This window comes from Sorex fumeus, unplaced genomic scaffold, assembly GCF_029834395.1.
Source record: "Sorex fumeus unplaced genomic scaffold, SorFum_2.1 ptg000086l, whole genome shotgun sequence".
In the NCBI taxonomy this organism is placed as follows: domain Eukaryota; kingdom Metazoa; phylum Chordata; class Mammalia; order Eulipotyphla; family Soricidae; genus Sorex; species Sorex fumeus.
Window position 1 is genome coordinate 34,023,988 of NW_026606143.1, and position 121,896 is coordinate 34,145,883.

At 44.4% G+C, this 121,896-nt stretch overlaps 1 protein-coding gene across 2 annotated transcripts; it reads left to right on the forward strand.

The window, feature by feature from the left end:
• Positions 1-58,384: 58,384 nt before the first annotated feature.
• RAI2 (retinoic acid induced 2) lies at positions 58,385-120,671 on the forward strand. Of its 2 annotated transcripts, none has more exons than XM_056131149.1 (2): positions 58,385-58,607; positions 118,663-120,671. In XM_056131149.1, the coding sequence occupies exon 2, from the start codon at positions 118,671-118,673 to the stop codon at positions 120,291-120,293; it is 1,623 nt and encodes a 540-aa protein (XP_055987124.1). In that variant the 5' UTR covers positions 58,385-58,607; positions 118,663-118,670; the 3' UTR covers positions 120,294-120,671. The 2 variants fall into 2 exon arrangements, with proteins under 2 accessions (XP_055987124.1, XP_055987125.1); XM_056131150.1 differs by lacking the exon at positions 58,385-58,607 and adding an exon at positions 58,828-59,135.
• The last annotated feature ends 1,225 nt before the right edge of the window (positions 120,672-121,896 follow it).

Consider the following 121,896-nt stretch of genomic DNA (forward strand, 5'->3'; position numbering starts at 1 on the left):
TTTCATAGGGGCCATTTTGGCATCTGCCTCACAGTTCACTTCCACTTTCTGGGGTCTAGTTTTTACTTTTCTTAAATGGACAAAATGGTACTGATTGGGGGGATTATAGTAAGACCTTTACAGTCACAGTCACGGTCCTCCCGTTGTTCATTGATTTGCTTGAGCGGGCCCAGTAACGTCTCCATCATGAGACTTGTTGTTACTGTGTTTGGCATATCGAATACGTCACGGGTAGCTTGCCAGGCTCTGCCGTGCGGGCGAAATACTCTTGGTAGCTTGCCAGGCTCTGCCGTGCGGGCGAAATACTCTTGGTAGCTTGCCGGGCTCTCCGAGAGGGGCGGAGGAATCGAACTCGGGTCGGCCATGTTGGCTGCATGCAAGGAAATCGCCCTACCCGCTGTGCTATCGCTCCAGCCAGCAAGACCTTAAGGGGGTCAGGAGATCATATACATGCCCATGCTGAGTTTACTGTATGATGAGACATTTGCTTGCTAGTCAGCTTTGCCTGACCTTCTGATCTGCTCTGAATAATGTGAGTGGAAGTGCTAGAAAAGCCACTCATGTGATTTTCCTGCAGGGATCAGACAGGTCCTACTCCAGCCTCCCAGGGGCCCAAGGTGCACAACCCTCCTGCCTGGCCCCGATGCCATCATCTTGTTGCAGGAAAAGGTCCTGGCAGCTGTCATGTTCATAAAGGCTCTATGCAGTCTCCTCTCCCGCCCACTCCCTCCTGGGGTTCTTCAGCTCCGTGCTTCCTTATGCCCCAAATAGTCTGGACTGAGGTTCTTCATGCTCTATCCCTCTGCTGTTTCTTAGGGAGCCCAATCTTATCAAATGGGGACGCCAGAAGGCCCAAAGCTGACTATAAATACTATGGAGACTGCATGGTTTGTCCTCTGGGAAGCCCAGGTAAGATGAGCCTGCCAGAATGTAACTATGCCAGGGCAACTTGAAGCCCAACATTTTTTTGGTCAGGCATTGATCTCTTTTATGTTTTATTTTTTTAAATTTATTTTAATTTTTATTAGACACCATGAAGTACAGTTGTTGACTTACAAATTTTTGTGTTTGGGTTTCAGTTATACAATGATCGCGTACCCATCCCTCCACCAGTGCCCATTTCCCACCACCACGGATCCCAGTATCCCTCCCATCCCCCAAAGTCCAACATTTTTGAGAAGCACATCCAGTCTTATGTGTCACCTGTGCCGTTGCCTCTATGACTCAGAGGAACCTAACGAAAGACAGATCCAGACAGCTTCACAGATTTTGACTGTTGTCTGAATATAAGGGGCACTGGAGATGCTCAAAGAAGGAACACAAATGTGAAGAGCGTGATGGGGTATTGGATGGATTTCCTTCTCCTGGCACTCAGGGTACCAGTACCCAAGTGTCTCTTGTAGAGAGTAATGTAGGAGGAGTCAACATGAGATCAGAGGCTGCTTCCTGTCCAGGCTAACATTTAGTGCAGTCAACAGGGAAATCTATTGGGACTCTACAACATGGCCTCCCCTGGGCTCCTCCTGGCAAAAGGTCCCAGACAACTATCAAACTGTGGCTGTCCTTGGGAGGGGGGCAGGCCAAGTATAACAGTTTTCACAAATGTTCTTTTACTGAAGTATTCTTTTTGATAAATGCATTAGCCATGTAGTTGCAACAAGCAATATAAAATAATTGTGTGTGTGCTAAGGTTGGGGAGGGATAGTTGGAAAAATGGAGACAATGGTGGAGGGAAGGTGACAGTGGATTGGAGTTGGAATCTTGAATGCCTATAACAAATGCACCATGAATAACTTTGTAAACCACAATGTTTAAATGAAAGGGAAAATTGTTTTAAAAACTGTGGCTTTCATGCCTCCTTTAATTTACTGAATATCTGTCTCATTGTTTCATTGAGTTCATTGAATATCTTCATTACTTCATATCTGAATTCTTTCTCAGAGAGCTCCCTTAAGTGAGTAACACCTAATGAGGATTCTGGACTCTTTTCATCATCCTCTCCTTGTGGTGGGGATTTGCATTATTTCTTCATGTTGGTGTGGTGGTATGGAGACTGAGATGTTACACAAGATTGCTGAGTATGAGTAGTTTATCTGCGGCTGCGTGAGAGTCCATGGGCCCAGAACTAGGTCACGCCCACTTCTGAAATGGGCACACCCACTTCCGAAGAGGTCACGCCCCCTATACCCATGGGTACCTATACCCATAGGTACCTGGTGTATGTGGGCACTGGAGACGAACAGGAAAATGCTGGGCAGTGGAGACGAACAGGAAGAGGCTCAGGGATAGTGGGTGGGCCAGGATCCCAGAGGATGCCTGTGGCGCATACGCAGAGAAAGCAGAATCCTGGATTCGAATATGGACTGACCTGGGAAAGGATATTCACCCAATACCCATCCGACAAGGGGTTGATATCAAGGATATACAAAGCACTGGTTGAACTCCACAAGAAGAAAACATCCAACCCCATCAAAAAATGGGGTGACGAAATGAACAGAAACTTTCTCAAAGAAGAAATCCGAATGGCTAAAAGGCACATAAGAAAATGCTCTACATCATTAATCATCAGGGAGATGCAGATCAAAACAACAATGAGATATCATTTTACATCACAGAGACTGGCTTACATCCAAAAGAACAAAAGCAACTGGTGTTGGCATGGATGTGGCGAGAAAGGGACCCTCTTTCACTGCTGGTGGGAATGCCGACTGGTTCAGCCCTTTTGGAAAACAGTATGGACGATTCTCAAAAAATTAGAAATTGAGCTCCCATTTGACCCAGCAATACCACTCCTGGGAATATATACCGGAGAGGCAAAAAAAGTACAGTCAAAATGACACTTCTATATTCACTGCTGCACTGTTCACAATAGGCAAATTTTGGGGAAAAAAAACCCGAGTGCCCAAGAACAGATGACTGGTTAAAGAAACTTTGGTACATCTACACAATGGAATACTATGCAGCTGTTAGAAAAGATGAAGTCATGAAATTTAAATACAAGTGGTTCTACATGGAAAAAATATCATGCTAAGTGAAATGAGCCAGAAAGACAGGGACAGACATAGAAAGACTGCACTCATCTGGGGAATATAAAGTAACAGAATGGGAGTCGAACACCCAAGAATAGTTGAGATAAGTACCAGGATGTCTGCTCCAGGGCTTGGAAGCTGGCAGCACATGCTGGGGGGAAAGGCAGTTCAGGTAAAGAAGGAAACACCAAGTAAAAGATGTTTGGAGGACTTGCTCGGGATGCAAGATGCATGCTGAAAGTAGACTATAGACCAAATACGATGGCCACTCAATACCTCTATTGAAAACTACAACACCCTAAAGGAAAGAGTGAGCAAAAGGGAATGCCCTGCCACAGAGGCGGGGTGGGGTGGGGGGGTTGGGGATGGGAGGGCTACTGAGTTCATTGGTGGTAGAAAATGGGCAGTGGTGGAGGGATGGATATTTGATCATTGTATAACTAAAACCCAAGCACGAAAGTTTGTAAGTCTACAACTGTACCTCATAGTGTTTCGCTAATTAAAAAAAAAAACTGTGGCTGTCTCGGTGATAGCAGACAGCATCTTCGAAGGAGTTCAGAAAGCTTGAGCACATGACTCAGCTACCCGGCCCACTGGGATCAGTGCAGAGTAGTGGCTGGTCCCCTCCTCCAGACAGAGCCTATAAGGATTCTTCTAATCTGATGTCCACATACCGGAGCCCAGCAGAGCCAGTACACAGCCTTCTGCTCTGCCCACTTTCTCTTCACCTCCCTGGTTAAGTCTGCCCTCTCTGTTGTGGTCTCTTTTCTACCACCACAGAATGCACGCTGAACACCAAGAGCCACTTTCAGTCCTTTTCAAGAGAGCTAGAACATGCCAGTGAGAGGGCCCAAACCTGTGCAAGCCTGTTCCGGAAAGCGAAGTCGCTGAGCCCCAGGGTCCTACCAGACTTAATCGGGCTGTTGCTAACTGTGTTTAAAAGGAGTTGCTGATACCTCATACAACTACCCTGCAGGCTTCTCCCTCTCTATGAAATGGCAACACTCCTCTTGCAGTTCCTTGAACTCCAATAAAACATGGAGGCATTTGCTTATTCTTTTCTTATTTCCATATGCCCTTCCAATCGAGTAACAGTTTTCATTGGCTCTACTTTCAGAATATATCACAATCCAAACTCTGTCACATCTGCTGACAGATGTCTAAAACACCACTCTCTTTTTTTTTCTTTTTGGGTCACACCCAGTGATGCACAGGGGTTACTCCTGGCTCTGCACTCAGGAATTACTTCTGGCAGTGCTTTGGGGACCATATGGGATGCTGGGAATCGAATCCGGGTGAGTCAAATGCAAGGCAAATACCCTACCCGCTGTGCTGTCACTCCAGCCCCGACACCATCCTCTTTAGTTGTGATTATTACACTCACTTCTCTCTGGGACCCACCTTTTTCTTCTTTTTTCTTTCTATAGATTATTTCTCATGTAACAGCACATGATATTTTAAAATGTAAAGGGAGAGGCCTGAGGTATAGCATAGGGGTTAAGGAGTTTGCCTGGCAAGCATTGCCAGGAATGACTCCTGAATACAGAGCCAGGATTAAGCCCTGAGCATCTTCAATTATGGTTCCAACTCCCTTCCCCCAATGTAAAGGAAGAATGTCATCCTTTTCAAATATCTAGAGCTGCTTCCCAGATCATTCAGTATAATAATTCTCCTCCTTTAAGGTCCTAATCTTCCACCTCTTTTATGTCATTATTGTTCTAATTTCTCATTTCATTTCACCCAACTCACTTCTTTGAAGACTCCAGACTCGCTTCTGCCTCGGGGCCTTCCCTCTTTCTTTTTTCTCTCCTTAGATTTAACAGAGGTAGGGAAGGTTCTGCCTGTGGGGCGTATAAGGAGCTGTGAAATCATGTGGCCTGGCGCTGGTACGTGATGTGACAGACACATATGCATCTGGTCCACTGCTTTTGACCTGGCTGCCTGTATTATATGAATGATGTTATAAATATCCAGAAGTCCCTTGGCAGAAAAAAGTTTCCCCACCCCTGCCTTAGAACATGCTTCCCCAGATAACCAGCATGACTAACTCCACCACTTAATTCAAAGATCAATTTATCAGAGAGCCTTTTTCTTCTCCTTCACCTATTGTTTTTCCTTATAATTGTTGTCATCGTCAAACACATAATGATTTTTTTATGCTTATTGTTAGTCTGCCTTCATTAGAATGTAAGCTTCTATATAACTGTCTAGTTCCATCTTGGCATGAGGTCAGTCATTGTTACTGTCACTGCCCTCCTGTTGTTCATCGATTTGCTTGAGCGGGCCCAGTAATGTCTCCATTATGACATGTATTACAGTGTTTGGCATATTGAATACGTCACAGGTAGCTTGCCAGGCTTTCCTGTGTGGGTGAGATGCTCTCAGAAGTTTGCCGGGCTCTCCAAGAGGGGCAGAGGAATCGAACCTGGGTCGGCCAGGTCGGCCGGGTGCAAGGCAAACACCCTACCTGCTGTGCTATCACTCCAACCCATGAGGTCAGTAGAAAAAAATAAATAGTGTTGAATGTTGAATGAATAACTACATTAAAACTGGCTGGACCTGCCATCAATCAAACAGAATAAGGCTGATGAGGAGGATGAAGGAAGTAAATAATGGGGACATCCCAAACCAGTTAGAGATGGTGTGACTTACAGTGCACGTTGTCTCCTGTAAGTGAAAGAAGGCGTGGAATGGTATACTTAAACTTTAAGAATGCTATTTTTACTTAAGACAAAATGTGCATTCATTTACTGACCCATTGATACAAGGCCAAGGCCCTGTCTTTGTGCATTTGTCTGTTGCTAGGACCACTTTGGCAAAGTGTATTCATGATACACCACTTTCTATGTCCAGAAATCAAATTTATTTAATTCGTTTTGGAAGCAGAGGGTCAGGATTAGGGGTTATGGAGCCAGGACCGATGTCAGAGTTACAGTACACATCTGGTCCAGCAGAGGTTCCTTCATTTCCACTGTTTGAAGCAGACACTTTGATTTGCACTGTAAAACCTAGGCATTGGACACCAAAAACTCTTCCACAGCTGCTTCCGCAAAAGCTGGTTCATTCTTCTATATCTACTCCCAGAACCACTCTCTGTGGCTTTCATTCACTTGAAACTCAAATCCTGATTGGTAGAGTCTGGGTCACGTGCCTGCTCCTCTACCACAGAAGGATGGATGGGAGAATAAGTTCTGACGACTTCTTAAAGAAAGGAAATTCTGAAAACCTAGAAGTGCTTTTAAAAGACATTGAATAGCAGCCATGACTTACAATGTTGTCATACTGTGAGGAAGTTTTCAAACTTTTCCAATGTCTACCTACTACTTTATACTTGAACCCACTGCCTCCAAATAAATATTTGGTTTATTATACCCCTAAAACTTGCCTTCATCAAGTCTATCCAGTAACTCTAAGGATTTTTGTAGTCTTTTTTCATCAACTTAAATCATACCTTATTAGATTACAGAATTCTAATGACTACTAAAAACAAACAGATTTAGTAACGAATTCAGTTTACTTTTGCTAAATATCCAACTCAACCAGTGGGAGCAGAAGTATTCTGGCTTCAAAGAAAGTAGCCCTTTGGCCCTGAGCATTTTCAGGTCCACGGCATTATTACTAGTTCCAGTGGAGAGCATTAGTTAATCAAGTGACTCTAGTAAGCTGAAATGGGTTAGGCGAGCCTCCACATGCTTTATTTAATTATGAGGGGAATGACTTTACATTTAGTGGCCATCTGGATTCCCTTTTGACATTGAACACATTGGGATCTTATGTGCATCTCCCCATATTCACGGAAAGAAAGACTGGTACATTTCTCTTTTCGAATTCATTTGCTGACACATAGGCCTGATGTCGTGCTGAATTCTGGAGAAATAATTGGTACTTCCAGCCCAATTATGAAGTAATATGATTATGGGAAGGAAGTGCATTTGGATATATATGTTCAATTCACCAGGACACCTTTGAGAGTGAGTAAAGTGGGAACTGGTAAAAATTAGGAGAAACAACAGGTCTAATAACTGTGGAGCACTAGAGTGATAGAACAACCAGGAAGGCACTTGCCTTGTACATGGCAGACTTGGTTTTGAGACCTAGAACCACATATCGCACCGTGAGCCCCACCAAAAGGGATCCCTGAGCACAAAACCAGGTGTAAACCTAAAAACCTCCAGGTGTGGGTCCCCAAAAAAGAAAAAAGGAAACATTTTTCTTTAAAAAAGAAACTATGAAATCTGTTTTGATAAAATGGACATATGATAACCCTAAACGTACATGTTCATGCAATGGTAATTTTCTCTAAAGCTCATAAGCTTGTAGGTATTGTCAACATTATGAATATTATTTATTCATATATGAATGTCGTGTCGGGAATAGTGAGAGTGAAGAAATAAACCATTTGGGCTATGGTACAGTAGAATAATGGAAGAACAGACTGCTTGGAGTAGACATATAGGCACAATACAATCTTATTTGGTGTGATTCTGTCCTATATCTGGAAAACCAACATCTGGTTCTGGTTCCAAACCACCGAGTTCTGGTATGTACTTAGACTTTACCAGAACTGAGAGTTGGAGGGCGATGGATACCACTTTGTTTATGCTTGAAAATGCTATATACTCTGCAACTGTATTGTGTATTGTATGACTTCAAGATTAATGAGGTGTACCTGCACCAATGGTTTGGATCTTCCTGTCCAAACTATGTGAATGAGTGAGCTTTCAGATGATTCTTATCTCCGTCATCTGTCTGTATCCATCTGAGAGATCCTGGGTCAAAACCTGCCCAACCCAGCCAATACCAGTTCTTGCCCCATAGAGCTATGATAGGCAATAAATGATCGTTATTGTTTCAAGTCACTAGCTTTTTAAAAATGGTTTATTTATTTTTATTGAATCACTGTGAGATACAGTTACAAAGATTTCATGTTTGAGTTTCTGTCATATAATGATCGAGCATCCATCCCTCCACCAGAGCACATTTTCCAACACCAATGTCCCCAGTATCCCTCCCACCATCTAATCCCTCCCCCTGTCTCTATGGCAGACAATTTCCCCCCATACTCTCTTTATACTGTTGGGCATTATGGTTTGCAATATAAATACTGAGAGGCTATCACATTTGGTCCTCTATCTACTTTCAGCACACATCTCCTATCCCAAACGATCCCTCCAACCATCATTGACTTACTGATCCCTTCTCTATCCCAGCTGCCTTCTCCCCAATCTCATTAAGAAAGCTTCCAAACATGGAGCAATTTTCCTGGCCCTTGTGTCTACTCTCCTTGGGTGTCAGTCTCATATTATGTTATTTTATATCCCACAAATGAGTGCAGTCATTCTATATATTTCCCTCTCTTTCTGACTCATTTCACGTAGCATGATACGCTCCATGGCCATCCACTTATTTTATTTTTTTAATGTAGGAGTACTGCTATTTATTCAATCACTTATTAGGCTGTTTGAATTGGTCATGAACTCCACCTTACTTTTAATTTTTTTCATTTTTATAATTTTATTTATTGAATCACTGTGAGAGCAGTTACAAAGCTTTTGGGTTTAAGTCTTGGTCATAGAATGAAACACCCGTACCTTCACCAGTGCCCATCCTTCAACACCAAAAACCCCAGTATACCCCCATCCCACACCCTCCCCCTACTTGTGGGGCAGATGATTTCCACATTACTCTCTCTCTACTTTGATTACATTCAATATTTTGACACCTGACTCACCATTATTATTTGGGATTATACCCCAACACTCGGATATGCCAAAAAGGCAACAGTAGACAATTTGTTTTCTATTGCTGGTTATGAATAACATATGATGTTGTGTGTCTGCAGTAGTAGCCACGTGATTTTGAAATTCTGAAATTTTAACAATTAAATCTTGAGGAATTTTTGCCAAAACCTACTGGGCTCCAAGATTTGTTCCCGAGTCTCTGGGATCATGGCCGTTTAGCAGCTTGATCAGGAGCCAGAGAGGATGTTCGTGGGTGGCGACTCAGAGTCTCGTTGGGATGGGAAGGAAAGGGCCGGCCCCACCCCCATCCCATGCGGCCCCATGGGTCTCATCACTGTGGGCCCAAACCTGACTGTCCAAAGGCCTCTGGAGGATGGCGGCCACCGAGTCACCAAGGGGGAGCAGGCGGAGAGACAGCACCTTTTCCCCCCTGGGGTGGCCCGGCAACAGTAACCTACTGTGGGGTCTGGACGCATTTCTGCCAAAAGCCACTGGGTTTCAAGATTTGTTTCTGAGTCTCTGGGATCATGGCTGTTAAGCATATCAGGAGCCAGAGAGGCCATCTGTGGGCGGCGACTCGGTGTCTCATTGGGAAGGGGAAGAAAGGGCCCTGCTCCACCCCATCCCGTGAGGCCCCACGTGTATCATCACTGTAGGCCCAAGCCTGACTGTCCAGTGGCCTCTGGAGGATGGTGGCCACTGGGCCGCCAAAGGGAACAGGCCAAGGCACGAAACTTATTCCCATCTGGGGTGGCTGAGTGCCGGTAACCTACTGCAAGAACTGGACGCATTTCTGCCAAAAGCTGCTGGGTTTCAAGATTTGTTTCTGAGTCTCTGGGATCATGGCCATTAAGCAGTTCAATCAGGAACCAGAGAGGCCATGCCTCCAATTATATAGCTGAGCCCGAGGTGATCTGTGGGTGTGTTTCCCACATACCTAACTTTTGGCCGTTTACTTTCTTGGTAAACTTTGCCCGAAGTATTTGGATTCTGGCCAAAGGCACAGCAGCAATTTTGGGGTATTTGGAAGTCTGAAGGCGCCATCAGGCTGCTGATGCACTCGCCTCACAGGTACAGATTGACCCGCGGGCGGCACCATACCCCCAGGCCATCCACTTATAAGAAAATTTCATGACTTCATGTTTCCTAACAACTTCATAGTACTCCATTGTGTAGAAATACCAAAGTTTCTTTAACCAGTCATCTGTTCTCAGGCACTCAGTTGATTCCAGATTCTGGCTATTGTGAACACTGCTGCAATGAACACACAGGTGCAAATGTCATTTCCACTGTGCTTTTTTGCACCCTCTGGATATATTCCCATAAGTGGCACTGTGGGGTCATATGGAAGCTCAAGTTCTAGTTTTTTAAGGAATGCCCATATTGTTTTCTAAAAAGGCTGGACCAGTCAGCATTCCCACCCACAATGAAAGAGTCCCTTTCCCCCACATTTGCTTCAGCACTGGTTGTTCTTGTTCTATTTGATGTGTGCCAGTCTCTGTGGTGTCAAGTCACTGGCTTTCTGGGTTATTTGCTAGACATTAATGAATAGCCACAACAGAGACCCATGTCTTGCCTCAACAGTGTCCAGCAACCATTAAATATAACGAGCATAAATTTCAAGGAATATTTTAGTACTAGAGACAATTGTTTTGGGGAGAATCTGAATATATGTGATTGTTATAAGGACTGAGTATGAAACTAGTAGCTAAAATATCTGTGAAAAAAGTCAAGAAGAGATAGTCAGTCTTGGTTTCTAAATCCTACCTTCTCTCTTTGACCTTTATTTCTTGGAGTCTTTGAAACTTCTTCCTCATTTCCCTGACCTCAGAATTTTTGAGCCTCCGGACTGCTTATCTGTTACACTAATTACCAAGGCAACCTAATCTTCTGACAGTCCTGGTACTAATGGTGCTTCACATACTTCTCCCAGTGTAATATCTCTTTCTAACTCTGGGCTCCTGTATACATAAATGCCTGCTGTGCATTTCCTCGAAGAGCTCTACTAAGAATATAAAGCTCAACATAGGCTCTTCTTTCAGTCTACAAATCACTGTCACTGATACTGTCCTCCCGTTGTTCATCGATTTGCTCAAGTGGGCCCAGTAACATTGTGAGACTTGTTGTTACTGTGCTTGGCATATCGAATACTCCACGGGGAGCTTGCCAGGCTTTTGCCTTGAGGGCGAGATACACTCGGTAGCTTAGTGGCCTCTCTGAGAGGGGCAGTCTTTAAAGTCCGTTAAAAGTAAATCAGTAAATTAAAAAAGTCCATCATTCTGATGCCTCAGGGAAAAGGTGGAATCAAGTTTGAATCCCACCATTTATTTTCCAGTTTTAATCCATAAGTTTTTGGTTCCTTTTGGTTCTACCTCAAAGAACATGTAGAAAATTCCCACTTCTCACCATTTCCACCTGGTAAGGTCAAACTCCATCTAATAGGTGATATTGCTGAAGAGAGAGAATGAGTGGTACAGCCAAAAATAATTCAAATCTGTGTTTTTAAGAATTGTTTTTATTGAATTAAACTTCTAAACTAGGGTAATTACAAATTCCCACGTAGTGGAACTAACACAGTGATGTACAGTATTTCCTCAGGGTAATAATCTTGCAAAATCTTGTTGTTCTATTAACAACAAACTAAATATAATGGCATTGATAAGACCAAGATACAGAACACATTACCATAAAGATCTGTCATTTATAAACACACTCACCTTTCTCTCACCCCTCTAATTCGTCCGTAAAAACTGTCAGAAACTACTCTCTTCCCTTTTACTTGTCTTTTGCCATTTCAAAAATGTTCTGTTACCATACAGCCTGGAGATTCACCCCCTATTTAATGTTTCTTTATAGTGGCTTCCTGTTTTATTGCTGGCTGAGTTAGTAGTTTAGTTTGTTTATTCACTCACCTGACATAGGTAGGGCTTCTGGGGTTTTTCTTCCGGTCTGGGTCTATTATGAATAAAGCAGATGTAGGTACAGTTTTAGTATAAACCAATTTCTCATCATTTTTCTCTGATAAATGCCCAGTAGCATAATGGTTGAATCACAGGATGTGCATATTTAATTTGAAATAAATTATTGACAAAATTTTCCAGAGTAATTGGGACATTTTATAATTCCACTGGCTGTCTATGAATCATCTGGCTTCTCTATTCCTTGGAAACCTTTGGTACCATTATTTTATTTTAGCTCTACTAGCCATGGGGTGACAGTGATATTTCATTGTGATTTTCGTTTGTGTTTTCCTAGCTATAGCACAGTGGTAAGGTGTTTGCCTTGCACGCAGTCAGCCCGACTGAGCTTGGTTCGATTCCTCCGCCCCTCTCAGAGAGCCCGGCAAGCTACTGAGAGTATCTCGCCCGCACTGGCAAGCTACCTGTGACGTATTCAATACGACAAACACAGTAACAACAAGTCTCAAAAAAATGGAGACGTTGCTGGGCCTGCTCAAGCAAATCGATGAACAACGGGAGGACAGTGCTCATAATATTGAACACTTTTCCTGTGCTTATTTGCCAATCTGTGTAACCTCTTTGGCATCCATGTCTACCCCCCTTCCACCACCACCATTTTCAAATTGAATATATCTTTTTTTACTGCTGGGTTTTGAGTGTTCTTATTATCATATACAAAATAGTCCTTTGTGGCTTAAGTGGTGTACAGTGTGTTAGGGTTTTTTATTTCACATTCAGTTTGTAGTTTGCTTCTGCATGCTCTTACAGGGTTTTCAAAGAAGAAACATTTTTAATTTTGATAAAGCCAAATTTAAAAGATTTTTTCTATTGAAAAGTTTCTGGCATCAAGTCTAAGAATTTCTTGCTTAGTTCTAACAAAGACCTACTGTGTTTTGGGGCTAGTATTTTATAGTTTTACTTGATTCATCTAAGTGTGCGACCTAGCACTATTGTTGAAAAGCTATCCTATTCAATTGTGTGCATATCTTTGTCAAGGATCAGCTGGGTATATTTAATCTAAGTCTTTTTCTGAGTTCTTCCTGTTCTATTGATCTATGTGGCTACCCCTATGCCAACCACACTGTTCCAATTACAGTAGCTATTTAGGAAGAATTAATAGTAGCTGGAGAGATTCCTGCCCCTTTATTCTTCTTTTTTCCAAATTGTGTTAGGTATTCCAGTTCCTTTACCTTTTCATATATATTGAATAATGATATCATCTATATATACAAAAATCCTGCTGGGATCTTGATATAAATTTCATTAAACCTCTAACTCAACTTGTCATGCACTGATATGTTTTCTATGTTGAATCTTTCAATTCATAGGCAAGATATGCCTCCATTTACATGAGACATATTTCACAATTATTTTGTGGCATTTTGTATTTTTTAATACAAATTCTATACACTGTAGCACTGTCGTCCCATTGTTCATCAGTTTGCTCGAGCAGGCACCAGTAATGTCTCCATTGTGAGACTTGTTGTTACTGTTTTTGGCATATCGAATACCTCACGGTTAGCTTGCCAGGCTTTGCTGTGCAGGTGGGATACTCTCAGTAACTTGCCCGGCTCTCTGAGAGGGGCGGAGGAATCAAATCCAGGTTGTCCCGGGTCAGATGCATGCAAAGCAAATGCCCTGCCCGCTGTGATATCGCTCCAGCCCAATTCTATATATATTTTATGAAATTTATTTTATTTGATATAAATTTTATTTATTTATTTATTTATTTATAAAATCAAATTGATTTATTTGATTTTATTTATATTTATTTGACCTGGCACCTGAGTTGCACAGGAGGAAGAGAGAGGCTTGAAATGCCTTCAAGAGCGTTGAAGAAATAACTAAGAGGACAAAGAACCTCCAGCTACGAGCACATCTCTTCTATTCCACTATTCTTCCTGCATTAACATATGCCTCAGAGACCTGGGCCCTACGAAAACAGGATGAGAATGCTATTCGGGTCTCTCAAAGAGGAATCCAAAGAGCTATGCTTGGAATATCACGATTCACTCAAATGAGACATAGAATCCGGAGTTCTGATCTCCATCAATGCTCAAGAATCAGGGACGCTGTCTCATTTGCCAAGGCATCAAAAATCAGATGGGCTGGACACGTAATGAGATTTACAGACAACTGCTGGACTAGAGCTATTACTGACTGGATTCCACGGGACGTCAAAAGATCGCGTGGACGCCCACCTACGAGATGGTCAGACTTCTTCGTCAAGACCCTGAATGATCGGTTTGAGGCTCTGCATGTTCCTAGAACGAACAGATGCCATTGGGCTATGCTAGCACGCAACAGGAATGAATGGAGACGTTACTGGCACCCGCTCGAGTAAATTGATGAATAATGGGGGATCACGTGATCAAGTGATTTTATTTGAGAGAATTTAAGATATTAGATTTTATATTTCAGTAAGTATATATTCATAGCTAATATACTTAAACTATTTGATATTTGTGAGTTCATCTTGCATAATGCCACTTTGATGAACTGACTTATTCATTCTAGAAGGATATTGTAGATTTCTTGGGATTTTCTACATAGACAATCATAATATCAGCAAATAAGGACCACTTTTTTTCTTTCTAATTTCTATGCTTTTATTTATTTTACTTTCCACATAACACTGACTAGAATTTCCAGTGCTATGTTGAATGAAAATGATAAACACAGACATCTTTTACTCAATGTAAGGTGGCAGTCAATCTTTTATCATTTATATAATGTTAGCTGTAGATTTTTTAATCAATATTCCTTATCAATTTGAGTAAGTTTCCATGTAATCCTAATTCTGAGATTTTCTTTATCATGAATGGCTAATAAGTTTCATTAATCTTTTCTGCATCAATTGATGTTATCATGAAACTTTTATTCTTTAGCTTACGATCAAGTAATTTTTATTCTTTAGCCTATTACATTGTGAATTATGCTAATTTAAAATTTATTTTTGCTTTTTTTGGGTCACACCCAACAATTCTCAGGGGTTGCTCCTGGCTCTGCACTCAGGAATTACTCCTGTAAGTGCTTGGGGGCCCATATTGGATGCAACCATATGGTTGCCAGGGACCTAACCCGAATCGGCCGCATGCTAGACAAGCACGCTACAGGATATACTATTCCTTTGGCCCCTAAATTGAAAACTTTAAACATTCGCTTAATATCACCAGACAAATCTATTAGTAACAAAGTATCTTAGATATTACTCATCTGAGAATATCTTGATTTTCTCTTCATCTCTTAATAAATTGATTTACAATAATAAAGAATTTGAGTGGGTTAGCTTCACAGCTCTATGCAGGAAGCCACAAATGTTACAGGGACATTCCACCCCATAACACCTCTACCCATTCCTCCCACGACCCACTTTCCCTCTAGTAAGCATCATAGTTTTCACTGAGTCTAGAAGTTAGTTTTGCGTTTCTTGTTAGTTCATTTGCTTTATTTATTCATGTTCTATATATGAGTAAAGCTATCTGACAATTATCTTTCACTTTCCTAGTTATTTCACTTAGCATAATCACCCCAAATTATTCTCATTTTGTCCCGAAAGACAAAATTTTATCTTTTTAATGGCAGAGTAGTACTCTATTTAGTATCTATACCACAGCTTTCTGTTGTTCTTCCTGATGTCTTAAGATTTCTTAGTTCATTAGTCTCACCTGTTGACACATATTTTCTTTGATCCCATATTTTGATTATTGCAGGTATTGCTGCTATAAACAAAAGGGTACTAGCACCTTTGTTAATTAGCATTTTTGAAGTAAAATGGGAGCTTTACTTGGATTGCATTCCTGCCTTAATAACAAAGTTCGTTTTTCTGTGATTATCACCTCCAAAGGAAAGGCTAAGCTAGTTGTCTTTCAGCACCATGTCTCGTAAAAATGCAGAGGGATAACGTTACAAAAAGGGAATCTCAACAGAAGGAACTGCACTAAACCAGTTCCTGCCAAAGTGGACCCTAGCGCTAACCCTTCATTGACTTTTTCATTACAACACTAAAAAACTGCCAAAAGGTGGAAATTTAGCATGCTGATGAGACCTGGGTCTATGAAGAAGCACATTTTGTGTACTGAGCCTACACACCCAACTTTTTGTATCTCCCCACTTCTACATGCTTAGATGTCACTCCATTCCTACCCCTGCACCTTTTGAAATTTTCTCTGGCTTTTGTTTGTGTTATCTTCATTAACATAAGCTTACAGAAAACAAGCACAGCTTAAATCTCGCTTTGGTATTACACAAAGAATATTTATGTATATAACATTTTCACAACAAAAATATTTTCATTGAGTATAGAATTTAGGATTTACAGTTATTTTCCTTCAGCACCAGAAAGAAAGGTAGAACCTCTATATCGTAGCCTCTGGTTTCTGATCAGAAATCCACTAACTTACTAGATTAACTTAACTTTAGCTTTACTTTTAGAAGTTTGATTATTATGTGACTTGTAATGTGAAATTTCTTTGAATTTATGCAGTTTGGGTTTTGGGTAATATCTGATTTCTGGAGGTTTATGTATTCACTAAATTTAAAGAGTTTCTAGTCATTCTTTTCTTTTTATGTAGGGGTACTGTTATTCATTTAGCTGCTGATTAAGCTTATTGAAACAGGCATGGACTCCACATAATTTATTTATTTATTTATTTATTTAAAATGTTAAAGTTTTAAAGTTTTTCACAAAGTTGTTTAGAGTAATTGCTTACATCCAATATTTCAACACCAATTCCACCACCATTGCACCTTCAAACCACCATTACTTTGAATCTTCCCACCACCACCACCCCAGCCTGCCCCTTAGGCAGATACTAAATAATTGATTTGTATTGTTTGCCATGAATACTGAGAGGTCTCATGTGGCCGCAAACGTGGCCGTGCACTTTTGGAATTCTAAAATTTTTAAATATTTGGGGTCTGGAGGTATTTCTGTGCCATGTTGCTCTCTTCCAAGATTCATTTGTGAGTCTCTGAATCACGGCTGTTTATGTGCTTAATTGGCACCCAAAGGCAGTTCTTGGGCATGACTGCCAGAAAACTGGAAAGGCGGAGAGATGGGGGAAAGTCGCCCATCCCTCACTCCACGATGCTTGGAGTTTTCAGTCACTGGTTCTTGCAAACTTGGGTTTTTCAGCACATTCATTCTCAAGTGTGGGAGGCTCAGGATGAGCCTGTGAAGGTCGGCCATGACCGTGGCGGCAACTGAGTTCTGGAGGTTTTCAGCTACCGGGGTTCATTTGGGGCAGGTGGAGGGACACACCTGCCCCTCCTTTGAGCTTCCCTGGTGAAATCAGCCTGGCGTGGGGTGGGAACACATCTCTGTGGCTTGCTATTGTTCTCTGAGATTCATTTGTAAGTCTCTGAATCTTGGCCATTAATGCTCTTAATGCTTTTGATCCTTTCGAGATTTTTTATGGGTCTCTGAAACAAGGCAGATAAATGAGCTTGTATAGCTGAGCCGGAGGTGGTTTGTGGGTATGATTCCCACATACCTAACTTTTGGCTATTTAATTTCTTGGGAAACATGGTCCCAAGTTTTTGGGGTCTAGCACAACGGCAATTTGGGGGCATCAGAAAGCTGCTGATGCACTCGCCCTGCAGGTATAGGTTGACCTGCTGGGCGGCACCATAGCCCCGTCTAGTCATCCTTTTCTTGAGCACATGTTCAATCCAATCTTATTGTCTCTTCTCCTTCTGGCAGTTCCATGACCCAGATGTTAAATCTCTTTGTATAGTCTTGGTTAGTTGAGGCTCTGTTTATGTGGGTTTTTTTATGTTCTATGCTCTCTTGTTCAGATTGGGTATTTTTTATTCTTTCTTGAAGTTCACTCATTCAGTCCTCTACCCTAACCACTCCACCATTAAGTTAATTTCTTGAGTAGTTTTTGGTGATCATATTTTCAGTTACAGTTTCCATTTGGTTCTTTATATGTTATCTTTCTTGTTAAGACTGTTTCTTTGCTGAGACTTCCTACTTTTCCATTTGTTTCATCACACTTATAATTGTTGAAGCATTTTTATAATAACTTACTTCAAGTCTTTGTCACATAAGCTTAATATCTTTGTCATTTCAGTAGTGGCATGTATTGATTCTCTTTTTCATTCAAATTAAGATTTTCCTGATTCATTGTGTGTTGAGTGACATATTTTTATTGAGACCTGGGCACGTATGCTATAATACTTCAGCTTTTATTTAAACATTCAACTTTAATTGTGTTCCTCTGACATTTTTCTGGCAAGAGAAGTAGGAATGCCACTCTCTTTATACCAGGTGACTGTATAAGTCCAGGTTCCTCATTCAGCCTCTTTACAGTAGGGTAGTTTCAACTACAGAGCCTTCACTTATACCTGGGGTAATTGTCTCAGTTCCATTGCAGGATGATGAAAGTCCTAACTTTCCACTAAGGCCTTCTCTGTTTTTTCCAAATGGGGAAAAGAGAAAGTAGGGTGCTTTGTTACTACCAAGTGGGAATGGGGTTTTTCATTTGGTTTCCCACTGACACTGAAAAGGTATATATATACACATCCATACATATATACATGGATGGATGTATATATACATATGTATATATGAATATATATTCACACACATGCATATTCACATATATATATATTCACACACATACACACACATATATATACACAGAGAGAGAGGATGGAGTTAGTAGATGAAATAGGGTAAATTGCATCTATTCCATTTTCCTGGAAGTGGAAATTTCTAGCTTCTAGTTTGGAGAAAAGACAGGTGGATGATTGAGATAATCTCCATGAAACCCGATCGAGTAAATGCCATATGCCTAAGAGAGGATCAGGAAGTAGAGTTTCCTAGGAGCGCCAGATTGTAATTAACACTACATGCTGGAGGAATGGGAGAGCACTGGGTTGCATGCTATGAAACAGGGCATTAAAAAGACACTGTACAAAGGACCAGGAGGAACAGGAGTTGCAAAACAGGTGAAAAGCAGAGAAAAGAAATTGTTGGCTGAAAATAGGAGTGGGGAGAGATGAGTGTGAGGTTTAAGTTTGAGAGGTGACACAGGTGTGAGTAACAGGACTGACTGAATTAGCAATCACCTATATGTTTGGGGTCACATCAAAGCCTGATCACGTGACATTTGTGACCTCTTAGCATCTCAGAAAAGACTCATGCTACAATTCAGGTAGGAACAGGAATGGCACATGCAATATATTGGTTTTATTCCCCATGGGCACAACCAGCTCTGAAACAACCCTAAAATGAAGGTTTTACACCCCAAAATGTTCTGGGGGGTATGCCTACTCACTTACCCTTTATTTTTTATTCCAGTAGTGGTTTCAAGCAAAACAAGATGATTCTTTTGCATCAAGACAGTGTATAGTGTCAGATTTTGAAAGATTTGAATATTGAGGTTGTCACCATAAAATAAATTGTTGTTGCTAGTTGATCATTATAATAAATTATCAAGTGTTTGCTAGCTGCTATATATGTTCTAAGTGCTTGACATGTTTTAACTCATTTAATCCTTATAAATACCCTATAAGGTAGATACTAATTATTGCATTAGCTCCATTTTATGCATGAGAAAACTGGAGATGTGGCAAAGGAATTAAAAATATGTACAAAACCTCCACTGAATTAAAAATTGGCATAGCTCTATCTTCTCTGTTACCACATGCATTACATGAGAATCACAAGAAATGATGTTTTCCAGCAGTGCTTTCTCAAATAATTGCTACAATCTTACTCTTATATTTATTTTCGTTGTTGGGGTAAAAAATAATGGGTGCTAATATCATTCCTTTCATCCCTGGCAAACCACTTGATCCATTATCTTTATTTTTTCTGCCTTTTAAAAACTGGGGCAATCACACCAAGCCGCCACCCCTCAAGCCACAGAGAATAAAAGCAGTAACATTTTATTGCAAAATCTTTTTAAAAATTGTATTAAATTATTATTCAACCCATAGGGACCTGGGTTGTGGCTAAAGAAGGAGGAGAAGAGCAGGAAATGGGAAGGAAAACACAGAGGAAGAGAAAAGAGATCAGTAAGGTGAACCCCAAGAGAACAAACGACTAATGCCATTTGAGACACCGAGGGTTGGGGGGGTTGTTTTGTTTATTTATTTATTTATTAGTTCCCACCCCTCTGTTGTCCTCAGCATCTCAGGCTGGCCCAGGGCTCACCTTAAGCCTTCAAAGATGGCTACATCAGTAGCACTGTAGCACTGTCCTCCCATTGTTTATTGATTTGCTCCAGCGGGCACCAGTAACGTCTCCATTGTGAGACTTGTTGTTACTGTTTGGCATATCAAACACCTCACGGGGAGCTTGCCTGGCTCTGCCGTGCAAACGGGACCCTCTCGGTGGCTTGCTGGGCTCTCCGAGAGGGACGGAGGAATCGAACCCGGGTCAAATGCATGCAAGGCAAACACCCTAGCCGCTGTGCTATGGCTACATCAGTATGAAATAGTTATTTGAGTATCAGAAAAAGCGTTCTCTGTTTCCAAAGTCTTCTCCCTTTTCTCTCATCTCCCCTTTCATCTGCCTTCCCAAAAGTTCCAAACAGATGGTTTTCAGGTTCACCCGTATTGATTTGGCTTCATGCAGAAATATGCCCATCCTCTCTCTCAGAGCAGAGCCAATGGGGGCTGCGTGTCCCCTCAGAACATAATTTCCTTGCCTGATATAGAATTGGTGTCACACACATTGCATTTATCTTCACAGAAAGGGAAAAAAAGAGATTTCAATGTGCTCTTAGTATAAACTGTTTTAGAAACATTGAAAATTCCCACTTTCAGGGTGGGGCAAATTTGGACCTTTTTTGAGTCAAAACTATAAACAGAAAATTCCTCACTCCAGGGTTGAAGGCCACCACAGATCAACTTACTGCTTGAAAATATGCAGATTTTCCCATCATATTGGCCCAGATTCTAAACAGACTTGAAGATTTCCATGCTGTCACTTTATAGGAAAACTTGAATAATGGAAGACCAAAGCTCAAACTCCGTTTGTTTGCCTCTGCCTTCTTTTCCAAGAGGAATGCTGGCCCAAGTTTCTCACCAAAATTTAACCCACCAATAAGCACTTTTTTCCCCATCTCCATCCAGAAGGAGCAGTATATAGTCTTTTTAACAGCTTAAGTAAATTCACAAGTTCTTATATGTCCTTTTGTTTTCAGGGATCACACCTGACAATGTTCAGGGCTTACTCCTGGCACAGTGCTCGTGGATTGCTCCTGGCTCAGTGCTCAGTGCTCAGGGATCACTCCTTGTGGAGCTCAGTGGATCACATGTAGTACCAGGGACCAAATCCAGGTGAGCTACGTGCAAGGCAAGCACCTTGCCCACTGTGCTATCATTTTGGCCCCTGTATGTCTTTTTTCCCCCAGCCCTGAGATTTTTAAAAAATTTTTATTAGTGAAACAACATGAGGTACAGTTGTAGACAAATTTTTGTGCTTGGGTTTTAATTATACAATGATCAAGTACCCATCCCTCCACCAGTGCCCATTTTCCACCACCACTGATCCCAGTATCCCTCCCTCCCCCATCCCCCCCATTCCACCCTGCCTCTGTGACCTGCATGTCTTTTTGTATGTGTTCATCTCTTCCCTTATTGTCCTACATACCCTGGATTATATTCCACAGATTAAACAGGCCTAAAATTCAATTTGCATCATGTCATGTCACAACTCAAACACATTCTTTGACTTCAGTTGCCAACAGGATAAATTCTAAAACTTTCAGACATTAAAACTTTTGCACTCGTATCCCACTCTTATGTTTTACAACCTTTCACTTAAACTTCTCCAAAACATCTTCTCATCTTTCCCCCGCTATAGCACTCTTGGTTAGCACCTTTGTAATCTCAAACTTTGACAGCATTTCTCCTTCTATATATGTCAGGCCTCAGCACTCAGCAATTGATTGGCTAAGGTTAGAGTTAAAATTTTTGGAGAGTATCTTTCAAATCTTCACATTTGCAGAAAAGGCATATCCTTCCAGATTATAAGGCATATCCTTGTACTCTAGTTCTCCTGGCATAAACAGAAAACTTGGGCAGATGGCTCATGGCCCTGATTCTTCTGCACTTTTGGAGTTTAATAACTTGGAGGCCATTATAAATTATTGCTCTAGTCCTTTGATATGTCAATTACCAATGGCTAAAGCAGGTTCCAAAATAAATGGATTTGGCAAACATTCTGGGCTCAGTGTAGACGACTTCAATTAAAGGGGTTCCTAAATGGTGAATCAAGAATATTTTTAAAGTCTTTCCAATAACAATGGCTTCCACTATAATTTCCCACTGGTTCGAAATAAAATAATATGCAGTAACAGACACTGTCAGTGCCCATACTAGATTTTCTTGGTCTACCCTAACAGTCATCTATAGAGGTTTCCATTTTCTACGGGTCACACCACTTTTTTTAATTAAACTTTTTTTTATTATTAAGACACCATGGTTTACAAAGTTATTTTAGTTTAGTTTCAGGCATACAATGTTCTAGCACAATCTCCAGTGTCAATTTCCCTCCAGCAGTGTCCCCAGGTTCCCTCCGACCTCCGCAGTCTGCCTCCTTGACAGGCAGATTTTAAAGTTCTGGTTGTTATAATTTGGAACTCATGCTTTCAGTGTTGTGAATTCTGTGGTTCAGGCATGTCAATATGCCACATCTCTACACTGCCAATTTGTCTGAGGCCCCTGCTCCTTCTCCCTGTTACCTCCCATCTGCCTCTTCTTGCTTCATCTTGATTTCTTCGCTTCCTAACCCTTTTCAGCTCTATAATCTAGTGACCAAGGTGATCTTGGTATCACCCATTTGGTAACTTGCATTCCTTTGTACTGCTATTCTACATGCCACAAGTGAGATCAGCCTATATTTATCTTTTTTCTGTCTTACAATACTTAGCATGGTATCCTCCATTTCTATCCAAGTTGCAATAAATAGTATGATTTTATTCTCCCTTGCACAGTATTCCATTATATAGCACACCTGCATTATGCAGCATCTGTTGCTAGACACATATGTGATTCTATAGTTTAGTTATTTTGCTTAGTGTTGCAATGAATGGTGGTGTGTATATGTCATTTTGAATGAAAGTTTTTGTGTCCTGAGTGTAGACACAAAGAAGTGGATATGCTGAGCCATATGTCAGCTCAATTCTTACTTTACTGAGAACTCTCTGTATTGTTTTCCCCTGGGGTTGAACCAGCAGCAGTGGATGAGAGTTCCTATTTTAATACATACCCACCAACACAGATTGTTCCCAGTTTTTCCAGCTTTCTCTGACTATGGAAGTGTGCTCAGCATGCAAAGAGGAATTGGAAGTGTTGGGGACCTAAAATATTCCAAGAATAAATCTTAGTGAGAGATGGGGCAATGCATAAATAAATACCTAACTTTCATAAACCTCAGAAAAACAATTTTGCTCTACACAGTGCCTCAGAGGGTCCCCAGCAGGGCTGCACAAAAAATAACTCCCCCCCAACAGACTATTCACTGGCCTTCCTGGCCTTTGCACGTCACTTCTCTAATCGTCCCCTGTGCTACTTGGAATCACTCACCTGCCAAATAAGATTTCTACATTAAAACTTTTGTCTCGGTGGATTTTGAGGGGAACACTGAGTAAAAATAATTGGTAAAACCATATTGTAAATGATCTCCCTGACAATTCTAATTTTGAGTGATCTGATTAGAATTCTTTATTTTCTGTTATATGGCTGAGACTGTGCTACTACAAAAAAAGGATAGAATTGACATTGCCATTTTTCTTAGACTTTTGTGCACTTGTATTGATGGTAGTATCTTGATCTACAGCTGCTTTTCAGGCTTTTAAAATTACTTGGTACTTTTCAGAGTTGCTAATTAAAACTGGATCACATAATTTTTAAGGCTACATAACTGCAAATGAATAAACTGTAGTACTTTGTAACATGTTGAAAGAAATGATTGCATGAGGGTTCTATTATCAACTATCCCGCATGTGAGATTTCAGTCCTTCCCCGGTACGTCTCAGAAAACACATGGGGCATATGACCCTTTTGTATAGGCTGATAGAGGTGACAATCTATATATGTTTAATCTGTATGATATATATAAAATTATAAACATATATATAATCTATTATGTTTAATGTATATATGTTTAATCTATATATTAAACATAAAGTAAAACTGAAAGTATCTATTTATACTACTATTTGCTCTTTATACCCCAATGTTTTATCTCTTGGATATGATTTCCCATTTTGAAGATTTAGATAATCTTTACAGAATCTAAGTCCAAAGCCAAGGGGAGGATTGAGGCCAATAATAAACAGTCTAACAGAGAAGCACCAGGGGCAGAAGGTATGTGGTAGAGTGAGCAGTACTTATCTGAACTAATGTCCATGAACTGGGGTCCAATTTAGTTCTCAAGGTCTGTGTATAAAAGAAGGAAGACATGCATAAAGCATATAAGCACAGACTGGTGGAAACACTGGAGATGAAAGCAAGAGAGCAGAAAACAAGATTTTTCTTCTTGCTGGGTTTGACAGATGACTTTGAACCTTGATGAAGAAAGGCATTATCAAGAGCATGGAAGGAGTCATTTTAGGAGGCATCTGATGAAACAGAACCAAATGTTTTTGCTTTGGGGCTCAGGTGACAAAGTATAGAAGAGAAACAGTTTCTACATTGCTTCTTCAGGCAAAATATATCTCTGCTACTCCATCAAGGATCATTTAGAGAGTATGGAAAAAGAACTCACTTGGTGGAAAAGTTGTAGTCTTCACCATTATCAACAGTACTGGAAACAGACTCTCGCAACTTTTGAGCAGTTGACACTGGCCAGGGTAAGCCATTGCAGGAGAGAAAGATATTTTGATTACAGTGGATATGTGAATATGCAATTGTCATACTCCTTCATGGACATCCACCTGGGACATCCAAAGAATACTTTGAAGGTTTCTTCAGATAGCTGTCTATCTGGTCTGATGTAACAAAGCACCATAAACTTAGTGGCCTCTCAGTTACAAACATTTATGTGTGACAGTTCTAGAGTCTTGAACGTTCACAGTAAGAGTGCCACTATGGTCGTGATGCATGGCACTTCCAGGGAGTAGACTCTCAAATTTTTCTTATAACCTCACAAGATAGAAGGAGTGGAGAACTCTGGGGTCTCTTTTGTAAAAGCAATAATCCCCACTATAAATGTCTCTCCAATCCTGTACTAATCCCCTCTTGAAGACCCACTTTCTAATCCTGTCACCTCAAGAGATAGAATTTTATCGTACAAATTTGGGAAGGACACAAATATTTGGCCTGTAAGATTATTCACTATAGATAAGCAGGCAGAGATAATGGTCAGGAAGTTTGTATAAATTTCACCTCAATCATATCCTTCAGGAGACATTAGGTTAAAAACTTATTGGGGTTCTTTTACTATCAAGTATGTGAGGGGCTGGAGGGTTAGTAGGGCAGGGAGGGTGTTTGCCTTGCACATGGATAACCCAGGTTCTCTCCCTGGCATCCCATGTGGTCCCCAAGCCCACCAGGAGTGATTCCTAAGTGCAGAGTTAGGAGTAACCCCTGAACACCACTGCATGTAGCCCAAAAGACAAGCAATAAAAGCATCTGATTATTTGACATCAGATCATCACATCTTCATTCTGCTTTGACATTGCAGAATTTTCCACAATGGAAATTAAATAATAATGACTCTTTCCATGTTGGTTTAAATGATGACAGAATTTAGTTCAGGGTAGTATTCTGAAACATCACCAGCTGATGATACTGTATTAAGGAATAAATGAGGAGGAGAACTAATAATATTAATGCTTTTAAGTAGGTTTGAAAGGGCAAACTTGCTTCCTGCATTTGTGAATGGCAGAATTATAGATGTTATAACCTGCCCAATAAATATGTCATTCCCCTTGGTAAATCATTTGTGCATCATAAGAATGATGGTTTGTAGCCCTGACCCATAAGTTCTTCCAAGTTAAGCAATAATTTATACCATTAGATTAATTCTTGCACCTGTAATTTATAAATTCAGTCATTCCTACCCAAATCCTTTCTATCTAGCTTCCTCAGAAAGTCATGATTTAACAGCTCAGCTGTCAGGTGAGGTCTCAAATTACCAATGAAGTCAAACTTTTACCACAAATGCTATAAGACACGAGGGAGGAAGCTAAGTCCCCGAAACCAGCTGTACCTCAGAGAGATGTGCCAGAAAGCTTCAATCAACATGGGCACTTTTGAAAGTTTGCTTCACTTTTTCAGGGTTCTGGGAAGTCATTAAATATACTGAAGGGAATTTTGGAGTTGATGAGATGGCATTTTCCTCATGTAAATGTGTTAAGAGATCACCAAAAATACTTCAAAATAAATCCAATGTCTAGTTTCCCATGTCTCAATATAAAAATCACAATTTGATCACACTCACCAAAAACATGGATTTCTTTTAGTTGGGTAATAAAGATCTAATTTCCTACAGAATGCTATCTATCTGCACTTTGATTTTACTTGGAGGCAGTTTTCCTGGAGAATTTACTTCCAGTGGAGAATTTGTCTTGAGTTTTATAAATAAATAATTTGTCTTTGGAAAAAATCTAAGTCACAGGAATTTATATATATATATATTTATGTAATATATATGCATACATATGCCATATCCATGTATATGATATGAAGATATAGATCTATAATAGTACAATATGTATGCCCTTTTCTGTGTTGGTTTTTAGAAATATAATGAATGCCTCAAACATTTAATCAAGAAGGTATGAACTTTGATCTAAACTCTTTATATACTGTTGGGAATAAAGGTGTATCTTGTATAGAAGGGATCTGAAGTCCTTTTTCACTCTGGAGAAGTCTATGCTCTCTCTTGAATATGTATTCCTCTCTTTTTCTCTTCTCATACCTCCCTAAATCAATAAAACTATTCTTGCAATAAAATTATTTTGCTTCACTAAAATAAAAGAAGTGACCTTCAGCAAATAAAACTCAGAGAAAGGTGATACATTAACAATTATCAGTGGACAAGTTCTAGAAACCATAAATTTAAAGTCCTAAGAAATTGTTTCACAAATTTGTCCAAATGTCAATAATAATTTAATATTCTCCATTTTAGAATAAATACCCATTGGTAAATATTAAACTTGAAATAAATTCAAGATATTAATCCATCTCCAAGTAGGACAATTAAGATAAAATTAACATCTAATAATCATATTTAGTCTACAATTGTTTCTATTGAAACAGTTTGCTTATCTGCCAGATAGGCAAAAGGTACTTGACTATTGCAGTATATCTTCTAGCAAAGGTTGTGTTTGGAGTTTCAAAACAGCACCCAGGGAAACAGTGTTTGTTACCATGGCCTTGGAATGTCATAATCCTGAATTCTGCAGTCATCCAGCAGCCAAATGCCAAAGGAATTTTGGGCAAGCAACCTAATGCCTCAGATCCTCTGGCCTCTAATCCCATCATAAAACAAATATAGTTAATAACTTCTCTCAGCTTCCTAATGCTCTTTCCACTCTTAGTTTCCAGACCATTTTTCACAATCTTTTTCATCTCTTCTTTTACTTTGTTCACTCCCAATGGCATAGCTATGTATTCAAAAATTGGAGCAGGTAATTTTTAATGTCCTCTCTTTATATGCCAAAACTGTTTCTAGTATAAACCACATAACAGTCAAAGTAGTCATTAACTTAAATTACTCTTTAATTTTAAAAGCCATCATTCAAATGTAAAAGAAATATTGATCTGTATAAGATGATTTAGATTCTTACAGAGATTCCCTGACTTCCCCTGCTAAGTATAATTATAAACCCTAGAGAACTTAGAGTAACCAAAAGAGCATGCTGAGAGGTGAAAAGATTACTCTTTAAAAGATTAATCAAAAGAGAATTGATTTGGGACCCCAGGATTGTAATATCAACAGCAGAATATCTTTCCTCCACCAAGAGAAGAAGCAAACCCAGAATTGCCATTTCCAGAACCCCAGCCTAGTAACACAGCAGCACGTAGGCACATTCTTCTACCAGATCAGACAATAGTTCCTATGATATCACCAGGTGATTGTGACAACATAAGGAAGTGGGATGGCTCAGGAGCCCCTCCTGAAAATAGTCAGTGAAAGGAAATGCCCTTCTCCTGTGCCAGACATGACACTGTCCTCTCCTGCCAAGAGAAACAGGTGCTGTTTTAGCACTGGAAAAAAGAGATTCTGCCATATATAAACTGCCTGGTTCAGAACCTTCTTCATCCCTGTGGGCCAGAGACTGTTACTTTACCTAGAGACATCAGGTAATCCTGCCTGGGGCAACCCTTGGGGAAACCTCATGTAACACCCCAAGAAACTAGTGGGAGTCCCAGAATCACCAGATAAATATGGGGGCTGGGGGACAAAGAGGGCAGAGGCTGAAACTAAGCTGTCATTGAAACCACGGCCACAAAAGTAGGGCAGATCCTGTATGTTACACCTAAACAGGTGAGGGCCTGCACTTAAATCTGCTAAAAGAAGACTTAAATGGCATTTAGAGTCCCATAATATAATAGTGAAGTGTCCAGAAGACAACTGAAAAGTACCCACTAAGAGCCAGGAAAACCACAACTTGAATGTAAAAGGACAACTGTTGTAAAGTCAGAAAGGAATCAAATGTAAGAATTATTTTGAGGGAGAGTCTAAAATGGTCACAATAAGAACAAAAAATTAATTGACAACAATTTTCTTGAAATAAATGATAAAGTAGGAACTCTCAGAATAAATCCAACGAAGAAAAAATGAAATAAAAATCTAATACTGGGATCCGTGGTGGTAGGAAATGGGCACTGGTGGAGGGATGGGTATTTGGTCATTGTATAATTGAAATCCAAGCACAAAATTTGTAAGTCTACAACTGTACCTCATGGTGTCTCACAAATAAAAATTTAAAAAATAAAATAAAAAATAAATAAAGTTAAAAAAACAGTGAAAAACCTTTCTTGATGAACTCTTTGTAGTAAATATGTCAAGACATAAAATCAGTAAATTTGAGAAAGATTAAGTAAAATGTATCCAACATACAAAACATATGAAATATATTGAGAAAAATGAAAAGATTCTCAGTGACTCATGGAACAGTAACAAAAGACTCAACATTTATGTAATTGGAGTCCCAGAGAAGCAGAGAGGGTGGGACTAAAAAAAATGTTAAAAGAAATAATGACTTAAGTCACTCAACATTTAATTTAAAAACATGCAGATAAAAGAAGCTGGGTGAACTTCAAATAGGATAATTCAAATAAATCTATATTGATAGATCACAAGGTTTTTTTTTATCCTCATTTATGTTCATCAAGGATGTTGGCCTGTGATTTTCTTTTCTTGTTTTGTGCCAATATGGCACAGGGTAATTCTGGAACCATAAAATGAATTTGGAAATAATCCTTTTTTATCAGTTTTTGGAGGAATTTGAGAAAGATCAGAATTAATATACTTCTTTAAGCATTTGGTAGAATTTACCACTGAAGCAATCTGGTCCTGGGTTTATCATTGTTGGAAGGCTTTGAACATTGTTACTGATACAATCTTCTGATTTATTTTTATGTCTTTACGATTCAGTCATGGTGAATTGATTGTATCTAGGAATTTATCTATTTCTTCAAGGTTATCTAGTTTATTGACACATAATTTTTGTTTTAGTCTCTTGTAATACTTTGTGTTTTTGTGGCTCAATTACAATATCTCCTCTTTTGATTATAATTTATTTTTTCTTAGTCCAGTTCAAATTTTGTCAATCTATTTAATATTTTTTAAAAAGTTGTTTGTTTATATTTTAAATTGTTTTCCTAGTCTTTTTTTCACCTATTTCTTCTTTTAAAATAATGTTATTATGTTTTGTAACATAACAACTTATGACCTTAGGTAACAAAAAGAACATAACTCAGTATAATGACTGTGCTTTTCAAAATTTTATATATTATAGTTTTTGTTTTAAGCAAGTCATAATGTCATATAATAATGCCACATTTGAAAATTAAAATAATGGTCCTGTATTAAAAAGGAAAAAAATGAAGCATAATTTCACTCTGCTTGAAGCAGCAAAATGTTACCACAATCACTGTCGCTGTCCTCCCGTTGTTCATCAATTTGCTCGAGTGGGCCCAGTAATGTCTCCCTTGTGACAATTGTTACTGTGTTTGGCATATCGAATATGTCACGGGGAGCTTGCCAGGCTTTGCCATGGTAGTGAGATGCTCTCGGTAGCTTGCTGTGCTCTCCGAGAGGGTTGGAGGAATCGAACCCGGCTCAGTGGGTTGGCTGCACGCAAGGCAAACTCCTTACCACTTAGCTATCGCTCCAGCACATTACCACAATAGATTGCGATATATCTCATATGTATAGTTCAATATTTAAAGAAGGCCTTTTATTCTGTTGAGACTGAAGCAGTCATCAAAGCCCTAACCAAACAGGGCATTCAAACTCAATACATCAAGATCCTCCGTGAGCTGTATTGAGGATTCACTACCAGGATCTCACCATTCTACAGGGAGGTGATCATTGATGTCAAGAGAGAGGTTCGGCAGGGCGATACCATTTCACCGAAACTCTTCAGTGCCACCCTCGAGAACATCATGCGATGACTAGAATGGGAAGGAATGAAGATAGACGGTCGGCAACTACACCACCTGCACTTTGCTGATGGCATCGTTCTAATAACACCAAACATTAGCCAAGTGGCACAAATGCTGGCCAACTTCAACCGTGAGTATGGAAAGGTCAGACTACAGCTGAATCTTGAAGACAGTGTTTATGAGAAACTTTCTCCTTCCTGACGTTCCATTTGCTCTCAATGGGATGAACATCTCCAAATGCAACATTTATGTGTACCTAGGTAGAGAAGTCAACATGACAAATGACCTGGCACCTGAGTTGCGCAGGAGGAAGAGAGTGGCTTGGAATGCCTTCAAGAGCGTAGAAGAAATAGCTAAGAGGACCAAGAACCTCCGGCTCTGGGCACATCTCTTCAATTCCACTGTTCTTCCTGCATTAACATACGCCTCAGAGACCTAGACCCTATGAAAACAGGATGAGAACGCTATTTGGGTCACCCAAAGAGCAATCAAAAGAGCTATGCTTGGAGTAACCCACTTCACTCAAATGAGAGAAAGAATGCAGAGTTCTGACTTCCGTTGATGGTCAAGAATCAGGGACGCTGTCTCACTTGTGAAGGCATTGAAAATCAGATGGGCTGGACACGTAATGTGATTTGGAGATGACTGCTGGACTAGAACCATTACCTACTGGATTCCATGGGACGTCAAAAGATCACGTGGCCGCCCACCTACAAGATGGTCAGACTTCTTTGTCAAGACCCTGAACAATCGGTTTGAGGCTCTTCATGTTCCTAGAACGAGCAGACGCCATTAGGCTACACTAGCACATGACAAGGACAAATGGAGACGTTACTGGTGCCCACTCGAGCAAATAGATGAGTAACAGGATGTCAAGTGATCAAGTGATCAAGTGATATTTCAACACCCAGAACACACACTAAGAATGAAGACAAGATACACTTAAAAATACTATAAATAATCCATGTAGATTCAAGTAATCCACAGAGGGTCAAGGAAAGGGGGGGGGCGTATAAAATAATCCAAAAATAAATAATAAAACAGCAGACATAATCTCTAAGACATCTATGATTATCTGAAATGGAAACAGCTTGAAGCCATTAATTTTAAAAAGACAATGATTAGTCAAGTGAGTTTTAATAATATAACCCAACTATATGCAGTTTACAAAAAAAATTCACTTCAAGTTCAATGTAAATGGAACTTGGTACACTAAAAATAAAAGGATGTGAAGGTCAGAGTGATAGTTCAATGGGTAGGATTTTTGTCTTGCATGTGGCCCACCGAGGTTCAACCTCTGATACCCCATGTGGTACCTCAAGCCTGCCAGGAGTGATCTCTGAGCACAGAGCCAGGGCTAAACTATGAGCACTGCCCAGTATGAGCCAAGAAACAAAAACAAAAAGGAAAAGAGCGATAGCAAATTAACTATGCAAAAATTAAAACTATCAGGAGAGAATATACTAATATCATAAAAACAGACTACAGAAGAAGTTAAAATTAGCAGAGACATCATAATGGTAAAGGTGTTAATAGACCAATTCATTATGATTCCAAACACATATATATCCAAAAAGACCTAAAAATGGATGAAGCAAAAACAAGTAGGTTTTGATAGCTGAGACTTGAAATAAACAAGTCAACATTAGAGTCAAGGAACTTTGCATCCCTCTCAATAAATTATAAACTTATTAGGCAAAAAAACAAGAGAAGACAAATGAAGAGCTAAATAATGTAATTAACCAACAGGATCTCATTGATAGATCATAAAACACTTCACCCAACAAAAGCAGAATACACAATCTGCTTCAAGCACTTGGTCACTAAGATATACAATATCTTGAGTCATGACACATTTTAACAAATTTGAAAGAATACAAATCATACACAATATTGTCTATGAGCACAATGAATCAAACTAATAATCAATTTGAAAAAAAACAAATCTCCCTCAACATGGAAATTAAGCAGTTAAAGTCTTAAGTAATCCATGTGTGAAAGAGTGTGTCTCTAATGAGATTTTTTAATACAGAAAATTACTGAAAATCATATAACACAACATAAGAAAATATGTGCTATGCAACTAAAGCACTGATAAAAAGGAAATTTATAGTGGAAAATATGAAAGGTCTCAAATTGGCAACCTGAATTGCTGAAGTATCCAAAGTATTGTATGCCCAAAACAACCATACAGAAAGAAATAACAAAAGGCAGAGATAAGTAAAATTGCCAAATAAGAAAACTAATGGTAAATATTAATGAAATAAAGTACTCATTCATCAAAAATAAAATAAAATTGATAACATTTTAACACAGCTGAGCAGGAGAAATAAGTCACCAATATCAGAAACTAAACAAATGATATCACCACAAACCATATAGTCATTAAGAGAATAATAAGGGAATGCCACTATGTACAGTATGTACAGTAATAGTTTAACAACTTAGAAGAAAGAATTGTACTAATTCCTGTAAAACCACAAACTACCAAAACTAAAACCAAAATGAAATCATCTAAATAGTCTTCTGACCACTAAATAAGTTAAGTTGTAGTTTTAAATTTCCCCTAAATAGAATTTTCTATACTCAGTTTAATTGGTGAGTTACACCAAACATTAAAAAAATTAATATCAGTGATACATATTATTCTCCAAAGAATAGGAAAATTTCCCAACTTATGAGGCAAATGTTTTGGCATCTACCCTAACACCATAAGTAGTTAAAACTGTTGAAAAAATATTCATACTGATATTGTTTGTGAACTTAGATGATTGTTTATGAACTTAAAAGTCTTCTCAATAAAACATTATCAAAAGCCTATCTGAAAAGGCTACATATTACATGATTCCAACTATATGACATTCTGGAAAAGATGAATCTGTAGAATATTTTAAAGTGCCAAGGGTTGAGGGATAGAGAAGAGATGAATAGAGAGAGCACAGAGGATTTTCAGGACACTGAGAATACTGCATGATACTACAATGATTGATATACATCATTGTACATTTGTCCAAACCCACAAGGTGTAGAACATCAAGAATGAACCCTAAATACATCTACATAATGGAATACTATACTGCTGTTAGAAAAGATGAAGTCATGAAATTAGCTTTTATGTGAATGGTCATGGAGAGTATTATGATAAGTGAAATGAGACAGAAAGAGAGGGACAGACATAGAATGATTGCATTCATTTGTGGAATATATAATAACATAATATGAGACTAACACCTAAGGACAGTAGAGACAAGGGCCAGGAAAATTGCTCCATGGTTTGAAGGCTGCCTCTTGAGCTCGAGGAGAAGGCAGCTGGGATAGAGAAGGGATCACTAAGTCAATGATGGTTGGAGGGATCACTCGGGATGAGAGATGTGTACTGAAAGTGGATAAAGGACCAAACATGATAGCCTCTCAGTATCTGTATTACAAACCATGTTGCCCAAAAGTAGAGAAAAAGAAGGAAGAAAAATCTGCCATAGAGGCAGAGGGTGGGATTGGGTGGGGGTGGCAGGATGAATACTGGGAACATTGTTGGAAAATGTACACTTGTGGAGGGTGGGTGTTCGATCATTGTATGACTGAAACTCAATCATGAAAGCTTTGTAACTGTTTCTCACAGTGATTCAATAAAAAATGAACCCTAAAGTAAGCTAAAGGCCCTAAGGTAATTATGATGTGTAGGTTGTTCCTGAAGTATAACACATGTACTACTTTTTCAGTGATGTTGATAATGGGGGAGACTATACCTGAGTGAGACAAGGGCTATACAGGAAATCTCTATGTTCCTCTCAATTTTGCAGTGAACTTAGGTTTCCTAAAAAATTTAGTCTCTAAAAATAGTTAACATAATTTATACTACCAACATACTATAAATAAATATCAGCTAATATTATTTATGCAGAAAACACATTTGATACAATTCAACACAAATTAATTATTCAAAATAATTTTCCTATTCATCCTTTTTTTTCTCAGTGCTACTTTGACTACAGTCTTTATAGTTCTATATACAATTGATGATTTCTTTCCCTACTTCTGTGCTGTTATAATTTGAATAGGGCTTGCATTGAAATTATGTTCACTTCAGATATTATGAAAATGTTTCACTCCAAGAGCATGAAGTATTTTTTATTTGGGGGGGCCTTCAATTTATTTTTATTGTTGTCCTATAGTTTTCATTGTAAAGATTTCTCACTTCCTTGATGAAAAGTATTTTGTTCTTTTCATTCTTGTGCAATAACAACTGGGATTATACTCATTTAAAAAAATTTACTTTTTAATTGAATCACTGTGAGAAAGACCTTTGTATAGGATTATACTCTTGACTTATTTTTACATAGTTCAATGTTGGCATATAGAAAATTATATATAACTACTTAATCTTGTAACTATAGCACTGTCCTCCCGTTGTTCATTGATTTGCTCAAGTGGGCGCCAGTAACGTGTCCATTGTAAGACTTGTTACTGTGTTTTAGCATATCGAATATGCCCACAACGGGGAGCATGCTAGGCTCTGCAGTGAGGGCAGGATACTCTCGGTAGCTTGCTGGGCACTCTGAGAGGGATGGAGTAATCGAACCGGGGTTGGCCACGCGCAAGGCAAACGCCCTACCTGCTGTGCTATCGCTCCAGCCCCTCTTCTTGTAAGTACATAATTTATTATTTATTTTTGGTAAGGTAAAGGTAAAGGTAAAGGCCCTCCCCTTGTTCATCGATTTGCTCGAGCGGGCCCAGTAACGTCTCCATTGGAGACTTTGTTGTTACTGTGTTTGGCATATCGAATACATCACGGGGAGCTTGCCAGGCTCTGCCATGCGGGCGAGATACTCTCGGTAGCTTGCCGGGCTCTCGGAGAGGGGCAGAGGAATCGAACTCGGGTTGGCCATGTTGGCTGCGTGCAAGGCAAACGCCCTACCGCTGTGCTATATTTTTGGTAGAATCATTAAAAGTTTGATTATATGAATCACTTCATCACACCTTCTGTTTGCTTTTATGTCTAAATGCTCGAGATAGGACTTCCAGTACTATGGTGGATAGGAGTAACATTCATATTATTATTAACCTTATTTGGAAAGCTTTAAAATTTTTACCACTAAGTATGATCTTACCTATTAACTTGGTATTTAGTCCTTTTGTACCTAATTTGTTAAGATATTTTATCATGAAACTATATTCAATAATGTCAGACTTCTTTTTTTGTTACATATTTTTTAATGATAAACCTTGAACATACTACAACTTGATAATAAGATTTTTCATATGTAAATAAAACATATGCATTATCAGGAACTTTCATGATTGAAATTTTATCTGGATACATTATCTTTTCTTATAAATGTAACCCATATTATATATTCTTATAAATATAATCCATACATAGAATTATTTTTTTAAATTTTTTTATTAGTGAAACACCATGAGGTACAGTTATAGACTTATAAATTTTTGTGCTTGGGTTTCAGTTATACAATGATCAAGTACCCATCCCTCCACCAGTGCCCATCCTCCACCACCACGGGTCCAAGCATCCCTCCCACCCCCCTCCCCCCCATCCCACCCTCCCTCTCTGGCAGGGCATTCCCCCTTGTTCTCTCTCTCTTGTTTTGGGTACTGTGTTTTGTGAGAGAGGCATAGAATTATTTTTAATACATTGTTTGCTACTTTGAGCTTAAACATATTAAGCACTTTCATGCTTGGAACAAACAAGATGCTTGACTTCATTCAATCACAAAAGTAAGTGTTAGAAATAGAATGCAATTTAGAGAATTTCATATTCTTATTTCATTCAGTGATGTATTGGGTAGGACACATGACTTCTTTTGTTTTGTTTTGTTTTTGTTTTTTTGTTTTGTTTTTGATTTTTTGTTTTTTTAATTTTTATTGGTGAAACACCATGAGTTACAGTTGTAGACTTACAAAATTTCAGTTATACAATGATCGAGTACCCATCTCTCCACCAGTGCCCATTCTCCACCACCAGTGATCCCAGTATCCCTCCCACCCCCATCCCCCCCATCCCACCCTGCTTCTGTGGCAAGGCATTCCCTTTTGTTCTATCTCTCCTTTTGGGTGCCTGGTTTGCAAAAGAGGCATTGAGTGGCAATCATGTTCGGTCGATAGTCTACTTTCAGCATGCATCTCCCATCCTGGGAGGATCCTCCCAACACCTTTTATTTGGTGCTCCCTTCTCTATCTGAACTGCCTTTTGCCCTAGCATGTGAGGCTGGCCTCCTAAGCCATGGAGTAAACCTCCTGGTACTTATCTCGGCTATTCTTGGGTGTTAGTCTCCTATTTTGTTACTTTATGTTCCCCAGATGAATGCAATCTTTCTATGTCTGTCCCTCTCTTTCTGACTCATTTCGTTTAGCATGATACTTTCCATGTAGTACCACTTGCATGTAAATTTTATGACTTCATCTTTTGTAACAGCTACATAGTACTCCATTGTGTAGATGTACCAAAGTTTCTTTAACCAGTCATCTGTTCTCAGGCACTCAGACTTTTTCCAGATTCTAGCTATTGTAAACAGTGGTACAATGAACAAACAAGTGCAGATGTCACTTCAACTATACTTTTTTCCTCTCTGGGATATATTCCCACGAGTGGTATCGCTGGGTAAGATCAGAATGGATTAAAGACCTCAACATCAGACTAGAATCCATAAAGTACATTGAAGACAAAGTTGGCAAAACCCTCCATGACATTGAAGCTAATGGTATCTTCAAAGATGTCACACCACTTGCCAAGCAACTGAAAACAGAGATAGACAAATGGGACTATCTTAAACTAAGGAACTTCTGCACCTCAAGAGAAACAGTGACCAAAATACAAAGACAGCCTACAGAATGGGAAAGGATATTCTCCCAATGCGCATCCAACAAGGGGTTGATATCAAGGATATACAAATTACTGGTTGAACTCCACAAGAAGAAAACATCCAACCCTATCAAAAAATGGGGCAATGAAATGAACAGAAACTTTCTCAAAGAAGAAATCCGAATGGCTAAAAGGCACATGAGAAAATGCTCTACATCATTAATCATCAGGGAGATGCAGATAAAAACAACAAGATATCACAACAAGAGACTGGCCCACATCCAAAAGAACAAAAGCAACTGGTGTTGGTGCGGATGTGGCAAGAAAGGGACTCTCCTTTATTGCTGGTGGGAATGCCGACTGGTTCAGCCCTTTTGGAAAACAGTATGGATGATTCTCAAAAAATTAGAAATTGAGCTCCCATTTGACCCAGCAAGACTTCTTATATTTAAATGTTGATATGAATTTTTCCCTTTCTTCAGTAAATATGGTATATTACATTGATTGATTTGTAAATGCTGAACCATCCTTGTATCCCAGGTATTAAAGGGACCAAAAAAAATCAATTAGCCAAAGCAATCTTGAATAAAAGAATAAAGCTAGAAGAATCACACTTCTTTATTTCAAATTATTTTTAAAATTTGGGCTGGAGCGATAGCATAGTGGGTAGGGCAATTTCCTTGCACGCGGCCAACCTGGCCGACCCGGGTTCGATTCTTCAAACCCTCTCGGAGAACCCGGCAAGCTACTAAGAGTATCTCGCCTGCAAAGCAAAGCCTGGCAAGCTACCCGTGATGTATTAGATATGCCAAACACAGTAACAAGTCTCACAATGGTGACGTTACTGGGCCCACTCTAGTAAATTGATGAAAAACGGGAGGACAGTGCTACAGTGCTTGTGGTAATCAAAAGAACATGTTACTGGCACGGACACAGAATAATCGAAGAGAACAGAGAACTCATAATAAGCCCACATATACATGATTAGTCAGCTAATTCTTTACCAGTGCACCAAAGTACTAAATAAGAAAAAGATAGTTATTTCAGTAAATAGTGTTTGGTAAGCTGGATATTCACATGAGAAAGAATGAAATGGGACTCTTATGTTATACTATAGAAAATTATCAATTTAAAATAAAGGCTTAAATGAAAGACATGAAACAAGTTTCCTAAGTTAAGAAGACATAGAAAATAGTTCTTTGACATTTATGTGATAACAAAAGCATAAACAACAAAGTAAAAATAACCAAGTGGGTCTATATCAAACTAAAAAGTTTCTATGCAGAAAATGAAACAACCATTAAAATGCAAACAAAATGTATAGGCTGCACATATATATCTGCAAATGACTTATCTGAGACATACAATAAGAACTTAAATATCAAAATTATATCAAGAATTCATATAACTCAATGGCAAACCCCCACAGTAAACCCAGTTAAAAATGAACAAATTAACTGAAGAGTCAATTTTTAAAACAAAATACACAACTGGCCAACAGCTCTATTAAAGGGTTTTCAATATCACTTTGATCGGACAAATGCAATAAAGACCACAGTGAGATGTTACCTCACACCTATTAAGAAGTGTAAGAGCGCACAAAAGTTGGTGAAGTTTGGGGCTGGAGCAATAGCACAGCGGGTAGGGCATTTGCCTTGCACGCGGCCAACCCAGGTTCGATTCCCAACATCCCATATGGTCCCCTGAGCACTGCCAGGGGTAATTCCTGAGTGCAGAGCCAGGAGTAACCCCTGTGCATTGCCAGGTGTGACCCACAAAGCCAAAAAAAAAGTTGGTGAAGTTTGAAGGAAAGGGAGCCCACATTCAATATTGGTGCAAATGCGAATCGGTACAGCCATTAGGAAATGAATGGTGGTCCCTAAACCACGAAAAATTGAGTCACAGTTCAGCAGTTCCACTTCTAGATGTGTCCAAAGAAATTGTAATCAGCATCACAATAGGATAGCCATATCTCCAGTTTATTGTATCATTTCATATATTTATAAAACCAATCATTATACATTATTATATATTACAATGGAGCTGGAGCACTAGCACAGCTGTAGGGCATTTGCCTTGTATGCAGCCAGCCTGACCGACCCGGGTTTGATTCCTTCGCCCCAGCCTGGCAAGCTACCAAGAGTATCTCCCCCTCACGGCAAAGCCTGGCAAGCTTCCTGTGAGGTATTCAATATGCCAAAAACAGTAACTAGTGTCACAATGGAGACATTACTGGGCCCGCTCAAGCAAAATCGACGAACAATGGGAGGACAGTGATAGTGATATATTACAATACAATATGTGTTTTATGTATCACATGTATTATCACTTAATCACTTAATCACTTAATCCCCGTTATTCATCGATTTATTCGAGCGGGTGCCAGTAACGTCTCCATTCATCCCGGTTGCGTGCTAGCGTAGCCCAATGGTATCTGTTCGTTTTAGGAACATGTAGAGCCTCAAACCGATCATTTAGGGTCTTGACGAAGAAGTCTGACCATCTTATAGGTGGGCGTCCACGTGATCTTTTGATGTCTCGTGGAATCCAATCAGTAATGGCTCTAGTCCAGCGGTTGTCTGTAAACCTCATTACATGTCCAGCCCATCTGATTTTTGATGTCTTGGCAAATGAGACAGCGTCTCTGATTCTTGAGCGTTGACGAAGATCAGAACTCCGGATTCTATCTCTCATTTGAGTGAATCGTGATATTCCAAGCATAGTTCTTTCGATTCCTCTTTGAGAGACCCGAATAGTGTTCTCATCCTGTTTTCGTAGGGTCCAGGTCTCTGAGGCATATGTTAATGCAGGAAGAATAGTGGAATCAAAGAGATGTGCTCGTAGTTGGAGGTTCTTTGTCCTTTTAGTTATTTCTTCAATGCTCTTGAAGGCATTCCAAGCCGCTCTCTTCCTCCTGCGTAACTCAGGTGCCAGGTCATTCATCATGTTGATTTCTCGACCTAAGTATATATAACTGTTGCATTCGGAGATGGTGGTTCCGTTGAGAGCGAATGGAGCGTCAGGAACAAGGCTGTTTCTCATAAACATTGTCTTCGTAAGATTCAGCTGTAGTCCAACCTTTCCACACTCACGGTCAAAGTCCGCAAGCATTTGTGCCGCTTGGCTGATGTTTGGTGTTATTAGAACGATGTCATCAGCAAAGCGGAGGTGGTGTAGTTGCCGACCATCTATCTTCACTCCCATGTTTTCCCATTCTAGTCGTCGCATGATGTTCTCGAGGGTGGCACTGAAGAGTTTTGGTGAAATGGTATCACCCTGCCGAACCCCTCTCTTGATATGGATGATTACTTCTTTGTAGAATGGTGAGATCTTGGTAGTGAATCCGCAATAGAGCTCACGAAGGATCCTGATGTATTGAGTTTGTACGCCCTGATTGGCTAGGGCTTCCATGACCGCTTTCGTCTCAACAGAATCAAAGGCCTTCTTTAAATCAATGAACGTTAGACAGAGCGGCATCTTGAACTCCCGAGATACCTCAATGAGCTTGGTTATTGTGTGGATATGGTCGATGGTACTGAATCCTTTTCGGAATCCAGCTTGTTCACATGGTTGTCCTTCATCAAGTGTTCTGCTAATCCTATTCAGGATGACTCGAGTGAATAGTTTGTAGATGACAGACAATAGGCAGATTGGGCGATAGTTGCCAATGTCGTGGATGTCTCCTTTCTTGTATAGTAGTACAGTCTTGCTGGTTTTCCATTGGGATGGAACCTTGCATTCAGACAGGTAGCGTGTGAAGAGTCGAGCTAATGTATTGATGAGTACTGATGGTAAGTTCTTCAGGTGTTCAGGTCTGATCTTGTCTGGGCCAGGTGCTTTTTGTTTCTTTACCGACGAGATGGCATGTTGGATTTCGGAAGGGAGAACATTGGGAACGACATATCCATCATGTGGTATGTGGTATGTGGGCAAGTGGATGTGGCTATTAAAGAGATCTGAGTAGAATTCATGAATAATCTTCTCCATTGCCCTTCTGGAAGATGTGATAGATCCATCATGATGTCGGAGGGCAGTCATCTTGGTTTTGTAGTTGGTGAAGGACAGGCAGGCATTACGAATGTTTTTCCCAGCTTCTGCTGCATCTACCAGTACTGCTGCTCTCCTGTTTTTGAGGTCATCCTTGATGGCTTTTCTGCACTGTTTTGCCAGTTCGGACGTTTGCTTGTGGTTGCCTGAGGCACGTGCCACGCCACGTTGGCGAATAAGTTCAAGAGTGTTCGAAGAAAGACGGTTTTTTGTGGTTATCTCTCTCTTGGCATTCCTTGCACAATCATGGAGGTGCTGAATCATTCGATCGTATTCCTCATCAATGTTGTCAATGACGGCATCTTCCCATGTTGCTGCAACAGAGCCAAAGAGTTCCCAGTTGGTGGTTGTTCTGGGAGTCTTCTTCTTAAACCTTGCATTCTTTTCTCCTCGTTCTGTGAGGTAGAATTTTGCACGAAGAAGACGGTGGTCTGATCCCGTTTGGAATTTTGGGACAACAGCAACATCGGTTAGGCAAAACCGCCGATTGAATATGATGTGGTCTATTTCATTGTGGAACCGTCCATCGGGAGACTCCCATGTCCAACGTTTAGATTCAGCCTTTTGGAATTGTGAGTTACCATGGAAGGTTTTGGTTGACATGATGAACTCAGACAGTCTGTCACCTTGTTCGTTCCATTCCAGGCCATGGGTTCCGATGTGGAGTTCATCGACTGATCTTCTTGGTCCTATCTTGGCATTAAAATCACCGACAATGATCTTGTAGAAGGTGTGATCTTCTTTATAGAATTTCTCCAGCTCCATGTAGAATTTCTCAGTTTCTTTTTCACCATAACTGGATGTTGGTGCGTAGACAACAAAGATAGAAACTGCCGGTAGTGAGCCACATTTATTCAAGTGTAATCGTCCGATTCGGGTTGTTAGGCATTCAAATGAATCAATGCTTGTGACTAAGTTTGTGTTGACAAGGATACCGACACCACCGACGCCTCTTTTATCACATGTTCCAAGGAACAGTTCTTCTCCAGTGTCGAAAACAGCATGATGGGATTGATGTCTTCTCGTTTCGGTCAGACCAATGATGTCGTACTTGATCTTTCGTGCTTGTACCATAAGGTCTTCAATGGATGCAGCAGATGCCAGCGTACGAGCATTAAAAGTACAGACAATCATTTTTGTTTTTCTGCGTTTTGGCAGCCCATGTCTGCCTTGGTGTTTTATCAGTTTCTCCTTCCATATCCTTCTCGACTCTGCATAATCAGGGCTAGGGGAATGAGATCCATTTATTACTGGATTTGGCATATCAATTTGGTCTATTTGGCATAGATCACGGATAGCTTGCCAGGCTCTGCCGTGTGGGTTGGATATTTAAGGATATTTAAGGTATCCTGAAAATTATTAAATAAATAGTCGCGCATGTATTATATTCAAGGTAATATTTTATGGAATATTTCTCAGTCACAGGAAGAAATTTTGCCATCTTCAACAACATAGATAAACCTACAGGACATTATATTCAGTGAAATAAGCCAGATGCAGAAAGACAAATTCTGTATGATCTTCATTTATATGTGCAATCTAAAAATAGTGAATTCATAGAAGCAGAATATAGCAGATGTGGGGAAATGATATGTAAAGGGTATAAACCTTCAGTTATAAAATAAATAAATTCTGGGGATATAATTACACTGCATGTATACATGAAATTTATTAAGATAGTAAATCTTAAGTGTTCTTCCCCCATAGAAAAATGACAATTATGTGTGGTAATGTGTATGTTAATTAACTTGATCATGGTAGTCACATTACATGGTATATGCATGTTAAATTGCATGTGGTATTTTTTTTAATTTACATTGTACAACTTGACTATATACATTTTGTCAGTCATACTTTAGTAAAGGTGAGAAAAAAACACTAAATTTGTCTCAGAAATTTGTGAAGAGAGGAGCACTACCGTCACTTGACAATGATGGAAGAAATAAAGGAAAACCTTAATAAATGGAATTCCATCTCAGATTCATGAGTCAGAATACTTAACATACAGATGATGCTATTTACCCCCAATTTATCTACAGTTTTAGCAAATTCTATCAAAATCCCAGATAGTTTCTGTAGACATTGAAAGCTTACTCTACAGTTTATATGAAAGTAAAAGGAATCACAAAGCTAAAATTATCTTGAAAATAATCATAATTAAGTAGGGCTATTCCCTTACTTGTCAAGTTATTCTCTACATGATTTAATGTCTTCTATGTAGCTACAATAATCAAGCCAGTGTGTTTAGGCAAAGGGATAGAAACAGAGATCAATGGGATGGGATAAAGAATCTGGAATTAGACTCCCATGATTGATATTTCTTTGGGGCTTCTGTGCCATACCCAGCAATGATCATTGGTTACTCCTGGCAGTGTTTGGGGGGGGCCTTATGGGAAGCCGGGAATCAAATATGAGTTGGCCATGTGCAAGACAAATGCCATACCCACTGTATTATCGCTCCAGTCCCTCCTATAATTAAAACTTGTGTTCTGTATAAGATTACTTTAAGAGGATCAAAGACAAGATATGTATTGAGAGAAAATATATCTTTAAAAGAGGATTAGCATCTAGAATGGGCTGGAGCGATAGCACAGGGGGTAGGGTGTTTGCCTTGCACGCAGCCAACATGGCCAACCCGAGTTCGATTCTTCCGCCCCTCTCGGAGAGCCCGGCAAGCTACCGAGAGTATCTGGCCCGCACAGCAGAGCCTGGCAAGCCACCCGTGACGTATTCGATATGCCAAATACAGTAACAACAAAGTTTCCAATGGAGACGTTCCTGGGCCTGCTCGAGCAAATCGATGAACAACGGGAGGACAGTGACAGTGACAGCATCTAGAATTAGATATCTAGACTAAAAATAATTTGTATGTCTTCTCGGACACTTGTAGTTTTCAGATTTTGGAATTGTGAGTAGTGCTGTAATGAACAAAGGAAGCAAATGTCTTTTCTGTATTGTTTTTGATCCTTTGGGATATATTCCAAGAAGTAGAATAGCTGTGTCCTATGGAAATGGAATTCCTAGTTTCTTTAGGAGTGTCCATATTGTTTTCCAAAATTGCTGGACCAATCAACCACCAGCAGTGAATGAACGTCCCTTTTCCCCCATATCCATGCCACCACTAGTTGTTATGACTAAGTCATTGTGCTTTGTTTTGAATTTCCTTGATTATTAGTGATGAAGAGTGTTTTTTTCATATGTCTTTTGGTCATTTGTATGTCTTCTTAAAGGATTATTCTGTTTGTCTCTTTTCCCCATTTTTGATGGGGTTAGATATTCTTTTTTAAATAAAGGTTTACCAAGGCTTTGCATATCTTGGATATTAGTGCTCAACAAACTTAAAATAAGTTAAAAATAAACATAAAAATAAAAGAATTAGTTTATAGACCTTCTACAAAAATACATCAAGGGAGTGGAGAGATAAGTCAAAAGGCTAGAATTATCTTTTGCATGTTGAGGCCTCAAGTTTGATCTCTGACTATGTACAGCACTGCATGGTATCCCAAGTTGAGTGTGACGCTGGTGGCCTCCAAACATTGTTAAAAATGTTAACACAACAATAACTCTCAAAAGTTAAAAATAGAGTACGCCAAACAATCCAATTAGAAAACAAAGATCCAAAAAGACGAGGAATATAAGCAGAAATACAAATAGAAAAATAGGCATATAAAAGATGTTCAACAACATTAACCATTGAGGAAACACAATTTGAAACAATAATGAGCAAGCACTACTCCATATTAAAGTGTCAAAACTAAAAATAAATATTTCCAACATCATTGTTTTCCAAAGGGCTGGAGTGATAGCACAGCAGTAGGGCGTTTGCCTTGCACGCAGCCAGCCCGGCTGAGCCGGGTTCAATTCCTCCGCTCCTCTTGGAGCCTGGCAAGCTACTGAGAGTATTCAATATGCCAAACACAGTAACAAGAAGTCTCACAATGGAGACGTTACTGGGCCTGCTCGAGCAAATCGATGAACAATGTGAGGACAGTGACAGTGACAGATTGTTTAGATTGTTTTCCAAAAATGCTGAACTAATCAAATAGTGGTGAGGATGTGGAGAAGATGCTCCATTTGTGCACTTCTGGTGGGAGTGAAAACATTTAATCACTCTACTAATACTTTGTTAGTTTCACTGTTACTGTCACTGTCCTCCCATTGTTCATCAATTTGCTTGAGCGGGCCCAGTAACGTCTCCATTTTGAGACTTGTTGTTACTGTGTTTGGAATATTGAATATGTTACGGGTAGCTTTCCAGGCTTTGGTGTGTGGGCAAGATACTCTCAGTAGCTTGTCAGGCTCTCCGAGAGGGGTGGAGGAATCGAACCCGGCTCGGCCGGCTGGCTGTGCGCAAGGCAAACGCCCTACCGCTGTGCTATTGCTCCAGCCCCCAATAGTTTGTTAGTGTATTATAAAAAAAATTCATTAATTATATAGCCTAGTAACTAAACTTTTGGGTATGTAACCTAGAGAAATTAAAACTTTATTTATTTTTTAAATTTTTATATTTATTTATTGAATCACTATGGGAAAAGTTACTAAACTTTCAGGTTTATGTCTTGGTCATACAATGATCAAACACCTTTCCCTTCACCAGTACTGATTTTTCACCACCAAGAACCACAGTATATCCCCCTCCCACCCTTCCAAATGCCTGGGAGGCAAATGATTTCTAATTAACTCTTCTCTACATTGATTACATTCATTATTTCGACAAAAGATGCACCATTATTGTTTAGAATTTCCCCGCAAACAATCAGAATTGCTGAAAAGGCATTGTGAAATATTTTGTTTTTTATAGCTGGTTGACTGTGTGCTAGGCAAACGCCCTACCGCTGTGCTATCGTTGGGCTGGAGCAATAGCACAGCGGTAGGGTGTTTCCCTTGCACGCAGCCAACATGGCCGACCCGAGTTCAATTCCTCTGCCCCTCTCGGAGAGTCCGGCAAGCTACCGAGAGTATCTCACCCGCATGGCAGAGTCTGGCAAGCTACCCGTGATATATTCGATATGCCAAACACAGTAACAACAAAGTCTCCAATGGAGACGTTCCTGGGCCCGCTCGAGCAAATCAATGATCAACGGGAGGGCCTTTTACCTTTTTTTTTTACCTGTATAGCTGGTTATGAGAATCATGTAATGTCACGCAGCCACGATTTTGGATTTCTGCAAAGAGCCAGATAATTACGAGATTGGTTTCTGTGTGTCCGGTGTTATGGCCGTGCCGGAAAGCCGCTCGTAGGGGGTAACTTGTGACCTCGGTAGGGCGTGAAGGACATGCAGGTACCACCCCCCATTCCCAAGAGACTGAAGTTGCCCCTTCACCGCTGGCTCGTACCTGGATTTCCTATAAGCTCTGAGGCAGCGGCCACCTTGCTGCCAGGGGGGAAAGAGGCGGAAGGGAGCAACTCCCTTTCCTCCGGGGGAGGCATGGCACCGTAGTTTAATGCATGGTCCATTCACTTTTCTGCCGCAAGCTGCTGGGCTCTGGACTAAGTCCTTTTGCCTCTGGAGCCATGGCCGTGCTGGAGAGCCGCTTGTGGGGGCAACTCGTGACCTCGGTAGGGCATGAAGGACGAGCTGGTACCGCCCCCCTTCCCATGGGACTGCAGTTGCCCTGTCACCACTGGCTCATACCTGGCTTTCCAATAAGCTCTGAGCCAGTGGCCCTCTTGGATGCAGTCCAGATGCATTTCTGCCAAAAGCCGCTGGGTTTCAAGATTTGTTTCTGAGTCTCCGGTATCGATTTGCTCGATTTGCTCGAGCAGGCCCAGTAATGTCTCCATTGGAGACTTTGTTGTTACTGTGTCTGGCATATCGAATACTCTCGGTAGCTTGCCGGGCTCTCCGAGAGGGACGGAGGAATCGAACTTGGGTCGGCCATGTTGGCTGCGTGCAAGACAGACGCCCTACCCACTGTGCTATTGCTAATCAGCTTGATCAGGAGCCAGAGAAGCCATTTGTAGGCGGCGGCTCGGGGTCTTATTGGGATGCGGAGAAAGAGTCGGCTCCACCCCCATGTGGTGAGGCCCCATGTGTCTTGTCACTGCAGGCCCAAACCTGACTGTCCAGTGGCCTCTGGAGGATGGTGGTCACCAGGCCGCTAAGGGGAACAGGCCAGGGCACGAAACCTATTCCCACCTGGAGTGGTCCAGCGTCAGTATCCTACTGCAGGAACAGGACACATTTCTGCCAAAAGCCTTTGGGTTCCGAGGTTCGTTTCTGAGACTCTGGGATCATGGCCATTAAGCAGTTCAATCAGGAACTAGAGAGGCCATGCCTCCAATTATATAGCTGAGCCGGAGGTAGTTTGTGGGTGTGTCCCGCACATACCTAACTTGTGGCCGTTTACTTTCTTGGTAAACTTTGCCCCAAGTTTTTGGGGTCTGGCCAATGGCACAGCAGCAATTTTGGGGTATCTGAAAGTCTGATGTTGCCATCAGGTTGCTGATGCACTCACCTCGCAGGTACAGATTGACCTGCTGGTGGCACCATACCCCCAGAGAAATTAAACCTTTAAAATATAACAAAACATAACAAATGCCATACAAGAATGCTAATGATATAGCTTTACACTGCAATAGACTCAAACTATAGTAAAGATGTGCTCAAACATGTGAATGACTAAATAGTGGTCAGCTTCATTTCCTAGAATAGTATTCAGTGATGAAAAGGAATTAACTGGGGCTGGAGTAATAGCACAGCGGATAGGACGTTTGCCTTGCATGCGGCTGACCCGGGTTCGATCCCCAGCATCCCATATGATTCCCTGAGCACCGCCAGGAATGATTGATTCCTGAGTGCAGAGCCAGGAATGACCCTAGAGCATCGCCAGGTGTGACCCAAAAAGCAAAAATAAAATAAAATAAAATAAAGGAAAGGAATGAACCTAACAATCTTGACTGAATTGCCAATCAGAAATGTGGTAAAGCACATACCTCATATTTGTGAAGTTCTAGGTTCAATACCTGGAATTACACCAAAAAGTCCCAAAAGGATACCTACTGTATGGTTTTGACTATTGTATTGAAAAAATAACGACATTTTATAAATGAAGAACAATATAATGGGTGACAGTGGTTAGGGATGGAACGAAAAGGTGGGTATGGTTATAAAAGATTGAGGGAACAATTCTTGTGGTGAAGTATTCTGTATTTCCATGGTAGTGATGGAAAATTACATACAAATAAATACACATCAATGAATACAAGTAAAATTGATGAAATCTTAATGAATTCTGTGAATTGTGTCAGCGTCAATATTCTGATTGTGCACTGTAATTTCACAAGATGGTACCATAGGGGAAACTAGGTAAAGGGCACATGAAATCTATACTATTTCTTACAACTCCATGCAAGTCTATAATTGCCTTAAAATGAGAGATCAAATTAAAGACAAGCTAAAGCCACAAAACGTAATTGACAACCCAGAAAAAGAGACCTTATTAAATATCAGCTTATTATTTGATTCACAGGAACTGGTAAGTTACTTAAGAAAAAGATGTGCATAATAATTTTATTTTAATTAGAATGAATACAAAATGGAAATTTTAAGGGAAGATTAATTTTTCTATTCTAAAATAGAAGACATCACAAAGCAGGAAATAGATTAATTTTTTTATTTTTCAGACCATTACAAGGCTGTTCATGATTTTATTTCACTCATACAATATTCCAACACCCATCCCTCTACCAGTGTACATTTCCCAACACCAATATCATCAGGTTCCCTCCCATTACCCACCACCCACCCCCTGCCTGCCTCTATGGCAGTCGCTTCTCTCTCTCTCTCTCTCTCTCTCTCTCTCTCTCTCTCTCTCTCTCTCTCTCTCTCTCTCTCTCCCCCCCCCTTTTGGGCATTGTGGTTTGCAGTGTTGATACTGAAAGGTTATCAAGAATGTCTCATACCTACTTTTAACCTCCAAATCTTGCCCAGCATGATCATTCCCAGCTATTATCGTCTTAGCGGTCTCTTTTCTATCTTACCTACACTCAGCCCCACACACACTTGTGGTTAGTTTAAATTTTTTAATGTAAAGCTTAATTATGTAAAATAGTCAAAATTTGTGGGACAAAAATAGGGTGATATGTTTGTAGCAGCACTACATCCTCTGACCCTTGCATTGAACCACCAGCTGGCCAATTGGCTGAGAACCACCAGGAGGGGCCCCTAGGCCTCATGAGCACTGCTTGGGGGACCACCACCCTGCCAAATGAGATAAGTAATTTGGCCTAAACTGCTGAGCACTCATAATGCAAGTACTCTCAGACCTCATATTTGGAGTTGTAAGTGACATATTTTGTAAACAGTTGGCAACATGTAAATGTTTCTGTGTCTGCCCTAGAAATATTACAGCTGTGTATTTATTCTGAGAAATAATTATTAATGGGGAACACTGATGTACACAAAGATACTAATTGTAGTGTTCTTTACTACTGCAGAATTTGGAAATAGCCTGTACTTCCAGCAGTAGGGGAAAAGCTAAGTATATAGTGATAAATCTAGTTAATAAAATTGTTTCTTGAACCATTGAAAATGTTTATTGTAATTATTAGGAAGCTATGGCAAATGGTTGTTAGTTGAAGATCCTCAGAGACAAAGGCAGGACTAAAATCATATGTTGTATTATTTCAGTTGGCTAATTCTAAAGAGAAAATTTGAAGGGAATTTATAAATCATTGACGGTGGCTATGATTGAATTTTTATACTGAAGATAGAGTAGCCTTTTATAGCTATTTTTAATTTTTAATGAATGTCATAATGAAAATTCAACTTAAAGGAATACATCTTGCATATTCTACAGTATTTCTACATTAATTGTGAATGTTTTCTAAAAATGCATTTTTCCAAAAGTTCCTTTTATTTATAAGGAAAAAAAGGTTTGTTTTTCAACCCTTCCACCCTGAACACTCTAAATCTCTAGCAAGGATCCATCAAATGGAAAGAATAAAAAAGTCGATCTAGGCCAGTGGCAGTCTATAATGTCTGCAACACTTCTGGTGAGTTGGGGGCAGGAAGTCAGTGAATGAAAACCCAACACAGACAGCAATGTGAACAACTTGGTGAAATAATGGGAACCCTTTGGTGAGTCAGGATAGATGAAGCCTGACTGGTGGATGTTGGCGTTCAATGGCTAATAGATGGCTCAGGAACACAAAACACTTAAAAAAGGAAATACCATGTGGCTGGAGCAGGTACAGCAGTTTACTTTGCACACGGCCAACCCAGTTTCAATTCCCGGCATCCCATATGGTCCTCTGAGTCCACCAAGAGTGATTCCTCAGTGCGGAGCCAGGAGTAACCCCTGAGCAACCTGGGCGTGCCAACCCCACCACCGAAAAATCCCACAGATAAATATACAAATAAAAGATGAAATGCCACCTTCATCTCAGACCCAATATATTGAGGGTTTGAATCAGAAATGGTCCAAGGATAAATGGAGAGGTGGAGAGCATCAGGTAATTCAGCTGGGAAGGCTGACAGAAGTAGAGGCTTTGGACAGTGAACCAATCCTGTGAGTAATGTGGATGCTGACCCATCACAGAGAGGGCACAGATGCAAAGGTTGGCAAAAGAAAGAGACCTGCTAGCCAGTCCAGATAAGAGATTTCACTCTTACCCTCACTGTCTTCTATGAAGTTGTTCTTTTCATAAAATTCTATCATTTGAGAATTTCTCACTTGAGAAATTCTCTCAAGTGAAGAGAAACGAAATGATTATAGTGCATTTATAGTGTATTATCCCTTGGTGTTCTGTTCAAAAGCAAATGACCTTGTAACTCCTTTACTCCTTATAATCCATGGCAATGCATGCCTTGTCAGTTACATTGAAGAGCCCTACAAGGCGTAAGCTGGGACAAACCCAAGAGGTCATTTATAGACTGACGGCTATAGGAATGTAGGAGCATGCAATGTGTTCTATGACAGAGAGTGTTTGTGAACCCGACGGCGTATTCTCCTCTGTTTATAAACTATATACTAGCCAGGTCAGATCTGTTCTATCTATAGGGGAAATAATCACTTCTAACAGCCAATGGATTTGCTGGCTTAGCCATCCTCAGGAGCGTGTCTTCCAAGAGACCACTGCAGAAATGGAATCTTGCCCTCATCACGATGCCAGTCACAGGGGACTGTGGGCAGTAGGGATATTTTGGGATCACCTCTTACTGTCCCCTTTAGCATTCACACTTCTGCCTTGGGAAGCCTTGTGTGCATGAGAGAAATGCTACACTATGCAGTGTCATCTCTGAGCTCTCCTGTGGTTGTGTGTGGTTGGTCTTTTACATACTGGATTTCAAGTACATTCGTTGTTATCCCTCCAGGAAAAAATTCACCTCTCAAAAGCCAAATCTGACTGTTTTTCAGTCTGACTTCCATATTCACTGCCTGATTATTTCATACCTCTGCCTCTTAATGACTCTTGAGGCTATGAGCTTTTCTGTGTTGTATTTTTTTCTTGGTGACTTAAAGACTCTACTATGTCTCCTGCCACCTGGCTCCACACCTGGCTTGTACAGGTTTTCCCTTGATTTGGACAGTTCCTGACTGTCTCAGTTGACAATCATATGGCTTCAGACCTGAACCTTCTCTGTCTATACTCTCCCTCAGCATACTAGTATAGTACTACTACGAGTAGCAATGTAGCATTGTAGCACTGTCTTCCTGTTGTTCATCGATTTGCTCGAGTGGGCACCAGTAATGTCTCCATTGTGAGATGTGCTGGGTAGCTTGCTAGGCTCTGCCGTGCAGGCGGGATACTCTCGGTGGCTTGCCAGGCTCTCCGAGAGGGATGGAGGAATCGAACCTGGGTCAGCCACATGCAATGCAAATGCCCTACCTGCTGTGCTATCGCTCCAACTATAACTACTAGTAGTATAAAATTAATAAAAATGCAATTCCTGACTCTTTTTTCAGCTCCATTGTCTTTTTTTTTTCGGCTTTTTGGGTCACACCCGGCAATTCACAAGGGTTACTCCTGGCTTTGCATTCAGGAATTACTATTACTGCTGGTGATGCTCAGGGAACCATATGGGATACTGGGAATTGAACTCAGGTCAGTCGCATGCAAGGCAAACACCCTACCCGCTGTGATATCACTCCAGCCCCCTCAGCTCCCTTGTTTTAAGAACAGCCTTTTCCCTATCTAGGACCAAAACCAAACCAAACCAATGCCCCTAACCAACTGTATGTCTGCCTTAGGAGAGTGCAGTTGCAATATAGACTTGGTTTACTATAATTTATATAACAGAAAGTGCAAGTTTGGGTGGTTTCAGTCAGCTTCCTGGGCCCACTGTACAGTAATATCACACTGGGTGAAGTTAGAAGGCAAGGGACAGATATAGAATGATTTCCCTCTTATGCAGGATATGAAGAAACAACAAATACCCCAAAGTAACAGAAACTGAGAACTGGTCTTTAGTAGGAAACATACCACTGTAGAGCAAATAGACAGAAGAGCAGAAGATATTGGGACAATAGTGGAGAGAAGCTCACCCTCATGGAGGGTGTGGTGATGAAATGTTTTATGCATATAACCCTACCCTTTTCAATATTATAATCATTGTGCATAAAATAAGATTTAAAAGTAGCATCTCAAAGACCTAGGGGATTTCTCTGTGCTATATTGCCCTGAGCATCAGCATCCTTCTAGGCTTGGCTCCTACTCTCAGAGTCATATGTTAAGAAGATCCTATTTATATTTTTTGCCAGAACACAATTAACAGAAGCAACCGCCTTGTCCTCAGTGCTGTCCCAGTTTAGATGTATACTCAATGGTATGGTTGTTTGTATCATGTTATTGCTGCTATTTGCAAATGTGATTGAATTATCTGTCCATCCATTGGTAGAGGTAGAATACTCTCCCAGAAGAGTACAAACTTACCCATAAAGCTCCCAGCAAATCTCCCCTCTCATCTACTGTGTCTAAGTTGCAGTGGGAAGGATATATGTAATCTGCCTTGGATCAAACAAACCCCACCCTGAAGCTAGGATCAAAGTCAAAGGTCCATGGTCTCATGGGAGATGGATGGATTCCTGAGTAATGAAAGCGTTCTATTAGCAGAGGGGAATGAGGAACGCAGAATGGAACAGCCACAAGCAAAGTGCTTTATAACGAGCTGCCTCAAACTCATTAAGATTTTTCGAAACAGTCTAAAAGCAATGATCTTCTAATTGTGAAGCAAGAAAAAGTGACCACTGGATTATAAGAGATGCCAGTGTAGGGTAAAGACTGCTCTTGATTACTGTGTGCCCTAGCATGGAGTTTCCTACCATCAAGTAATAGCCACTCAGGAAAGACTTTTCGATGCCTAAATGGAACCCAAACTTACCTGTCCTTTGATTCATTCTTAGTTTATAGTAGCAGGGATTTCCTATGAGCTGTTATGTCTTTTCAATAAAAATCAAGGCATGATACAGTCTATATGAAACCTTCAGATAAAGAATTCAGAAACCCCCATGCAGACCACATTAGATATCTCTGTTCTAATAACACAGATCTTTCCCTTATCCTCTCGATAGTCCTGAGTACCAAAGGTCAATATCCCAGACTCTTTCTATGAATGCTTCCCATCCTCTTTCTCTGATCCTGGGTCTTATTTCTCTGCTCTGTGCTTTAATTACCCTTTGCATTTCCCCCAGCCTTTTAGTCATTGCACTGTGGTTCTGTTTTCAAATTATGCTTCATTCAAGCCCTTCAATTATCCAGTAAATGTTATTGACCGCCAAAAATGCTTAAAGGGTTTCCATGTTAAATATATTATTCAATTTCAGTAAAGTGAAGAGTTTCTTCAACCCAAAGTCCAATGGAAGATGAATGGATACGGAAAGTATGCTATATTCACACAACGGAAAATTACACAGCCATAAGAAAAGATGAAATCTTGCCATTTTCTGTAAATGGAGAGAACTGGAGGACAACATGCTAAGCAAAATAAGTCAGAGGGAGAACAACAAACACCAGTGTCACTCATCTGTGGTATAGAGAGAGACTAAACAATGGAAAAGACAGTATTAAGCTATGTCAAAACCTTAGCCTTGGATTACAAAACTAAGACGACCAAGTTAGGGGTAGGGAAGGAGGAAAAGGCAGATTGGAAGTAACATAAAGAACAGTGGTCTGGGTCTATGTGATAGTACAGAGAGTAGAGTGTTCGCCTTGCATGCTACCAACCTGGGTTCAATCCCCATGGCCTACCCAGGTTCAATTCCTGGCCCCATATGGTCCCCAAGCCTGCCAGAAGCGATCCCTGAGTGCAAAGACAGGAATAAGTCCTGAATACTACTGGGTATGGGCCAAAAAAAATAGAAGAGACAAACAAAAGAACAGTTGTCTTGGGCACTTTGGTGATGGTGAGGTGCAGTAACTTTGTATATCAAGCATAAATATTAATTTGATCCTAACAGCAATTCTACATAAGTTATGAAAAAATAAAATTGTTCCTTGACATCTTCCTATGAATGTCAACACCTATGAGAACCAAACAGGCATCTATAACTTCAGGGTTTCCAGGATCTTCTATGGGAACCCACAACAATGTTGTTCATGCATATCAGATCACATTATTCTGGTATGTCCCAGGGAGATGGGCTCAGCCACTAGTTCAAGTCACATGTGTTATTTGCAGAATCCATCCCTTACAGGTTCAACCAGCAGCAAGGTTGATCTCAATGACGCCCATTTCTGTCTCCAACTCTGATGTTGAACTCTAGATCTCTCCTTGCAAACCAATGTACAGGGTTCTTCCACACTCCTCAAATAATACCATTTCAATGTGTCCCATGGATATCCAGCTGTCAGCATCTCCATCCCCAATATCTTGGGCCATCTCTCCATGCTGGGTGGCAGCTAAATTGCCAGAAATACAGCAGCCCTTGGGTATCCCTTACCCTGATGTCAAGCCTTGAGTGGAACAATCCTGAAGTGCGGACTTCACCTGTGGAATTAAGATCTGATGCTTTCTGGCCTTAAGAGCCAATTTTCCATTCTCCCACCAGAATTCCCTTCACTTCCAAATCAACTTTCTCCCCCTGAAGCCTGCCTCGGAATCTGCTTCTGGGGGAATTGTGGCATGGATCATCTCTAGCCCTAAATCTGCTTCTCTTTCTAAGGACCTCTACCTTCGTGACCAGGACCCCACCATACCACCCCATTCAGAAAGAGCCCACTGTCTCCTCCACCATTAAGTTCTGTTGATTCTACGTCCTGATTACAACCTGCTTTGAGTCCCTGCACTTGGTCTCTGCTGACACTAGGTCATGAGGTCCCTGGTCACTGCTGCTGCTTTTCTCACTGGGCTTCTCTGATGCCAAGGTCTCTGCCCTCCAATCGGTCCTTCACACCCACCAGCACTATGACCCTTCTCAGTCCATATCTTTCCCTTTTTATTCCATTGTTTAAAGTCCTCCCATGGATCCCCACTGTGTATCTCCTTCCCCAATGACCCACCCATCCTTCCCCTGGCCTCATTCTATTCTTCACAGTATCTATTCCCGCTTCACAAAAATCGGCCAGCTTCCAGTACCTGCATTGCCTCGCTTGGTTACCAGCTGTTCCTGTCACATGCAATGCCATTTCTTTCCTTTGAAAAACTTCTATTTGCCCACGAATGCTCTGCTCTTGCATAATCTCTCCTGGTCCCCACACCCATGTCATTCTGTAACCCTGCTCAGTTCAGCGATGGACTCACCTGCAGTGCTCACCTCACCCTTTCCATTGCTTCTCATGTCCCACCATGTCACGCTGATTATTAACAGCTTATTTGCTGGCCTGTGAGCTCCTGGGGGTGGGTCAGCAACCATATGCTAACCATCTCTCTAGCGGCAGCCCTGAGCTCAGTAACCAGCATACAGCAGGTGCTTAATAGATGTTTATTGGATAAGGGAATGAAGCACCCATATGGCAAGTCTGTGAAAACGAGATTAAAAGAAGATGCAGTACAGAGGAAGCAGGATATAGATACAAGAATCAGAACAGGAATGGAAATTTTTCTTAAGTACTTCTTTTCCATTGGCAGATATTAGAACGGCAGATTTCAAAAATCACCTTGCCCAATCCTGGAGGATTATTTTTTCACTTTTTCCTGCTGTTTGGGCATGTCCTTTCTTCCTTTCCTTTTCTTACATACCCCCATGAATACAATTCTTTCATATCAATATCCTCCTCCTGTCCCCAGACTTCTCCTCTCTTTCTCTCCCCACCTGTTTATGGATTCCTCTTCCTTCCCTGCTCTCTGCCAGTGCCGCCACAATGAAAATGTGGAGGAATGTCCCTGGCCATTTCTTTGGGCATGGAAACCACGATGCCTGTTTATTATGCATTAATCTGAATCAATATAGTCTTTCCTGAAAACATAAGCACCTTAAAGGGCAGCAACTATAAATTGCAACTGCCGGCAAGGATCAAACATTAACCCAGGGTTGTGATGAGGCCAACAAAAGAAATAGGCTAGTAATTGCCTTCCAAGATATCAGTGCCTACCTTATACACACATGCCCACTCAACACGCACAAACCCTTTATGGAGCTTTCATCCATGAACTTGCCCAATTATAATTGTGCAGCTGTGTCTTCAGTTGTATGCAGGCTAAGTGCTGGCAACTGAGATCTCCTATACCTGATCCCGGAACTCAGAAGAGCTAGGAGATCTAAGGAGAAAGTCTTTGGTTAGTGAAATGATTGAAAGACACACTCCCAGACAAATGTTTCCACAGGTATTATTCTCCATTCGAAGCCAGTTGAAAATCCCAAGAGCCTAATTGGGACGAGTAGGAACGGAGACTTTCTGTTGGTTGGCATTCATTAGTGATTCTTAAACGCAGCCGCTCTGCCTTTCTAACTCTATGTCATTCGAGTTCTTTTTCATTTTATTCTTTTCCAAGAAGAGGCGATTAGTAAGGAGCTAGGGAAAGTACCGTAAGGGCTGACAGCCGCCTAAGGGGTAGGAGCAGTGCCTGGGGCCCACAACACTTTTAGGAGCCCAAGAAAATGTTCCGGTTTCTTTGAAAATCAGAAGAACAAAGTGTTTTCTAGGGGGCTGAAGAAACTGCTTTATTATATAATATTAATATATTCATCTTTACACCAACGCAATTGTGAAATGTTAACTTTTTTTTTAAATAGAGGAAGAATCCACCAAGGCACAGTGCCTGTGAAAGTTGTCTGTGGCCCTAGTTTCCACCAAATTCTGCTTTCAATTCAAGGTTAAAATAGAGCCGTTCACACTCAAGTTTAGGTTCCCAGGCTAATTATGCAGTGGCTAGGAGGCTCTCCATATACTTCACACTGTGTGGCCACTCCAACATCTCCGAGAGGGCTACAACTCCGAGTGCTGGGACTCAAGGAGGTTTGATCTTCAAAGGCAGCGAGATTCCGAATGCTCTCCGCTCTGATTAAAATAATTTCTGCTCTGCCATTCTCTCTCAAGTATCTTCATCCTGTTTTGATTAGTCGGGGGGAAAAAATCTTTACATCTTTGGGGATTAATTAAACCAATGTAGTTTCTTCCTTTCCTCTCTTCAAACATTTATAGGATTTAGGGGTTTCTTTCCCCCCCCCCTTTATTTCATTTCACAATGATGCCAGAGTCCGGCCGATGCCTATTATCTAGTGGCCGGTTAGCAACGGGCTGTTCAGCATCTTTGTAACTCCAGTTCTAAGCCTACAGTGCGGTGCGCGCTCACACACTAGGTGCTTCCTAAATGTTAGATTATCACAGGTATCGCCTTTTGGATAAGCGTGGGACTTCGATTACTCCGTGAATGAATTTGACCCCGAATCATCTCACAGGTAGGCGAACGTGATCTTCAACCTGTATCACATTTGGGACTGGGCGGGGGGGGGGTCAATCGCGGGGCCCTCCCCATCTCTCCCGCTGCTTCCATCGCCAGCCCCTCCCTCCTTCCTGGGCTCGGTTCTCTCCCCTCCTCTCCCTGTGGTCTTGTAGGGTTCCCAGCCCTGGAATGGGAGCAGAAGGATCCCCCTCACTCAGATGCCCAGAGCCGGCCCTTCTCACCCGGCTGTGGGCGCCCCTGGCTCGGTCCAGCCCGCGCCGCCCACCGCCACGCCCTCCCCGTGGGCAAGATCACCTGTCCCTCCTCTGCCGCCGCCTCCTCGGGTACCCTTTGCCCCCCCCTTCTGCTCCCCCTCCTCCGCCACCTCCCCCAAGCCCTCCCCTTCCCCGCCTCCTCCCACCCCTCGGTGTATATAGTAAAGCCGGGCGCCGCACACAGACACACACTCGCCCGGACACCGGCGCGCACACGCTCACGCACGGCCGGCAGCGGCGGCAGCTCGGTGACAGCGGCGACGGCAGCTCGCCCCCACCCCCCGCCGCGCACCCCCTTCAGGCGGCAGGCGGCTAGGCCAGACCCGAGAGTCCCCGCACCCGCGACCACCCCGCGGCTTCCTGGAGGCGGCGGCCCGCGATTGCCAGGTAGCGGCCGCGGCGCCCCCGTGCGGGCCGGGGTCCCCCCAACGCGGACCTGCAGCCAACGGGACGCGGGGGGGGCGCGGCGGGACCCGGAGTCCGGGGAGGGGCCTGCTCCCGGGGGGTGGGGGGGGAGGACGGCGCCCCGGGCCGGGACCGGCGGGGAGGGCTGGGCGGGGGCGGGGACGCGGGCCGCGGCCGCCACCCGCGCGGTGTCCCCGGGGCCCGGGCCGGCCGGGGAGGCGGCGCCCGTCGCCGGGGCGGGGGCCGCCGAAGTGGATCTCGGGCCGCCCCCGGCGCTGGCACCGGGCACGGCGGTGGAGTCGGCGCCCGGGCACCGCGCGCGGGGTTGCCCCGGCTTCTACCGCGCCGTCCCCGCCCGGCAACACCCGGCGCCTTCCAGGCCCTTCGAAAGATGGATTCTGTTGACGTATCCGGCGGCCCTGGCAAGCCGGGTGGAAAGTTGGGTTTTGCCAGATCGCGCCGGGCTCGTCTTTGTGACGCTCGGCCAGCCCCGCAGCCTCCGGGAGCCGGGTGAGTGCGCGTCGTCGGCACCCGGGTCCCCCCTCCTCCGCCCCCGCTCCTTGCCCCGAGCCCGGTGGTGGGGGGCTGCACCGGCTCACCGCGCCGCATCCCCGCGCCGTTGGCCGTGCGTTTCGGCCGCCGAGGGAGTTCCTAGAGTCGCCGCCCCGGCTGTTTTCGGGGGGTTGGGGTTGTACTCTGTGCAGTTGGCTTGTTTGTCGTTGAAAGCCCAAAGACTATTGTTCCGGAGAAGCTCCGCCTGGGTGGGGAAATGGCATCGCCCCCCCACCCACCCACCCACCCCACCCCCAGTTGCCGGCGAGGGGTAGAAATGTTGCCAAACAGCTGCTGCTTTGTGTTTCCCTATCAGAAGTCCCTGGAGTCGGTTTGGGGCACGACGGATGGATGGAGAGAGGGATGAGGCACGAAGCGAGAAGGTGGCTCGGGAACCGCGAATTGTCACCCACCCCATGCCCACAGTCAGCCGCCCTTTTCTCCTGCCAAACTTTTATGAATATGTCTTTTGTGGCCGGGGGTGGGGAGCTGAATGAACGCGGCCCCGGCTTCCAGGGGGGGGGGGGGATGCAACCCGCCTTTAACAAAGGTTGGAGAACTTAATCAATGAAAAAGGCAGGGGGAGGAGGTGGCGGCGCTGACACCATCTCGGGGCTGTGGCGGCTGCTGGCAGAGTCAGGTGGGGGAGAGGTGGGCAGGGCGGACCGCGGTGCTTGGGTGACCGCGTTCTCGGAACCGTCGGGAGCCCTTACCTGGGCCCGCCGGAGCCACTCATCATCGAGTCCCCCCCCCCCTTCGTGATCGGCCCCCAACTCGGCGACGGGGGCCTTGGCGGAGAGGCGTGCGGCAGTGCACGGGGCTGCTCCCCCCTCATCTGGCGTTTTTAAGGATGTGTAAATATTTTGCCGAGGATAAGTGACATCAACAGAATGATATTCCGCAGAGCCCTGGCGTGCAGCGATGATAAATAGATACGGCCAAACAAAGTTTTGATAACCGCGGATTCACAGGGCTCGCTCGGTTTCATTTGGGTCTTTGTTTTTGTGGGTTTAGTATTATCGCTCATCCTCTGCTGTGATCCTTTTATTTAGCTGATTCTTGGAAGCCTCTCCTGAGAACAGAGGGGGAAAGCAGCCAGCAGGGAGAAAACAATTCTCCGCCTTGCATGCGCTTTCCCAGGGCATGGTTCCCACTGTTTGCTAGCTGACTCTCCCCCCTCCTCTTGACTCTTCCAAAAATGGTTTGTTGATTGACCAAAGGACTTCTGGTAACTTTGCCAACGTGGGGTGCTGAGTCTTTGTTACAGTAAAAGGGCTGGTGGTGAGGAAAAAGGACATTGGGAGGCTGGAGGGGCACTGGGCATTATCCCGCCCCACCCCACCCCGCCCACATTCTGTCTGGAGGGTTTTCTTCTACAAGGGAGAAGATGGGGGGAACTGTGCCACTTTCAGAAGTGAGAGGGAGGGGGCTTGGAAGGCAAAGGTTCACACCCCTGGTGGCATCCCAATTTCTCTGTTCCTCAGAAGCCCAGAAAAGACTTCCACCCACCCCATAACCCACATCCTCCCCCCTCCCCCCAGAATATCCTGGCAGTGGGTACTTGCTCTCATGACTGATGCCCGCTAGAGGCGTCCCCAAGACAGCTGGACACAGGGAATTGATCGGACTGGAACTTAGGCTACTAGCTGCTTTGACATTAGCCCACGGGACCATGTGGGGGCGGGGTCATTATGCAAAGAAGCTGCAGTTTATGCAAAGCCTCATCTCATCCTCTGGGATAACCAGCACCTCTGGCGAATAAAAGAAAACCCGTTTTCCCGGCGACACCGGTGTGGGAGAACGTGCTTGCTAGGCAAGGACTGAGAACGAAATCAAAAGTCCCCATACCCAGAGAAAAGTGCCACCACCAAGATAGGGCTTCTGAACTGTAAGGAAGAAACAAAAAAGGCTGGGAGGTGTGTGATGAGGTGTTGCTGGGGGTGCTACAACACCAGGAGACAGATATAGCACTACCTGGTGACCCAGAAACAGCTTTGGGTTGGTCTCTGCTAGTCCACGTAACCCAGGATGGAGAGGCTATTGCCATAGCTGACTTCCTCCCTACCACCCCCTCCACTACAGTTTATAGACCAGCAAATGTTTGATTTTTTCTTTGCAGTCCTGAATTTTGAGGAGGCTAGCAGAGGGAACTAGGAAAGAAATGCCTATTTGTCCTTAATGTGTATTTGCCAATTAGGACTTAAAGGAACATGTCCCTTTTGTCAGGGTACCAGCTGCAAGTAGATAACCACTGCCCCTAAAGACACCCTACTATTTCAGATGCAAAGGTTATGCCTTTGCCTCTTGGAACCCCAACATGTAACTGTTGCTTAATAAATGAACTTGGGTCACCAGGTGATGGAGTGAAAGCTACTGTCCAGGAAGTTGGGAGAAAGGCAGAGATTTGAGTGCAGCTGGGGACCTGGTCCATGTGAAAGAGGTCAAAACTCATGTATGAGATCTCAGTACACGATGAGCTCATGATGGAGACAGGTGAAGTACTTAGCCGGGGCATTCTGACTCTTAACCACCTCAGATAAACTCAAAAAATAAAAAAAGAGGTAGGGTCTCGCTATGCAATGTGCGGTCCAAGCAAGCTCATCTTACAACCAGGCAGTAGCTTATCAGCCCCTAGAAATTCTGGAGTCACCAAAACAGGATTTGAATCCACAGATGAGATCTTTCTGATTCAGCTGCCTCCCTGATCAGAACGAGGGCATTATCAAAGAATGAGCTCTTGAGGAGGGAGCAAGGTGGCTAATTGCACTCTCTCTTGTACAAAAGCCTGCATGTGACTATGAATTAAGCTTGATTTGGGGATCAGCGTGTCATCCTGGCTGTAGAGTTGGCAGCTCTTGTCTTCGGAGAATGCCTCTGATTACCACTCCTCCCTCCCACCTGACTGTCTGCCCAGAGAGATACCCATCAGCCCATTCTGGGGGCTCGAGGCAGCTTGCTCCCCTTCGTGACTCACAATGTGTGACGAGCCTCTCCAGTCAGCTCCCCTCCTGGGTTCCGATGGCAGCTGGGGAGCAGTTGACTGGGGGTGGCCACATTTGGTTTGTACTTCTGGATCGCCCACGTGACCCTCCTCTCCGCAGCCCAGAACACACAGGCGAACACATATGCATGCGCAGACGCAGGCACACGTAATTTGATCATGTTTCTGTATCTGCTTCACCAAATTAGATTGCAAACTCAGAATTGTTATTGAAAGAACATACGTGACAAGGGTGATCTTGAGTCCCAGCCTATGCCCTAAACAGAGCCAAAGAGCAGAGGTGGAGGCAGTTCAACCAGCAAATACATTCCTTGAGTTGTGCCGTACGTGTCTCCTCACTAGGGAACCTGGGGATAGCCCTTTCAGTGTTGGCATGGGCTCTGGGCCTTTCCTGGGAGCCTTATTTCATCTCTACTCTTTGGAGCGCCCAGTCCTTACAGTTCTGCTATAATTCTTTGCTCCAATAGCATCTGATCAGGCACCTCATTTCCCACAGCCTTGCATAGCCTGGTCCAAAGAGCACTTTGCAGGATGACAAAAATGTTTGTTCTCCACGCTGTGTCCCAGTGGACCCTATCCCACGAGGCTCTGGAGCAATTGAAAGATGGCTGGCCCAATGAGGATGTGCTAGAAGGATCTATGCCCCAGATGTGTAAGATTGTTTAAAAGCAGACTGCAAATGAGCTCATTAAGTATCTCATCTTGATTACATGGGAGAAGGTCATATTTTGAATATATTGGTTAAATAGAGTATTAAAATTAATGTCACCTGTTTCTTTTCATTCTGTGCCTTCCAGAAACTTGAAGATTACATGTTTGTTTCTGCTAGACGCCGCTGCTCTAGATTAACTAACTACCCAGCTATGCTTTTAGCCTGGTAACAGCCCCAAAAGTCGGGAGCTCTGTCTATCTCCATGGCAGATGGGATTCACTGGGGCCGATTCAGTAGTGATAATCACCTGGCATCAGGAGATTGGTTTGCCGTAGCAAAGGTGACATTGCCATGGTTCCTTATCAAGTCCATCCCTTAGCTCCTCTGCTCTGACAAATTGGGGTTGGAGTGGCCAGATGAGCTCCTGAAACTTGATGAAGATGAGAGCAGGGGAGAGGGACAAGGGCAGGAGTGAGGGAGTGAGGTGAGGAGTGAGGTGCAGGCTCAGCCTGAACAAAGCAGATCCTTCCATCCCCTTGTTCACTGGTCTGTCTCCTACCCGGAAACTGATTTCCTTGCTACCTGCGCTGGGGACACTCTGCTTAGAGCACTGGGCTTGGAGAATAGACCCAGTCAACACCCTAATGTTGAGAGTGGGTTATCTTGGGCTGGGACCATCTTAAAGAGGAGAAAGGAGAAAGGAGGAGGGGTGTGTAGTCATTTCCTGAAAGCTGGGTGAAAACAAGAACAAGGAAATTCATATAATTTCTGGATGAGTGACAGAAGACCTCTAAGGATGTCTGTTTAACCCACTCACAATGTCGCAGACGAGGGTCACTGATGAGGGGGACAGCTTAGGGCTGGGGGTGGGGGCAGGTACAGCAGCTGGCACTGTGGCCCTGTGGTCTTTCTGAGCCCTGCCCTAGACCCTTCTAAATAGATGTGGAAAGAGCTGGAGCCACAGATTTGGGGCTGTAGTGGTTTCTGGGTCCAGCAACTGTGACGTGGGTTCTTGAGGGGCGCTATCCCGCAAAGGGACCCTTGGCTGACCTCCTTGAGCTCCTCAGAAGGAGCTCGTTTCGCTTCCCATGGCAAAAGCAGGCTGTTTACTGGAGCACAGGAAGAATCCGACATTCTGGCGAAAAATAATTCATTAACAGCCAGGGTATTACCAGCTTGCTGGCATAGCTCCTCCAGCTGCGCCAGGGCAACTGTTCTTTTTCAGCTGCAGCATCGGGCCTCGCTGGCAGCCAAGGCTGGCTGTATGGGGATGGTTTTTGTCATTGTTGTTATTTTTGCCTTTGTATGTCTGAGTGTGTTGGCCTTCTAATTCAGAGAAAGGAACAGCGGCCTGGAAGGGTCGACCTGGTATAGCTGTCAGCCATTCTTTCCTTTGTGGTTGAAGCCTGGAAGCTCTTGGCTGACTTGAGGAAAAATACTTTTTTTCCTAACCAAAGCCTGTCTCCAGGCTGGGTGCACTGCAAGGCCACACAGAATGGTCTAGAATTAAAGGCATTTTAGAGAATCCTAACACCTGCTACTAAAAACCCCTGGAAATAGTTGATGGAAGGACTTCCCACCCCTGTGCGTGAGCATGTCCACCAAGCAGAAAGTCCTGTCTAGGGGGGTGTGAAATTCTTTGCTTACTATTAATTGGCAGAGTGGGGCCAAAATATGTGATTTATCATTCAAGTTTCGAGGGCATTTGGAAAGTCAGGCAGGCAGAACCAAGAGAATGGGCCGCAAGTTTTGCTCACTAAGAAATGATTGAATCTACAGTAAATAAAATGGAATGATTCAGGAAGCATTTTATGCTCTGGAAAAATCTGCTTTTAAAAAAATGGGTTTTGTCTGTCTGTTTGTTTTTTAATGCCTCATGCTCAGAAGTGTGTCTCCAGCTAGCAAGAAATGGGGACGAATGGCATTTCCTTGTTTTCTTTCTAGCTTTTTTTTTCAAAACCGTAATTTCAGGTTAAATAAGACACAGCATATTGATCTTGGTTTTGTACAGGACATAACCAGATAATCATTTTATTTTATGAGATATTAATTTCCGCCCATTTAGACAGATCAAGTATGTACTGAGATCACATAGTGACTAGCCTCACACTGTGTCTCTCACGTTCCTAGAGTCAGACAGAACCTATTTCCTTTCTTCAGAAAGGAGCAAAGAGCCAACCTATGTATAAACCAAACAGAGATTTTGCAGGCAGTAAGGGTCTCCTATTGTGAGCTTCTGAAGAGAAAATGCAAGGAGCAGGCTGTCTGGCGTGGTCTAGAGAGCACCTTCTGCACCCTGGTTTCAGAGCTTTAGCTGGGCAGATCATCTGTACCACAGACTGTCCTGAGCCCTGGCTGATGTGTAACAGCATCCTTGACTCCGCCCACTCCGTGTGGTCATGTGGTCCCCCACCCCCCAGTTGTGACCACTGGTGGCTGTCTCTAGACTTGGTCAAATGTCCCCTCTGGGACAGTCTCCTCTAGTTGAGAGTCACTGGTCAAGACCAAGATTTAATACGTAATTTGCGGTTTGGGGGAAATTCAATTTGAAATAATAAAAGACACAATTTCTCCCCTCTGACTTTTAGATATATAATTCTTGGGGGGGGGATTAATTATCAGTTGGAAGTGGGTCATGTGCCTGATTTAATTCTATGGTTCATAGAAGGGTCTAGAAGATTGTGTAAGCAGAAAGAAAATTTTTCGAGGCAGGCAATTGAAGAAGGCATAGGTAATTGGGGGCACATTGTAAGAACTAATGACGTCTCTGGTTTTCCATAAAGGGAACAGGTTCAGACCTCCCTAATTTCTTGTTCCCATACACCTGATTGCAGGCATGCCTTCAAAGCCACCCAGCGTCTTCCGCCACCCCAGCCCCTCCTCACTGTCATTTCTCCTGTAGCATCTCTAGCCTGAGCCAATTAATTTAGCCCTTTAGTGTACTTGGGAGAGCTCTGCTCGGAACAATGTAATAGACTCATTTCACATTGTGGCAGCACCTTTATCCACCAGTAATTTCTCTGTTCTCTAGCACTGTGGAGAGAGGAAGTCAAAGGTGGGTGGAGGGAACAATTTTCAAAGTGATCAAACATTCAAATCCAGGTGAAGCCCTCCTAGTGTTCTCCACATCCCCCCTATACACACGCACGTGCACGCACACACAGTTCCTTCCAACAGTTTTGCTTGGCAACAAGAATATCTGCAAAGCGGCCTCAGGTCCCTCGACCAAGGTGACGCCTGCCGCAGTCAACAGCCACAGATGAAACAGCTTCCTCATACATAAACCCTCAGCCATATTATCTCTGAAGGTCCATTTCAAGGCTAGAAAGAAGGTTGTGCATTCACAAGGAATGTACACAACTCGAGCTGAGTCATGGAAATGTGGTGGGCATTGGGGGTAGAGAGAAGAATGAGTTAACAGTGCCCAGTCAGTCTTGGGAGTGGGCTGGGAATTGGGAGTGAAGGGGTATAGGCAGGTGTTCACTGCACACTCAGAGGGACACAATTGATTTTGCAGCCATCAGGGAGGCTGAGCTTTTCCAAAGAGCGCAGGAGTTGAAAATGACATGGTGGGAGGGCTGCCGGGAGTGGAGGGATGCAGGGAGTGGATTCCTCTGTGGAAGCTAAGCCTCGAGGGGCTGACCTGGGCAGCTACAGTCCTGCATCACTGAGTCCAGGCCAGGCTGGAAGAGGAGTTTGCCTCTCGCTGGTGCCTGTGAAGGAGGAGGCTGTGCTGGCAGATGTCTCACACACGCAGGGTCCAGGCAGATGCAAACGGAGAGGCAGCACGTGACACTAGGCAATTCCATGTTGCCAGCCTTTGTGCAGGCCCAGGATTTGGGTGGCAGATGCAATGCTGGGAGAGGAAACAGGATTATAAATCTGGGCTTTGGAAGCCTGTTCCATGGTGCAAAGGCCACTGGGGCCACTGCTGTATGCTGAAGAAGCAAACAGACGGGTCCGAGTGGTATGTTGTTCCTCAAAATAATGGCAATGGAAATGGCTGTGAAAAACATTTAGACCCTTGTCATAAAAATGCAAACAGTCTTCCTGCTATAGGGAAAAGCTAAATAAACTCTATTGCAGCTGTATTAAGTAGAAACAGATTTGAAAATCGGTTGTTTTTTTCTTTTCCCCGAGACACTTATTTATAGCAGGTTGGGCAAAGGCTGCCACTATCTTTCGCGACTCCGGAAGAGTGTTTTCCAGATGGTCTTTGCTGGTTTTCTCTTTATTAAGCTTAGCTGAACACAGCCTCTCCAGGAAAGGTTCATGGAAATCGGTGTTCCTTTTTTTTTCAGATGACAATGGCCATTGATTGGCCAGCAAATCAATGGGTGGGGATGGATTGACCTCGTGGCAATGCATTTTCTCTTGCATCTATCTAGACATTTTTTAATGTCAAGAAAATCTTACAGTTGGGGTGTGCATTCAGCTAGCTCCATCAAATCTCAAATCATTGGGGCTATGTTTTCTCTTCATTTATTTTTGGGATTCTGAAATAATGCCCTCCTCACTGCTCAATCTCTGAAACTTTATCATTTCTTTTCCAACATCTAAACAATGTCCAGATACATTTCAGATTGAGCAATTAGCTCTGGCTACAGTTTCCTTTCATGAGAACAAAAACCCCCACTAACCCACTAGACTAAATATGAAATTATTGGATGTGAAAATATCAATATGAGGTCATTGATAGGAGGAGCATCGTGACTTATCACTTTCATTTTATGAAGGTGTAGAAGGGCCAGGAAAATCTGATTCTGTCTTGCTTTTCTATGTTGGACACACTCATGCCAGAAGCCTCAAGCTTTGCTTTTGGATCTGGGCGGAGAGATTTGGGAAGAGCAAGCCTGATTTCACAACCCACATCGCACAGACATCATTTGAAATGTCCCATAAACCCAGAGCCCCCATAGACCCAGATGCAGAACAGTGATTACCTGAGACGAAAGTGTGAGCTGTTCTCACTGACATAAAAGGTAAGGTAAAGGCCCTCCCGTTAATCGTCGATTTGCTCGAGCGGGCCCAGTAACGTCTCCATTGGAGACTTTGTTGTTACTGTGTCTGGCATATCGAATACTCTCGGTAGCTTGCCGGGCTCTCCGAGAGGGGCGGAGGAATCGAACTCGGGTCGGCCATGTTGGCCGCTTGTAAGGCGGACGCCCTACCCGCTGTGCTATCACTCCAGCCCCTCACTGACATAGAAGAGTGAAAATGGTAGTTTCTGTGATAAAGCTCAGCCTTATCCCTTTGGTAGAACGGCCCTTAATCCAAAGATGCCCCTTTCTACATTTGGTGTGGTGAAGTCTCTTATGAATGATCAAGCACTTACATAGCCTGGCATTTGTAGTTTGACATTTTTGGACAGTCAGAATTGTTCGATTTGCATTGGATTTCCCCCCTCTTTTTTCTTTTTAAAGAGTGACACATGCAGAACATTAGAATGTCTGAAATCACCCTGGTGGCCTGTGTGGATCAGTAAGGGGAGCTTTTGTCACGATTCCTAAACTGGAAAAAGCCACTGGGAGGCACATGCACAATCCTCTGGCCTTCTGCGCCCGGGAGTCGGCTTGTCCGAAGTGCATCTGAATAGAACAGATTTTCCAGGATAATTTGAAGGTGGCCTCATGGATAGCTATGTCTGATTATGCATCCTTAAAGCTGAAAGCCTTTGCCCTCTATCCCTGGCCTGCTCTGGTCCATCCTGCTGTGGATCAATAGGATGATCAACCCAGCAGCCCCCTCTCCTGAGTTCTGCCCACCTCTTCCATGAGCACTGGCCTCGGCTGGATGTTTTGGTGCCCTTGCTTCACTGCCCAGTTCCGGTTCTTATGCCCCCAGTCGCTGCTCCCTCTGCCTGCATCAGCTCAGCGACTTCCCATTAATCTGACTCTTATACCACAAATGAAGGCCTCTCCCTGTGTTTCCAGCCCATTCTCCAGCTATCGCCTTTGGTAGGGAGGGCATCTCCAGGGTGTTTTAGATTGGGTTTTGTGTGTTTTCAAAAGATCCCTTGGGCATCCTTCTAAATCAGAGAATACCAAACTTGTTTGGCCTATTTATTACCCCCCTTTCAGAAAAAAAAAAAGATTCACCACCCCCACACCCCCGAAATCTACTTTCTTTAAGCCAACAAATAGAAGGCACCTCTCCAATGACACCTGAGGCTACTTCTGGGCTCCTGGAGCCTTCCAACACCACCCAGCACACACCCCCATCCCTCCGTGCAGTATTGTTCACTTTAGGAACCCCTGAGGACTCTAATGTAATTCAGTATCCCAGGGATTGTGACAGGACTGGTTTTGACCTAAGAAAACTTCCCACACAGCAAGGCTTGCTGGCTTACTGCACGGCTTTCACGCCTTTCTTCTGGATTAGAATGCCACCCTTTCTGACCTACCATCAAATGGGCTTTACTGTGGAATCGCACTGCTGGTTTGCCCTGATAAAACCTGAGCCTGTTACACAGCTCTGAAATTTGCAATTGAAACGCAGTAGAAAGAGTCCATCCTCGCCTGTACAGATTGTCCATTCCATTAGGAAACCTTTCCAATGGCTGCTCATAAAACCATAATAGCAACATTATTACCTGCTATTTATCAAGCTCCTGCTGCAGACCAGGCAGTTGTACCAGGTGATTTACATATATTACTCTACTTGCAGCACCAGAGCTACCATATGAAGTAGGTAGATATTAAGAGCTTCATTTCATAAAGGAGGTATCAGGGACTCAGAGAGGGCTAGTAATTGACATGAAATCACACAGCTGATAGGAAATAGAACTGAAATGCTATGCACTGGTGCACGAGAGTTTTCTGCCATGGTAGAAGTGCTTTACTCTGTCCAATATGTCCATTCAGTCAATGGCCCTAAGTTCATTCATGGCTGTATAATCACCATCACCGCCCCCCACCGAACTCTCTTCACTTCCCAGACTGAGTCTCCAAGCCACTTAAGCATTGCTCCCTACACTCTGCCTTGCATCCCACTCTACTGTCTTCGTTTTGATTCTCTTCTTGCCCTCTTTTTTTTTTTTTGGCTTTTGGGTCACACCCGGCAATGCACAGAGATCACTTTGGCTCATGCACTCAGGATTACTCTTGGCGGTGCTCAGGGGACCCTATGGGATGCTGGGAATCAAACCCGGGTCGGCGTGTGCAAGGCAAACGCCCTACCCGCTGTGCTATCGCTCCAGCCCCCTCTTCTTGCCCTCTTGTCCTGGGCTCTGTGCCATTTTACCACTCTTGATTACTCTGACTTAGCTTTTTCTTTAATTCCACCCCTCAGTGGGAACTTGAATAGCTGTCTCTCTATTTGTGATTATTCAATGTGGAGCACCACTTGTAGTCAGTGGATGCAGAATAGAGCTTCGCAGCTCCAGAACGTGCTTGCTTCAGAATGCCATTCATTCCCCCTCTGCTCTGGGCTCTTCTCCCAGCAACCAGCCCTCCCAAATGCTTTTCTCTCCACCTGCCCCCCTCCCACTACAACCTAGCTCTTCCTTTCCTCAGATGCCTCTAGCCAGGCCTGGTTCTCAAACTTTAGCTCCTCTGCATTCAAGTCTCCTAGGGAGCATTGTAGCACTGTCCTCCCGTTGTTCATCGATTTGCTCGAGCAGGCACCAGTAACATCTAACAACAAATTGTGAGACTTGTTACTGTTTTTTGGCATATTGACTATGTCATGGGTAGCTTGCCAGGCTTTGCCATGTGGGCGAGATACTCTTGGTAGCTTACCGGGCTCTCCAAGAGGGGCAGAGGAATCGAACCTGGGTCAGCGATGTCGGCCACATACAAGGCAAACACCTTACCCACTGTGCTATCGCCCCAGTCCCCTCCTGGGGAAAGTGGTTAAAATACAAATTCCTGGGACTTACCTCCAAGAGCAGGGCTGAGTGAAGACCAAGAATTGAACTTCTAGCAAGTGCTCGAGTGCTACCACAGCTACTAGAACCTTTGGTTGGACACTGTCTACCTGCATCTTAAAGTGGAGTGGCCTGGGGTTCAGCTATTACCTCCTACAACAGAGATCAGGGATCCCTGTTGGCGATCAGCTGGGAGAGACACCTTCACAAGCCACTGGCCTGGTGATCAATCTGGAAGACATTCACTCAAATATGGGACAGGAGGAGAATGAGACAAGATCAGAAGGAACTCCCTGACCCCCTGGTCATATGATCGTATAGGGCATGCTTGGAAAAAGAGTCCCAGGGTCCAATATGCTGTTCTCGACAATGAAACTGGCAGACAGACTAACTAGGACAGTAAAAATGTGAAGCAATCGAGGCAGCTCATGAAACTGCCACTTCACTGTCATCATATGTTGCCCTCATTAACGTTTTTGTTCATTTTAGAGAGCAAAACGACATGCCATCGTGTAGGATTGGATGCCAGGGCACTGTCAGTTTGGCTACTTGGCTTGCAACTTTGCTGAGGATGTTCTTGGGGAAAAACATTCCAGGAAGGTCTTGGGCACTGGTGGCCAAAGTGTGGTCACAGAGGAACACTGGAAACATAAATGTCAACATGTTTGTAACCACGTTACCCTAACTTCAGCAAGCATTAGTGACAGGGTCCAGCAATGGGCAAAGATTTCTCAGGAATGGAGCTGTGAAGCTGTTTTTCTGCTTGAATATTTTGGAAGTAGATGAGGAAAATGGGTTAATTTCTCCAAAAGTATGTGCAAACCCACGTTTTCTCCCACAGAACTTAGGCTTTTTTCCCCCTCTCTGTTCTGTTTCTCCTTTTTGTTTATTGTTTTGAGAGCAGGAATCACATGTTATGTGCGTGTGCATGCATGTGTGTGTGTGTGTGTGTGTGTGTGAGAGAGAGAGAGAGAGAGAGAGAGAGAGAGAGAGAGAGAGAGAGAGACTTGGTCTCAGCCCAACATTTATTGTCTGGAGCCAGACAGTCCTTCCTACAGTTCATTTTCATGAGTCTCCGACCCTCCAGCTTTCCATGGCTCCTGGCAGTTGCTTTATAGCGCTTAGATACTGATAGCATGTTTAATTAAAAAGTGCAAACACATTTTTCCCTCCTCCTCCCTGTGTGTTACCAAAAGCCAGTCTACAAAGGCATGAACTTAAGGCCTCATTTCTGTTGTTGCAGGGAGTTCTGTCCCCATTAATCGGTGGTGATTTGTCACATTCTTGTGCTCTGAGTGCTTCCATCTTCCTGCTTAGCTCCACAATCCACCCACAAGGGAACTCAGCCAACCCCCGACCCTCCTCCAGCACATCAGCAGGGAACCCCCAATCCTCTCGTCTCTCTCTGTCACCACTTCTTTCCTTTACTTCTGGTGAGCCTCCCAAGTGGTTCTCAGAAGACCCCTCCTGGGAACTCTCAGCTAATACCTGTCAGAGCTTGGAGAACCCCCTGAGCAATGCTCAATTGAACTGAGCTGCCAGTTCAATCTGGCTCAGAGGGTGTGGTGTTGTTCAGATCCTAGCGTCTAGGATCACCTAGGATCACCCAGGTCAGGTCACTTTCATGGTGCTCTGGGCAACCAAGACCATACCCGACGTGCATTGGGGCTGCCAGGGCTGCTCAGGGGACTGTACACTGTGCTGGGAATGGAAACAGGGTCTGCTGCCTTTCACCCCATACTATCTCTCCAGCTCCTGTCATCGCCTCTTCATCCCCGTACCCGTGGAGTGCTTCATCTCTTGCTTCAAGCCTGCTGCTTGCCTCCTTCTCTGTAGTGGTCCACACCAAAAGCTCCCCTGGTTTTTGACCACTTCTGTGTATCCAGGTGAAGAATTCCAAACCCTTGCTGAGCTGAAGCACTGGCCAGGAATTGAATATGTGTGCTCCAACTGAAGCCCTACAGAAATGCTTCACAGTGGTTCTTTTCATTTGCAGACAAGGAAACTGAGGAGGCAGAAAGGCAGTTCGTGGGCAATGAGCTGGCTAGACCCACAGCATGATGAGTCTTATAAACCTTAGTAGAGAACTCCTATTTTATCCTGAGCCATTTCAAGGAGGCCAACAAACATCACCTGTTTTTTGAAACTTTTATATAGATTGAAGCCATGTGATTTCCAATACTGTAAATGATGGTTTTCCATGAGCATAATTCCATGCTTCCACACCCATCACCACTGTACCTGTCACTATCCCCCGTGGTCCCCAACATCCCTCCCTTTCAACCCTCCCACCCCTTCCCCACAAACTCAGTTGTGTGGCTCAGTTTTCCTGTTGTGTTGCTTTTGGCTCTTTGTTGTTAACTTTCTGTGGATTTTTAAGTCCCTATATGAAAGAGGTTATTTTGTATCTATCCCTTTCCTTCTAACTGACTTCACTCAGCATGATATCATCTAGTTCCATCCAAACTATGGCAAATCACATGATTTTTTCCTTTCTTTAGAGCTGCATAATATTCCATTTAATACCACTTTTTTGCCACATCTGGCATTGCTCAGGGGGTTCTCTAAGCTCTAGCCTCAGTAATTACTCCTGCAGGTGCTCAGGGGAATATATAGGATACTGGGGATCAAGCCCAGGTCATCCCTGAGTCAGGCAAGTGCTCTACTAGATGTACTATCTTTCTGGCCCAATTGTATACCACAATTTTTTAATCCTATTCTCTGTGTTTGCTTTTCCTAACTGGAAAATTACTGGGGACCAAGAGGTGGAACTGGGGAAGGTTAGAAAAAGGAAGGCTCGATAGGTTTGTGGCAGTCATCTTGGGTGAGCAATGACCTTGAATGGAAGCAGAGTCATGGCCATGGAAAGGGAAGCCCATGGCTGGATTCTATGAGAATTGGAACTTGGGAGACAGACAACCTGGGGAAAAAACAGAGCAACTGAATGCAGCATTCTCAGTTCTGTATTTTACGTTCCTCCATGATGGGTCAGGATAGCCAGGAGTAGAGAAAGTTGGGGTTCCTGGGACTCAGTCTTCTTTTTCTTCCAAGGATGTGGCAGACTAGACTTATGTCAGTGGAAGAAAATCTTGTCATTAGCCAGTGGCATCTTCTAAAAACCAATTTGTGAAGTGAGTGGGATGAAAGTGAGAAATGAGCCAGAAAATAGGGAGGAACTAAAACTTGATAGGAAAGACCAGAAGCACCTCCAGTGAGCAAAGCACACTTTTCCCTCTGCAAGAGCTTGAAAACAGCTTAGGATCTGTGGGCAGTGGGCGAATAGTACTACTGGTTCAGCCTTGACCAGGTCTAGCTGGCAGGAAGCTTTCTCTAGCACACTGTCACTAGGCTGACCAGTTGTCCTGGATTTGGGGTTTCACACCTGGTACTGCAAAATATATAATAAAACTTGGGGTCTGGGTGAAGCCGACACCAAAGTGAGACGAGGCTTAGGTTAGAAATGCAAGAACATACTCCAAGCTCTTCCAACAGCATCCCTGGGTACCATTGTAACACCTCTCTTAGAACAGGAGCCTTACAATTGCCATTCTCATTTCCTGGAATTAGCCTTGCCAGGCCCAACAACACATTTCAGGTCAGTTGGAGGTGAGGGAACAGATATTTTGCCATTGTCAGCATCTGGGACAAGCAAGTCTTTAACATGATGTGGGAATATTTTAACTGGGTACTGGGAAAACAAACCTCTTTCTTTGAATTCCATGTTTTCATCCTTAAAATCCTAGTTAGTGTAGACTTTTTCCCTAAGCAGAAGTAAAATGCGGAATCATTCATAGCAGCGGACCATTCAGATTTTATTTGCGAAACCATCCTAGCCCTTCATTACTCATAACTCTTTTGAAACCAAGGGGCAATTCTTCCTTTTCAAAAGCATCTCTCCCCCCCTCCAAACCCACCCCAGGTATTGCTCTTGCAAAATAAACCTCAGTTAATAAGCAGACAACATATAAATGGTAGGGCAGATGAATCCCTGGAATAGGAAGCTAATGGAATGGAGTTTTCCCTATGAAGTCCTTGCCTGGTTGGTGCGTGCCTTCAGCTACAGAAATACAGAGAGAAATTGGGGAGGGAGAAGTGTGAGGTAACACACTCACCTGACTCCAGTGACAGGAAAGCATCAAAAACCATTCTCTCTGTGGACAGCATCAGCAGGAATAAGGAGACACTTAATGCAGGGAAATAGAAGAGAAAGGGAGGAAAAAGGAAAATGTGCAGGAAAAGAAGACTGAAATTAGCTGACTAGTTGACTCAGACAATGAAGAAACTGAAACTAGCTGACTAGTTGACTCAGACAAGAAAGAAAGTCTTCCACCCCCTTTTAGCTGGTACCCTGAGGGATTCTTATGTAAGGGTCTATCTCACAGTGATTCAATTTTTTAAATAATTAATTAACTAATTTAAAACAAATTTTTTTCTTTTGGGGTGACACCCAGCAATGCACAGGGGTTACTCCTGGCTTCTGCACTCAGGAATTACTCCTGGCGGTGCTTGGGGGACCATTTGGGATGCTGGGAATCGAACCTGGGTCAGCTGTGTGCAAGGCAAATGCCCTACCCGCTGTGCTATCACTCCAGCCCCTTAAAAATTTTTTTTAAGTAAAGGCTTCCAAAGGGACTTCAGGTTTTTGTAAAGAACTCCCCTCCCTTGGCCTAGCATGAGTCTTCCTGTGAAAATGACCTGCTCATTTTTCTTTCTCCTACAGAATCACATTAGGGGGAGTGGATATTAGTTATAGCAAAATTGCCTCTCCCAAGTATATACTTTCCCAAGCATAAAGGACATGGTGGGGGAAAGCGGAAATAAAAGTGTCAGCATTTGAATAGGGCTTTCTGTTTCACAAACACTTAAATAGGTTGAGACTTTTAAAAGGTGGCTATTATGGTTTCTTCTTTAAAATATTTTATTTTGAGGGGACTCCTAAGTGATGCAAGGAGGTCCAGGGGTCACTCCCAGAACTTCTCAGCTACCCAGGCAGGTGGTTGAATAAGAGAGCGAAGATGGCTGGGTACCACCAGGGCCACACTCAGGAATGGGTAGTTTGATTCTTCTTAACCAGCTATGTGGCTGGAAAGAGTCCTAGAAAGCATGGATTTTTGTTGTTTGGGGCTTACACCCAGTGGTGCTCAGGAGTTACTCCTGGCTCTACACTCAGAAATAACTCCTGGTGGGCTCAGGGGACCCTACGGGATGACGGGGATTGAACCCGTGTTGGCTGCATGCAAGGCAAATGCCTTACCTGCTGTACTAGCTTTCCAACCATGGGAGAAGGGAAGAAGTTTTTGTAATGGATTCCACTCTCAAAGCTATTCTGAGTGGGGCTCGAGTGATAGTACAGAGGGGAGGGCACTTTGCATACAGCTAATTCAGTTTTGAACCCTGGCATCCCACATGGTCCTCTGAGCACCACCAGGAGTATATTCCTGAGTGCAGAGCCAAGAGTAAGCCCTGAGCACTGCCAGGTGTGACCCTCCACTCCACCATCACCACACACACACACACACACACACACACACACACATACACACACGCGCGCGTGCGCTGCTCTGAGCAACATTTTCAACAGAAAATTTGTGAGCCTGTGTATGGGCAGATTCAGGGTTGGACAGGTTGTTCTCTGCTTCCCAGAGAGATGCCCAGGTTACAAGTTACAAGCAGCCTTCCCCAGATGCCACCTCTGTCCAAAGCAGCCACCAAGCATGTCTTATCTGCCTCATTAAACCTCTGTCAGATCTTGCAAAGACACATATGCGGAAGCACCCCTAGGGACAGACAACAAAATGGCTGAGTCCCTCCAACATATTGGCTTTCTGGAAAGGAAGTCCAGTTAGAGCCCCTGAAACAGCAGATCCGATGAACTTGTTTCTCAGCAGCTTCCAAATGAGAGTGTGATTGATTGATTTTGCTTCCTCCTTGGTTTCCTCTTCTGGGTGTGCTTTCTTCCTACTTTTCTTTTTGCTGCAGGAGGCAAACAGTATGGATGCAGGAATAAAGCTATGGAACATACATCGTATTGTGTCTGGAGCGGCATCAGAAAAGGACTTATTTGTTCTCCAGGGCTATGCAGCGCCGGGTGATTGAATGCTCGCCAAGCTGTCAGTTTTATGAAACAAATTCCCTAACCCCCTTGGCCCAGAGCTTTGCTCAGCCTGAGATGGAAAAGAAATAACTTTTAATAGAAAACTCATTGCTAAAATCTAAGATAAGATTTTTGGAGTTACTTCTCTCCTAAGAATAAAATGAAATATTGAAGGAAGCATTTCAGATGGCAGGGGGGACCTTCTAGGGAACCTGATTTCTCAGCTCTTGGTTAACAAACTACGTTAATAAAAATATTTAGACCTTCATGATGCATAATGCATTTTAATTCCTAGTGAGCTGACCTGTTTGTATACACAGATGTTTCCTGTGGTCCTTCTATCTTTGCTTCTACGTTTTCTGAAACAATATTTCTAGCAGGAAATAGAATCTTAAGAACCTAAGCCCCTTTGCAGACTCTGTTGGTTTGAGGGCAGGATATATTCATTTCTAGATTAGATACTGGGGGGAGGAGGGTACTCTTATTTATTCAAATCCAAGAAAAAATTTTAATTAAAATAAAAGGATGACGCAATGAGTCTCTTATATCAAGACATCATTAGACAATCTTCCTGGACTGCTAAATTGGGTCTGGCTGAGTCATCCAGGCTTATGCATTGCTGAAAGGGCTCGATGACTTCCCAGTCTCCAGTCTCACTGTCAAAGCGAGTGAGTAATGCCTGCCCTTTCTTCCTATGAACCTTACGTTTGCTCCTCTGCGTGTTACAGATGTTCCAAAGCATTATCCTAGAGGTTTCCTTCGCAGCACCGGGAACACTGTAACTGTACAGCTCCTAGCCCCAATTTGCTGCCACTCTTTGGAGCACATGGAAATCAATTAAAAGTGAAAATCCATAGGCCAGTGGGCTAAGGGAGGAAATGAGGTTTTACGCATCAGCACTTAAAAAAAAGGAGAGTGAGATGAACCTGTCTTAATTGAAAAATGGCACGATGCCCTAATGAAAAATTAAGCTCCAGGACTCCATCCCTAATATCTGAGTGATGAGTGTATATTTCCTCCCATGGCTACCCTTGTGAGCGAGCTCTGAGATAATCAGGCAGTGTGTTGAAATAAGATATCATTCAGCATTACTATAGGAACGAGACATCGCCCTGCCAGGCCCCATGCCAGAAGAGGAAGGTTCTGGTTCTTTGGGATTTTAGTTCTTTTTTGCTAGCACTTTAATAAATTTCATTTCTCTCTGGTTAGAAAATTCTTAAATACTCAGCCTAGAAACTGAAAATATGAAAGGGCAATGAGGAGAGAATAAATAAATACTGTTTGTAATTCCTCCACCCAGAGATGGTTCTTTGGTTTGGTTTTGTTTGTTTTCGTTTTGGGGCCACACCCAGCTGTGCTCAGGGCTTACTCCTGGCTCTGTGCTCAGGGACCACTCCTGGCAGGCCTCAGGAGTATTATATAGGATTCCCAGCATCAGACTCGGGTCGGCTTTGTGCAAGGCAAGCACCCCACCTGCCATACTATCACTCCAGCCCCCAGAGATGGTTCTCATCAGTGTCTGGGGTTGGTGTTTTTAGGAGGCTTTTTACTCTGTATCAATGTCCTTTATCGTCTCCAGGAGTTCAAAAAGTCTAGCCCAAGATTCAAAGTCTCCTTTTGCTTTAAATTGATTGTTTTTTAGAGCTTCTGTTTATATAGTTGTTTCTAATTATCAACATAAAGAATGAAAAGGTACCTGTTTTATTACCTCTCATGGGTGACCAGAAACCGGCATGTGTACTCCACCTCTTCCCTTGCATCCCCTCCCTCCAGGCTTCCAATCACACCCCCAGTGCCTGAAACTGGGCCTGGCATGTAGCCATTCCTTGATAAATGTTATGGAGTCAGTGAATGATCACCAAACATTCACCAAGCATTGCTTCCAGGAGGTGAGCACGGATTCCTGATTCCACCTGTCATTGCTGCTTCTCTCCAGTAATCCAGTGAAGCAATAGTCCCACCCAGTAGGTTGGGTCTGCTTTCTGGATGTGCCATCTGGTGAGGCACCACAGCAGAGCAATGAAAGCTGCTGGTCTTTATAATCCAACACAAAAAGCCCCCCACCCCCACCCCACATCGGCAGATTACAGCGCAAGGTGGCAAGGGTCTTGATCTCTCAGGGTCTCGGGGATCCCATCTGTAAAATGGACAGTGGTGAAAGTTCCCTGGCAAAATGAATGACAAGTACACACCAGGCATGGTGCACAGGGAGGGAATCCCTGTTCTGTCTCTACTGGTATTTGTTCCCTCTTCTCTTCCTAAGGACAGCAGTAATAAAGAGCCCCAGGGGGCTCCAGAACATTGCCTTTCTCTACACCCTTGCAGTTGATTCATCTAATGAATATAGGAGACTTTCTAATGAGTTATGTTTTGCTGCCATGCCAAGTCGGTCAGAGAGATGGCAAAGAACCAAGTCGCCTTTCTAATAATCTCTGCTTCCACTGCCACGTGCATTATTCCCCAATAGCACACATTTTGTAGTGCTGTGGTTGTGTCTGCTTCCAACTGACCCCTTGACTAACTAGATAGCGAATGAGCCTTCCATTTTAGTATTCTAAGCCTGGGGCCCACAGAGCTATTATTAAGGAGTTGCTCAATACAGATTTACTGAATGAATGAATGAATGAATGAATTAGTGACGAATGAGCAGTATTTGGTTGTGCACATCTTACCCTAGCACATGTGGGTTTTCTGCAATGTCTAGGTTGATAAAACCAAACCATACGGTTAAGAGTCTAGCACTTGGAATCTATAATGGAAGCCTCTGACTGACAGACAGATGCACTAGGACTCTATCCCCAACTGCCAGCTTCTTAAGAGGAAAAATTTTATTTCATCTTTGTTCCAATGATTATGTCCAAAGGCTGTGTAGGGGGGGGGGGTTGATGATGTGCGCACAGCAAAGCTCCTGTCTACAGCTCCTAGTTTGAGTTATATGTGTGTTGGCATCTCTTTCACACAGAATCTGATGAGTTGGCATTTATTCTTGACAGCATTTCAAATCTTGTGAAAGTCAGAGCTGGGGGCTGGTGATGTTCTTTAGTAATATTTCTCATGGTGGCAGGACAACCTTGATAGTAAAAGAGGTTGGGGGTGGCTTAAAAAGATATCTTCTTAAAGTTCTCCAGAAAACTGAAAGTTAAGCAGGGATGAACTTTCGAGCTTAAAAGTTTATTCACAGCATAAAACCTACCTTGAGAACTGACTTTTTGCAGACTGGACACAAACACACACCGACACATTCCCACTGAGGTGTGTTTTCTCCTCTTAATTCCCTGTGGCAGCAGTTAGTTGTTAGTCTCCCAAACCTGTTTTCTTCTCGTCCCAGATACCCAGCTGGACTACATTACTTAAGTCTACCTTGAACTTTTTATGTGTGTCCATATGACTGAGTCCTGACCCATCGGATGTGAATAGAAATGATATGGGTACCTCTGGTTCAATCACGAAAGATTTCCATGTTCTTTTCATTGATGATGGCTGTCTGTGTGTAGCAAAGTCCCAAGGGATCCTTGGAAGGTGGTAGAGCCTCCCCTTCCTGGAGTGTACTGTGGAATAACCTGGAATCCCCACTATAGACAATTATGTAATAACCAAGAAATATGCTTCATGAATGAGCTATTACCAGTGTGTAGTCATTGATTAGGTAGTCTCTCATACCTTACCCAAGTCATACTCTTTACTTATTTTCAAAACAAAGTATCTGACAGTTTCCGAACACCTTTCTTTCATAATGGTAGATAGTGTTATATTAATAACAATTCCTTCCTTAGCCCTCCAAAGTTGCCCTGATTTGACACCAATAGGTACAATTCCATGTGACACCACAGCGAATGTTTGTCTATGGAATGGCCCTAGGGTTGGCTCAAAGAGTCTCATTGAGCACGCTCCCAGAAAGGCTTGTTGATGATAATGAAAAGAGGCAAATGCCCAAGGCTCAACAACTGAAATATGCTGAACTCACTGTTATAGCCAGGTTGGCCTAGCTGCAGTGCCCAGTTGCCTTTGAATAGCTGTAATCCAAGTGTTTAAGAGGAATGGGTCGGAAACCAATGAGGATCCCTTTTTACCTTTTATATTGCATTGTTGATTGAAAAAAAAAGTTATATATTTACCCGTGACGTATTTGATATGCCAAACACAGTAACAAGTCTCACAATGTTACTGGGCCCGCTCGAGCAAATCGATGAACAACGGGAGGACAGTGACAGTGATTTAAAAACTGATGACATTATAGACATCTAAAGAGAAAGACAGAGAAAAAGAAATAGTCGTCTATCAGGCCAGAGAGCCAGTGCAAGGAGTAAGGAACTTCCTTTGCTTGTTACTAATCCTAGTTCAATTCCTGACACTGTATTTGGTTCTGCTCAGCATAACCAGGTGTGATTCCTGAGCACAAATCCAGGAGTAATCTCTGAGCACTGCTTGGGTGTGTCACCCCACCACCACCACCAAAATAATCCCCCCAAAATATGAAAAAATAAATAAGTTTCCTTCTTTCTCTGATAAGATGATAGAGGCAAGGTATAAGACTGTTTTTTATGTCTTCTAAATTGTAAACACACACACACAACACACACAGACACACACTCAATAAAAACTAGTTTGCTATATAGAAAGTTTGCTATATATATCATTCACTTATTTTCCTCTTAAACAGTTTCCTTGCACATGATTTCCATGTCAGGACTTACTGATTGGAAGTAGTAGTCTATGTATGTAATTGGCTATGTAAATTTCAACTGGTAATATAATTTACGGAACAGTCTATGACAATGAACTTGGACCGTTCCCTCTGGTTTATGAAAAAATAAATAAGTTTCCTTCTTTCTCTGATAAGATGATAGAGGCAAGGTATAAGACTGTTTTTATGTCTTCTAAATTGTAAACACACACACACAACACACACAGACACACACTCAATAAAAACTAGTTTGCTATATAGAAAGTTTGCTATATATATCATTCACTTATTTTCCTCTTAAACAGTTTCCTTGCACATGATTTCCATGTCAGGACTTACTGATTGGAAGTAGTAGTCTATGTATGTAATTGGCTATGTAAATTTCAACTGGTATTATAATTTACGGAACAGTCTATAACAATGAACTTGGACCGTTCCCTCTGGTTTATCATTTAAATTGTTTGTAGTCTTCAGAATATAAAAGGGCTGGGATGAGTGGGCATCTCTCTTTGAGTAGGTTCTGAAGGAAAGTGTGAGTACCCATAATCCCTACTGCTTTAGAAGTTCTCAATGGTCAACAGATATTGAAATAGACTTAGGAAGTTGAGTTCTTCAAGTGAAGGTAACAGAGAGCCAGAGAGGAAAGGGGTTTTTCACTTGTGGACATTGGTGACGATGTGCCCAGCCTGTGGCAGAGCTGGACAGTGAAGAGGTCCTGGCATCTCCACTGTAGCTGGAGGCCCCCTGGACCACTTTCTGTACAGGCAAATGCTGGTGATGTTGGCGTTATCTTAAAAAGCTGCACTGCTCTGGGTGCCCAGACTCAGTCCTGCATTAAGAAGTGGCACCAGGCTTCCTTCCAGAGGAGGGGACAGAGTCACGGTCACTACGCTCGCACTGGAGCTGAAGCTGAAGTTTGTAGGCCACACACCCCCACATAAACCTGATGAGCTTGGACAGCTTTGGGGGGGGGCGAGCAGGTGGCTCCAGGCAGATGTCTTTCTGTGTGGACACATCTGTGGGAGCTGGGAGACAGCCGTGTCCATGTGGGATGTTCCTGGAACGATGGTGATGATGATAATGATGATGACAGTGTCTGTGCTTGGCAGCGGCAGGCGGCAGATGATTACCCAGTGCTGGAGCATGAAGAGCTGAACCTTTGAGGCCTGCCTCCCTTCTCTGTGTGTGGCATTTTATGTGGCACGAGTGTCTGCGGGGTTGGGGGGAACTAGACGGCGTGCTGTGGTTGTGTCTGAGTGCTGTGCGGGGTGTCTAGAGGGCGCTGATTAAATACTCTAGAGGCATTTCTGTGAACTCCCTGGCCTACTACTCACTGCTCGCTTTCCAGTTTTCCTCCTCTTTTCCCCATTTCCTGTGGCACAAAGGCGAGTTTCCCTCCCCCCCCCACCCGCCCCCAGAAAACCCTTTTCACCACCAGAAATCCCTTTTGACCATTTCTCCTAGAGAAGTGCTGAGGTTTCCCTCCGAGCAGGGCAGTATCTAGACCAGGGAGAGCTGGGGACCAGCATTCTCTCTCCAACTCTGTTTTTCCATATAGTCGATCTCACCTCTGTGTAGTACATCTGGCACATATCTTTTTTTTTTTGTAGGAGTACTGCTATTTTTCAGCCACTGATTAGCTGATTGAATTGGCACATATCTTTTTATTTTGGTTTTGGGCCACGCCCATTCATGCTCAGGACTTATTGCTGGCTCTGTGCTCAGGGATCACTCCTGGTGGAACTCAGGGAACCGTATGGGATACCGGTATCAAACCCAGGTTGGCTGTGTATGCAAGCACATTACCCACTGTACTTTCTCTCCGCCCTCCCCTCCCCCATCCCACACATATATCTTAAATAAGGAAGTATCCTTTAAAAACAACCATGATTCTAACTTCAGACTCCATAGGTTTCGCCCATTTGGGAATTCATGGATATGATGGTTGCACACAGCCGCCAGTCTCCCATCAGGCTGTTTCCTCATCACACAGTGCATTCGAGCTTCACCCATGGGGCCAACAATCAGCACTTCTGGCTCGGTAGGGCTGTGTACCACTGCTTTGTCTTGTTTGGGTGGGTTCTGGGCTCTTTGTGTATTCTCAAGCTGATGGACAGCGAGGTGGGCTCCAGTTCAGCCCTATCCCAAATAAAGCTGCTCTGAACATTCTTGAGTGTGTTTTGTGGTGGCTATATGTAGAATCATCTTTAGGCTGTTGGGCATAGCATTTGCCAAAGATAAAACTTGCAGAGAATCAAGCAACACTGAACTCCCAGATTTCACCAGCATGCAGCCCAGGAGGAAGGAAATGGTGGACTTGGCCCCCGGCTTTTTGCAACCCTGACTACCTTTGTACCCTCTGTACCTGGGGAGAAGAGGGCAGCAATTGGGGGACAGCGGCTGACTGCCTGGGACTCAGAGTTCTGCTGTGAATCAGACAATCCCTCTGAGGATTGCAGACTTTATGTAACCAGTTGGCCAAGGGTAAAAATTGTCCTTTTGGAGAGAATTGGGCTCTTTGGAATGGCCGTTGGCTATTGCAAGCTCTATGGACTGTGATGATTTGGATTTCTCAGGCTGAGGTAGTTGTGTTGGAAGCCCCATAAAGCTTGGTGCAGAGAACTTCAAACTGCCCAATTTTCTTTGTGGACACTCAGAGCTCGGGTATAGTTTGGCTCCTTCCCAGAATGCCTCAGGGGCTTATAGAGTGTGATGCAGTAGGAATGGGCAGGCCTGCCTGGCATAGCAGTGCTTTGCAGGTCGTCGGGTGTCTGCGACACCTACCCCCATCACATTCCCTCTGCAGAATGTCTGGGAACTGAACCACCATCTTGCTGGCATTTGAAACATCCGGTCTTCCGTGCTGACCCAGAACCAAGACAAGTAAGAAGTGCTGAAAATTATGCTCCTGGGGTCATAATTATGAAAATTACGAAATCCCAGCCAATTCCGCAGTAGGACTGGAAGATAAGCACCCCATTTTCCAGGCGAGAGGAGAGTGCTGAGATTAACCTCCGGAGGGGGACCAAGCATGAATGCACCTTGAAATGGCTTAGCATCCACTACACAAACACAAACCCACCACCAGGAGTCCTGTGCGCGTCCATTAAGCTAACATCTACATTTGAGTCTTTGTCTCAGGATCTGCTTTTGTGGAACTGTCAGCTGTACCCCCATAATCCAAGCAAAGGCTCTCCGGCAGAGAGACATTAATTTTGTCTAGGAAATTCACAAATTCCTTGATGCCTTTTGCACCCCTCGCTGTGGGATTCAGCCCCACGATCAGGGGCTGCGGAGAAATCTGAGATCAGTGACTGACCCAGGGGACAACAGGAATAAATAGTATTTAATTTTCAGACTGCAATGAAGGCCGACAGCCTCCGTCCCACTGCTCCCTGGGACTGTCGCTCCCAATACTGTGCACGATGGATGTAGCACTGTAGAGACATGTGGGCAGATGGGGTCATTTTGGCGTCCTCAGTATGCAGGAGGGGAAATGGAGTGGGGGATGGGAATTGACATTTCGGGAAATTCCGTGTCACACTGCAGCTAGCCCCTGGCATGATGATGGCTTTTCATAAATACGGCTCATTGATACCTGACCAAGAGGCCTAAGTATGAAATATTCGATAATAAAAATGTGTAAATACATGCTAGCTGATATTGCAGATGCAGAGAAAGAACTACAGAACGATCTCTATGCACTGAGAGATGGGTTTCTTTTCAAAATTCCTTAAATCAATACAGTGAAATGGTTTTGACATGGGCAGAAAACTGGAGGGTATTTTTCCCCCTTTGTTCTTCATTTTCCAAACTGGTTGTCACATAGGTGCGAACATCTTAAAAAAGAATTTGGGGGCTGGAGCAATAGCATAGTGGGTAGGGCGTCTGCCTTGCACGCAGCCAATCCAGGTTTGATTCCCAGCATCCCATATGGTCCCCTGAGCACAGCCAGGGGTACTTCCTGAGTGCAGAGCCAGGAGTAACCCTTGTGCATCACCGGGTGTGACACCCAAAAAAAAGAGAAAAAAAAGAATTTGAAGATTTTTTTTGAGGGAGGAGGGTTGCATGGGGAACAGAAGCATAGTGCTCAAAGAAGTGTCACCTGGAAGGAGGGCATTTCCCAGAGGGGATGCAGGACTGGCAGAATGCTGGGCTGGGCTGCACCATCGGGTGACTTGGGCTGGGATTGGCAGTTCTGGATGCATTTTCAGGGCAAATGCTCATCTGTGTTTCGGGCCCAAAATGAGCAAGGAGGGTGTAGGCGACAGCTCAGAGGGTGCAGATCAACCCCATCTGCACAGTCAGGGGTGTTGGAGAGAGGAGGCGTGCATTTCTAAAGGACCCCCATTTGTCCGGGTCTTTTCCCTCAGCAGGCCTGTTTGGAAGCTCCCCATCTGTATAAGTTCATTCTCAGGCTAGGCTTGCCTGGCCTGATCTGGCCCTATACCACACACCACGTGCCTTTGCTCGTTGGTCTTTTTTTTCCCTTTGCTGTTTCACTGATTGAGAAATTAGAAACCTCCGTGTCTGGTGAAAAGTAGGTCAGGGAAGTTCCTGACTTCCCTCTGCCACGAAGAGATTTCTGAATGGCAGCTCTCAGGAGCCTGGCTCTGACATCACAGAAGAACAATGGTGATCACTCACTCTCAGTGATTTTGCGCGCGTGACTCATCCTTTTTGCCAAGCAGAGCACGTGGGGGCGAGGACGCCTAGATCCCAGGGCCTGGGAGACATCATTTCAGGAGGCCCTGTTCCACCGAATGCCAAGCAGGACTTGTAGCATGGCCCTTCCCCCCCAGGTCTCTTCCTGCAGCTCTCTGACCTTTGCTTCCGCATCCCTCACACCCTCACCAACCATCCAATCAACCTCTCCTCCTAGAAGCTTCCTTGGCATGGCGTCCTGGCTTTGCTGTCATGGCCGCCTTCTCAGCCTCCTTTGTCTTCTTGCTGGTCAGGTGTCTTCCCATAAGGTTCCATTTTTTTCAGTGATACTGTATAACATGGGGCTGGAGCAATAGCATAGCGGGTAGGGTGTTTGCCTTGCATGCGGCCGACCCGGGTTCGATTCCCAGCATCCCATATGGTTCCTTGAGCACTGCCAGGAGTAATTCCTGAGTGCATGAGCCAGGAATAACCCCTTTGCATCACCGGGTGTGACCCCAAAAAAGCAAAAGAAAGAAAGAAAGAAAGAAAGAAAGAAAGGAAGGAAGGAAGGAAGGAAGGAAGAAACTGTATAACACAAGACACTTTCAAATAAAATTTTTTGAAAAAAGATGCTTATATTTTTATAGGTTGCCCTGTGCAGGGGAACCAAGTTGAGTGAAATTATTAAGACATTGACATTGACAAAATCACTGTAGGGGGCATTGACTGCTGCTGTCAAATTATGATTTAGCTGGGGTAACTTGATGGTTGGGGCCAGGTTCATTTAATTGCTCACTTGTTCTCCTCTTTAAACATTTTTATCATGAACAATTTTTGTTTAACTCACTTCTTTCTTCTGCAGACAACGGCGGCCATAATCAGGTCCCACCAAAACATATTGCTGGTGTGCGGTCATATTTAATTTGAAAAATGACAACCGTGCATTTTCTTTGATATCTCCTAGAACCCAAAGTTACCTCTACCATGGTTACTTTAAAATCCAGAACTTCCTAGAGGAGGGGAAAAAATAAATCAACAGAAAATGATGTAAGAAAATCCTATTAAATAACAGCCAGGTAGTAAATTAATGCATAAACAAACTTTCGAAATGATGCACAGGGCAGTGGAATCCAGCAAACAGCTGGCTACATGCCTGCCCTTGACTAATAGACTAGAGATACAGCTGCTGGAAAGAGATTTGAGACTGAGAGTCCTTAATGCTGAAAGCTGTCTTTTCTAAATAAATAAATAAATAAATAAATGGGAAAAATCAGATCATTCATTTGACAAACCCTAATTTCATTGAGATTGACAGCATTGCCTTTGTCAAGCATACATTTAACAAATGAGATGGAACAACCACCCTGCTCAGTTCTGTCGAATTTAAGCTGACAGCCAAAGCAGGTAGGTAGAATAATATGCTTACCGAGGAGTTAAGGGCACTTTCCTGGGGCTAACTTGCTGGATCGTGCTTAGACCCGTGCTCTTCCATTGCTTTGGCATTTGGCATGCTTTATGGAAGTTTTGAAATCAAGGTATAAATGTATCGAGTGCGCTCATTTGAAATGCACAACTTAATCATCTCACCCCCACCCCGCCACCATGTGTTCATTTGCATAGTGTGCATTCAAATCAAAATACAGAGTGTTTCCATCACTGTGAAATGTTCACTTGCCAATCAATACAGCCCCCAAGGTTTTGTCCTCTAGGTAACCACTAGCCTGATTTTGAATAGCTCTTAAAACAAATAGCCTGTGTCTGAAGATCAGATTAAGGGCATCATATGGTGGATCCTTTCGCGTCTGTTTTCTTTTACTCAATGTGACGTTTGTCTATGCTGTGCAGACTATCAGTAAGTCCTTCTCTGTTGTTGGACTCCATTATTCCGTTATATGAAAACAGCACAGCTGTGTACTATTGATGGACATTTGAGTTGTTTGGGTCCACCCCTTGCCGTCAGTTTTAAGTTCTGTTTGCCAGATACAAAGGGCATCCACATATGCAAGGATATGGGAGAACTGGTTCTAAGCTGGGGGCAAAGCCACTGTCACGCTAACGTGAAGCACCAGACTTCTGGGGTTCTCTTCCCTGTAAAAGTCAAGCTAGCGGGGCTGGAGTGATAGCACAGTGGGTAGGGTGTTTGCCTTGCACGCGGACAACCAGGGTTCAATTCCCAGCATCCTATATGGTCCCCTGAGTACTGCCAGGACTAATTCCTGAGTGCATGAGCCATGAGTAACCCCTGAGCATCGCTGAGTGTGGTCCAAAAAGGGAAAAAAAGAAAAGAAAAGTCAAGCTAGCCCCCTATTCTCTTATTTCACCGCACCAAATTGTGGGCTGAGGAGGAAGCTTCATCCTGAGAGGTGAGCAGGGCAGAGCAGAGCAGAGCACTCAGTGGACTGGAGGTGAGCTAGGATGGAGCTGAAGGCAGGGAGGAAGGCTAAGGAGCAATTTCTCTGCTGGAGCCCTGCAGAGCTGGTACCATGCCTACCTTGGGACAGCCTAGGGGATGCAGCAGGAATCTTGGCATCCTCTCTGATCATTCTGATAGCTTTCCATTTTCTAGATCTGGGAAATAAAGACACTTATTATCACTCGTGAAAAGAACTGACCAGGGCACATGTGCTGCCCGAGCCCATGTGCTGCTCAAGTGGCCAAGCAACATATGGTGCCCGAGCACATGTGTCGCCCGCATCTTCCCTCTTGAAATGTGTACTTTCATGCTTTCATGTCCAATGCTGGGATGTGTCTTCTCCAAGGGCTCTTTCTCCGCCCTTGGAGAAGCCTGTGTTCTCTCTTGAGTGCATTACTCTCTCTCTCTCTCTCTCTCCCCACACACACACACACACACACAACTCAAAAACCCTCCAAATGAAATAAAATCTATTTATTTCGCTAAAAAAGAAAAGAAAAGAGGAAAAAATACGAGCTGACCAGGCAGTAGGACTGGGGAAGATATTTGTCATGAGGCATAAATGGGGCACAGAGGACTGTCCTCTTCAATTCTGCCCCTTGCTCAGGCTGATGGGGAAGGCGAGAAGCTGTCTCAGGTGTGGCAGGGTTGGGTCTCCTGGGAGGACACAGTATGCCAGTTGGACCTGGTGGTGCAGAATGAAGGGAGCTGCAATCCCCTTATACTGCGCTGGCTCCCCTGGGCTCTTGGGGTGAGCTCAGTGAGTCAGTGGGATGCTCTCCATAGAGAAGGTTAGGCCACCCAGAAGAGAGAAGAGACCATTCCACTGGCTTCTTTGAGCCATCAGTTACCAAACAGAACCGAATGTCGGTTCTAGGACATGCATCCTGCCGGCTGGATGGGGTGAGTGGCAGTTCCCAAGACAGTCCCCTGCCCCCTGCCAGAGTCCTTCTTTTTGAGAAAAGTGTAAGATTGAAAGAAATAATGATACTGCAGGATCCTGCCTGCTTCCACAGGGATAATAAGGCCACCGATGCGTTCGTTGGGAAAATACCGCTGGCCAAGGAAGCAAACGGGTGGGGAGACAATCTGCTACAGGTACTATATCCCTGTAGTCTATCCCCCCAAGTTCGAGACATGCTGGGAAAGCAATTGCAGCACACTCTGATGCATTCAACAACACTGTGGAAGAAAGAAGGTAGGTAAGGGTGCAAAGCAAGGAATTAGATTTGTCTGTTGATACCGTCCTCTGTGCTGCGTGGACCCTGGTATCGCTCATCCCCTCAGCCCACTGACCAAGAGGGTACCTGCTGAGCACTGAAGCCATGCATACCAAAAGGGAGGCTCTCAGGGTTCTCCGTGCCCATAGAGTCACATTAACTAGCATTCCTTGGTAGACCTTTTGCAAGTTCTCAGGTCATGTCAATAAAATGTGCATGGTGAGGGGGGCAGGGATGATGTACTAGGATTAATAATGCAGTATGTTTGTAAACAGACTCTGGGAGCAAAATGTTAGTGCCAGATTCTCTGTGTGTTGTTACAACAGAACAGCATGTACTTCTAAAGTATCTAAAGCTAATGAATATGTGTTCTTGCTTAAGGGGCCTAGTTATTGTTAGTTAAAAAAATGTTTTCAGTGCATTAGAAATATGGCAGCTGTTATTAGACTGGAAAGGCCAGCCCAGTGCGTGTACATTCATTCAGTCCACAGATTGATATGTATTGATATAGAGCCCCTGAATATGTTCATCGACCCCCCCACCTGGATATCATAGATCCAACAAAAATTAACAAATGCTCCCAAACTAAAGCTGTGACATCCACGGGAAGGTCCAAACATTGAATCTAGTGTCAGACACAGTTGAGTAGAACGAGTCTGAGCATGTTGAAGACTCTTCCTTAGATTCCTTGGCTATGAAGGACTCAGCGGTGTTTCTAAAAGTTGGGTTCTTGGGTCGAAGCGATGGTACAGTGGGTAGGGCGTTTGCTTTACACACAACTGATCCAGGTTCGATTCCTGGCATCCCCAGCACCACCAGGAGTAACTCCTGAGTTCAGATCCAGGAGTAACTCCTGAGCATTGTTGAGTGTGACTCCCCCAAAAATAAATATAAATGATGGGTTCTTCACCTGATGCCTGTGTAAGTGACAGGCCAGGGTTGTTTTTTGTTTTTTTTTTTTTTTGTCTAGAGAAAAATTTGTGTCTTAGAACAGCATTGATCATGTTAGGAAAAGCTACCTTTGAGTGGGGTTTTTTTAATTTCTTCCCCTCGCCCCACCTCAGTGCTCCAAAAGATATTTTTGCTACCAGACAAAACAATGCACCATTAGCTTGCTCTGGCTCTGACCCATTTGGAGCTTCCCAATAGCTATGCATTGTTTGGCCTAGCTGCAGACAGGCTAAAGATGGACGATGTCACCCTCCCCTAGATGACCTCTAAGCTTTTCTTGGTTAGGAAGCTGTAATGAAGACTTAGCCATGAGGAACGAAACGCTTCTCTGCACTGTACAGTTTGACCATGGCTTCCTTTGTAGCTTGTTCAGCAAGCTTGTCTTGATTTATGATTTTTTTTTGCCATCTGGTTTATTTCTCTTGTTGTTTTGTATTGTTTTAAATGTGCTCAAGGCCATTGTCAAGTTTTTTCTTTTAAGAATACAGATGAGAAAAGCAAATCATGGGAGTGTCATCGGAAGGTTAAGGATGAAAAAGAAGTTTCTTTTTCTTCTTTTTTTTTTTGGTTTTCAGGGCCACACCCATTTGGTGCTCTAGTTGTACTCCTGGTTCTGAGCTCAGGGATCACTCCTGGTGGTGCTCAAGGGACTATATGGAGTGCCAAAGATCAAATCCAGGTTGACTGTGTGCAAGGCAAGTGCCCTACCTGCTGTATTATTGCTCTTGCTCCAGAGAGAAGTTTAACCAGAACTTGCTGTGAAATTCAGTAGTTTGAATTACGTAATAGGACACATTCTCAGATGTGAATGCTATGTAATGTGTCCGTTATTTAGATAATTCTTGTTTGGGTTTTCTTCAACAGAGGTGTAAGAGTTTTATTAAATAATTGAATTATTTCCATTAAAGATTGTATACTACTGATTCCAGTCATTTTGCTAGTTTATGGATCTCTGGTTAGGATCACTTTTTGTGACGTTGAAGAGTTTTAACCAGAGGTTGACTTGTTTCTCAGTTCTTCTCAGGTTTTCTTCCAGCAAGGCAGTCTGTTCTTTCTAAAAGAAAAACACCAAGGAAGGGAGTGGAGGATTACTTTTGTAAAATGAAAGGATGGAGTTGGGTAGGGGGCAGTCTTTGTTGTAAAAAGAGAAGGTATTCTGGGTGCCGTGTTCTCTGTTTTGGGAAACCATGAAATAGCAGTGACCTGGACAACTATGTTTAAACTATGCTCTTATGAAAACCAGCACGCCTGGCTTCCCCAGACAAAGAAATTCTGAAACAGTTTTGGAAATACACTCACAAGAGTGGAAGTCATAAATGGAACTGTACAACCATCAGAGACACTGTTTAGACATAAACTTGGATGAGCCAAGGGGGGATTTTACAAGTATGGATTCAAAGCTTTTAAATGAACTTTCTTAATTGGTTGTCGTGGTGTAAAGCATCTTTCTGGAAGGAAAACAAATCTCATATCTGAAATGATCTCTTCGATTTAAAAACAGTGCAGCTTCAAACAATGCTTGGGAAACATCTTGGGGAAGGACCGTGGAGGCTGTTTAAGAATCATATGAGTTAGTGCCTGACAGTTGGCAAAATATTCCACACCACTTAGAAGCTTTATTGAGAGATTCAAAATTCAATCCAGTTAATCTTTGCATCCCCTAGGGGGGAGTTTAAGGCCTTCACATGACTGGACCCCACTGGACATGTCCAGAAGGCTGTTGGGTTCAGAGAACCTGTGTGCTTAGAGAATAGTCCTGGGGGTCTTCATGATGAACCCAGTTTGAATACTGCTGGCTGGTTCATTTCTTTTGACAGAAAACTATCTATACCATCCCATACATGTTTTAGGCAATATACATGGTCATAAAGTGACGCCTTGCTCATGGGTTTTGTTCATTAGTGTATGCCCAATTTTAAAATCCAATCACCTCTATGAATAACTCCATATAAAGTCACATGATGCTTCTCTGGGCTTATTCTTGTTTGTGGCTATTTTATGGAGTTCTCAGGATATGTGACTGTTCCTGGTTCGTTCGGTGGACTGCAGAACTGAATGGCTTTTGGCTCTTGTATGGGGATATGGTGGTTTAAAGGGCCAGGGGACAAGAGAATAAAAAAGACAGACAGTGATGAATGAGCAAACAAAACCCCACCAAGGTCCTGCTTCATCCAAACTCAGTGTGAGATACACACACACACCAACACACACAGACACACACAAAGACACGCACCCCTTAGCCCTCCTAGTGTCTTCCTAAGGATGCGGAGATTCTACACTTCAGCAGGAGGAGAGAAATGAAGACCCAGGTCGCGGGCAGAGTCAGCACCCCAGCTGAGCCTCTGGCCCTCAGGATTCACCCCCCACCTCGTTTCCCCACTCTCCCCCACCCAGTCTCATCTGGAGTTGTCTTCTTTTATCATCTGTGAAGAACATTTTTCAATTTTCTTGGATTCTGCCCTGAGACCCAGCTTGGAGATCTGGGTCAGCTCCAGCTGGACTCATCAAGGCCCACTGGCTTCTCTCGAGACCTCCAGACTCTCTTTGGAGAAGCAGTCCAGCTCTATTCTGACGTGGCATGTTTGAGAACAAAGGTAGAACTGTTGGTTTCTGAATTATACATAGGTTTCCCTTCCTTTCTAGAATGTAATTAAGAAAAAGAGGACTCGAGGAATACCAGGTTCTAAGCCAAGAAAGAGCCTTAAGTAGCTGCCAAAGGAAGTGGGCATTCATAGTCTCTGCTGAGTGCATGTGGGCCAAGGCTACTCTGAGCTTCTCAGCAGGAGGGAGAGGCTGGGTGCCAGGACACAGGAGAGAGGCAAGCAAACAGGAAGCTCTTGTCTTCTGCCCTGCACATTTTGTAGAGGTGAAGTGGCATTCCTCCCCGCATTCCCAGGGCATTTCTTGGGGATTCCCAGATGGGCCTCCCCTGACTGTCCTTAGTATCATTTTTCATCGTCATGAATTTTCAGCAAGGTGATCTCTGCCCCACCCCCACCCCCACCTCGAGCTGCTCACCCATAGCAAGATTGACATTTGGGGACCAGACCCTTCTAAGTGAGGGGTGATTTGCAGGACGCTTAGTCTTCACCCAGTAGATGCCAGTAGAAACACTTACATGACCACTGCCCACCATGGTAACAACAGACATTAGCAGATGTTCTTTTTGCAACAGGGACAGAAACCCAGCAGGTTGAGGAATGGAGGAAATAACTCAATGGCTTCAATTTTTCTGCCTGGCATATGCAAGGCCACGAGTTCAACACCAACGTCTTGCAAATTCAAAAGTGATCAGGAGAGTCCTGTTCAGTCGCTTAAATCGTTTAAAGCATGTGCCTGGCATGTGCCAGGTCGTGAGTTCAAACCTGAGTGAGATGATCAGAACTGTTGTGATCCCAGCAAACTGGTTCAGTGGCTCAGAAAGTGCCCAGGGAAAGTGTAACATTGTCGTGAGCTTGATTCCTAGCACTACACATATGCCCACACAATCCCAGCCACCGCACAGCCTGAAGTCCCAGACAGGTGAACTGTTTTGAAAAATTCCCAGCAGGTTGAGAAACGATAGCAGAAATTGAAAAAGGAAAAAAAAGCTTTTGAGGAGGAGCAATGGGAGGGATGCAGGCAGGTCCCTGAGGTCACAACTTCCTCCCTTCTCGGGCACATAAACTGCTCAGCGTTCCCTTAAGGGCCAAGTCCCCACATTTCTCTTTTGCCGTTTCCCCCTGCTGCCCGCCTCTCTGGCCTGCCCTGGGTAAATGGAGTGTGGTCCAGTTCCAGTTGAGCCTGCCAAAGAGGAGCCGCCCCCTTGGTCTCATGTGGTCTCTTACCTCATCTGTAAGGCAGTGGTGATAACAGCATCTCCCTGGTAGGCTTGTTTGTAAGCTCTGAGTATCTGTAAACATTTATAAGAACACAGGCACTTAATCAGCATTTTGTATAGGTCTTGCAAATAAATGGAAATCATCTACAAAAAGAACCTCCGTTATATATCACCAAAGACTATGTGTTGGAGGATGAACCCTGACCCTATCTTCCAGGGGCCCAGAGTTTGGCCCTGGACCAAAAGTAATGGAGGTGGGATTCTGGGCCCCGATTCTGGGGCCCTCGAAGGGTTACACATGCACTCTCACCACCTGGCAGCACTGTGAGAACAGAGCTCAAGTCCCTGGCTGTGGGGCCAGGAGAGTCCTCCATATGCCACTGGCCTTGCCTGCACATTGCACCCTGTGCAGTACTGCTTACTCATGGTCTAGCTGAGTTCTCCCTGACTTGGCATATGCTCAACATTCCATTTGACAGGAACCCTGCCCTAACAATTGGAACTAAAGTAACTGGATCTCATTACTCAAACTTGGGCCCACTTCTGTGAGGCATTGGAAGTTTACTAGTCTTTGGGTACGTTGGAGAAGAACGAAGTCCTTGCTCTTTTCCTTCCTTCTCAGTCCTCTCTCTTTTCTTTTTTCTCTTCCACCTTTTTCCCTCCCTCCTTCCCTCCCTCCCTCCCTCCCTCCCTCCTTCCTTCCTTCCTTCCTTCCTTCCTTCCTTCCTCCCTCTCTCCCTCCCTCCCTCCCTCCCTCCCTTCCTTCCTTCCGTCCTTCCTTCCTTCCTTCCTTCCTTCCTTCCTTCCTTCCTTCCTTCCTCCCTCCCTTCCTTCTTCCTGCTTCAAGTAAATATTCACTGAACACTCACTGTGGATAAAGACTTATTCCAGGTGCTGAAGATACTGCAGTGAACAAGAGAGCTCATATTTCAGTAGGGATGGGGAGACAGGATATCAAGAATGAAAAGCTAGATCGCAAGTTTCATCAATGCTTAGGAAGACACAGTAATTGATATGAGAGAAAGTGAGGCAAAGTTGGAGGACTTACTGGTGGAAGGTCAGAGACTCTTCCCCAAGGTGACAGGTTTTTTTTGTCCTCACCTGGTGATGCTCAGGGCTTACTCCTGAGAAAGTAGGGCCATGAGCTCGGGAGTTACTTCCAGCAGCACTCAGGTTAGCCACATATAAGGCTAGTGACCTACCCACTGTATTAGCTCTTTGGTCCCCATTAAGGAAACAGATTTAACTGGAGACTTAAAGGAAGCGGCCGTGGGAAGCTGTATTCCACTTTCCAGGAGATCCAGCAGCCAGTGCTCTGAGGCTCTGAGTGTGGAAGGAGTGAGTGGGATGACTTCTAAGAGGAGTGATATTCTGATGCAGGAGGAAGGAATGTGATAGGAGATAAGATGGGAAGGTGTTAAATGGGGATCAAGACAAATGGGCTTTGTGGAGCTGAGCCTGTAGTTTCAAGTGCAATGAGGCAACTGGAAAGTTGAATGTAGCTGGGCAAAACCATCTGATTTATGTTTGAGAAGGAAGGGTGGGTCATTGGTGAAGAACCCTACTGAGATGAGTAATATAAGCCTGAGAGATGCTTAGTGGATTTGGTCTACCCTATTGGAGGTCAAGGTCATGGAAACAGGAACAGTTGCAGTGACAAAGTGGTTGGTTGCCACACTCTGAGACTGGGTTTTTGAAGATGTAGCCTCACCAAGACTAGACATTTGAAGTGCTTCCAAACACTGCTTGTAGGGGCAGAGCGATAGTACAGCGAGGAGGGCATTTGCCTTGCATGCAGCTGATGAGGATTCACTCTCCGGCATCCCATATGGTCTCCTGAGCACTGCTGGGAGTAATTCCTGAATGCAAATCCAAGAGGAACTCCCGACCATCACCATTTGCACACTGTCAACCCCTCTCAATTTTCCAGGTGTGGGACAAGCGTCTCCCACAGCCACACACACAGACCCTTGGTGTCCCTGTGATGCATGGCCCTGCCTCATCCTGGAGCGGATCACCAACGTTTGGGGCTCTGTAGGACGCAGAGAAAGAACCAGGCCTCTTAGAAACGGGCCATGCAGTATCCAGAGGGTGGCCTTTGTCACTGCACGGTCACGGTCTGATGGCTATCCTCTGTGTGACCTTTCGTTTCCACAGTCCACCCAACTCCTTAACCTCCCCTGAACTTTCAAAGCCCAAGACTGGTAGGAAATCCCTCCGAAGAAATCCTTACAGGGGCATTGACAAAGCACATATAAACTTAGACTTGGTGAAAAGGGGCTGTGGAAAAAAGTATGTTTAGCACAAGCTTAAATATTACTGTGCTTTTTATGCGGTCTCCCGCAGCAGTTTGGAACTCTGACATATTTCCTGACGGATCTTTCCCTTTGATTTTTTTCCCCTCCACTGCTTTGATTTTGTAACACAAGAATAATATTTTTTCTGGACTAAACCTCTTATAAGTGGTCTTACCCAGGGAATGTTTTCAAATTTAAACATGATTCTATTTTCTCCTAAGTACGTACACCCATAAACACATTTCAGAGCCTCAGACAGCATTGTTTGACTTTTTAAAGGCGTATATGCAAGATTTGTTTCTTTTGACTCCAGTTCCCCATTCAAAGTCACATCACTTGTTTTTGTTTTTGTTTTACAGTTGCGGGGGCTACTCCTGGCAGTGCAGGGACAGGGGGAGAGTTTGGTTCTAGGAATTAAACTCAGCAGCTGGCACGTGCAAGGAAAATGCACCATTTGTGCAGGCCACGTCTCTAGCATGGAAATGCTGGAGAAAGCCCTGGTCATGTGCACTGGAGAGCATTGATGGGCAGGCCCCAAGTCTGGACAAGTGGCTGCCACCTAATGCACTAGAGTGTCTTCAAGATGGTCTCAAAAGCGAATGCCTCCACTTAGCAGGAAGGAACATTTTCCAACTGCTCCAACTGAAGTACCCATCTTCAGTGTGTTGGTTAAGATTTCCAAGTGTTGGCTTCTATGTTCTTAGGAGCTTGACAGCATAGGATCACTTCATTAACCATCCAGGGTAAAAAGTAGGGCAGAGACAATGCTAGAAGTTGTTTTGCTCAGACACTGGACCCTACTGTTCTGTGTGTGCTACCACAGTCATATCATCACCAGCCCTTGGCTGTGATATTTTTAAACATTGTTGGTTTTCTTTTTTATTTTTGGCCCATATTGGTGGTGCTCAGGGGTTACTCTTAACTCTGCACTCAGGAATCATTCCTAGAGGGCTTGGGGAACTGTATGGAGTGCCAAAGATAGAATGGTCTCGTGCAAGGCAAGTGCCCTACCTGCTATACTATTGCTCCTGCTCCAGCTGAAATATTTTAATGACTTCTCAGTGGCCAGCTCACAGGACTTTAAATCTTATTCTTAAGTGGAAAAGGAAAAGTCTCTTTTTCTTGCATTCTTTTTCTTGACCCTTGATCTCTGGGGTCCAGGTTTTTTTTCTCTGAGAGTGTGTGCCAATCCCAACTCCTAAGGAAAGAAAGGCAAATAATGGCCTTGTCTGGTGGTACCCTTCTCCCTCCTCCAGAGAGTGTGGGTATAAGGTCATGTCACCCCAGAACATACACTTTTCCACTTGAACCACTCACAGATCTTACTTTAATCAGAACTCTGGGCTCTTGGGAGAAAATTAGTTAGGGCCTGTGTTGCATTAGAATGATTCCAAGAAGTAGAATTTTCTGGGTCAGTGACTATGAGTGCTTTTAAATTGTTCTCAAGAATGTTTTAAAGCATTAAACAATTGGTTTAATGTCTTAAACTAATTCTCAGTAGATAATTGCTATGATACTATAATCACCCATCCGTTCATTAATCACCCACCATCCATCCATTATCCTTACATCATCTACCCATCAATTCACCCATCACCACCATCCATCCATCCATCCATCCATCCATCCATCCATCCATCTATCCATCCATCATATATCCATCATACATCCATCCTTCATCCATCCACACCCAAATCACCTATCCATCTATCATCCATCCCTTCATCCATCTATCATTCATTAATCCTTCATCCACCTACCAATCATCAATTCATCCATCAATCATCCATCCATCACCCATCACTCATCAATCATTCATCCATCTATCATCTATCCATCAACAATTCATCATCATCATCATCACCACCACCCATCTATCCATTATCTATCCATCCTCATCCCTCCTCAGTCCACCCATCCATCCATCCATCCATCCATCCATCCATCCATCCCCCCATCCATCTACTTATTCACTTATTGATAGCACCAAGACTATTTTCCACTGTGGACTCACACACACAACAATTCCTGCCCTGGTTGAGACTTGATAGTTTTTTTCTTTGTCTCCATGAAAAAAAAATTGAGACTTTGTGTTTTAGTCTCTTGAGCACTGACCAGCAGATGTAAAGCACTCCATCTGTGTTGGGAAGAAAGCAATCCAGATGTGGATCTGGTGGGATCCTCATCCCTGGCTGCACATTGCAGTTATCCAAGATGCTTTAACAAAACTCAAAAGCCAGGCCCACCATGGAAGACTCTGACCTCATTGGTCTGGCCTGTGGCCTGGGTTTCGAGATATTTTGAAGCTCCCCACCCAGTCTCTCATGCAGCCCGAGTTGATAGCCCTTCCAGACCCTTAATCCTAGGAACTGTGGCCTCATGAAAACCCTCCTGTGCTCCTGACCTTACACTTATCACTCTAGTCGTGATAGCAGTTATGTTTCTCTGTGTATTTTGCTCCGTGGCTGTGGAAAGCATTCCAGGCTTGAAGTGACCGGGGAGGAAAAACCACCTCTTAGCCATCTGCTTGAGCATTTCAGATAGAATGCTCACCTTTGGTTAGCTTTCTGCACTGAGGGTCCTTTGGCTTCCTAGCTTTTCATAATAACCATAGCTAACCCGTTCTGAGTGCTTATTATGTGCTGGGAACTATTCCAAATATTAGCAGTTAATTCATCCCCCTTCCCACCCTGGCACAATGGACAATGTTATCACCCCATTGGACAGATGGGCACACTGAGGCAGAGAGGTTAAGATGCCTGCTTCTACTCCCACAGCTAGTTGGAGACTGGGCAGGCCCTCTCCAGCCTGTTTCCCTTAGCAGTGATTTTCTCTGTAAGTTGAAGAGTCAGTCTTAAATCCCTTTATTACTTCCACTGTTTTTTTCTTTCTCATGAGAATGAGCACATACAATGGGGCCCACCAGCCTCCTGACACCTTCACAAGGACAGAGAGTAACTGAGGACTGAGAGCTCACAGCTTCTCAGCAATGACTCATTTTTATGACATCCACAGGACCAAGTCGCCTTGGTCTTGGGAGTGAGGGGCCCAGTTTACATAAGTGAAAGCAGATTGTTCTTAGCTGAACCAAGTGATGGCAGGCTCCACACATCTGCAGCTTTGGGAATGGTCCTGACCAGAGAACGGAGAGGCAGGGGAAGGACTGGGCGGGATTCTGAAGCAGCCAGGCATCCATCTCTTTGGAAATACAGAGATTTTCTCATCTGCATATGCCCCTGGGAGAAGTCCCAGGCTCTCAACAGTCAGTAATTGCCATCTCTTGACTCATAATCTCTGCAGTTGTCTCAGAGCCCAGGGTGCGGCTGGAGGAGGGAGGCTCAGAGTGCAAGGGGATGAAATCTCCTGGAAGGAAGGGATTAGCCATCAAAGAGGAAAAACAGATTTGAGAAATCCATTTACCCTGAAGTTTTAATAGGGGCGTGCAGGTCAGCTGTATTCAAATGTCTTTATTCATGGCTCTCTCTCCTGGTTTTATCTTGAACCCACATAAGAAATTCAAAGGAAGTTAGGAAGGTGAGTCTTTAAACTCTGACCTTAATCTTTCTACCCACATTATTAGCAATAAGAATTCTTGTCATTTTTGGAACTGAAGAGATCCGCATGAAAATGCGTGTAAAATTATTTATCCACTGCTTGTAGGCTTCTCATTCATTTGTGAGTTTAAAAAGAGTCTTGCCTCCAACTCACATTTCAAAGAACATCACTAGTGTAGCCTTGATTTTTCTCTTGGGAAGAAATATACCTACGATAAGAAAATAATTTGGAAATACTCACATGGATGTGGACACGGCCCCAAGGCCATTAGAGAGTGTCAGAATCCTAATTAGTCTTCCAATAATCTTTCTTGGCCATAAAGAACTTCTGCTTGGGAGAGCACCATTTCAATATACTGTTTCTCACCTCATTAGCTGCAAGGCACTTGGAGGCATTTTGTGAGATTCAAACCATTTGAGGGCCCAGAGGAGCAGCAAGATGTACATGGCCTTGAACAGAGGCGACTTTGAATTCTAACCAGAATCTTGCTCCTAACTAGACTCACAGCCCTGGGGCAGATGACCTAAACTGAGCCTGAGTGTCCTCATCTGAAAAATGGTTGATACTAGATGATTGTTGGAAAATGACAGAAGGTCCTCCTGCCTACATACTATTCCCTTGCCTTTCATTTTTGCCATTCTGAAACTTGCTCTTGGCCCTTTTTCTACACACACACACACACACACACACACACACACACACACACACACACACATATTCTCCAAGCAATTGCAGGGTGTTTTCCATCCTGTCTCCTGTCTTTTGAGTCCTTCCTGCTAATGTTCCCTTCCATGTCCCTGTGTCTCTCACCTGATTAGCACTTCATGACACTCAGTGCCATCAGAAAAGAAAATAAGAGCGATTGGAGCGATAGCATAGTGGGTAGGGTGTTTCCCTTGCACGCAGTCAACCCAAGTTCTATTCCCAGCATCCCATGGGGTCCCTCGAGCACCGTCAAGAGGAATTCCTGAGTGCATGAGCCAGGAGTAACCTCTGTGCATCGCTGGGTGTGACCCAAAAAAACAAAACAAAACAAAGAGAATAAGAATGGAATGGCAAGTTGAGCAAGAGACTCATGTTATGAGTTGTCTTTATTCTTTTACATTTTATATTAACAATGAAACTGGTTGGTTGGTTGGTTGGTTGGTTTAATTTGGGGTTTGGGGACTGGGGGAAAGTCCAAGCAGTGCTCAAGGATTTCTTCTGGTTGTGTGCTTAGGCATCATTACTGGAAGGGCTTGGAGGACCTATATCTGGTGCCAGGAATCAAACCCTGATTGGCTGCAAAGCAAGCACCTTACCTGCCTCTCCAGCCCAAAATAAAGTTCCAAAACTGAAACCAAAAAAGTGGGGCATACACGAAGCAGTGTCTTGACCCAGAGATAATAGTTCTATAAATTATATGCATACAAGGTCCAAAAATGCTTAAATGAATGCTTGAAGGTCTGGAGGGAATTGTTAGCCCACTGGGAGATGGACGGTGACAATCTCGAGGGAAATTTGGGGCCCGGACAGGATTCTATGCTGAGTGTTCTGCCAGCCAACTTTGAATTTTAACCATAGCTTGCCTGGCGCTCTCTGCAGTCACTGAGTGAACCCCCCATGTAGTTAGACGCTGGGCAGTTTCTAGCTCCCCATCACTCAGCCTTATATTCTCCATTTCCAGGGCAAAGACACTGCAGCTCGGAGAGGCAGGCAGGCCTCAAGCCACAGAGGCAGGGTCTGTGGCAGGCCTGTGTCCGTGGTTCAGGAAACTTCCCTGGACTGTGAGAGCTGATCTCAGTGAATGGGTGGGATTGGTTGCCATCTCTTACTGGGAAGTCTTGCACTATAAACAGGAAATGGGGTGAGAGCCACTGGGCTCTCTCAGTAGCTGGGATTTTGAAGGCTCTCATGAGGGCCCCTCGGTTGGGTAACAGTTGTGGTGCAACGATCAGCACCCTTTGGGCTCTTGCTTGTCTTAATATTCCCTCCCTTTCCCAAACACAAAAATATTGGTCTTTCCTGGAAAGTGGTTTTGGCTCAGTGCCTGACAGTTCTGCACTCATGGGGCTCTGTTCTTTTATTTCATTCTGCAGGGTTTGGGAAGCTGACACGGCTGCCTCCTTTGTTGGGACCTGAGGAAAACGTCCCCTGGCAGGTGTCCTGAAAGGGGTACTCGCACCCCGTCAACTTCTGCTCCATCTCCACTGGGCTTGTAATGAATCCAAAGTCACAGCACAGGCACAGAAAACCACTGGGGTGTTGTTTACTATTCCCCTTGTTTAAAAAATAAACTTTAATTTTTTGTTTGATTTGGGGGAAATACCCTGCTGTGCTCAGGGGTTACTTTTGGCCCTGAATTCACGGATCACTCCTGGCGGTGCTTGGGACACCATATGGAATGCTGAGGATTGAACCTAGTTTGGCCACGTGCAAGGCAAGTGCCCTGCCCACTGTACTATCATTCAAGCCTCTATTTTTTTCATTTGGAATTTTGATTGTGTTAGAGGTAACGGGTTACAGTAGTGTTAATGTTTGGGGTATGCATCGTTAGTGCACCACCACCTAAGTATCAGAGACCCTCTACCTGTCACTTTATGCTTCTTTTCTTTTTTTAAAAAAAAATTGATCTGTGCTGGAGCAATAGCACAGATGGTAGGGCGTTTGCCTTGCAAGCGGCCAACCCGGGTTCGATTCTCAGCATCCCATATGGTCCCCTGAGAACCACCAGGGGTGATTCCTGAGTGTAGAGCCAGGAGTAACCCCTATGCATCGCTGGGTATGACCCAAAAAGCAAAAAAAAAATGATCTGTCATTGACTTCCAATAGTACAGAATTTCAGGGATTTAGCCCCATACCTCTGTGTACACAATAATCCCTACTCACACCTCCAGCATCCTAGTGCCATCCCAGCTCTCCAGAGACTTCTCTGCCTTTTACTCCCAATCTCCCCTTTCCTTCGGGAACCACTAGGGATTTCTAGTTTGGATGGCTGGTTTGAGCCCAGAACCAGTGGTGCTCAGGGTTTACTGTTGGCTCTGTACAAAGGGATCATTCCTGACAGGACTAAGGGGAACATATGTAGTGCAAGGGATCACACCCAGGCAAGGCACATAAAAGGCACTCACCACTGTAAACCAACATAGATGTCGCAGCATAGAGGAGTCTGTTGTTGAGTTTTTTGCCAATGAGTTTGCAAGTGATCAAATAAATCAAATGATTCTTAAGTGGCCAGGTGGGTCAGATGAGATAATCAAATGCACCTATGATACCCCTCCCCAGAGGCTGTATGAGACCCTCCTGTTGTGTCAGTAAAGTCTGCTCACACTTCCTCACTTGTGTCATCACACCTTTAGAGGATTCTTTTTGCATTTTGTTATCACTTTGCACTGTAGTTACTTTTTTGTAGCTGGCTTTGGCTCCTTTCATGCCACAAAGTGTTCTCCAGACTCAGTTGTGTCAGAGGAGCTCACGGCTTATTGCTTAGAAGCCCCTGGTGTGGGTGTTGCACCGAATATTCATCCATTCACCTGGCAACAGACATTGGGTTGTTTCCAACTTCATGACCCTGATGACTAGAACTGCTAAGAACATCTGTGTACTTGGCTTCTCATTGAGTGTGTGTTCTTCTCTCTCTTTGGCGGGTACCTAGCAGTCACAGTGCTGTGGGGTGGGAGTGGAAGGTAATCAATATTTAACATCATTAGCTGCCAGACCACTCTTTCGGGGGGCTATGGCTTCTTTTGCCAGCAGCTGGAGCGATAGCACAGCGGCAGGGCGTCTACCTTGCATGTAGCCAACATGGCCGACCCGAGTTCGATTCCTCCGCCCCTCTCGGAGAGCCCAGCAAGCTACCGAGAGTATCTTGGTATCTCTCTCTCAAGAGACAGTATCTCGCCTGCACGGCAGAGCCTGGCAAGCTCCCCGTGACGTATTCAATATGCCAAACACAGTAACAACAAAGTCTCCAATGGAAACATTACTGGGCCCGCTCGAGCAAATCGATGATCAACGGGAGGGCCTTTACTTTACTATCAGTACAGACATTCCAGTTGCTCCATATTCTCAAAATATTTCTGCTTTGGTCTTTCAGCAGAGCAATGTGATCCCTTCAGTTTATTTTGATAATCAAAATAAACTGAAGGGATCACATTGTTAAGATCACATTGTTAAGACTTCACTAATCCATTAGCACCAGCTCAGATATTAAACAGATCCTGTGGAAGGTGAAGTAAAGTGTCACCATGTTACGGACAGGATTTGTTGCCCATCACTCCGGTCCCTGAAGCAAGTCTTTTCAGACCCAAGAGCTGGCAAGAAGCTGCTGCTACAAGGCCACTCAAGGCCAGAACCCCTAGGGCAAAGGCAAAACAGGGGAAGAAAGCAGACCAGAGTGAGCACAGGCAAGTGAGAGGCTCAGCATGGTGCTAGAACAGCATGAGACCACTCTGAAACAGACGAAGGCACATGGACACATGCAATGAAAATCTGACATGTACAGAGGAGTGGCAGGCACAGACCAGTTCCTAAGCTTGTTTGAGGGAGACCGAGCCAGCTGGCCTTTCAGCTGCTGTGACCACACATGGTCTGAAAGCTCCACTCCATGCAGATATGACAGTATTCATGAGGCAGAATTAGGTTTCCGTCTAGTTGGCGCAAGCAACCGGAAATCTTCTGAAGCCAACTGACAGGCTCAGAACCACTTTGGTGGTAAGTTACTGGAAACATCCCTGGACAGAAGAAAATGACTCCAGGCTTGCTGCACAATGATGGGCATCATCTCTACAATATTGTAGCTCATTCATGTATTGTAGAAATTGCTAATTCTCCCCATTTCTTACATTCAGCATGCTAATTAGTGAACTACCCATTTCTTCACCAGAAGATGATTGTTACTATTCCCTGTGTACTTTTAGCTAACCCTCAAGTATGGATGGAGATGAGACATAAGCAGAATTCTGGCAGCAGCCTTGGGAGGGGGTCTCCTGACTTGAGCGGAAGCTGACATGGAGGTTAGACCACCACTGGGTTAAGCCTTCACCTCACTTGTGGACAGGAGATGTTGCCTTGCAGGTCCTGGTGTCCCCACTGCACAGATCACTTCACTCCAGTGTGGCAATGACCTCAAATGTTTAGCTGATTGTTTTTTTGTTTTTGGAGTGGAAACCAGGATGAGGGTGATAATATTGAGCACGAGCTAAGAGTCTGTGAGTGGTGACCCTTCAAGGGCGATAACTTTTGTTTTGTTTTGTTTTTTAATTTTTTTATTGAATCACTGTGAGAACAGTCACAAAGCTTTTCAGTTTAAGTCTCCGTTGGTCATACAATGATCAAACACCTGTAAGGACGATAACTTTTGAATGGGAAGTCTCTGAACATCATTTGGAACATCCCCAGGGAAGAGCTGGCATCAGACCCCTGAAACATAGCTGCGAGCTTTTCCACAGGAAAATCCATTGAGACATTTCTTAGAAAGATTCGTGTGTGGCTGGGGAGAGGGCAGAAATTCCCAGGCCTGCTTGCTCTGTAAACCAGGAAAACATCAAAGGATACGAAGAGAGAATGGGGTGTTGTGGGCGTAGCAGCTTCCCAGCTCTGTTTGCCTGTGTTGTGCCAGAGCCTAGTGCTGTCTCCCTCCCACACCCACGCCCACTCCCAGGATCAGGGCGCCTACAGGTCTTCAGGGTGGAGGGATGCTCAAAGGCCTGGCTAAGAAAAGTTTCACATGCTCATCCCAGCCCTGGCAGCTCTGTGAATGCCAAGAAAGTGGACTCTTTCCGTAGGATTTGTGCAGTAATCAAAGAATACTCCCAAGCAGAAACCCACATGAATAATTAATTCAAGGGGAGGACAAAGAGTACAGTGGGTAAGGCCTTGCATGTAGCCAACCTGGGTGCCCTAGTATGCCATATATTTCACCCTGCTATATTGTCTTGACTCAAACCTAGAACAACCAGGAGTGTCCGTGCTTTTAGGGTGGCACTGTAGCACTGTCCTCCCATTGTTCATTGATATGCTCAAGTGGGCACCAGTAACGTCTCCATTGTGAGACTTGCTGTTACTGTTTTGGGCATATCAAATACGCCATGGGGAGCTTGCACTCTCTCCAACAGATCTCCGGGAGATTCTCTACACAGCAAGCTGAGGGGTGTAAAAAGAGACTGGAGCATGCTGTTTGAAAGGTCTCTAGGAGTCAGGTCTGGAAGCGGAGCACCTTGTGACCCTCCACCCCAATTCTGTACCCTAGAATTCAGGAATATGAACAGTTCTAACTTCAAGGAAGGCTGGGAGATGTAGTCCAGGTAGACAAGGAAATGAGGATGGGACCAGCCATCTGTCAGCCACAGATGAAGTGTATCCCCAGGAAGGATGAGAATGAATCCTTGCTGGGTTCGTTGAAACGTAGATAGACAGATGGATCTTTTCAAAAGAAATGGAACACCTGTATCCTTCAGGGCCCAGGATTGGCTGGCCAGCTGGATACAGTGGCAGTTGTGGAGGGGGGCACTCAGGGTCAATGTCAGAGCAGATACTTCCCCTTCTCCACCCCATCTGACCCTCTACATGGTGCCAGAAACCTTTGCACTGTCTCCTCCCCCTTCCCCCCCACACACACCTGATCTGGATCTGCCTTCTTTGATTAGGCACTGTCTGTTGTTCACCTTCTGGAAATCTCCATTTCACCCTCACTTCAAAATACTCCTTCCCTGGGGATTCACAGTTCAGTTCCTTGCGGGGAGGGGGGGAACCAACCAACCAATTTACACCAAGCTGGTACTGATCTGCAGGGGGTGCTAAGAAACAGAGAAGAGAAAATGAATGTAAAATGCCTCGCAGGGTGCCTGGCACATCATAACTAAAAGCTTAGTAAATAGTTTATTATTATCATATGAGTGGGTGCTGTGAGCCTGTGCTTGTATATGCCTGAGACAGAGGGAGAAGACGAGGAAAGAGGGTTAAAGGTGGTGGTGGGAGAGGAAATACAAGACGAGAAAAGGGGAGAGGAGAGGGAGAAGAGAGAAAAGACAGAGAGGCTTTTTTTTGGTGGGGGGGTCGCTAGCAGAGCCCAGATTTCTCTCTTTCCTGCAGCTTAAAGGTCCAACTGCTGATCAATGATCCCACTGATGATCAATGATCAATCATCAAGACCAGTGAAGACATCAGAATCATAAATTGTGTTTGCAGTTCCTTGGGGCACAAAAATTTATTGCGTAGGGGGCAACCTTTGCCACCCTTGGAAAGACCTACATAACACCTTCGCCTCTCCCTCAAACCTCACCAGCCCTGAGGCCCCCCAAACCAGCCTCGTGAACAGGACCTACACACCTTTCCTCGGCACCCTACCATGTCCCTTGCTAACATCCTAGCTCTGTGGCAAGGCTGAGTTCAACATCCCACTTCAAGGGATAAAATCTTGTTGATTGCAACTCAAAAGTGGAGCAGGTGAGGACAAAGGAGAATCCACAGCAATTCTTTGAGGTTCTGCTCTCAGTGTTGGGGGACAATAGGAGGCCTTATTTTGCACAAGTGTGTGTGTGTGTGAGAGAGAGAGAGAGAGAGAGAGAGAGAAAGCTTGCAAATAGTGCATTGCAGATTTCTTCCCCCAAAGAATATAGTAAAGCATACCTATAATCTTCATTGTCAACTAGCCAGATTTTTGCATAGCAGTTTTCCCCCTTTCTGCCACCCCAAGTTTGCATTGTTTATGCTATTGCAACCATGATACTTGTTTTAAGATAAACAGTGAATTTATAGGGACTTCAAAGGACTCTCCAAGTCTGATTCTGAAGAAAGCATTGTTCTGCTCTTGAGAGAGCTCGCCTCCAGGCACAGAGATGCTTCTGACAAAACAGAATTCCGGAAAGAAGGCAGAGAGACAGCACTGTCAGCCTCTTCCTGCATTGCCTGTAGACTTTGTGGGTCAAGGTTATTGTTATTCTCTTTTTAAAGTAGTGTGTAGCTGATGACGTGAAGTGGCATTTGTTTATCTATTGCTTTTTTGTCCTGGAGTAGGAACTTGAGATCACCAGAAGAGAAACTCCCTTTGTGACTCATCCTAGGAACAGCTTGTGTTCCAGCCAGCAAAAATATGATTTTTCTTGAGAAAATATGAATTTTCTCGAGGGCCCCATTTATATTTTAGTGAGGGGTATATGCGCCAAATTGACCATCTCTGGACCATTTTGCCTTTGGAAAGAAATCTGTCTCTGGTCTCCTTATGTGCCTGGCACTCTCATGAGCTGATTCCTCTGGGTTTGATGATTTGTTATCTTGAGCTCAAACTTTTTGTTATGTTTTCTTGCTTGGGGGCCACAGCCAGTGGTGCTCAGGGCTTACTCCTGGCGGGCTTGGAAGACCATATGGGATGTTGGGGATCGAACCCCAGTAGGCTTCATAAAAGAAAAGCTTTGTGCCCTGCCTGCTGTAACTATCGCTCCAGCCCCATTGATGAGTGTTATCCTACAGAATGTCTTCTCAGGGGTCACAGAAAGTATCACCCATTGGGTGTTCACCGTGAATTTGGCATTTGGGTCTTCACATAATAAACTCTGGAACTGTCCAAAGCATAGCTGGTGTAGCAGATGTGTCTGATATCCTGCCCTATGTCCCCTCTCACTGGCCTCTATATACCCAAAGTCGCTTAATGCAACTATCTGTAAGTCTTCTGAAGATGGTTTGGCTTGTTTGTATATGGTTTGGTTTGGTCTGGTTTTGGTCTCAGGAGCACATTATCCCCATAATTCGGGCTAACTGGATGTGCCAGGGAATTAATTCATCATCCACAAGTGACCCTTTTATAGGCAGGAGGTTGGTAAATAATCACCCCAACTCTGAGTCTTCTCCACTACCTCGCAGTATCTCACAGTGGAAAGAGCTCCAATTGCCCACAGTGATAACGTGTTCCTTGACAAACTGGCTGCCTTACCTCCCTGTCCTTCACTCCTTTATTGGAATTTTCTGGAATTTTCTCCTAAATACACTACTTTCTTTAGAATCAGTTTGTTTGGAGGAGAACTCATACTAAGTTAATGGGCTCACCAAAACCACCCCCCTACACACATATATATTATTATTACATTTCCTCTGTGCCTATAGCACTGCATTGCATGTGGTACATGAGACTGTGGTCCTTTGAGGGCCCTCACTTTTTCCTGGAAACCTGGAAGGAGAGAAAACAAACTTTCTGGAGGAAGTTAGCTCAGTAATGAATGGGCTCTGCACCATGAAAGAAAGCTAACCCCAGACACTACAAAAAAGTCTCTGGATCCAGGAGGCATATACTCATAAGGTTCCTGCTTGGTGAACAATAAGTGTTTGTTGATTGAATCTATAAATGAATGAATTATTGACTTCCTCTCTTAACTCTGAGTGCTTAAATGTTGAGGTCATGTCCCACTCCCTTATTTGAATCTCAAATGCCTTTTAAGAGAGCCAATAGACTTGATCATAGTTGTAGGCTCTTATCTCTATAGAGAGATTTAAAGACAGGAAGGTCCCTCCCCATGACTCGTATCTCATATTCTTCAATTAGACTTTCATTTATTTGCTCCATAGCTTTATCACAGACAGAGTTACGTTTATTATACCAATAAAAAAGACATAATTCTCGAGCCCATCAGTCATAGACAGCAGTTGGGATGAGTTTATCTGCCTCGTTGTAAAAAAACTTAATTTTGAAGGGGGAACCTTCCCTAAGGAAGGCCAAGGGCTATGCAAAAAGAATGATCAAGCTCCAAAAGAAGATAAATCTACAATTTTTTCCTAGGAGTAACAACACAATCCAGTCACAAGTTAATGTGCTTAGTGGTTTTTAAAGCCTGGGAGTGAGTTTCCTTTAGATTTGGATTGCCATCCGTATTTGCCCTTAATACTGATGACAAACTCATTTTCCCAGAATGCTCAGTAGAATAAGAAGTTTCTACGACCTCTCCCTCCTCCACAGTGCAGCAACCAAGCTGTGGTAGGTCAACAGTGTCCCCTTGTGGCCAGTTGAATAACACGTTTAATGCCATTTCTCATAGCCTTCCTTGATTTCTAGTTCCATCACTTCTAGCTGATCACCTGCTTTCTCATTTACACTTATGAATACTCTTTTTTTTTTAAATCTTCTCCCCTCCTTTCTTCCAACTCTTAGTTATCTCAGAAAATTCCTTTTCTTTATTGAGCGTCCTTTTCTTACCCTCTCCCCTGCTCTTCCACCCTTTCTCAGCTCTTGCTAACAAGGAGAGGAGAGCTTCGTAGGGCCGATATCAAGAGCTGGAATTTGGTAGATTCTGAAATAAACTTATGCACCACAACCAATCAGTAGTAGCTTCAAAATCTCATGCGTCTATATTCAAGAATAAGAATATTCTGACCGCTTCTCCCTTCTCCCTCAGTCTTTTAGCCTGAATGAGAATTATATTTTTGCATTTATGGAATTCTTTCCCATTGCTCTCATTTTTAACTGTGCCCCAGTGTTGTTTTCTATTTGTATTCTAAGTGTTCAATCGCTATGCTGGGAGTTAAGTGAATTTTTCCAGAAACTTCAACCATCAGATTAGGTTTCCCAATTCCTAGCAGCTCCTTTGTAAATAACCCTTTAGGAAAAAAAAACAGGGATTTAACTTGGGCAATGAATATACAACCCCTCTGGGAGCAGTTGCAATGCTACTTAAGCTGCTCAGAGGACATATCAACAGTGAATTTGATAATAATGACACTGACGCCACTGAGAAGATGACCATGATGATGATGATGATGATGAAAACATTATGTCATCATAGTGATAACAGTTATGACAATGAGATTAATTATGAAGGCAATGAAAATGGGATTGGTGGGGCTGGAGTGATAGCACAGCGGGTAGGGCATTTGCCTTGCATGCAGCCAATCCAAGTTCGATTCCAGCATCCCAGATGGTCCCAAACACCGCCAGGAGTAATACCTGAGTGCGTGAACCGGGAGTAACCCATATGCATCGCCGGGTGTGACCCAAAAAGCAAAAAAAAAAAAGGGGGCATTTGTGACAATGGTGATAATTGCCATTTGTTCTTCCATGTGTCATATATGGTACTCCCCTAGATTTTTTCTTTTCATTGTTACAACACCCTTCATCTGTATTTTAATCTTCATTTTGCACCAAGGGAAACTGAGGATTAATATTACCTGCCCAGAGTCACACGCAACTAGTGAAGGTAGGCAGAGCTACATATGAACCTAGAAGACCTTAGTTCAAAGCCTCTATTTCTTATCAATACTCCTTGGGATCAGGAGCGATAGCACAGCGGGTAGGGCGTTCGCCTTACAAGCGGCCAACATGGCCGACCCGAGTTCGATTCCTCCGCCCCTCTCGGAGAGCCCGGCAAGCTACCGAGAGTATTCGATATGCCAGACACAGTAACAACAAAGTCTCCAATGGAGACGTTACTGGGCCCGCTCGAGCAAATCGACGATCAACGGGAGGGCCTTTACCTTACCTTACCTTACTCCTTGGGATCCTGTGCCCCAAATGAGCTGACGCTGCTTGCACAGAGACAGGGGGAAAGTGTGAAATGGTCTTAAGAGTTTCATCTTTCAGGCTGAGTTTCAGTGTCTTCATTCTCATGCTTCAAAATTCCACTCAACAACATGCGTTATGAAATTGTGTCTTCCTGTCCTTAATTCATATGCTACCTATAGAAATGGTAGAGTTATACTCTATAGCACTGTCCTCCCATTGTTCATCGATTTGCTTGAGCGTGCCCAGTAACGTCTCCATTGTGAGACTTGTTACTGTGTTTGGCATATCAAATACGTCACGGGGAGCTTGCCAGGCTTTGCCGTGTGGGCGAGGTACTCTCGGTAGCTTGCCGGGCTCTCGGAGAGGAGCGGAGGGATCAAACCCGGGTCGGCCGCATGCAAGGCAAATGCCCTACCGCTGTGCTATCGCTCCAGCCCGAGTTATACTTTATTATGTATAAAATAGAGCATATTTGGCATATAGTAAAACAGCGTATATAATAAGTGTGCTATAATAGAAAACTGGGGCCAGGCAGGAAAAGTTAGTAAAATGAACATAAAGCTAAGTTTTATGACCCCTGAGGATGACCTTACCCCACTTCCCAGGATTACCTTGGAGAATGCAGGATAGATGCCAGCCATGCCCTCCGGAGCCCCTACTTCCGGATTTGTGCACCTCTTCATTACAGCCCATGAAAACTGATGTTGGCACTGTGTCCCTTCTGACACAGTCCCCGCAGCACTGTGCTGCTTCACAAAGTGAGACTCAGTGGTGAACCACGCGGCCACCACTGTTTTAATACATTAAGTCACACCTCAGTGACCTCATTTCTGAAGCAGATCTGGGTAGCCAAACTCCTTCTGGGGGTCCTTGTTGCTCTCTGGATATAAAAGGGGACCTGCCATAGCTCCAGAAACTATGTCACATATTCTCTGCATTTTCACCAACCCGGGAATATTTTGTGAGGTAATTACATTCACAGCTTCAGCAGAAAGGCATAGGGCTGATAGTTAAAGTTCAGAAAGCTTAATCACTGGGGCAAGAAATGTACAATTCTTTATTACCTCCCCCATGGGAGAGCAAAACCATTTATGACCCAGTTGGAATTACTCCTTAGTTAGTGCTCATCGGGTCCTGAAAATGGCACCTGTTGGGGCCTAAATCCCTGGCCAGGAGTTAGACCCCAGATTGGCTGCTTCACAAAGAGTTCCTGGCCAAAAATAAATAGCACAAATGATCTGCACTTGAAATTTCTTTTTCTGTGCATCTCAGAGAAACACGGGAACCCAAGACAAATGCATTCACATGTGACCCACGGCTGGATCTTCAGCAATCCACAGGAGGAGCTCGTGTCTCCAGAGAGTGCCCCCCTGACTGGCAAAGCGGGGTGCTGCTGTTGTTCTCTCCCTTGGGCCCGGCCCCCTGCTTTTTCCACAGTGAGAATGTGATGACCGTGGTCAGAGCTGGTCTGGGCTGCGTCGGAATCAGGAAGAGGAACAGACGGCGGCTTTAACACCCCCTCCAACCTTGAGACACCATGATCTAATAAATGGGGGTGTAGGGGCCACCCTGGGTTCCATTTTGCAAGCCTTCATTCTGAAACCCTCTGAGTGCCTGCCACCCACCAGGTCTTGACCTAAGGGCCTCAGAGAGCCCCTTCATCCTGGACCACAGCAGGATAAATCGGGGCCAGTGGGAGCTTAGGAAGGGTGGGGGGAGGTCTCAGAGAAGGTGCCCCGAGTTCTAACTGATGGGCAGCTGCCAGCTGGGTGGTGGCCGACTTAGATCTGGGTTCCAGGCAACACTTCTATGCACCCCAGTCTTCTGAGCCTGTAACGTCCCAAGCCTGCTCCCTACCTCCCCATCTGCTCTGGGCCCTGAAACTTTTCAGTCTATACTAAAGGTGGAGGGGGGCACATGGATCACATGTGGGTGAATCCCCTCAACCCCAGCATAGCCACTGACTCCAAGTTGTCCATTGATGCCCCAACCCACGATCCACATTGCCCACTGCCCACCAGATCATGTCCTGGCTGCTCTATGGCTGGGAGACCATGTTTAAACCCGTTTACAGGGGCTGGGGCGATAGCAGATAGCATAGCAGCTAGGGCGTTTGCGTTACATGCAGCCGACCTGGGTTTGATTCCCAGCAGAGCCAGGAGTAAGCCCTGTGCATCACCGGGTGTGACCCAAAAAGCAAAAAAACAAAAAACAAACAAAGCAGCAACAACAAAACAGTTTACAAACAATGTTTGGAAAAGTTCAAGCCATACATTCCCTGGCACCCCTGAGGAACTATATGCCTCCTCCGCAGGAGCACCAGTCCCGTGACATCCGGTGATTGGATAAGGTGGGCAATCCAGGCTAATCAGCGGGAGGCCTGGCTTCTGCCTTCTCCCCAGCCACCAGCCGTGCCCTTTGAACCCTCATTGCAGGCGTTGCTTATTCTCGAAACCCACCCAGGTGTCTGGTACTGGCTCCCCCAGCAGCCATGCCTCTGGTCCCAGACCCCCAGCTGCTAATGCAAGCTTGGGTGTCTGCCAGCAGCACCCGAAGAGCAGCCCAGGGAGAGGAAGGAGGAGGAGAAGAGAGAACAAGGGGCAAGCTTTTGCAGAAGACCTCAAGGCTCCTGATTCCTTTGCTTGGTGGGGAGCAGGGATGGAAGTCTTGGGCCGGGGTGGGGGTAGGGCGGTGGAGAGGAAGCAGGCGTCAGCTCAACGGGCCACTGGCAGTCCAGGGAAGGGGCTGGGGACACTCACCCTGCCCGTTTGGACTGCGTGGAAGTGACCTTTGGGGTCTTGATTTCTAAGTGACTGCACTGCGATCTGTCCTGTACCCCATTGTTGCGTGGGCCCTATTCGTAGTATGACCCCTGGCAGTCCTGAGGCAGAGAGGCCCTCCAACCCCACGGTCGGAGTGGATGACTGGAAGACAGCAGAGAGAGCTGTGGAGGCCTCCTAGACCCCCGCAAGCAAGCCAGAGCCTGGAGTGCTGCAAGCCCCAAAGCATCAGCTCGGGTACCCTTGGCGTTTTCCTGCCCAGATGGATGGAATGAGGAGGGTCCTAGAGGAGAAAAATACAGGAGTCCAGAGTTCAGTGGCTGTCAGGAAACTGTATGCTTCGGGGCTCTGCACACACCTACTGGTATGATCACTGGGGGCCAGTCTTCCCCCAAACCAAAACGCACGGAGGGGTGTGGCCGCCACCCCTTCCACTCTGGAAACACAGCCTGGGATTGACACTGAATTCTTGTTGGGAGCCTAAATGTGCACCTAGGTAGTACTGGTCTATAACACTGGATGTGCATGGACTTGTAAGCCCACATCTCTATAGGGCACATCATAGTGGCCATCTGAGGGCTACTTTCCACCGTGCACCACACAACGGACCCTTCTCCACCATCCCACTTCCTCCCTCTTCCCACTGACATGCCTAGTTTCTTCTTAAAGCTAAGCGTTTGTTTCTGTTTCATTTGTTCTCTTTACCACCGAAGAGTGAACTCGCCGGGGGCTTGTCTTCCTTGGATCCATTTCACTTCACACCATCTCCTGCAGGTCCATCCATGGTGTTGCAGTGGCAGGAGTTCATCTTCATTAGAGCTAACTACTAGTCCTCTGTCACGCCCTCTTTCTCCACTCCATCTTTGACAGGTACTGGGAAGGGCTGTCGCCCACTCTTGACTATTGTCAATAGCGCCACGGTGAACCTGGGCTTGCATGTGTAATTCTCGGAATAAAGAACTGCAGTGATGGTTCCGAGTGTGACCACGGTGCCCTATGCTGGCTCTAGGAATCTCCACATGGGTTTCCATTCCCCGACAGTGCACCAGGGCTCTCGTCTGTGCATCCTCTTCCACGGCTGCGGCTTCTTGTCTTTTAGATGCTAGCCATTCCCACGAGTGTCAGATAATACTTCCTTGTGGTTTTCAGTTGCATTTCGCTTATGATTGGTGCTGATGAACGTTTTACCGTGTGCCTGGCGGCCATCTGTGTGTCTTCTCAGTGAACTATGTATTCAGATGCTCTGTCCATTTATTAGTCATGGTCCAGAATTCTAATTTCAGTCTCACTGGCCCCGTAAGCCAGTGACTCAGTCTTTCTGCGGGATCATTTTTCCTGACAAGAAAATGGGCACCACAAAAAGACCCTCTCATAGGCTTGTTCGGAGAATTCAGTGAGGTTATGCTTGGAAAGTTCTCCACCCTCTCAGCAGAGACTCTGACTCTGTCCAGTGAGTTCTAGTTCTTTCCCTCTGGGGAGGGCACTGTGTCTTGGCACGACCCCATCCTTATACTTTGAACAGGATGGTTCTGGACAGGAAGATGGTGCTAAGAGCTGATGCCTGAGCTGCATGGCTGGGGAAAACAGGAGAAAAAACAGGAAGAAGTCAGCCTTTCTCCCTTTCCCGGCTGGAGATGAGCTTGCAGGAGGCAATAGCGGGGTGCAGAGCCTCCAGGGGGGACCCACGGATGTTGTCTGTTAGGGGAGAGCAACCTCACAGCTGGAAAATTCCAGAGGTGGCCCTGAACATGTCTTGACTTCATTCTGCGAGTTGCTTTCCGGGTCATCAGGCAATACCTCTGGTGTCTTCTCTACCTGCTGTTGCCCTGGTCCTCACCCTCCCTGTTCCAGTTTCCTCTCAGCCCTTTCTTGCCCCTTCCCAGGGTTCTGGGCTCTGGGAGGGACGGAACAGACCCACCTGCACGATGCCTTTGGTGCCCAGGGGCTTCACAGGGTTGGGGGCAAAATGGCTGACAAAACTTGGCCCCGCAGATACTGCTGTGTCTCCGGGCATCACCCTGGCATCTCCTCAGGCTGGCAAGTCTCTGTCCAACCAAAAACACGTGTCCCCAGTAAACTGCAGTGAAAGCACGATTTGGGAATCCAGCAACCTCAGGCCTTTCCACGCACACAGGAGCGAGCCCCTCATGAGCACTCGGCAAAGGAAGTGGCTGAGGATAGGAGTGAAGGCAGTTTGGGGTTTGGTCCAGGTAGGTGGTATGCCTCTCTTGGTGGGGTTTTGGGAAGCCAGGTCCTTCAGCTGACAGAAGCTCTTGATCTCTGAGAATTAGGTTACCTCCCTCTTCTGTCCCCGTTGGCTATTATTGACCAGCAGGCTGGATCATTTTGAGGGTCTAGGGGGGCCTGCTTGGAGCTTTCCCTGGAAGGAACCCCTCCTCCTGATTCAGAGAAAGATCTTCTTCCATGCATCTGACACATTTCAATTGCCTAGAAGTATTGCAGAGTTGTTCATTCATTTAAGCCGCCTGTCTGGCACAGGGCCCTATTTGTTTATTCCGAATCCCAGGACGGTGCTGAGCTGCTCCTCTTCCTTTCCTTTACTGGGAGGTTGTATTGGTAATGAGGAAGGGAAGGGAGGAGGGTGGACCCCCATGTAGACACACAGCTCAGGCAGGTGAGTGGGAGAATTGGAGTTGCCTGGTGAGTCTGAGGATTATTGCATCCTCATTGAGCCCCACTAGACTCTGGGGCTGCAAAGATCCCCGAGTTAGACATGGTGCCTGCCTTCTCCATGGTAACAAGGCTAAATATGGACGCGTTTCCATGGAGAACCATAGAGCAGATGTAACTCCCCTTCCTCCAGGAAGCACTGTGCTGGGTGCCTTGGACCCGATGGCACAGACATCAGGAATGCCAGTCTGGGCTTGGGGCTTTGCTGATTTCCAACATGCTCCAACCCCAAGGCCATGCACATCCCTTCCTCTTGTTAACCCATGAGAGAGGCTGGGGTCAGACAGATGAGCTGACTGTGGATGGAGTGGGCAATGCTCGACCTCATGAGCATCCATGCAGGGATCCCATTTGCCTGACTCCACTGAGTGGCTTTTCCTATGACTGGGAGCAAAAGGTGGTCGTTGGTGGGAAGGATACTGGGGTGCATGCACCGTTGTCATACCTAGCAAGCCCCATGGTAAATAATTATGGCCACAGTGAGTTTTTTTTAATGTGTTGCATAATTGGGGTGGCCCCGTTCCGTTTTCATGCAGTATTCTAATGTGACCAGTTTTTATTATTGTGGTGGTGGTGGTTTTGTTGTTGGCTTGAGGGGGGCTGCAAATGGTGGTGCTTGGGGGCTAGTTCCAGCTCAGTGCTCAGCAGACCATGTGACTCCTGGGATGAAATCCAGGCCTCCTGCATGCAAGGCATGTGCCCCAGCCCTTTGAGCTATCTCTCGGACCCTTAGCTGCTTGTTTGATTTCAAACAAGTCCAATTTCCACATAGCTTAACTTTTCGATATAGCGATATGGAATGAAAGTTAGTTTGTTGAAGACTATAGTAGAAGAGAACTGGGCTTTAAAATATGCTGCTTAAAACCACAACACCCAAAAGGAGAGAGAGAACAAGAGGGAATGCCCTGCCACAGAGGCAGGGTGGGATGATGGGGATGGGGGGGTAGGAGGGATACTGGGACCCGTGGTGCTGGAAAATGGGCACAGGTGAAGGGATGGGTACTTGATCATTGTATAACTGAAACCCAAGCACAAAAATTTGTAAGTCTACAACTGTACCTCATGATGTTTCACTAATCAAAATTAAATATATATATATATGCTGCTTAAGTAACTTGGCTGCTTAGTCATGAAATTGACTGTAAGTAGCGTCTGTTATGTGGGGCCTGTCCATGCACAACACTTGGGTGTGTTGATCTGTATTAGGGAAGATCTAGGATGTGTGTGTGTGTAGGGAAATAGGTGTGTGCCCCAGTTGACACGGATGTGGAAACTTCAGCAAGGGCTGGTCAGGCCAGTAGGAAGAGGCTCTTAAGGAAGCTCAATGGTGTGTGTGTTGTGTGTTGCAGGCTGAGCAATGGACGATCTGCAGGCGCAGAACCTCTCCATGGACATGAACGATTCCTCTCCGGCCCTGGCCAATAACAGATTGGAGAATGGCATGGCCCAGCTCATCACCACGGAGGCCTGGAACATCAACTCCACCGACCTGGTGAAGAAGGCCCTGGTGACCGTGCCAGCGCCGTCCATCCTGAACCCCCCAGCCGAGTCCCAGAGTGGCATGGCTCTGAAGGTGGCAGCCACCGTGCTGCAGCCCCTGTGTCTTGGGGAGAGCCCGGTGGTGATGCCCATCCACATGCAGGTGGAGGGCGGCTCCGCGCCGGAGCTCAATCCCAACGGCAACACCACCTACGTGATGACGGCCCAGGGGCCCGTGCAGTTGCCCGTGGTGCTGGAGCAACACGTGTTCCAGCACCTCAACTCCCCGCTGGTGCTGCCGCAGGAGGCCCCTTGCTCGTCCAACACCATCCACAACAACCTGTTCCAGGGCACGGAGGACCCCGACGCCCAGCCCCAGCTCCTGGACCTGAGGCTCCCCAGCCAGCCCCAGGACCCCCCCTTGCCGTTTGAAGCCGTGCTCCAGAATCTGTTTCCGTCGCAGGGGGCGCTTGGCCCCCCACCCTGCCAGCCTCCTCCTGGCTATGCGCCTGCACCGCCCCAAACCTTTAACTCCCCCTTGTCACCTCTGGTCCCGCCAGCCACCCTTCTGGTCCCCTACCCCGTGATCGTCCCTTTGCCGGTGCCCGTCCCCATCCCCATCCCCATCCCAGTGCCTCAGAGTTCCGGCTACAGCAAACCCCCTTCCTTCGGCCTGCACCCCTTTAAAGGCACCCAGACGCCCCTGGAGAAGGAAGAACTCAAGCCCTTCGACATCCTCCAGCCCAGGGAGTACTTCCAGCTGAGCCGCCACACAGTCATCAAGATGGGGAGTGAGAACGAGGCCCTGGATCTGTCCATGAAGTCGGTGCCCTGGCCGAAGGCGGGCGAGGCGGGCCCCCCGACGGGCGGCGTGGAGGAGGCGGCCCTAGATCTGTCGGTGGCGGCGCAGCGGAAGGTCGAGCGCCCCCTGGAGGTGCCGTATGAGAGCGGCCCGGTGCCCCTGGACGCGGCGGTTCCCGCCCTGAGGGAGAAACCGCCCGGCGGCATGGACGCGCCCTTCGCGGCGGGCACGGCCCGGGCAGCCCCGGGCCCGATCGAGAACCAGCTGGGCTGCAGCGACACCCCCGAGCAGCACAACCAGCCGCCCCAGCCCAGCGGCGGCGGTGGCGGCGGCGGCGGCGGCGGCGGCAGCGCGGGCGGTGGCGGCGAGGTCAAGCCGGAAGGCTGCCTGGAGGCGGCGGGGGAGTCCCAGGCCGCCAAGGTGATCGTGTCGGTGGAAGACGCCGTGCCCACCATCTTCTGCGGCAAGATCAAAGGCCTCTCGGGGGTGTCCACCAAAAACTTCTCCTTCAAAAGAGAAGACTCCGTGCTGCAGGGCTACGACATCAACAGCCAAGGAGAAGAGGCCCTGGGCGGCGCCGAACCCTTCCGGAAACCCATCAAGAACCGCTGCATTAAGTTAAAGAAAGTGAACTCCCAGGAAATCCACATGCTCCCCATCAAAAAGCAACGGCTGGCCACCTTCTTCCCGAGAAAGTAAAGAATGGCATTTGGAAGTTTTTATGATTAGGATCTGGGGGAAAGGTGCATTGGTTTTATAAAAGGCATTTAAAAGGCGAAATATCTTTGTTAATTATTGGGGGGGAGGGGAAGTAGTTGGGAAGCTGGAAGGCAAATTGGCTGTAGAGGCCCTGTAAGCTAGTGTCGTTTTCTTTTTTAATTTTTGACTTTTCACAAAGGAGTAAATAAGAGCAACCTATTTTTCAAGCAGATTGCACATTTTTTGCAGCTTTAATGGAATATTGGGTGAATCAGAGGGGGTAAAAAAGCTATTTTCATTGCCACAAAGTGCTTTGATGATGTAATACCTAATAAAGGGTAGGATGAATATTTCACAATAAATGTTTGTTTGCACTAATTGGTTGCAGTATTCTATCATTTATGAGATTTGCATTCTGGAACTGGCTTGGTTTAGCTAAAACTGTTGCTCAGAAAACAGAGTGCTCAGCCTTCATCTGTGTTTAGAGACCTAAGGTCTGGGGCCGGAGCGATAGTACAGCAGGTAGCGTGCTTGCCTTGCACATGACCTACCCCTGGTCCATCTCTGGCATCCCATAGGGTCTCTCCAGCCTGCCAGGAGTGATCCCTGAGCCCAGGGCCAGGACTTACCTAGCCCTAAGATCTGCCAGGTGTGAAACAGAAACAAAACAGCAACAACAAGAACAACAAAATAGAGACCGAAAATCTTTAGTTCTATTGCTCTAAGAAGATATATATTGGTCTCCTGTCATGGCGGGTGGAAGGGGTAGGAATTTGTAGAGCAAGTTCCTTAGAGGCTAAGGCCTCAGTTTTTAATTTATAAAAATGTGGCAAAGAGAGGGAGCAGTGAATCTCAAGGAACCCAGGCCCATCCATTTCCCAGTGACCTGATGTGTAGATGCCTGAGCGTGAGTTTTTTTTTTCTTTTTAATTTTTATTAGTGAAACACCATGAGGTACAGTTGTGGACTTGCAAATTTTTGTGCTTGGGTTTGGTTTTAGTTATACAATGATCGAATACCCATCCCCCCACCAGTGCCCATTCTCCACCTCCAGTGCTCCCAGTATCCCTCCCAACCCCCATCCCCCCATCTCCCCCTGCCTTTGTGGCAGGGCATTCCCTTTTGTTCTCTCTCTCCTTTTGGGTGCTGTGGTTTGCAAAAGAGGCATTGGGTGGCAATCATGTTCGGTTTATAGTCTACTTTCAGCACGCATTTCCCATCCTGGGAGGATCTTCCCAACACCCTTTATTTGGTGCTGAGCCTGAGTTTTGCAGAAAAGAAGGTGAAAACATTTGCCCTCCTCTTTCCACTGCCAGAACAGAACAGGAAAGGACATGCGCCTTTTTTTTCCTTTTTGGGTCACACCTGGCAATGCTCAGGGGTTACTCCTGGCTCTGCACTCAGGAATTACTCCTGGCAATGCTCAGGGGACCATATGAGATGCTGGGAATCGAACCTGGGTTGGCTACGTGCAAGGCAAACGCCCTACCCGCTGTGCTATCGCTCCAGCCCCAGGACATGCTTTTCATGGGCAAGCAGAGTGCAGTTGTCCTGCCTGCAGTTCTCTCACATCAGAAACATTACTGATGGCTTAAGAGACAAG

What these genes read in the sequence shown, in the direction of transcription:
- RAI2 (XM_056131149.1), top strand. Translation starts at nt 118,671, where the DNA reads ATGGACGATCTGCAGGCGCAGAACCTCTCCATGGACATGAACGATTCC.